Raw genomic sequence first — 116,597 nt, forward strand, 5'->3', positions numbered from 1 at the left:
CTCCAGATCTCAAAAAGGTGACATGACAGAAGCTACCCAAGTCAGGTCACCAAGTCAGACCTTTAGAAGGGAGTGCTGCCAGGAAGCAGGAGTGGGTAGGATTCATTCCCAGGCCTCTCACACCTGCCCCCCAGTAGCACGAGGTTACCCATGTGGAGTGGGTAAGAGGAGAAATGTCAGGCCAATTCAGAGATGGGAAGTTGACACTCAGTAGAACAGGAAGATGGGAATCCGAGGGGAGGAGGATAGATGCATAAGGAGGGAGCTGACCAGAAAAGAGGAAAGAGTGAGTTAAAAAGTCCCATCCCTGCTGGCCAGTGTTGCTCAGTGGTTGAACACTGACCCATAAACCAGGAGGTCACAGTTCAATCCCCAGTCAGGGCATGTGACCTGGGTTGCAGGCTCAATCCCCAGTAGGGGATGTGCAAGAGGCAGCCGATGGATGGTTCTCTCTCATCATTGATGTTTCTATCTCTCTCTCCCTCTCCCTTCCTCTCTGAAATCAATAAAAACATATTGTCCCTTCCCCACCCAGACTCTGAGAAGAGGCAGTAATATCCCAGTCTTTCCTCTTCCCATTTCCTTCACCCCACCAACCACATAGGACTTGGTTTTACAGGCAGGAAAACTGAGGCCAAGTCCCCACCACGTCCTTCAGGACCCAATAATACCAAGTTGTGTGTGGTTCACCAACACCCCTGACCTGGCTCGGCCTCTCCCTGCAGTGCCATCATTTGAGCCCAGCCAAGGCCCAGCCATACCGTGGAATACGATTCAGCCATGAAGAGGAATGCAATCTGACACCTGCTACAACTCGGATGAACCCAGAAGAGATCACAGGAAGTAAGGGAAGCCAGACACACTGGGAAATTCCGTGAGTATGCAATATCCAGAACAGGTAAATCCGCAGAGACAGAATGCAGATTGGCGGTGGGAAGCGGGAAGGCACTGCGTAGTGGGCACTGGCTCCGGGCGGGGTGGTGAAAAGGATTTCAGATAGAGGCCCGAGCTGCACAACACTTCGAGTGTACTAAATGCCACTGTTCGCCTTTAAATGGTTAACTTTATGTGAGGTGACGTTCACCTCAATTAAAAAACCGGCCAGCTTCAGGTCCTTCTCCATGTACCTTCCCACGGCAAGCACTCTTGCTCTATGGCGGCCTCCAGAACATACCTCCACACAGCACTCACTGGGCTAAGTGAGTCAACATGCTTATGCATGTCTGCCCTGTGAAAACCTGCCTCGTTCGCCCCTCCATCCCCAGTGCTCCACACGGTGCCTGGCAAATAGCAAGTGCCCAGCATGGTCTGCCAGAAGGAGAGCAGAAGCAAAGCCTCGCTGTCCTCCCAGCCCAGACCTCTCTCCATCGCCATCTCCAACCAGAACCAGAACCACAGCTGCTTCCATCGACTCCAGAGGGCGTGCCCTGTGCCGGGCACCGTGTGATGTGCTCTCCACACAGGACTTCATTTCACACTCATAAACCTCAGAGGCAGGACCTAGTTTAACTCCATGATACAGGTGAGGCTTCAACAAGTTACCTACTTTTCTCGAAGGCCACAAAACTAGGAAGTGACCAAAAAGGGATATAAAAGCAGCTGAGAGCCAGGGAAGGAGGCCTTGGAGGACCTGGGATTCCTTCAGAAAGGTCCTATCTGGGGTTGCAGGATGGTGTCTTAAGACACCTAAGAGGCTGAGGAATGGGATTCTCAAACCCCAACATCGCATCACTAAGAGTCTGCATGTCAGACTCTTCCCGTTGGCCTCAGAGTGTGGGGAGCTGTTGAAGGAGGAGCTAAGGAGACAACTGGAGTCCCTAAAGCTCAGAGGAAATGAGGAGAGCCCCAGAACGCTTCCCTCCAAAGCTTCTGTTAACCAAGTAAGCTCACCCCGCTTCTAACGGGAAGGACCGCTTGGGAATCTGTCTTGCTCTGGACCCAGGGAAGGGGTCCTCAGGCTTCCACGGAACAGAGGGAGCAGACAGGGGCACCGCAGAGAGGCCTGCCTCTGAGAAATCAGAGGAAACAGAAGCAGGAGCAAGCCAAGGGGGGCGGGCGGAGAGGGGGCATGTGGCCCCTGGGTCCAGTCTGGAGGTGCCTGCAGAGATGGCACTTCCTTTTGTCTCCTTGGAAGCGTGCCCCACCAGTGCACACGCATGCAGAGAGAGTGCCCGGAGCAAGCAAGGTGCCCAAAGTCCACAGCACACTGTGCTGGGTGCGGGCGCACGCTGGCCGCAGGAGCCCTGCCCATCAGACAGGGGTCAGACTGGAGGGAATCATGCATTTTTTTAAAAATCCAGTCTTTTCCTACTCTACCTCTATACCCAGCCCCAACACTTCCTAACTCCCACTACTCCTATCCCGGAGCCTGAGGAAAAGGGGGGGGTGGGGAGCCTGAGGACTACAGAGGACACATCCCAACAGCCTGTGCCCATTAGGGACTCGAACATTCCAATCCCATGTCCCAGAGACCCTAACGGCCAATCACAGTCCCAGCGCCTAAAGCTGGGTGCCTTGACCTGACCTCTGCCAGCAAGAGGAAAATGGCGGAGAGAGGGACATGGGCAAACAAGGAGTGCCCCCGAAAGAAGGAAAAGGCCACCCCTTCCCTTCACTCCAGAAAAGACGAGAGAGAGGAGGGAAAGCAGGTGGCTGTGCTTCTCCGGGAAGAGATACATCCACTTCCCAGGCTATGACGGCCCGCGGTGCTGTCATGATGATGGGATGTGGGTACCTGCCCCTTCCCCAACTCGGGCATCTGCCCTCTTGCAAGCTCAGCCCCCATTCCTCGCTCTCAGGCCTGGCCCCAGACCACAGCCCCATCCGATCGTACTTCTTGCCAGTGAAACGGGAAACCATTTGAGAAACCACACACACATTTTCAAAAACTCCTGACGACCACCCGCCCCTGGCCTCCCTAGAGCTCCCACGCCAACAGCTCAACCCCATGGAGGGAAAACCCAAGTTGTCTGTTACCCGGTCTCATCCATTCCAAACCCCAAGACTCCCCAAGACTCTGGGGAACTGTGGGATGCTGGAAGCAGGGCAGTTAGTGGGCCCTGAGGCAGGAACTCCAAGAAAGCTTTCCAAGAGAACAGTGGCCTGGGGGGAAAGGGGGTGAATCTGGGCTGGGAAGCCAAGTATGTAACCTCTCCAAGCACTAGAACCCAACCTATGATGAGGGGTCGGAGGTCCTTCTTATCCTTTTCCCTGAGTCCTCCAATCCCCAATTCCTCTAGGACTATAACCAGAACCCCCTTTTCCCTATTCCTCACAACACACACCCTTTGCTAGAAAAATCCACTTCCCAAAACGTACCCTTCATAAGATGGCCCACTCACGCTCAGTCTTAGGTCTCAGAGGCTGAAGGCAGTGCCCTAGAACCCAGTCAGGGACACCCAAGAGGCCTCAGAAGCCTCCAGAGAGGCCTCCCTTTGGGTTTGCTGCCAGGAAAGTCTGCCTGCAGTGGCAAGAGGCAGTACCCCCAACATTCAGAAACACGCACCACCTCTGGCGGGCACGCACACACACATGGTACTGATCTACCCACAAAGGTTACACACAAGAGAACAGATTCAAACACACCGCTTTCCCGTACACAGACGCACACACACCCATTTGGACGTGCCCCATTCTGCTCTTACACACCCACCTCCCTCCACACCTATACACCTCTTCCCCATAAACCCCCCAACCACCACCACCACCACCTCGCTCCCACAGACACATCCCTTCCCCAGAACGTACACATAAATCCACATCCAAACACACAGCAGATCCACGGCCAGCCGCTCCCTGGCTGCACACACACTCGGGCACAGAAAAACACCTCCACCTCCAAACCCCGGGGCCCACCTGCAGGACACAGAAAACAAAGACTAGTGCACACTGGTCCTCCCCCAGGCCTTTAAAACTCACCAGTGCAGAGCCCACAGCTCCCCAAATGGGTCAATGGGGAGTGGGGAGAGGGATGCAGCGCCTGTCCCCGGGGCCCGCATGCCCAGTGCCCGGGTCTCAGCCCGCTGGCCCCATCCTCGAGCGGCACCCACACACCCTCCACTCTCCAGGGCAGGGCCCCCCCCAGACACCACTTTACACCCTGAGCCATCCCTACTGCGTCCCTCCCCACACTCCAGAGGTGTGAATGCACCCCAAGCACCTCGCTTCCCATACCGCACACCCCACCCTTGCACTGCCTCTGCCCGCACCTCCACACACTCCCAGTTCTGGCTTGAACAGGCTCCCCCGAGATCCTTAAGGCCCCCACCCGGACCCCGGGCCCAGGAAAGTCCCCGGCTCTCCAGGCCCGGCTCCGCCCCCTCCCCACACGCCCCTTCCCCTCCCAGAGTTGGGGGGGGTTACTCCGCGGTGCAGCGGGGGATCGTACCGGAAGGGGATTGACCCACGCTCCCCTTCCCCCATTCGCCGCCCCGCTCGTTCGGGGGCCGGGCACCCCCTGCCCCTTGCATGATTGTCCCCCTGTTCTGTTGCTTGCTTGCTTTATTTTTTTGCAAACTTTGCCCGCGCCCTGCGCCCCGGCTCACCCGCCGCTGCGACCTGCCCAGTGGACTCGGCGGGCGCCCCGTCGCCCGGCGCCTTTGTATCCGCAGCGCCCCGGGTCGCTCCGAACTCCGCACTCCCAGCCCGACGGGTGGACGCGGGGGTTGGAGGGGGCTCCGCAGCCCGGTCACCCCCTCTTCGTCCCAGACTTGCTGCCTCTGCCCCCTCAAGGCCCCGGGGCAGGGGGCCGGGGGCAAGGGGGGCGCTCAGGCACCCATGGCGAACCCTGATATCTAGGAATCGGGGATCAGGAATCGGGACCGAGATCGGGAGCCGGCGGCGGAGGGGGAGGGGACGCGGCGTGGGGCGGAGGGGCGGGGAGCGCTCCCGGCGCCGCCTCCCGGCTGTTCCCGCCGCCGCCGCCCTCCCGCCGCCGCGCCCATTGTCTGCGGCCCCGCTCTTCCCGGAGCCGTCGCTCCTCCCGCCTGCGCCTCCAGGTGCCTGCGGCCCAGAGCGAGCCTGGCGGCGGGGCCACCCCCCCCCCCCCCGGCCCCCGGCCCCCAACGAAGGCCTGGGGACTCCTCGACTCCTGGCCTTGCCCAGCCTGCAGCCCCTCCTGGGGCCGCTCTCCTCGACCCTCTGCCGGAGACCGACCCCGAGCCCCGGGGGATGGCGGCGTTCAATGCTTTAGGGCCACAGAGCGGCTACACGAAGCCCAGCGGAATCTGGGACATGGAAAGACTGATCCAACCCCCACCACACACAGCCCACCACCACCCCCGGGCCTGGAGAAGGCAGAGTCACCCCCGGTGGTAATTAGGGGCGAGAGACGCGCCCCCCTCCCCATGCATACGGGGATTTCCCTGACACCGGCACCACCATATTCCCCCGCTTCCAAAAATAATTTAATTACTCGGTGCTCCAGCTGCGAGCGGCTGCCGCCCAGTCGGTCTGGGCGCTCCCTCATTAACGCGCGCCCCTCCCCTCTGGTTTGAGCATCGGGATTAATTACAAAGGGAACCCTGCCCTGGGCGGTGGGGGGGGGAGGGAGAGGCGGCCGGGGCGCCCGGAGTTTGGGGGGCGTCGGAGAGGGGGCCCTTCTCCCAGGAATAAAAATGCTTTGTCCTGTCCTGTCTCTAACCCCGAGCAGGCGGGGCTCTCGACCCCAGGGTTTCCGACACCTTGGAGTGAGTTGAAGGGATTACAGGGCATCTAAAAATATCCGCCCCTAATGGGGGCATTTCTGCCTTCCAGAAACCTGGCGGGGTTCGTGAAGTGGAGCAATAGACGGAACCCACCAAGAGTGACCCCCACCATAAGAGTCTAGGCTGTGGGAAATCCACGTTTCCTCTGGAAGACATAAAAGCAAAAGTATGATTATGTTATCATTCGTATTCCTGCTGTGCAACCCAGCACTTAACCTAGAATAGTTATACTTCAAAAAGACCTCCACACACTTTTCCCTTGCCCGGCCCAACACCTCAGCATCCTCCAACTCCCAGTCCTCCTATCTTCTCTCCCAACCCTGTGATTAAGAAGTCCCAGGGAAGGAGATGCCCCGCCTCTTTTCCTCACTCGTTTGGGGATGTTTTTGCTCCTCCCTGGTGGACTTTTTTATTTTTCCTGAGACCCAATCTCATCCCTTTCCGTCAACCATTCTAGCCTGACCAAAGATGAGGCCAGAGCCATCTTCACCTGCATGGGGACCATTCAAAGATGGAGAACCCTTTAGAGACACTTTTGTTGAACCCTTGCCTCTCCTCATCCCCCTCCCCACATCCTGGGTCAGCAACTGCAGACTGCACGGAATGTGCAGAATCATTATTTCAGGTCCCCGGATTTCTGCATGCATCCAGACTTATCTGCTTGGTGTCTATCACGTGCCAGGGGCTGGGCTGCCCTGGGGGTCTTGGCAGGGACCACAACCAGGAGTGTGACAGACAACGGTCAGGGTAAAGGGAGACAGGGCGGCCTGAGGGTGCTCCCAGCCCTGCCCCGGTGCTGGGCAGCCAGCGTGTAATCTGACACAGTGCGGAGCTGCCGTGGCCCCGATTGCCTATCCAGCAGGTTGGAGTGAACAATGTTCACACGCTGCCGGCCTGGGTCACGGACCTCAGGAGGGCCCAGGAACTGCACACACAGCTTCGATGACGCTCTCGGCTGGCCCCAGATAGAGCTCAAAACCTAAGTCAAGATGGCAACAGGTATCAGGCAACAAGCTGGAATCAGCTTGGTCTCTCCTTCTTCTTCTCTGATGGTGAGACTGGGGGCTTTCAATTATATCTTTGTAACAAAAACTTTGGATTACAGAGGAGAGGTCTAAAATGAAATATGATTGGTCAGATGTGTTCCATGCAGCAATTCTCTGGACTGCCTTCCACCCTCACCACCAGGATGCAAACCCCCTGAATCTTACAAATCTTTTTTTTTTTTTTCTTTAATTTTCACCCCAAGCCCTAGCCAGTTTGGCTCCGTGGATAGATCGTCAGGCTGCAGACGGAAGGGTCCCGGGTTCGATTCCGGTCAAGGGCCTATTTGGGTTTCGGGTTTGATACCCAGTGGGGGGCGTGCAGGAGGCAGCTGATCAATGATTCTCTCTCATCATTGATATTTCTATCTCTTTCTCCCTCTTCCTTCTTTTCTGAAATCAATTTAAAAAAAATTTTTTTTTAATCCTCACCCAAGGATATTTTTCCATTGGTTTTTAGAGAATGGAAGGGAGAGGGAAAGACAGAGAGAAACATCGATGCAACAGAAACACATCGACTGGTTACCTCCTGCACAAGCCTTGACCAGGGCCGGGGCTGGGGCGGAGCCTGCAACCGAGGTGCATGCCCTTGACAGGGATCGAACCCGGGACCCTCTGGTCCGCAGGCCCACACTCTATTCACTGAGCCAAACTGACTAGAGCGAACTTGTACATTCTTAACTCACAGAATGGGAAAACAGAGGCTCAAAGAAGAAGCTTATGTGCCCCAGGGCCCAAGGGAGCTAGCCTAATTCTTCAGGAAGCAGGCAGGCACTGAGGTGACATCTAACGAGGATTTTCTCAAGGGGGCCCACCTTTAGTGACAGAGGGGCCTGGGGGTCTCAGGAGCCTGGCGGACTACATCATGGAACAGACTGAACTTGGAATGTGCAGCTCCTAGCTTTGAGGACGTGAGCAAGTTTCTCAGTTTCTAAAAGCCTCAAATCCTGTATATAAAATGGCACTAATAAGGTAGCAGAAGGAACTCCCTCCACATACCCATAATGCCCCAGTCAACTCCCAATCAAACTTCCCCTCTGTGTTCCATGCCAAGGGGATTCCTAGTGCTTTCGGGAGTCTTGTTCAAGGAAGGCGGGGGGCGGGGGGGGGGGGGGGGGGGGGCGGGGGAGGCTCCTAGCCAAGCGTTAGGGCCCTCCATAAAAGCTTTCCCAATTCCTCACCAGCTCACGGGCCTGAGGCTGCTGGGATGGAACAGGCAGAGCAGAGGCTGCCCTGGACACTTGAGTCTCCTGGGAAAGAGGCAAAGGGCTCAGAGGTGGCAATGGACGCCCTCCGGGGTTTCCCGTGCAGATGAAGCTGTTCCCAGAAGGCAGGCCCAGGCCACGGTGGCAAAGGTTAGGTCTACTCTGATGGAAAGTAGGGCCCTTCCCCAGCACCGCTGCTGAAAAAGGGGAATCCTTAGTACCTTCCCCAAGCATAGACGCTTCACACCCAGGCAGGATGGCCATCACAGTCTTTAATGTGAGTGATTAGCCACTTGAGCCAATCCCCGGTTCAGGTGACCCCAGTAATGGACCCACATCCCAGGCCAGAGCCACCATCTTTTTGCAGCCTGCAGATAAAACCGGGCACAGTTCCATCTCCCATGACCATTAGAGCTCTTTCCTCAGCACCCACTTTTCTAAAAAGACTTTGTTTACAAGTGTCTGATCAAATCTACAGGAGAGATTGGGGACAGCGAGGGATGTGGGGGGCCCTTATTCTGTCAAGAAAGGAGGAAGAGAATCAGAGTTTGATTTAATGGTTCTCAAATGTTACAAATGTTAGATCAAATCTATACTTTGGAACCACTGGATTTTGTTTCACTGTTAATAAAAAAGGAAATAAGCCTGGCCGGTGTGGCTCAGTGATTGAGTGTCTACCTATGAACAAGGAGGTCACGGTTTGATTCCAGGTCAGGGCACATGCCCTGGTTATGGGCTTGATCCCCAGTGTGGGGCCTGAAGGAGGCAGCTGATCAATGATGTTTCCTTCCTCTCTCTCTCTCTCTCTCTCTCTCTCTCTCTCTCTCTCTCTCTCTCTTTTCCTTCCTGTCTGAAATCAATAATATTTTTTTTAAAAAAGGAAATAAAATAGAGAAAAAATACCCTTAACTAGTTAAGAACTCTGTGATGTCATCAGGTTGTTGTGAGGTGTTTCTCCCTCACATAAGCTCCTGATCTCTTTTGAGAACAGAACCGAGCCTCATTCATTTGTACATTAATGGTCCATACAAGTCACTAAGTAATAGTTCACTTCCCTGCTAACTTCCTTGTCTTTCTCCATCCCTCTAGGTTTCGAGCATTAATAAGTAAGCACTGAACATAGCCACGGGAAATAATGACATTACTTCCCAAACCTTCACCACTCCCTCTTCATCCAAACTGTATTAAGTGTGAGCTTACTCAAATCCCTTTTCATTATCACCAATCTAGAAAGTTACCTACAATTAACCAGTGGTTTTCATCTTTGACTGCAGATTTTAATCACCTGGGAAGCTTTGAAAATATACCCATGCCCAGGACACATCCCAGATTAATTAAACCAGAAACTTCCGAGGTCCAGTCCAGCTATTGGCATTTTTTTTTTTAAGTTACCTTAGTGATTCTAATGTGAGAACCATTATATCAAACTCTGATTCCCTTCCTCCTTTCTTGACAGAACAAGTACCCCTCCCCCCCGCAACCCCCCCCCCCTTCGCCATACACACATCCCTCGTTGTCCCCAATCTCTCCTATATCTAACTTCTACCTCTTAACTCATCTTCGCCTACCAGGTGTAAGAAAACAAAATACCTCTCTCCACTATGCAGCTTCCTCTTTGCTTCATCCCTCTCTTTCCTTTTCTTCTCATTCAACCTTCTTAAAAGAGTAGATTACTCATCACCATCCTTCACTCCTCAGCTTCTTCCAACCTAGCTATCCTTTCAATATCACTCCTCCTCCTGACTTCAGATATTGATATTTCCCAGAACTCAGCCTTTGGCCCCTTTGCTCCTCATCCTACATGGTCTCCCAAAGTAATGCCATTCTTCCCGGGGGTACACTCAGTGCTTACTTATTAAAGCTCCTAAATCTAGATCTCTCTTCTGATCATCAGACTCATATTTCCAATTTCCTACTGGACATTTCAACTTGGTTATTCTCTGGGTTCTCCAAACGTATAGTTTTAAAGGGAACGCATTATCTTCCCTTCACCACCACCCCATCCCCTTGGTTCATTCAGACATTTTTCACTTCCAAACTTGCATCATTCCCTTCCAACCTATTCTTTCTTTTCTGGAGGAATAATCAGACTGTCACTCTCTTGTCTGGAACAATTCAGTGGCTCCCCTCTGACTACAAGATAAACCCAAAACTTCTTCTTTTATAATTTAATAAATCTTTATTGTTCAGATTATTACAATTGTTCCTCTTTTTTCCCTAAACCCAAAACTTCTTCTTTTTTTTAAAGTATTTTATTGATTTTTCACAGAGAGGAAGAGAGAGGGACAGAGAGTCAGAAACATCGATTAGAGAGAAACATTGACCAGCTGCCTCCTGCACACCCCCCACTGGGGATGTGCCCGCAACCAAGGTACATGACCTTGACCGGAATCAAACCTGGGACCCTCCAGTCTGCAGGCGGACGCTCTATCCACTGAGCCAAACCGGTTAGGGCTAAACCCAAAACTTCTCGATGCTGGATAAAAGGACCTCCAGTACCGGACTCGCTTTCCCTTCCAGCCTCATCTTCTGTTCTACCCTGTGCCTTCACAGTCCAAGCATTCAACACACATGCAAACTGTACTCATCTACTGGCTGTTCTGCTAACTTGGGGTTCTGTTACCGTCTCTGCCTTCACAGGGTGTTTTCTTTGCCTGAAATGTCATCCTCCTCCTTCTCTGCCTAGAAAGTTCTATTCATCCTTTAAGAGTTAGCTGTGGTCTCCTCTTTGACTCCCGAATTCTTTCAAGCCAAGTTAGATGTCCCCCCCACCCCCACCCCCACCCCCACCTTCTTTGTGCTCCCAGAGATCTGCAATTTTAATGACATTGTATGGTAATTTCTTATTTACATATGTCTGCCCAGCTGGTCTGTGAGCTTCTGAAATGGAAGGAACAATGCTTTATTTATCTTTCTAGATCCAGAAATTGGCTCAGTGAATGGCATACAACAGTAAATGTTTGTCTTGTGAAACAGAAGAGACTGAGAGGAGATGCACTGTAGAATATCTGATATTGAAGGAATATGCTTATAAATAATAAAATAATAACGTTTTGAGACTGGAAGAGATATTTTTTTAAAAAGGGAAGAAAGGTACAGAGCAGTGGCTCTTAGCTTTTTGTGGACTGTAGCTCTCTTTGAGACTTTGATGAAAGCTATAAGCTCCCTTCAGAAAAATGTATATAAAATTTCACACCCATTTTTCAGGGGACACCGGGAGCTGGTGACTGAGTGAGGGATGGTTTGAGGGCAGAAGAGTCTAGAAATGGAGAGATCGGTGAGAAGGCTAATGCAAAAGTTGAGAGGGTGAGAGAGTGAGTGAGCAGGATCCAAGATGAGGTGCCTAGAAAAGAAAGTGCAAATTTGAGAGGTGGCCTGCAGGTGTTCGAGTTAAGAAACAAAGAGGCATATGAGATGACTCAAAGTCTTCTGGCATCATCTTAAGGAAGATGGTGATGCCACGCATAAAGTCAGGGCACCTGAGGGAGAGTAGGTTTGAGGGGTAAATCATGTGTTTGGTTTGACAGGTGTCTTAGATGCCTACAGGCCATTAGGGTGAGGATGTTTACAGAAAGCTGGCAATAGCACCAGTACCTTCCACATCTTCTCCTGCCATTCTTCCTTAGACCATCGGGACACTCTATTAGTCCCTCAACCAAGCACATCTTTCCTGCTTTCATCCCATTTGTTTATCCTACTCCCTCTATGCGGTGTGCCTTCCATTCACCATCACCCTTACCCAAAATATTTCAAGGTCCAAGTCAAACGATATTTTCTCTCTTAAGCCATTTCTGAAACCACCATTTTGATCTCATCTCTGAAATATCAAATCTTTCTCTGAACCTCTCTTACCATATTTTATTATTTTTTATTCTTTATTTTTATTGTTGAGAGGACTGCAGATGTTTCCCATTTTACCACACTTTCTCCCCCTCCATATGGCCCCCACCCCACCCCAGGTCTTCACTGCACTATTGTCTGTGTCCATGGGCTATGCATATATAAGTTCTTTTAACCTCTTCTGCCCCTCTCTTCCCTCCTATCAGTCTGTTCCATGCTGCCATGTCTCTGGACCTATTTCATTCATCAGTTTATTTTGTTCATTAGATTCCACGAATAAGTGAGATCATGTGTTATTTATCTTTCTCTGACTGGCTTATTTATCTTCGCATGATAATCTCCAGGCTGTCCATCCATGCTGTCTCAAAGGGTAAGAGATCCTTATTTTTTTACTGCTGCATGGTATTCCATTGTGTAAATGTATCACTGCTTTTTTATTCACTCATCTACTGAAGTGCACTTGGGCTATTTTCAGATCTTAGCTATTGTAAATAACACTGCTATGAACATAGGGGTGCATACATACTTTCTAATTGGTGTTTCAGGGTTTTTAGGATATATTCCCAGAAGTGGGATTGCTGGACCAAATGGCAATTCCATTTTTTTTTAATATTTTGAGGAAACTCCATACTGTTTTCCATAATGACTGCACCAGTCTGCATTCCCACCAGCAGTGTCCTAGGGTTCCCTTGTCCCCACATCCTCGCCAGCACTTGCTGTTTATTGATTTATTGATGGTAGCCATTCTGACAGGTGTGAGGTGATTCCTCATTGTAGTTTTACTTCTTCTAATGCCACTTCTTCAAAATAGACTCGCCCCAAAAATGTATACACACTTTGAATAATTATAAAGGCAGTGTCAGGAGAGGAACCAAGATGGCGGCATAGTTAAACAACTAATCTGCTGCCTCACACAACAATTTCAAAAATACAACTAAAAGACAAAAACGTCTACCACCCAGAACCACGGGAAAGCTGGCTGAGTGGAAGATTTACAACTAAGAAGAGAAAGAAGCACAATCGCTGAAAAGCTGAGGTACGGAGGCACGCGAATCGGGCTGGCGGCGGGCGGCTGGGTGCGCGGCTTTTCTTCAACCCGCAGGGAGACAAGCTCCCGATCACTCTGAAATCCAGTTTCTGGGGACACTCGGGGGACCCAGGCACCTACGGGGAGAAGCTGGACTCTCGGCCATCGGGTCGGAAAGTGAGAGTGACTTTTGCAGTGGTGCGCCCAGCAATCGTTGTTTAATGTGCTGGAGCGCGGGGCGCAGGGACTTGGAAACGTGGAAAGGCAGAGACAGCTGACGGCAACCATCGCCGTTGGTCACGCCCCAGCCTAGTGACGCCCTGAGACCCCGCCCAGCCCTGAGGCCCCTCCCTGAGGCCCCACCCCGCACATTCTACAAACCCGCCCAGGCTCCACACAGCGGCTTTTGCATATAAATGGCCTGTTCTGGAGCAGCTTAACCAACTGCAGCTCCAGTCAGACTGCTCCAAAACCGCCCAAGCAAAGGAGGAGAAAACTAGCCCTTGCTGTAGCTCCTTCTGGGGGACACAGTACACAAGGGTACACCAAGAGTGTCCACCTCAAGTAACTGGGAGGCTGACCCGTTGAACCAATAGGACACCTTGTACACAAAACTACCCTACCAACTTAGGGAAGCAGAGAATATGAGAAGGCAAGGAAACAGATCACAAACCAAAGAAATGGAGGAGAACAAGCGACTGGACATAGAGTTCAAAACCACGGTTATAAGGTTTTTCAAGAATTTCATGGAAAAGGCCGATAAATTCAATGAGGTCCAACTAGAAATTAAACATACACTGACTGAGATAAAAAATATTATACAGAGACCCAAAAGCAGACTAGAGGATTGCAAGAATCAACTCAAAGATTTGGAATACAAAGAGGCCAAGGCCACTCTTCCAGAGAAGCATGAAGAGAAGAGAATTCAGAAAGTTGAAGATAGTGTAAGAACCCTCTGGGACAACTTCAAGCGAACCAACATCAGAATTATGGGGGTACCAGAAGAAGAGAGAGAGCAAGATGCTGAAAACCTATTTGAAGAAATAATGAATGAAAACTTCCCCCACCTGATGAAAGAAATAGACTTACAAGTCCAGGAAGCACACAGAACCCCAAACAAAAGGAATCCAAAGAGGACCACACCAAGACACATCATAATTAAAATGCCAAGAGCAAAAGACAAAGAGAGAATCTTACAAGCAGCAAGAGAAAAACAGTTAGTTACCTACAAGGGAGCTCCCATACGATTATCAGCTAATTTCTCAACAGAAACCATGCAGGCCAGACGGGAGTGGCAAGAAATATTCAAAGTGATGAATAGCAGGAACCTACAACCAAGACTACTCTACCCAGCAAAGTTATCATTCAGAATTGAAGGGCAGATAAAGAGCTTCACAGATAAGAAAAAGCTAAAGGAGTTCATCACCACCAAACCAGCATTATATGAAATGCTGAAAGGTATTCTTTAAAAAGAGGAAAAAGAAAAAGAAAGATAAAAATTATGAACAACAAATACATATCTATCAACAAGTGAATCTAAAAGTCAAGTGAATTAAAAATCTAAGGAACAGAATAAACTGGTGAACTTAATAGAATCAGGCATAGAATGGGAGTGGATTGATAATTCTCAGGGGGAAAGGGGTGTATGTGTGGGGAGTATGGGAAGAGACTGGACAAAAATCATACACCTATGGATAAGGACAGCGAGCGGGGGGAGGTAAGGGAAAAGGGGGGGGTAGGAACTGGGTGGTGGGGAGATATGTGGGGAAAAAGGAGAAACAATTGTAATATGAACAATAAAGATTCATTAAAAATGAAAAAAAAAAAATAGACTCACCCAGGCCAGGGTATTTTGTGGAAGAGCCACACTCAAGGGGCCAAAGAGCCACATGTGGCTCGCGAGCCGCGGTTTGCCAACCACTGCCCTAGGAGATGTATCAGCAAAAATTCTGCTTCGTGAAATTTCTGGTATTTTACTGCCTATGTTTTCTTCTAGGATTTTTATGGTTTTATGACTTACATTTAAGTATTTTATCCTTTTTGAGTTTATTCTTGTGTACAGTGTAACTTGGTAGTCTAGTTTCTTTCCTTTTTTATTTTTCCTGCATGGATCTGTCTAATTTTTCCAACACCATTTATTGACAAGACTGTCCTTACTCCATTATATGCTCTTGCCTCCTTTGCCAAATATTAATTGACCATAATAGCATGGGTCAATTTCTGCTCCATTCTACTGCCAGTACAAGCCTATTTTTATTACAATGGCTTTGTAGTATAGTTAGATATCTGGTATTGTGATTTCTCCAACTTTGTTCTTCTTTCTCAAGATTGCTGCAGCTATTCGGGGTCTCTTTTGGTTCCATGTAAATTTTTGGAATATTTGTTCTAGATCTATGAAATATGCCAATGGTATTTTAGTAGGGATTGCATTGAATCTATAGACTGCTTAGGGTTGTATGGACATGTTAATGATGTTAACTCTTCCAATCCATGAACATGGTATACACTTCTACTTGTTTGTATCTTCCTCTGTTTCATTTTTCAATGTCCTATAGTTTTCTGAATATAGGTTGTTTACTTCCTTGGTTACGTTTATTCCCAGGTGTCTTGGTTTTTTATTTGTTGCAATGATAAATGGGATTTATTTATTTTTTTTAGTTTCTCTTTCTGAGAGTTTATTATTGATGTATAAAAATGCCATTGATTTCTGGATGTTAATTTTGTATTCTGCTACTTTGCCAAATTCATTTATTAGATCTAGTAGTTTTGGGTGGGGTCTTTAGGATTTTCTATGTACAATATCATGCCATCTGTGAATAATGACAGTTTTACTTCTTCCTTTCCAATTTGGATACCTTTTATTATTATTCTTGTCTGACTATTGTGGCTAGGACTTCCAGTACTATGTTGAATAAGAGTGGTGAAAGCAGACAACAAAATAACCCTGCAAAGGATACATAAAATGACATATTTAAGGATCCTCATTGCAGCAAAGAATTGGGGGAAATCTTATATGATAAATACATAGTGAAATGAACATACGGTATATGTAGATAAAACTGAACTAGTTCACCACATACTATGCTTTAAATTCAATCTCATATATTAAAGCATAACATAATCTTAAAACACAATATTTAGTAAAAAGGAAAAGAAACATAATGAGATGTACATCACAATATTGTCCTGAAATGTAAAACACACAAAATAGTATAATGCATTGCTCATGGATGTGTGTATGTGTAAGTGTGTGTAAATAAAGAAATAAAAAAGAGATTCAAAGATGTGCACTGAATAAATGCGTACATGGCTCTGGGAGGGGTGGCAAGGAAATCAGGGCCAGGGATGAGGAAAAACAAAGCAACAAAAGGGAAGCATGACTAGACCACCAGCTTACACCATACACAAGAATAAACTCAAAGTGGATAAAAGACTTAAATGTAAGTCATGAAACAAAAAAAAAAATCCTAAAAGAAACCATAGGCAGCACAATCTCAGACATCACCTCACACCTGTCAGAATGGCTACCATCAACAAATGACACGTGCTGGCGAGGATGTGGAGAAAAGGGAACCCTAGTGCACTGCTGGTGGGAATGCAGACTGGTGCAACCATTATGGAAAACAGTATGGAGTTTCCTCAAAAAATTAAATATGAACTGCCATTGGACCCAGCAATCCCACTTCTAGGAATTATTCTAAGAAACCCAAACACCAATCAGAAAGTATGCACCCCTATGTTCATAGCAGCACAATTTACAATAGCTATGATCTGGAAACAGTCCAAGTGCCCATCAGTAGATGGGTGGATAAAAAAGCTGTGGTTCATTTATACCATGGAATACTATGCAGCAGTAAAAAAGGAAGGATCTCTTACCCTTTGAGACAGTATGGAGGGACCTGGAGAGTACTATGCTAAGTGAAATTAGCCAGTCAGAGAAAGACAAGTATCACATGATCTCACTCATATGTGGAATATAATGAGTAAAATAAACTGATTAACAAAATACATCCAGAGACATAGAAGCAGGGAACAGACTGTCGAATCTCAGAGGGAAGGCAGGGATGGGTGGGTAGGTGGGAAGAGATCACCCAAAGAACTTGTATGCATATATGTATAACCCATGGACACAGATAATAGGGTGGTGAAGGCCTGGGGCAGGGGGTGGCTTAGAAGAGGTCAATGGGGGGAAAAGTATATGTAATACTTTCAAAAATAAAGATTTAAAAAATAAATAAATAGCCTGGCCTGAGTGGCTCAGTGGTTGAGCATCGACCTATGAACCAGGAGGTGATGGATTCTCTCTCATCATTGATGTTTCTATCTCTCTCTCCCTCTCCCTTTCTCTCTGAAATCAATAAAAACATTTTTTTAAATGAAGCATGGTCCAATTATTTAATGTGCCACATAGTATTAATCATAGTAGCTCAATTTTGTGAATAAGGAAAACACTTTTGTTTCACTTCAAATAAACCACATTTTTTAAAAGAAAAAGTACTGCATAAAGTAAAAAAAGAATAAGTGAAACAATTTTTTTCAATAGGCCAAAGATCCTATCTAATAAAAGAGTAATATTCAAATTGACTGTCACTCCAACACACAAGATGGCTGCCCCCATGTGGTCAAAGATGGCTGCCCCTATGTGGACACAAGATGGCCACCACAAGATGGCCAGCAGAGGAGGGCAGTTGGGAGCGATCAAGCCTGCAGGGGAGGGCAGTTAGGGGTGACCAGGCCTGCAGGGGAGGGCAGTTAGGGGCAATCAGGCTGTCAGGGGAGCAGTTAAGCATCAATCAGGCTTGCAGGGGAGTGGTTAGGGGGTGATCAGGCTGGCAGGCAGAAGCAGTTAGGGGCAATCAGGAAGGCAGGCAGGCAAGCAGTTGGGAGCCAGCAGTCCTGAATTGTGAGAGGGATCCCAGATTGGAGAGGGTGCAGGCTGGGCTGAGGGACACACACACACACACACACACACACACACGTGCACGAATTTTGTGCAACAGGCCTCTAGTTTAAAAATAATGCTGATATCCATTGCTATAAAGGGTATGTAGAAATGTGTGGCTGAAAATAGTGTATTTTGATAAAGACCTTTTAGAGCACATTTTGGAAGTGCCTATCAAAATTTTAAATGCACATTCTCTTTAATCCAACAATTCTTTTTCTAAGTATCTATCCTCCAAAAATGCTCACATAAGTGTACAAATATATGCATAGAATGATGTGCCCTGCAGCATTGTTAGTAACTAAAGATTGAAATTAATTTAAATGTTCATCAGCAGGAAGGTGGTTATATAAGTTACCATACATATATCTTATGCAAAATTTAAAAAGTGAAGTTAGTCCACTTATGCAGATATAAAAAGATGTTTATAATGTATTGCTAAAGGAAATTAAGGAGCAGTACATATTAAGGTAAACAAAGTCTAACAGTAAATATACAATACAATTTTATTTTATTACTAGTGTCCCAGTGCACAAAATTTGTGCATAGGAGGGGGGTGTCCCTCAGCTGGCCTGCACCCTCTCCAATCTTGGACCCCTAGGGGGATGTCCAACTGCCAGTTTAGGCCTGAGGATCGGGCCTAAACCGGCAGTCAGACATCCCTCTCACAATCTGGGACTGCTGGCTCCTAACTGCTCACATGCCTGCCTGCTTGATTGCCCCTAACCACTCTGCCTGCCAGCCTGATCAACCCCAACTGCCCTCCCTTCTGGCCTGATCACCTCTAATTGCCCCCCCCACCGGCCTGATCGACCCCAACTGCCCCCCTGCCGACCTGCTCATCCCCAACTGGCCCCCCCTGCTGGCATGCTTGCCCCCGACTGTCCTCCCCTGCCAGCCTGTTTACCCCTAACCGCTTCTGCCTCACTCTCCACCATGGCTTTGTCCGGAAGGACGTCTGGAAGGTCTCCCAGAAGGTCTCCTGGCCTAATTAGCATATTACCCTTTTATTAGTATAGATTATCTTTTTAAAGAATAGTTAATTGATTTTTAGAGAGAGAGGAAAGGAGGAGAGAGAGAAACATCCATGTGAGAGCACAACATTGATTGGCTTCCTTCTGCACTCCCCTACTTCGGATCAAGCCTTCAGCCCTGGCATATGCCCTTGACTTGGAATCCAACCAGCAACCTTCTGGTGCAAGGGATGATGCCCAACCAACAGAGCCACACAGGCCAGGGCTACAGTGCAATTTTAAATCCATGCCCCGTATATATTTTGTCTCTGATGAGGAAACAGATGCTCCGAGATTTTTAAGTAACTCGTCCCAGGTCACAGTGAAACTCATTGATGATTTCAGTACAATTCATAGAAAGCTAAGGGGGCCAGGAGTAGCCAAGCAAGGGGGTATAGAAGGGCACACCAAGTCCTGAAGGAGAGGATATCTGCATCTTGATGAAAGGTGGGGCTGGAAAGATTGGCTGGCGCTGCACCATAAAGGAACTTTTATCCATGTTGAAGAATGGATTTTATTCTAGAAAGAATGGGGAGCCAATAAAAGGACTTCAGTATAGAACTGTCCCGATTGAATTTGCATTTTGGGAGGGTTACTCTGATGGCAGTCTGGAGGGCCGATTGAAGGGTGCTTAGCCAAGAATCAGGGAGACCAGCACAGCAACTGCAATAGTGCCAGTGAAGGAAAATCAGGAGTTTACAGAAGGAAATACAGAAATAGTTCCAAGTCACATTTAGAAGGCAAAATACATAGATGCTGATGATGGATTGGAGGTGAGAGTGAGGGAAAGAAAAGTGTGATAGGCAGGGCAATTGGATGCTGATGACGCTGTATATTCATGCGAGGGAGACCAAGGGAAAAGTAGGGTTGGGGAAGGAGGAAATGAGGAGTCCAGTTTGGGGTAATGTGGAAATTCCTGGGGAAGTCCTAGTAGAGAGGCCCAACTCTTCATCCACAAACCTGGAGAGCGAGCTTCCTTCTGGACAGCTCCACAGGAAAGAACAACAGTTCTCACTCAGCTCTTACTATGTCACCACTGCTGCCATCACCCCTGCAATGCCCCACACCCTTTCTCCTCCTATATTGTCTATTTTGGAAGGTGGCTCCCCTGTTTATTCAGGCTTTCACGTCAAAAACCTGGGAGTCCTCTTCTAGCCTACTATGTTTAATCAATTGCCAAACCCAGTTGAATCTACCATTTAAACAGCTTTCCTGCTCTAGCTGGTTTGGCTCCGTGGATAGGGTGTTGGCCTATGGACTGAAGGTTCCCAGGTTCAATTCTGGTGAAGGGCACACGCCCGGGTTGCAGGCTCAATCCCCAGTAGGGGGCGTGCAGGAGGCAGACAATCAATGATTCTCTCTCATCATTGATGTTTCTATCTCTCTCTCTCCCTTCCTCGCTGAAATCAATAAAGAAAATATTTTTAAAAAATAATAAATAAATAGCCTTCCCACTGCCACCGCTTAGACAGTCTTACCTTCTCTTGGGTGACCTTGCAATGGCTTCCTGAAACTGTCCCCTGTGCAGATCTTACCTTCACTTGTCTGTCTTCGGAACTGCCCTTAAAGTGACATTTCTCACGTGTAAATCTGTTGGTGTTCATCTACTCTATTGAAGAACAGCTACTGGCTTCCCATCACCATGTGGCAAAGTACAAGCTCCCTAGCACAGCCAACAATGCCTCTTAGGACCATTCTCCGTGTGCTTACCTCTTAGACCCGTGATCGGCAAACTCATTAGTCAACAGAGCCAAATATCAACAGTACAACGACTGACATTTCTTTTGAGAGCCAAATTTTTTAAGCTTAAACTTCTTCTAACGCCACTTCTTCAAAATAGACTGGCCCAGGCCGTGGTGTTTTGTGGAAGAGCCACACTCAAGGGGCCAAAGAGCCGCATGTGACTCGCGAGCCGCAGTTTGCCGACCACTGTCTTAGGCCATTCTCCATCACTTTCCTATCCCATCAGCCTCCTGCATTTATGTCCTAACAGTATCAAACTGCTTATAGTGCTCTCTTGCTCACGGAGCCTCCTCAGGCCTCCAGGCTTTCATCCCTACAGTGCCCTCTACCTGGAATAGCACAAGCTTAGGTAGGGTTCCCTGGGATTCTTGCACTCCGAGATTGTATGCAGGAGAGTGCTCCTAGGCGGGCTTCTGGGAACATCTGCTAAGTGTGCAAAAGCTGGATTAAACAGAGAGAAAAGCCGAAATGCAATGCAATGGCAGCAGAGGCCTCACAGGGAATCTCAAGCTGAGATGGTTCGCTGTGAGCCAACTCTCCTGCAGCTGAGGAGGGGAGTGCCCTGTCCAGTGAAGGAGGGGATTTGTGAAGCAGGGTCTTGATAGCACACCACAGAATTCTCTGCAAGCACCTTTGCAGACCTTGCTATTGACCTTCTTTTTGTTGTTTGTTAATTTATTGATTTTAGTGAGAGAGAAAGAGAGAGACATCGATTTATTGTTCCACTTATTTATTCATTCATTGGTTGATTCTTTTTGTGCCCTGACCAGGGATCAAACCCGCAACCTTGGTGTATCAGGACAATGGCGCTACCCAGCCAGGGCAAAGCGCTATTGTTCTTCACAGCCCAGCTCAGGTTTTAGCTGCTCCCTCCCTCATCAGCACTCCCTCGGAGTTTATCTTTCCTTCCGTGCATGACTTCTATTCCTTGTGTGTGCCATTCACTGTCAAAAAAAAGCAATGTGTTTACATGTCTGTGTCCGCATACCACCTCCCCAGTAGATGGTGAGGAGAGCCTGGGTCTGCCCTTCAGAACCTAGAACAGTGCCTGGCACACACTGGCTGCTCAATGAATGTATAGTGCATTGACTAAAACGGGATTGAGTAACGAAGGAGACAGCTACAAGGCTATGAAAGGAGAGAGCTGGGGTTTAAGTGCCAGGAAGGATAGAAGGGAGGACAGTAACAAAGAGGCTCTTATCTCAGGGCCCTCCGTCTCCTCTTGCTTCACTAGGAACCAAGCTGGAGGCCCTTCTGGGGAGGTCCAAGAGTCCCGGGTCAGAGCGAAGCAAGCCTCTGAGCTTAGAGTGGCCAGAGTGGGGCAGACGCCAGCCAAGGGCTGTACCTTGTAAATAGGTAAATAGCCCTGGAAGGCAGAAGTAAACCTAGAAGGAAGGAAAGGGCTTCTAGGGGGAGAGAAATGGAAAGTTTCCAGCCTGACAGCTGTCACTCAGATTCCTACATAAAAAAGGACACAGCCCTAACTGGTTTGGCTCAGTGGATAGAGCCTCGGCCTGCGGACTGAAAGGTCCCAGGTTCAATTCCGGTCAAGGGCATGTACCTTGGTTGTGGGCACATCCCCAGTGGGGAGTGTGCAGGAGGCAGCTGATCGATGTTTCTCTCTCATTGATGTTTCTAACTCTCTATCCCTCTCCCTTCCTCCCTGTAAAAAATCAATAAAATATATCTTTAAAAAATAAAAGGACACAAAAACAACACACTGATGTTCACATACACAGCAACCACAGAAGGAGGCAAGCATCTCCAGAAATAGAACACACACACACACACACACACACACACACACCAAATGAAATGGACAAAGGCAGGGAAAAAAATCAATCAAAAAAAATTATAGGCCATTAACATATGTAAATGAACACCTATGAATTATGGTCTCTATTTACCCCGAGTCAGCAATCAGCCCTCATTCACCTTCAAGAAACCTCCCACAAAAACTCTGGATGACAGGTTCCCCTACATCTCCTTCACCCTCTGTCCCCAGAGGGTCTTCTCTTTAGGTTTCTGAGCAGCTCCCAGCCAGAAAGGGGCAAGTGTGAGAAAGTCTCTGCATGTGGCCAGCAGGGGGCAGTGTCCAACAAGCAATAATCAGACCAGGCTCACAGAACCTGGAGGAGGAGCAAGGACCAGAAGTCCTGGAATCAATATGACTTTCTGATCACATCTCCCACCCAGGTCTCCCTCCTTTTCCTTTGTTTGTTTGTTTGTTTGTTTGTTTGTTTGTTTGTTTGTTTGTTTTCAGCACTCCTCATGTGTCTCCTCAGCTGTAGTTTGTCCATCCTCAGTTTAGCAGATTTCATAGTTTGGTTCTTCCCAACTTTCCAGAGAACTCACTGAAGTGAGGAATCTTCCCCTCTGGTGTTCCCATAGCTTCTTGTCCCCTCCCACTTTCTAGGTTTCCAGGGTGTTCAGGACTCGTGAATTTTCCATTGGACTTGTGACTGATGCCAGGGCCACCTCTCGGGGGCACCTACATCCTCACTAGTGCACAACTGGCCTGGTGGAGAAGGGGCTGGATGTCAGGCCCCTTCCCTGCCCTGGCCCAGCACCTTGTGCAGGCCACGAGCTGGACAGCAGTACAGGTTGGCCCTGCTACTTGCTGCCCCTGAGGTACCATTTGGTGAACACTCGTTGCGCTGAGCACCGCCAGGATGGAATCACTCAGTCCTCCTAACACCCCGTGAGGCAGGTCTTATCATCTTCCTCGCTCACAGATGAGGAGTCTGAGTCCCAGGGAGGCATGTGGTTTGCTCATTGTGGCACCAAGAGGAAAGGCGAGTGTGGAGCCCAGTCCCACGCAGGTGCTCTGTCCGCAGGTGTGCGAGTCCTCACCCTCGAGCACGAGGTTGCGGTAGCTGCTGCTGGCCCCCAGCCACACTGCCTCCCTCCTCCCCACTCCCTCTAGGCTTGTGTCCTTCTCCCCCGCAACTAGCACTCGAGGGCTGTGACCCTCCTGTTAGCGTCTTTCTCCTGCTCACTGTCCTCGCACAGTCAGATCTGAGGACACGAGGAAAAGGCAGAAAGACGAAGGCAGAGGGGGCAATAAAAGGAGCCTGCTGCACGCAAGGGTGGGGAACCTTTTTCCTGCTCAGGGCCTTTTGGATATTTATAACATCATTCACGGGCCATACAACATCATCGACTTAAAAATCAGCCTGTTTGGTCAAACATTTAATGAACTCACCTCTAATGCCTTGGTAGGGCCAGACCCAATGATTTCCCAGGCCTTAGATAGCTCTTAGGCTGGCCGTTCCCCGCCCCTGATAGAGGAAGAAAAGGCAAAAAAGGTGGACACTGGCCGGGGACAGAGAAGGAAGGAAGCTGGGTGAGCCGAGGAAGAGGGCACAGGCAGGGCCTCCATTGTGTGGGCACAAAGGGGCCATCTGCCTGGCAGCCTACACAACGTGTGTTTGTGTGTGTGTGTGTGTGTGTGTGTGTGTGTGTGTGTGTGTGTGTGTGTGTAAGGAGAGAGGGGAAGGAGTGGCTCAGAGTCCTCCCCCACACCCCATTCTCAAACCCTAGGGACCCTGCTGTCTGCTCTGTCACTGGGGGTGGGGTTTGCTGAGAAAGAGGGCAGAGAGGAGCAATTATGACGGAGAGGACTAGAGGCCCAGGGCCTGCAGGAACCAGGCATGGAACAGGGCGCGGACAGCTGCAAGGGGTATGACCTGATGAGAAGGGACTGGAAGAAGAAGGGAGAGGGGAGGGGCCAGAGCCCTCCTTGCCTGGTGCCCCAAACTGCCCCTCCCTCACCCCACTGGCCCTCACACTTGCTGGGTTTGGAGGATGTGAAACGAGGGCCCCAAGATGGCATGGTATTCTAGCCTTCCCGTCCTCCCTCCCTTCTCCTGGTCTGCTGGCCCCAGAGCTCTCTTTCCCCTTATCCCTCAGCCTGGGACTTCATCTCCCTGACCGTCCTCTCCCAGCGCCTGGTCCCTCTCCCTTCCCCCCTCTCTTCCCCCTCTCACTTCCCACCTCCGTCCTCACCCCTGTCCTTCAGAGCCCAACAGCAGCGAGGCCAATTGATTATCTGAAGAAATTCGGAGCTAACAGTAGAACAGCTGCAGCTGCCACCTCTTACCACCCCCAGGCCCTCAGGGATCCCTAAGGAGGGGGCCCTGTAACCCCTTCTGCTTTCCAGCCTGGCAAAGGGAAGAGTGAGGGGGGAAGGGAGCTCAGGGGACTATGGTTGCTGTGCAGGGGGAGGCACAAAGCACTCCGGGCCAGGAATGGAAGAAGCAGGTTCTAGTCCCAGTCCACCATGGCGTTTGAATCCCATGAGCCTGTGGATAGCAGTAACCTGCCTTTAAAACAAAGGTGTCGGCTGCCCTAGCGGGTGTTGCTCAGTGGATAGAGCATCGGCCTGTGGACTGAGGGGTCCCAGGTTCGATTCCGGTCAAGGGCATGTACCTTGGTTGCGGGCACATCCCCAGTAGGGGGTGTGCAGGAGGCAGCTGATCGATGTTTCTCTCTCATCGATGTTTCTAACTCTCTACCCTTCTCCCTTCCTCTCTGTAAAAAATCAATTATATATATATATATATATATATATATATATATATATATATATATATATATATAATAATAAAATAAAATATGGGGTCCATAAAGAGCCACCTGTCGGACGGGTCATTTCAGGGAGGCGGAGGGGCCTTGCGGTATGGAACAGAAAGGACCTGGGTTTGGACTTTGTCTCTGCCCACAAGGAGCTGTGTGACCGTGGGCAAAGCCCTCCTCCCCTCTGGACTTTAGTTTCCTCATCTAGAAGTTGACGTTAGGTGCCTCCCAGGATTCCTCGGGTAGTCCTTCAGCACTTCTCTGTACCCCTACCGTATTACTCTCTCAGTCCTAGGCCCATTGTGTTCTCCCCGCATCCTGAGGTGGGGGAATAGAACATGAGCCAAGAACGGAGGTTGCAAGGAGTTTCGACCCAGTTTAGAGACAATACCAGGGAAGACAGTGTTTCATGCCATGGCTTTTCCCCGGAGCGTGGACCCCCAGATACAGGTTGAACTTGGGTTCCACTGGGGCACTCAGCTCCTTCTCAGACCCATTGGGAGCAGGGTCAGAAGCACATCAGAGAGACCAGAAAGTGCCACTCAGGGAGTGCCCAACATGGGGGTCCATGAGGCTTTAGGTGGGGAGGTCTGGGACCTGTGTGTGACACCTTCCTCTGCCCCTCTTTACTCTGTGACCCCTTCTTTTTCCCGTCTTCATTTACCCACCAGACTGCGCTCTCAAGGCCCCATCAGAAGAGCCGTCAAGGCCTGGAACCCACTGTGCCCACCCTACCCTAACCTGCAGGCCAACTTCCAACCTATTCAAATGATCCAAGCCATGCCTGGTGGTAGAACGAGGTCATTTTAATGTTTCTTTTTGTATGAAATCGGAAATGCAACAGGACATAGGACACAGACCCCTAGGGCCCACACTTGGGGGTACTAGGGAACAGTGAGGGATTGGGGGAAGGCTGAGAGAGAAAGAGGTGGGTGGGACAGGTGAGGTTGTCTGGGAATAAAGGGAGCTGAGGAAGGAACTGGGAGCCCTGGAGCTGGGAGAGGGGCACCATCCCAGAGGACTAGGGTGACAGACAGATGGATCTGAGGAGGGATACGGGGTGTCATGAGCAAAGGGGATCCCCACACACACCTGCAGTTGCAGAAGGAGCACGAAAGGGAAAGGAATAATCAGGGAAGAAGCAAGAGAGACCTGGCCAGGGCTTCCAGGAACCTCCTCACCCTACCCCAAAGTGCACAACTTGGCAATAAATAGTAATATTTATAAATAAATAAGTAAATAAATAGATGAATAAATAAATACATAAATAAATATCCTTGTAGAGCTAGCAGTTTGGTGCGAGGAAGGAGCATGCTGAGTGCAGTGAGCTCCTTTCTTTTGCACAGGTCCTAGGGCCCTTGTTCTGCTGCTGACCCCGGGCTCCGGTGAGCACGTGGGGCTCAGTTACATGGGGGTGGGGGCAGGGAGCTGGAGGTGGGGTGGGTGAGGGCCAATTTAAGGAAGGTAGTTTAAGGAAGGGGGGATAATAAACAGGCCTTAGGACGAGGAGAGCTGAGCATTCCCTTAGGACCAGGAGAGCTGAGCACTCCCAGAGGGCGATGAGGAGGCACCCTCTGCCTCCAAGGGAGGAGCGGATGTGGGTGTGCACATTTTCGCGGTGGGCTGGATGCAGGAAGCAGAGGTGAGATCTGGCCCACCCATTCCCTGGGGTGCGTTTGGGAACATCATCCCCTGCCCCAGGACCCAGGTTTGCCTTTCTCTAGCTCTGCACCCAGGGAGGGAGAAAATTGGGAAGGTAGGAGTGGGAGGGGCCAAGGAGGGGGAGCAAATAGCTCAGAGAGCGCAAGGCACTCTCTACCAAGGTCAAGGCCTGCATCCTCAGGAGCAAGATAGAAAATAGGAAGACTTTCCCCCCAGTGTCAGCTACTGGGATCCGCCACCCCCCCCCCACCCCCGCCACGGAGATGACATCATCTTCGCAGGCCCCTCTGCCAAACTAGACTGAGATCTCGGAGGAGGAAGCCCACCTCACTCTAAGCCCAGCCTACCCCTTCCTGTTCCGACGTTCCCTCCCTACCACAGGCAGGAGGGGCTGGAACAGGGTGGAAAGAGGATGGGAGGGTGGGGTCTGGGTCTCTGAAAATCTGTACCTGGGATAGAAGAGGGAGCAGCCCTTGAGAGAGCTAGGGGGACCCAATGTGTGGGGAGCTTAGTAAATCCAACAAGGACTGGACCCCGACCTCCCCGCAGACACTGCTAACAGCTGGGGCCCAAACACACACTGAGAAGGTGCCCTGGGATGCCTGGTTCGGTCATAGAAAGCCGACTTCACGACCCGCGGGGACATCATCCCCTACCCCAGGCCTGGGGGGCTCCATGCCAGGGTACAGGGCTCAGGAGAAAGATGTCTGTTCTAGTCAGTGGGCGAGGAGAAGGGAGCTGGGGAGGCCCGGGGAGGGGCGCACCCAGGCCGCCTTCAGACATCCAGCACGTGGTTCAGGTAGGAAATGTAGCAGATGGCCAGACGCAGGATCTCGATCTTGGAGAGCTTCTTGTCCGGGGGCAGCGTGGGCAGCAGCTTGCGCAGCTCAGCGAAGGCCAGGTTGAAGGCCTCCACGCGGATCCTCTCCCGCGTGGCGTGGGCTGTGCGGTACTTGGCTGTGGCCCTGCGCCTGCGCCGCCGTTCCTCCCGGCTCAAGTGCTGCAGGTCTTTCCTGCCAGGCTCCCCGGGCTCCAGGCCCCGGGCCTGGCCCCCTCCTGGCCCCCTGGGCCCAGCCCCGTCAGGGCCCGCCCCGCCCCCGTAGTCACTGAAGCCTGACTCGGGCTCAGAGTGGGTGGGAGGCAGGTCCAGCTCCATGGTGTCTGAGTTGAGCATCATGATGGATGCCCCCAGCCCCGTGAGATCAGGATCCCCTCCTACCCCTCCCTCTGGGAGCCTGAAAGCTGGTTGTGGGAGAGGCGGGAAGGGCCTTGGGTGGTGGGGTCTGCCACTGAGCTAGAGAAGACAGAACCACTTCAGGATTCCATGGTCAGGGTTCCAGGTGGGAGCCTGAAAGAGAGAAGAGGACATTGGTGGGGAGGAAGGAGGGACAGCTCAGAGATGAAGAGGGCATAAGGAAGGTTTGAGGTGGACTGGGAGGGGGGAAGGGCAGAAACAAAGGGGAGGTGTAGGGTAGGGGGACAGCAGGACAGATAGACAGACGGGTGGGTGCGTTGTTAAAGGAGCAGGAGGAAAGATGGTAAGAAGGAAGAGAATCCAGAAAGTGAGCAATGTGGAAGGAGGAGAAGTGACGAGGAGGACATGGGGCAGGATAAACCTGAGAATGAGATTAAAGATCTCAATGTGAGACCTAAAACTACAAAGCTCCTAGAAGAAAGGGAAAATGTTTCATGACATCGGACTTGGCAATGATTTCTTAGATATGACACCCAAAGCACAAGCAACAAAAGCAAAAATAGACAAATAGGACTTAAGATTAAAAACTTTTGTGCATCAGAGGACACAGTCAACAGAGTGAAAAGGCAGCCCACAGAACGGGAGACCATTTTTAAAATCATCTATTTGATAAGGGCTCAAAATCCAGAATATTATAAAGAACTGCCCCTCTAACAACAAAAGACCAAATAACTTGATTAATACATAGGACTTGAATAAACATTTCTTCCAAGATGATATACAAATGACCAACAAATATATGCAACGAAGTTCAACATGGTTAGTCATTAGGGACATGCAAATCAAAACCACAATGAGATATCACCTCACCCCCATTAGGATGGATGCTCTCAAAAACACAGAAAAGAACAAGTGTGAGGATGTGGAGAAATTGGGACCCTTGCACCCTGTTAGTGGGATTGTACAATGATGCAACCGCTATTGAAGACGTATAGAAATATATATCCAAATGAATTGAAATCAGAAAAAAAGTAACTGAAACCAGAATCGTGAAGTTGTAAGTATCTGCCTTCCAATGTTCCTTGCAGCATTACTCACAGCTGCCAAGATATGGGAGCAACCCAAACGTCCATCTACAGACGAATAAGAAAGAGTGGCATACACACACAATGAGAGAGCATTCAGCCTTAAAAAGGAAGAAAATCCTGTCACATACTACCACCTAGATGAATCTTGAGGACATTATGCTAAGTGAAATAAGCCAGTCACAAAAAGACATATTGTAGCCCGGCCAGAGTGGCTCGATTGGTTGAAAGTTGTCAACCAGTGCACAGAAAGGTTGCCGGTTCAATTACAGGTCAGGGCACATACCTGGGTTGCAGGTTTGATCCCCAGCCCCAGTTGGGGTGCATGTGGGGAAACAACAGATTGATGTTTCCCTCTCTCTCTCCCCACCCCACCCCCAGCTCCATCTCCCTTTCCCTCTCTCTCTCTAAGCATGTCCTTGGGTGTAAGGATTAAAAAAGGAAGACACTGTATGATTCCACTTAAATAAGGTATCTAAGTAGTCATTTTCACAAAAACATAAAGTACAATGGTGATTACCGGGGGCTCGGGGGAGGCAGAAAGGGGAGGTGTTGTTCCATGGGCTTAGAGCTTCCGATTTGCAAAATGAAGATTTCTGGAGCTCTGTTTCACAGCAATGTGAATATACTTTACACTACTGAACTGCACACTTAACATGGCAAATTGCATGGTGTGTTTTTTACCACAACAATTTTTAAAAATAATAATAAGGAAAAAGAAAAAAAAAAAAACTGAGCAACACTGAAGCTCTAGGTCCATAGAGCTGTGACTCTAAACTTTTACCAGCGAGGGAAGAACTGCAAGCCTTGGCCCTGCGATCCCCTCCCTCCCGGGGCCCCTCTCCATCCGTGTGTGTGTGTGTGTGTGTGTGTGTGTGTGTGTGTGTGTGTGTGGTGGGGGCGGAGGGGAGGCTGGAATAAACACGCAGATTGCCCATTGTAGAGTGGACTGGGACATATGGAGCTCGGCACAGCTGCCCCAGCTCAGTGGCTCCCAGCCCACACCCCACTCCCAAACACAGCCACCGCGGACAGCAGGTCCTACACCCCGTCCACTAGAATCAGGGGAAGGCATCTCCTCTGGCCATGCTCCCCCTGCTCAGGACCAGCTCTTTCCTCTAGCTCTGACCTCAACAGCCTCAGACCTGCCTCTGTAAGGAAGACTGGAGAAAGGGGACATACAGTGATCAGCTCCCACAGCCCAGGGTCAGTTCAGACATGGCCTGCAGAAGAGGATGTGGACAGCTTCGTGAGGCCACCATGATGAAGCCTAGCTAAGGCTTGCTTGTCCCTGGGGTCAGAGGAGGGCAGGGGAGCAGGAATACGGCCTGGGAAGGCTGGGGAAAGGGCTCTGCTTTAGGGGGTGTTAAGCGGGCACAGTGAACCACTCACTGTGAGCTCAGCTCCCTCAGGGTCACCATCATCCTTCCTCATCAGCCTTGGTTCTCCTGCCTGACAGGCAGTCTCACAGGGGTCAGGCACCCCCAAGCTTGCCCACCCCACTGCACAGAAGACAGGCTCAATTGCAGTTGACAAATAGTTACTAAGCTGGGGGTGGTGGTGCAGGGTCATCATTTGACGGGCACACACACACACAACAATAACACAAAACAGAAGGTGGTTAGTCCTGAAATGTAGAACACACTCCATGTTCTGGGGTCCAATAGTGTGGGAGGCCCCACAATCGCCATCTTCCGGCACATGTTCAGTTGCCCAACTCCCCACCCCCAGGCTTCAGGAGTCCAGCTGTGGGATCTAGGCACATCTATCACAGCCCCATCCTCCCTCTGTCCCCAGGTTCCTGCCCCCTGACCGCCTTGCCATGCCCTCCCTCCCCCTCTGTCTGCTCCCAGCCTGCCCCCTGCCCCATCTCCACCTGGCCCACTGTCCTTCCCAGCTCCAGTCCTGGCAGCAGCTTCTATTTACCCATCAAGTCCTCACCCCCAAATCCACTCTGGTCTCAAATTTCCAGGCTCCGAGGATCAAGGACAGCAGCGTTTCCAAGCATCCAGGACAAGACTTCCTGCCCCGCTTCGGCCATCCCCAACCCGACTGAGAACAGGCAGGCACAGAATCAGAGGGGAGAAGTGGGAAGAGGGAGGTGCAGGGTGGGAAGACACAACACACTAGAGAGAGAACTAGAGGGAGGCTCTGGGAGGGGACTGGAGCCAGAGTGGGAGGGACACGCCCACCCCTCCCCAGCCCACGGTCCCCCCTTTACCTAGGAGGACCCTGTGAGGAGATCCAAGCTGGCAGGACAGCCCCAGTCTCCTCTGGCTGCTCAGAGCTCATCCGTCTGCAAAGTTAGTGACCAGCTTTCTAGAGCTCTCGGGGGCAGCGTGGCGTGGCTGCACAGGCTCCAGGGCAGATGAGAGGGGTACACATAGTGGGGATACAGGACCAGGCGGAAGGGGTGGGCTCGACCAGGTACTGGGGCCACCAGTACTCACACACACGCACACACACAGACACATACACACCTGAGCTGGCCCAGCCCTATGTGTGTGTATATATGGAGATACACACACACACCCCCAGCTCTCCATTGGCTGGCCCAGGCTCCCCCCTCATCAATATTAAACAGGCAGGCCAGGCAGCCATTGGCAGAAGGACCTGGGAACCCCCCTAACCCTGGGAGCTGGGGATTGGGGGCTGGCCCTGGGGGGGGGGGGAGGCAGTAGGGGAGCAGGGACATCTGTTCTCCATGCATATTTCATAAGCAAGAAATGGAGAGCTGGGGAAGGGGTGGGGCTGGGGCGAGAGCCAGGGCAGGATCCCAGAGAGCCCCTCAGCCTCTCAGAAGAGGCAGCAGGGACAGAGTCCCTCAGCAAGCTCAATGTGAGTGCCATGGCCCCAGGCTAAGTCCCAGCACGACTTTGACAGCTCCTTCCCGTGTCTCCTTTGCCCTGGGAAGACTGCCCTCCTGGCACTAGCAGGGAAGTCTCGGAAAGCACAAGCGGACAGCCCTAAGAGGCAGAAGAGAGCCCGAGAGTCCTTGCCCTCACCACGCTCTCAGCCTCCAAAGCTGGTACCACCGCCCCCTTGCCACGCTGCCTGTGGCCACTTTCCAGGCCCTGCCCTCATCCCTGTGGAACTCAATCGCCCCACCTTCTTATCCCAGCCCCCATTCTCCCACCTACCCCATCACCTGGGGCCGCAGGATCAGATTCCTGACACGGATCCCCTTAGGAGTTTTTCTAGGCTGCCCATCCCAGCCTGACCCACTGGGAATAAGGTGATCTTAGAGGAAAGTCAGGGCTAACCAGAGCAACGTGGAGGAGAGAGGAAAACCCAGCGTGTGAAGGGCTCTGGGGTAGCAGGGCAGGGCAGCCCGGGCAGACTTCACGTTTGCTGGGGTATCTAATGAGCAGTGAGAAAACTAGATACAAAATTATATGCAAATGGGCACTGATTAAGTTCATATCAATAGCTGAGCTGCCTCCAGCCTGCGTGTGTGTGTGTGTGAGTGTGTGTGTGAGCGTGTGTGCGTGTGTGCGTGTGTGCATGTGTATGTGTATGTGTGTGTGTGTGCGTGTGCGTGTGTGTGTGTGTGTGTGTGTGTGTGTGTGTGCTGTGGAGTGGCAGGAGCTGGGACCTAGGGAAGCACAGAGAGACAACGGGCTAGGTGTCAGTATCTGAAGTTCTCTGCCCACTCAGCTGTGGAATGTCTTCACTGAGCCTTTGCGAGTGCCCAGAAGGAACCATGGCTGGGGGCTCCGGAAACAGCGTGCCACAGAGAAGAGATCCCTGTCAGCGATGTGGCTTCCGACAAGTACCATCAACTGTCCTTTCCTGTAAAATGGGGTTAATTCTAGCTGCTTCTTAGGTTGCCATGGAGATTAAGCAAGATAATGCAAGCGACAAGCCTGGACCTTAGTAGGGCCACACCCACATTGAGGCTATCTGAGGCATTTGCCATTTCCCTCGCTGATCCGCCTTTCCCGGGCTTTCTCCAGGGTGGGCATTCCCTACGGGAGTCCTGCAATTCCTCCCCAGGCTCCCCCACCGCTTCCCAACCCCAGGTCTGGGAGGTGCCAACTCCCACCTGGGCAGGCCCAGACAGGTGCCCAGGCACCAGCAGATGGGCTGAGCTGGAGGGGAAAGGAGGCTTGAAGAGGGGGGTTGAGGGGGCAGGGGATCAGGTGGCATCTGAGTTCTTGCATCATCATTGCCATGGTGCTGATTAAAAACCAATCTCCACCTAATGAGCCCCCAGCAACAACAATTCTACCTCCCCCACCCTCCTGCCCTCTCGCCCATCCAAGAAACGGGGAGCCCGAGAGTCTCAGGCGAGTGTGCCATGAGGGAGAGGAGAGATACAGACAAATGGAAGATGAAAGGAAGGAAGCAGATGAAATGAGGGGGAGAGACATAAGAGACGGAGACAGAGAGAGAGAGAGAGAGAGAGAGAGAGAGAGAGAGAGAGAGAGAGAGAGAGAGAGAGGAGAAGAGAGAGCAAATAGTCACTGGGTAGCAGACAAGAAGACTTGTCACGGGGAGATGGAGACATGGGGGCAACGGGGATAAAAAGGAGAGGATGGGAGCGCGGTTGCCAGGTTGCCAAGGCTTTGTGGGAGACTCGGATATACAAGATATGAGTGGGGCAGGGCATGGCGAGATGCTGAAAAGAGGAGACCATTACGCAGACACAGACCTGGGAGAAACACAGATGTTCAGGGATGGACAGATGCTGATCCTGGGAGAGAGGCCTGAGGAAGCCCCAAGACAGGGCAGAGATGTAAGGCATGGGAGAGGACCCCAGACCAGAGACGAAGTGGGGAGACACAACAAACAGAACTATAGAGATGAGGGGCTGTTACTGATCCCAAAGGACAAGACATTGAGGGAGACAGAAGCAGAACCTAGAGAGCCTAGTGGCCGAAGGGAACTGTGGCAGGGAAGGGTGGTGTGGAGAAGGGAGGAGCCAGATCCCTGTACCCAGACTCCCTCCTTTCGGGCCCTTTAGCGCCAACCTTTGACCCTGCAACCTCCAGCCTTGAAATATGTAACCCATGCTCTCCCCAGTGCAAGTGGAGGTTTGCTGGTAAGGGGGGGGGGGGGTCTGAGCATGCTCTGGAGCCACCCCTACTCCTCTGCGTCTGTCATCTCAGGGTCCTGGACTCTGGGGCCCCCAACAGGTCATCATCACTCAGGGATTCGGTGTTTGCTCCTCAGGGAGTAGCTAAAGAGCCTAAGTGTGTGAGAAAGCATGGAGTGGTGGAAAGAACCACTAGGTGTACTAAACTCGGGGTCGGTGAACCTGGGTCGAAGTCCTGGTGACCTTGAGCAAGTCACTTAACCTTGACTGAGTCTCCTTTTGTCATCTGTGAAGTGGGGACAATGTTGCTTTCCACATAGGGCTCTATTCGGACCACACGTGGGAAAGGTGTAATGCGCAAGGCCAGGTAAACTGTGACGTGCTCACCCAGCCTTTACACCTGTGCACAGGGATCTGAAGGTGGCAAGAAGTTGCCCACACATGTGTATGGGGCATGATTGCGGGAGGCTGGGAGGCTCTGGGGTCAGCTCAGGTTGCCGGCAGCCCTGGCTGAGCGGGAAGGAGAGCCCTGGCGTTGTGTGGGGGTCATTGCTGTAAGGAGGGCAGGAGCAGGGCCTGCAGATGGGGGGTGCTGATGGCTCTATGGTTTTTGGTATTTTGCATTTTATAGGTGTTCTTTTTCAGCTTAGCACAACCTTTTGTTGTTATTGTTGTTAAAACTCACCCAAGGATATTTTTCCTGGATTTTTAGAGAGAGTGGAAGGGGCGGGGGGTGTGAGAGAGGGCGAGAAACATGGATGTGAGAGAGACCTATCGATTGGTTGCCTCCTGCATGCGCCCCAACTGGGGCTGGGGATAGAACATGCAACTCGGGTATGTGCCCTTGATGGGGAATTAATTGAACCCGCGACCCTTTGGTGCGCGGCTGATGCTCTAACCACTGGGCAGGACAGTGCAATCTCTTTTTTATCTCCACACAGGCTTCAAGGTAGGCTGTTGGGAAGAAAGGCTGGTGTGTAGGGAAGACCCTGGGGCCCAGGCCTGGTCCTTGAGGGTGGGCGGGGGGCCCAAGGAGCTTGGAAGCAGTGGGTTTGGCAGGAGAGACAGTGACATATGTGGGGAGCCCTGGGGACCCAACCAGGCGAGCGCTGGCAAGGAGAGCAGACAGGGTTAACCCTTGCTGCGCCACACTGCCTGGCCCTCGGGGAGGGGCCCGTGGCTGGGTGCTGTGCTCTGGGTCACGGGACAGGAGAGCCGGAAGGAGCACTGCGCTCCTGGGAGCGGCTGCAAGTCTTGGATCTTCCTGCATCTTTGAGGGCCTCTCCTTGCCTGCTTCCACGCGGTCTCGTCTTTCTCTGCCTCCACCTCTCTGGGCCTCTGGAAGGTGACAGCGGGTCTCCGCTCTGGCTAACAGCTCAATCTGTCAGTCTCTGCCGCCAGCCTGGCTGGAAGCCCCCCTCAGCCCCGAGCCTGAGCCTGAGCCCTCTCTCACCCCGGCCCCTGGCCTTGAAGCCTTTGTCTCTTAAGGCAGCCTCCCCTTTCTTCTTTCCTCTCCACTCACCTCTCCTCAGCTCAGAGCCCATCTCCCATCTTATTATGACCTCCGACCACTGCCCCCCCCCCCCCCCCCGCTCTTCCCTCCCCCATCCATCTGTCTTCCCTGAAGCTCTCTTCTTTGTGTCCACCCATCTGTCACCACCAGCTCAGGCCCACTCCCCTCCCAGCCACACCCACCTGGCCTCTCTCCCCTCGGGCTCGGTTCCCTCCAGCTCTCCCAGGCTCCTCTCCTCCTTCAGCCCTACTAGGTGTCCCCACCTCCTTTATCCCATTACTTCTTTGTCTCTCCCCCCGCCCGCCGCCCCCCCCTTGCCTCTGTTTTGCCTTCCTTTCCTCTAGTTTCTCTAATTTCCCTCAGCGGATGGGAGAGCAGGGAGAGTGAGGACTCTAGGGTCCTAGCCCCCAGCCCCTGAGCAGCCAGCCAGCCTGGGCCGGAGGCTGGCAACACTTACTCACAGTTGCATCACCCTCTCAGGCCTCCTGAGATGCCCCCTGCACTCCTGCTCGGTTCCCTGCCTGGGAATGAGCTACGGCTTCTCTTCTCCACTCCATGGCTTCTCTTCTCCACTCCACGCAGGCGGCGGGAGCTCCCTCCAATCTGACCCGAGGCCCTTTCAGACCAGGACCTTACAAGGAAGGGTCTCCGCTTTCCAAGCTCAACTGTCAGCAACTCCGGCCAAGCTTCGTCTGCAGACGGGATGCGAGTGACAGGCCTCTTTCCTATGGCACTGCGCCACAATTGCCCCCATTTCTACCGCGTCTGGGTTGGAGGACAGAAAGTGCCCCGCAGGCCTCCCTCTCTAGATTGACCCCAATACCTTAGAGAGTTCATGAATTATCAGCCTTTCAAATCAGCCCTGCCCTGAGGAGTTTAAGATGAAGGAAAGGGAGGCCACACAGAAGCCGACATCAGCGCCAGCAGAGGGACGGACCTCAGAGCTCGGACTCCCACCGCATAGATGGGCATGTTGGGGTCCGAAGCGGGGGAGGGCCCTTAACAAAGTCACAGGCATCAGGGCAACTAGAAAATCTGCTCCTGGCCTCTTTGCACTGCGGGAAGCCCCCCGCCCCCGACTGGCCCCACCCAAAGCAAAGCCTCCATCCTCCGACTCCATAGACCTTCACAGCACTGGTTCGCTCTGCAAGGAGCACGTGGGGCTGCCACTGGCCGTTTCATCTTGCGTCGTGTCCCTTCCTGCCATCTAGACTTCGGGGCTCCGGTCTCTGAGGGAAGGGGGCCTCTCCCATACCCTCTTATAAGGCGGGGGCAGTGCCCCCCACCCACCCCAGCCATGCTCTGTGAGTTTATCACTGCCACAGCTGCCAGAGCGGATGTAAGCCACATCATTCCTCTGGGCTACTGTCCCCCATCTGTCAAACAAGGTAGACCCTGCACATAACTTCTAAGGTCTTATTATACGGTCCCTGGAAGAAATCAAGTCCTACTGAATAAGGCAGAATCTCGGGACAGACCACCGGACTCTGGATGAAAAATCTCCCCCAGGACGGGCCCTTAGGGGCAGTGGGCAAGGCGTGGGGAACAGAAGGAAAGCCTTCAGGGCTGAGGGACGAGGAGTCTCAGAGGGAGAGGCTGGTCCTGGCTTTCAGCAGAGGGTGGGTGCAAGAGAAGGCGCAGTGTGAGCCACCCACGGGCAGGAGCAGGCAGGGAAGGAACCCCTGTGGGAAAGGGAGGAGCTGGGAAATAAATTTCAGAAGGCTCAGGGGTGAGCTAGGCCTAGAGCAAGCAGAGGAGGCTAAAGAGTTTCACTCCGTGGCCCCAAGATGCTGCCAGCCAGTCCCACGGGGTCTCCAGGTCACAAGGTACCTGGTGAGGAGCCAGACCAGTCTCAGAAAGGCAGCCCCTGGGGGTCAGAGGGCCTGTGCCCCTTCCAAGGAGCTGGCCTCCCCAAGAACCACAGAGCGACCAAGCCTTTGGTTCTGTCTTTTTGGGGAGGGAAGGGTGGGGAGGTGGGCAGCATGGAAGGCAGAAGCCTTGTTGAGGACCCTTCCGGAGGCGGACTGAATACTGAAGGCCCTGCAGCTTGTGCCTTCATTCCTGCCCACCGTCCCCTTGATTCTGCCGCCCTCTGCTCAGCCCTCACTGGTGCCGTCACCTCCCGGCTCCCTGAAGCCGCCGCAGGGAGAGGCAGCGCGCTGCCCGCTGGGAACCTGTTGGCGGAGGGAGGTGCGGAGCCAGCCCAGAAGCAGGGCAGCTGCGCTCAGGTCCCGCCAGCTCAGCCCGGCGTCTCCAGCTCAGCCTGGGAGGAGTGTGTGTGTGTGTGTGTGTGTGTGTGTGTGTATGGTGGGGGTGGGGGGGGGGGGGGGCAGAAGGGGGAAGCAGCGTGTATTTCCACTGCCCAGAACCCCACACACACCCCTGAGGGAACTTGGAGAAAAACCACCTCCTCTCAGCAGGATTCGAAAAGGTAAGCATCCCTATCGGGAAACTAAGAGGAGAGTTTGGGATTCTGAAAACGGCCAGCTCTTTTCCATCCCTGTGCCCTCCCCCCGCCGTAGGTGGGAGACAGCCTCTTGGCCTTGGTGAGGGGAGGAGGCTGGCTCTAGCCGCTCCTGCCAGCTCTTCCCCCTCAGCTGACGCAGCCCCTGCCCATCACTTAGCTGTGCTGCCACTACAGAATTCTGCCTCCACCAAGACCCAGGGAACTAGGGTGTCTCAAGAGTCCCAAACCACTCTCGTTTTGATCTACAAAACGCCCACCATCGACAGAAAGCTATGCTCCCTAGCAGGCCACCCAAGGGCCTTCTCTACCCGGCCCAGCCGCTCCTGCTGACCCTCGGGGCTTGGGCACTGAGCAGCTCGCCGTTCCTGAATGTGACCGGTGTTTTCTCTTGGCTCTGCTTCCTCAGCGGTGAATCTAAATCACATCAGTGCTCCTCCGCTGTGCGGCCTCCCTAAATGCCACCGCTGCCCCAAGCCCCACCGAGTGCCACCCCCCACTCTGGACCACACCTCTTCGGGCGTGTCTGTCTCTCCCCTCACCCAGCTGGGAGCTACTCCAGGGCTGTATTCCCTTCATCTCTGGACCCTCCAGGATCCCAAAGTGAAGAGAGAAATGGCTGTCAGCCCAACCAGTGTGGCTCAGCGGCTGAGCATCAACCTATGAACCAGGAGGTTCTGGTTTGATTCCCGGTCAGGGCACATGCCCAGTTGCAGGCTTGATCCCCAGTAGGAAGCGTGCAGGAGGCAGCTGATCAATGATTCTCATTGATGTGTGTCTCTCTCTCTCCCTCTTCCTACCTCTCTGAAATCAATAAAAATGTCTTTAAAAAAGAAATGGTTGTCAAATACAAAGGCGGGGAGAAACTGCTAACACTGTCTGTGAGACAGAACCAGGCTCCAGGACTCCAGCTGGTGGTGGCAGGGCCTTCCTCCTGGAGCCCCAGACCCAGGGGAGAGACGTGGGCAGCCACTTCGTGACTCCCAGTCCCATTCCCATTCCCAGAACAAGGGAGCCTGGGACACATAACAGGTCGGGTGGATAATCTATTTTAATGAAATCCATTATTTATATATTTACACACACACACACACACACACACACACACACACACAGGAAAACAAAAATAAGACATTACAGCTTAAAAAAATGACAACTGAGCACTGTGGGCTGGAGGTGGGATGCCCACCCCGCAGCACACCCGCCCCACAGATCCCGTCCTCCTCAGGGCATCCTCGTATTGTTCCTGGCATTCAAACCCTTGCCATTCTTCCTGGCCAGGAAGGTGGAGAGGTACAGGTGGGGTGGGGAGTAGAGGGAGGTCCAGGGCAGGGTGGACAGAGGAGAGGAGGGATGCTGAAGAAGGGTAAGTTAGGGTGGATGGCGAGGACTTAAACAGGAGCAAGAAGCTGCTGTCTGTCATCCCGGAATCTGGCGGGGAGAAAGAAGAAACGGGAAAGGGAAGACTGGAAGGGGAGCTGGGGGGTGGGGAGGGGCAGGGAGGACGTGTTTATCTCTCAGTCTCTTTCTCGAACTTCTTTATGTCCATCCCAGCCTGAGCCAGGCCCAGACAGGGTCCAGTGACACACTAGTGGTTTCTGTCCCAGCAGGACAACTGATCTAGGAGATGAACCACAGAGCTGGCAGGAGAAGCTGGGGTTCTCCTCAGAAAGACACAGACCCCGGCTCCCGGGGAGCAATGAAGAGGACATCAGCTTTGGCATTGATGCAGTAGGTGATGACGAGAGAGCAGACAAGGACGCCAAAGCCCACGGCCAGGGTGATGAGCTGCAGGGGAGACAGTGTGCTCAGATGATCTCAGTGCAGTTTGGGGTAATTGCTTGGGGCTGGGAGCCAGGACATCAGATTTCTGGAGCTGGCTCTAAGCACCAAGTACTGAACAATCAGAGCAACAGCTCCGCAGGCTGGAGACTTGGTCTCCCCTTTTTAAAAGAGGAGTGAAGTACCTCTGTTCTTGCTTCTGTCTTGTACTACTTAGACTTGAAGCACCTGGAAGGCAGGACCCAGGACTTGGATTCTCTCGTGGCAATTACATGCCTGACTGACCTGTTTCAGGCCCTTGTTAATACGGACTGCCTCCTCCTGGGAAGGACTGCCTGGGACACAGGGCTAGGAGAGTCCCCTGGGTCTCTCTGAGAGCACAGTTCCAGCAAGAACCCAGAAGCACACTCTCAGGGAAGACAAGCTTCCTACGGGGACGTCCTAGCTGACAAGGGACAGATCTGTAGCAGGTTTTTGTGGCAAATCTGGGCGGACGGGAGATGAAGGGGTCAAACAGATCTCTGCCAGCACCTCCCCCCATCTCACCTCGAGCTCTTTGCTGGCTATGAGAAATATCCGGGCGCGGATGTCTTTCCAGCGGCTCTCGGTCCATGTAGAGTACTCAGTGGAGCCCCAGTGCCCGAGTTCGAAGGCAGGAGACAAGGCCCTGACCAGTCGGGCCGTGGACCGCACACAATGGGGGAGCCGCTCTGTCCCGTTGGAGCTCAGGGGGCCCTGAACCCACAGGTACTCATACAGCTGCAGGAAGATGGGCCAGAGCAGGGGCTGAGGCGACCCTTTCTCACTCCCTCCCTTCACCCTTCCGATGGCCCTTTCCACTTAGGCTACTGCCTGTTCAACACCCACGTTCAAAGGCTGCCTCCCGCCCCCTCTCCATCCCAAGCCCGTGGGTCCAGTTGGGCCTAGGAGAGCCACCAATTTCCCCAGGGAAAGGGACCCTCGGGGCACCTCCGACACCCACTACCACTCACATCCTTGTTTTCATTGGGGACTTTACTTGGATCCTGGCACTGCTCTCGGGTAAGGTCGACGACCTTGCCAGTCAGATTTGCCAAGGCATACTGTACAACGTAAGTGGAGTTGGTGGGGCTGGAGACAGCGATGTAATGCTGCAGAGGCCCGTCACCTGGTTGGACGCCACAGGGAAGGGGGATTTGGTGGATAGAAGGTGCAGGGCAGATGGGCAGAGACAGGAAGTGCCCAAGATTGGCCGGAGCCAGAGAAGAGAAACAGAAAGAAAGGGAGACAAGAGGGGGGGACGGGAGGGAGTGAAGAGAGGAAAAAGAAAAAAAAAGTCAAGATTAAAGCAAAATGATGACTTTTCTCTCTCCCTGCCCTTGGCTGGGTCCCATTCCCACACCAGGTGCTTACCCAGGTAGGCCCGCAGGTCCTGCCTGAGGATAGACTGGAACCACGAGTTGTTGGCTTTAACCAGGAAGCCATAGAGCAGGCGGGTAACCTAGGATGGGGCAGTGAGAAGAGAGAGCTCTGTGACGTGGAGCCCAGGGACTGAGTGAGTAGTGGAGGTCAAGTCACGAGACAGAAACCAGGCTGGGCAGATAGACTCTGCAGGAAGTTGGGGGGACAGTAGCTGGCTCATGAGGTCCAACTGAGAGCTCTTACAGGCACGGACAGGCCTGCTGAATTCCCAGGTGTGGGAGACTAGGCAAGAGACATAAAGGCTGGGGCGGCCTGCTGCATAAATGGACAGAAAGGAGCCAGGGCCCATTTGTTCTTACTGTGTGGGGATCGGCTTGAATAGTGTCCCTGAAGCTGGTTCCTCCTGCAAGCTGGTACAGTGCACGTGCCAGCACCGTGGCCACATCTGCAAGGGCCTGTGGGAGGTGAGGGGGGGGGCTGAATGGCCCACCTCTTCTAACCCCAAATAGTACCATTCCAACCACGCACTGTGTCCCCCTGCTCCCACCCAGCCCGGGCCAGTGCTACCTTGGCAGTGTCTGTCACAAAGTTCAGGTCCTCTTCAGGGCTCTGCTGTCCAGGGTAGCTCACATTAATGTTCTCAGCAGTGTCGTAAACGCTCTGGTAGTAGCTGCCGGGAAAGCCGACACGAGCCTTGGCTATACTCAGCCAGGGCCCTGCCAGGGCCCTGCCCGTCCCTCCCTCAAATGCCCCTAATGCAGCAATATGGTATTTCATTTTTCATCATCCAGGAAGGGTAGAGAGATTAGGGTCCCATACTGAAGAAGGTGTGGAGAAAGGGCAGGAAGGAGTGGGGGTGGCAGCGGTTTGTTAAATACAAAGCGTTTTCTGACAGACGAGGCAGAAAAGGTGAATGAAATCAGAATGCAGGAATCTCCTCGCCAAGAGATCTTTAAACGTAAGAGACGCTTCTGCGGCATTTGGTGGCGGTAGAGGAGGATGGCTAAAATGACTTCCGGTGAAGCCTGCCACGCATCATCAGAGCAACTGTGGGGTTGTGCCAGTGAATATTTACATCGAGGGTGGCTGAAGCAGGGGGGAGCAGCACATCTGTTCACGGACATAAACACGACGCTGGGTCAAACCACTCCGACGCTCCTTGGGGAGCCCCCAGGAGACAGACCTTAGAAGCAAGGCTAAGAGAAGAGAGCTCCCAGCCTTTCCCATCCCTAAATGCCTGTCCCACACAGAATCAAGGCAGCCACCTAAGTCCAAAAGGTGTTCCAACGATGATCACCCCTCACCCCGAAGTGGTGTGGATGACAAACTGGGAGGAGAATTGACCTAATGCCCCAGAACTGTCGCTGCCCAAAATAAATGAGAAGCTGCTACTTGGCTGTGGTGGGAGAACCTGAGATCAAACATTTTCACTCAGAAACTCCTCTGACCTGTTGGAAAAGGAGGGAGGCTGGGGGCTTGGCAGTCCAGCCTAAGGAAGAAGTTCTCCGCCCGCCCAGGGCTCAAGTTAGAGGCAGTTTAGAGTGTCTAGGCCCAGGAGAGAGGTGACTAACAGGCCTCACCCCTTACTTCTGGAGCTCCCTCACCTGTAGGGGGATACTATACCCTCACACTGAACCACATGGCAAGAACATGCGGCATTTCAGAGTATGGTCTGCGGCACCCCCGGGTGGGCCCCAGACAGGCACAGCCCTCCGTCCTACACCTCGAGAACCCCATCATCATACCAGCGCTCTTGCTTGAGATGATGCCTTCTGCCGGCATCCCTGGGGGAATTTAGGCCCCTAGAGAGCTTGGGGGAAGTGGAATCACAAGCAAGGGTGACTGTGCAGGAAAGGGCTAAGGGGAGAATTGTTTTCCAAGAGGCACATCAGTCAGATGAGGGGACCAGGTTACATATAAGTCGGCCACTGAACAAAGAACACAAAGGGTGGCTTTGGAGAGGCAGTGTGGGGAGAGCGGAGAGCAGTCATCTTTCTGGACACAGAAGACATCTCTCTCTATGGACCCGACTGCAGCACAGACGCTCTGAGAAGGAAGAGGATGCACACTCGGCCCCTCTTACCGGTTATGGAAGGCAGTAGCATGGTCAGCGAGAACAACACCAGAGATGTTTCGAGCTCGAAGAAATCGCTGCAGAGAAGACGGTGGGAGAGGCTGGGACTGGCTCAGCCTCCGGAGGACGACAGGGACGCCGGCACCACTCTCCTCCAGTGTGGTCAGGAGGTGCTCCACCTGGGGGGTGGGGGTGGGGGGTTAACTCAGGGGAGGCTGGGGAAAGGCAAGCAGGCCTTTTAGGCCTGAAATGCATCCTACTTCAAGTGGCCGGCTTGGGGAGTTGCCTTAAGCCCTCCTAGATCTAAACTCCTCAAGCATTTTGGGATCAAGGCCTCCTGACTCTCCTGCAACTCCTACCATCCTTTTTGAATGATGGCCTAATGAGGGAGAGGCCTGTGTTTTCCTATTTACAGGTAAACCCCACTGTCTGCAGAACTCTGCCTTATCCTCAGTAAAAGCTTCGCTTCTTTGTTGTGCAGACTTGCAGGGACAAATAATAATACAAAACAGGCAATCCAGGTGGTAAGGGCTGTAGAAGCTCAGAGTAGGGATAATGCTAAAGCTGCAATGGCAGGAAGAGACCTCATGGGAAAAAGAGGACTACGTGGGCATTGAGAGGAAGTAGGAGCTTGAACAAGTAGTGAGGAAAGTGGAGGACATTTGGGGTTGGGAGTCTGACATGACAGGAATGGGGCCGCATGGCCTGGACAACTGGACCTGGGGGGCAGCAATGAGGGAAGGGAGCCAGTCACTACCCTGTCCTCAACCGGCAACAATAGCTGCGAGGCGCCAAGTGATCAGAGAACTACCGTCCCATGGAACCAGTGACAGGAGCTGAGCTCATGGTTCTTGCTGGGAGCTGTAGCAGCCATGGTGTTCACCCTTTAACCAACACCCAGCTTCAGGTCCCGTCTCTCAGGCCTGGGGGGCTGTTGGGGAGAGGGCCAGGGCAAGGAGGTGCCCATATTCTGAGCTGTGGAAAATAGAAGTGAGGGGAGAGATGCTCAGATTACCTGGTTCTGTACTGACTTATTTTTCTGAGACACGGGATCTGTGTGCATCCAAAGCTCTAACGACTCTCTTAAGGCCACCTGGGGGAAGGATGAAGAAGCAACACTTATAATCGGTCTGCCGTTGTGGGAGAAAGGAGTGGGATCAAAAGAGAAGGCGAGAGAAGAGGAGGTGATACCTGCAGTGAGGACAACAGAACAAAAGAGGTGGGAACTTTAAGTAGAAAGGAAGGGGCGAGGACACATGCTGCACACCTGTCTCAGCTCCACGAACGAGTCGATGTTTTCCAACTGCACAGGGAACTTGCCCCTCTCCATGTCATAGACCATTCTCGAGCTGCCGATGTAGTCAAACGTTTCCTGAGGGGTAGAGGTGGGTGGGAAAGGGAACAGAGGGACTCAAAGGGTTCGGGCAGCCTTGGCTCCTTGAGGCTAGATCAGAGCTCTCAGCACAAAGGCCACTGTCTCATGCTTCTCAGCTGCAGGCTAGCTTCGCAGTCATGTGGCTTTCCTCCTCCCTACCCCGCGTCCCAGCTCTGACTCTCCCCCACATGTACGCACCACATGACTTTTTGAGCCTCCAAAAGAGGAGAGCAGCCTCAGTAAGGCCTGAGGCAAACATCAGCTGCGATGTGCCGCTTCTTGCCCCTCCCATATCTCCACCAACTCAGCCGCAGCTGCTGTTCCTTAGTCCCAGGCCAGGCTGTGGGGAGTGAGTCAGGAGCCCCAGGGCTCCTGGGTGGAAGTGACAGTAAAGGGGCCCAGGGAATAAAAGCAGAAGAATGCCTCTAGTAGATGGAATCAGTGGGGGAGGGAGGGGGGGGGGGCAGCACACCACTTCCAGGTCAGGATGCAGAGCCCTCCTAAAACAGGGGTCTCTGAGGGGGAGATACTTGTAGGCACATCCAGAAGCTCTCTGCTGGATAACAACTTAAGTATGGAGATCTTCCCCAAATGGTGGCCACCCCCACCTTTCTCCCCGACCCCCATCCCCTGGCCATCCCACTCAGGCCAAAGCCCTTACCCCCTGGAAGAAGACGAACATGACGTTGCGGGGCAGGGTGGTCACGTCGGGCGCCTTGGACAAAGCTTCAGCTGCGGCCAGCTGGGTGACGAAGGAGGCGACAGCACTCTCAGCCCCTGGGGCCACATTCCAGAAAAAGGAACGACTGTCCAGCTGGGTCCAGGAGAGAAGGCAGGGAGGTACACTTTGAGCATGGAAATGAGGACCAGGCCCGGCCCCCCTCCTGTTTCAGTCAAATGAACACTCATGTGCCGCAGCGAGTCCCACAGCCCAGGTCCCTCTCCAGTGGAGGCTCCCACCGTAACAACTGACATGCGTAATGAAGGCCTGCCTGCCCTTCCCGCGCCAGCCCTGCCCACATTGCTCAGGGGCCAGCGCTCACCTGGGTGGCAGCAACCACAACCTTGTCATCAGGCTCCAACGTCCCAGATGTGTTTATAGGCTTAAGCATGCTCCAGACGTTGTAGTCGGACAGGGGGTCACAAACGATTTCTGAGCAGGAACAAACAGTGAGACATCAGCGGCGTCAGGGTCTTCCAGGGAAATAAAAGCAGGTATGAAGGCCCCTCAGAGGAGCGCCCCATGGCCTCTGGCAGTCACCTTCTCTATCTCCACTGCTCCACACTGGTTTCTCTGCCACTGTCCACTTTAGGGACAAGGTGTGATTGTTGAGAATGGTTTCCACTTCTCCCACCAGTGCTCCCTGCCTGTGCCCACTCCTCCCCCACAGGCCTCCCCACATGCTGGTCCCTTACCTCTACCCGGTACACCCAGCATGCCTCGGTCCTGGCCTACCTGGGTTGATGCTAAAGGTGCTCTGGATAGAGCTGCGCCGCATGCAGGTGACAGTGCTGATGACAGCGTGCATGTGTGAGAAGAGCTGCATGGCACAGAGCGGGAAGACTGGTGCGGAGCCGTTCTGGCTCAGGTTGTGATCTCGGTAGCACTAGAAGGGGAGATGGACCCCACTGAGGCAGCTAGCTGGGAGTCCCTCCCAAACTTCCCAGAAAGGGGAAGGCCCAGCTCTATCCTGAAGCCACTCCCACACCTGTCCCTGAGTTATAGTTGTCTGGTACAACCACAGGATCTATAAGGTCAAAGAAAAACTCACTGAGAGTTGTGAAGGGGCACAGACTCAATGGCTTAGTTGGGGGCAGATGAAATTGACCTGCATCAAATGACCTGCATCAGCCACTGTTTTAATGTGATTTGATGTAAAGAACACTGAACCGCAAATCAAACGTCAAATTCAAGACAGCTTGGACATCATCTGACCATGTAACTCTGGATGAATCTAACTGCTCTGTGTGTTAAAATGAAGAAGCTAGACTAGAATTAGAGAATGTTAGAGCGGAAAAGAACTTCAGAAATTACTGAACTGAATCTCTCAATTCCCAGTCCAATGCTCTTTTGATCATACTAAGGGTTCTTAACCAGGGCTTTATACCTTGTTTCATAGTAAATATACTTTACATTTTCTTCCAGTCTAAGCCCCTTAATGCAGTAAAGGCAGGAGAGAAATGAAAGAGGGGGATGTAAGAAAAATAAATTTCCTGGCTCTTCTGGAAGCAAATGTCTTTCAGAGGCTGCACTAGTAGAATGAGAGTCCCTCCGAACAAGAGGAGAGGCTAAAAAAGCCTTCTTTCTAACTGGAATTGCTAGGAGCTGGCAGAGTCATTACCTGCTTGATGACATTGGTTTCATTTTCATCTTCAAGAAGAAAGATGGGGAAACTAAAGTCTTCATAAGCCAAGCCATCACCCAGGTAGTTCCACTGTATGTCCCTGCAGTGCGCAAACTCTGGCCCGTAGGAGTTGGAGTAAACGCCTGCAAAGGAGGGGGCACAGGATGCTGGGACACAAGCACTTAAGGACCAGCTGAGGCGAAGATATTATAGGGTCGGGACTAAGATTCCCAAAGAGGGAACCCAAAGAAGCAAGCAGCAACCTGTCACCAACCACAATGAAATAGGCCCCGGTATCGGGGAGCCCTAGGCTGGCCAATTAGGGGTCTGAGCATGTGACAAGAACCAAGAATGGAAGGTCAGTGGAAGAAGGGGAAGCAGGAGGGGGAAGGGATGAATGGCAATGACCAAGAAACACTATCTTCTGTTTGGATGTCAGTTGCTCACACTACACACAGATTTACAACCTCCCCCCCCCCCACACCCCCACACACACAAAGACACAAGACTGATGCAACAATAAGCTCTGGGTGACAGCAGGCTCCGAAGATCCTTCGGGCTCTTACCAAACCCATCATTGGGACACTGCACACTCGGAGAAAAGCCCGCAGCGGGACTGGGCTTGGCCAAGGACACTGCCAGACCAGCAATTCGACTGGTGCTCCCCTTGAGCTTCTCCATCACCTTCCTAGAACAGGAGGGAATGACAGGACAGGAAGCTCATCAGGCAGCCTAATATCCTGCCCCCAAGGATGGAAACAAATGGGAATTAGGGGAATCAAACTGGTGACTCACTTCTTGTCTTTTCAGCCGCTAACTTCTGAGAGGACCAAGACCCAATCTGAGCTCAGGGCTTAATCTCATCTACCCTGTGTTTGTGTGACCCTGAGCACCCCTCCTGCCTCCCTGGGGTCCTTACTCACTAGAGTTCTACTTACAAGGTCACCGAGATAATTCCTGTTGACCGTGACCTTTCCTGGTGAGGAGCACCCCACCCCTGTCCTGATCAGACCAGGGAAGCCAAGGAAGCTGTCATTCACAGTGTGAGCACTGCCCCCGAACCTCCCCCTCTCTGCATGCAGTCTCCAGCAGACACATGCAGTTTTTACCTGGTAAAGAGCGTGCCCTCCAGCAGAACCATGTAAGGGGGGTTGGGGCCATCGGTCAGCACCCACTGCAGGTCCTCTTCTTTCTCCACCACGTGGATAACCCCTGTGTCCCCGCTAATGGAAGCTGCCAGGACAGAATGGCTCAAATGAAAGCTCCCACAGTTGACGATTCTGACTTTGCCTCACTGACTCTGCAGATCATCTATCCCCAAACATGTTCCCTTTGGGTTAATACAACCACGTCTAGACTTGAACTAAAGAGCTGCAAGGCCCCCGTTCCGCCTGAGGACTATCAGGAGGGAATGGAGAACAAAAGAGCCCAAGCAGTCTACTCGGGAGGCCTTGTTCATTAATATTCATGTTCTTGCTTTCTTCCCTCAAGCGCATTTAGCCAAATATACAAGATTCTAGGACAGAAGACATAAAGTGTTCAAACCTGCATTTCCTCCAAAAAATGGCAGGCTCTAATTCTCTAGCTCATTGTTCTGCACCACATCTTCCTTTGTGAAAACATGTGCAGCTTCCATTGGCCTCAGTAGCTTCCCTAGACCTTCATTCCTTTGCCCTGTTTGAGAGTAGCTTTACTTGCTTTTGGCCAATTTTAGGTCAAGTTCACCAAGAACTCTGAGGTCTCCAGAACAGTCTCCTCACTGCTGGGCCTTAAGTGGATTAGAGAGGTGCTGGTATGGATTCCCCTCATTTCTTGGGACCTAGGGTTTCCAAAGGCCCTAGGCTGGTCACCCTCGGTCAGGAGCAGACTCACCCAGTATAGGAAGAAGATAAGCTATGACACTGAACTTCAAACCCCTGGATTCTAACCTGGGTTCCAATGAGTGACTATGTAGTCTTAAGTAACTTGCTTATTTTCTCTGGGCCTTCAGTGAGAAGTTTTTCCACTCCTATTTACCACATACTGTGAGGACACATGAAAAAGGGAAAGAAAAGAAGGAACTAATAAAAAACCCTACATAAGCCCTTTGAGCACTTTTAAATGGTCCAACAGAAACAGAGCATTATAATCAGAAATCAAATCTGGGTCTATTTCTCCTTAATTTCATCATGCTAGCAATCCTACTTAGAGATATACAGATATGGTGAAGGAAGGCTTATAAATGCGCAGGTTGAAAAGGAAACAAGATCTTAATGAGGAAGTGGCCAGAGTCCAGCTCCTCCCCGCTGGTTTCTCTGCACTGGCACTTGGCTACTGCTCGGCTTCCCACAGGGCTGCTCTAAGCACCCGCAGCAGAATGACTCATTCCCAAAGCTGATAACTTGGAAGCCAGCTCAGGATAGTCTGAGCTCAGCCCACAATGGAGCTGGCTGTCTTCTACCCACAGACCCAGTTTAAGAACTAAGTCCAACAACAACTTTATTTGGAACTGTTTGGAACCAGTTAACCTACTCCCAGCACCTCCTGCAGCCGAGACATGGGACAGTGAACATGGGGTATAGCTCAGGGAAGGATGGGTAGAAAAGCAGTAACTGCCGCCTTGAGCAAGTGTTCACTTATCTCCTACCAACCTGAAAGGTCTCAGGACACCACAGTACTGCTGAGAGCAAACTACTTACTCAGCATCATCAATAAACATCTATCAGCTCTGTGCAGGAATATGCTAACTGTTTTTGTGGACGTAAAGTGAAATTCAGAGGTGACCAATTTGATGACGAAGGAGCTAAGATCTGATTCTGTTTCCTGCTTACCTGAAAAACAATCTGACAGAGCTACTTACTACCCTCAGAACAAAATCTGAAGGTAGCAGGTTAAGCAGAAGGGGAACGGGGATTCAACCTTTAGATCACAATTTTTTCCCCATGTTGTCACAGTACCCTGTTTTGGAACACATTTACAAAGCATGAAGACAAATTCAAATGCTTTACTAATTCGTCTTGCAATTATATGGCTTTCTTAATGCCTTCTCTTCAAATAGTTTATTGCCTGTAAAAGGCCATTTTGGTTCCAAAAAGATCAGAGGGCAGGTGATGACTGGGCTCCATAGAATATGAAATGTCTTTCTCCTTAGAAAACAGCACAGTTGTCTACTTAACCTACTGGGTGGTTAAGAGTCCTGGCTTAGAACCTGGACCACCAGGACTCAAATCCTGGCTTCATCACTTAATAGCAGGATGACCTTGGAAAAGTTATTCAACTTCTTTAAGTCTCAGTTTCATCACCTGTAAAATGAGATAATAATAGTAGCTACATCGTGAAGATTAAATGAGATGCATGTTTAAGAAGTTTAGTATGCAGCACTTACTAAATGTTAGCTCTTCCTAATTATCTTGCCTGGTTTGCCTAATTATCTACCACCTCCCACCCACATAGCATAATTTGTAATGCTGAGACTTCTAAGCAGGACTTAGATCTTTATATCTAGGCCACAGTCTGAAATATCAACAGCCACAAACACAAATCCCAACCTCAACTCACAGTGGCAGCCAATCTGATGAGTGGCATTGAGCAGACGGACGCAGGGAGCTGTTTTATTTAAAGGGATGTAGATCTTCCTCTCCACGGAGTTCCCCCCACACAAACCTGATCAGAAGATAAAAAGTGTTAGGAAAAATTGAGATGATAGCACCAGCCTCCATCTTGTCATTAGCTCACTGTATGGCTTGGCTATATCATACTTTCTGAAACAGGACTAATGTCTACTCTTCTCACTTCTTGGGCACATTATTGGGACACCCAGCTTATGTGCTTATTACATAGAGCAACTGACAGTGAAGCTAAAAGAGAGAAAACTTCATTTGTCAAAGGAAAGGCATTTAACCTCAGATGGGCCAGCTTCTGGTTGCATGGGTGACCACACTTCTACTTATCACTTCTACTTTTCTGCTCATCTCCGGAGAAGCTACCTCCTTGGATACGGATAGGAAGAGCAGACATCGAGACTCAATCCCCCGGGGACACTCCCTACAACACGGTCATCAAAAAGCCCACAAGTTACAGGGCCTTGCGAGCTGAACACAGTCCAGGGTGAGGAGGGAGAGGGAAAGGGAAAGAACAGGGAACTGGCCTGAGGGGCCTCCTGAGGTGAGACCTACTACAGGTGTATCAAACCGCAAGGACACGCACAGGAAGAACTGGGAGAAAACGTACGCCACACACCCGTCAGTTAATCTGGCACCAGTAGCAGCTGATTTATGTGTGGGGCGGCTGTAGTTTCTCCGTTGGGGATCTTTGAAGCCAATATGGATTTGGGGGAAGGTGTGGTCAGGGTTATACACGGGCACGTTTGCATTTTGAAGGCTTGACAGACTAGACAGCCATATACCATTACAAATGCCTCAAGTTCCTTGAGTCATTATTCCACGGTCTACAGTTAAGAGTACCCATATCCTACTTTTGTCTCACTTTACTGATGAGACAAACTGAGGCAGAGCACAGGGACGCGGGTTTATGGCGGAATCAACACAGAAACAAACGAGGAATCTACTTTCCTCCTAGCGCTGCCCTATCCCCACAAAACCCGGCTGCTTTCACCTTGAAATGTCTAAACGCGTTAGGGAGGAAGCTAAACTGACACCTGTCCTTCTTGATTGTGGGTGGGGTGGCCGGGGACCTGGGGAAAAAGGAGGCATCCGGATAAAGTGAGAGCCCAGGCGGTGGCCTGCAGGAGGTAATGGGGCGACCCGACGAGGCACGGGGGAGACGAGACCTTCAGGTCTCGGGAAGGGGGAACTTCTGTCGCGGGAACGAAAGAGAAAGAGGGTTTACAGGGCGGGAGGACGGAGGGGCGCCGGGAACCAGGAGGCAGGCGGCGGCGGTCGCGGCTGGGCCGACCGGAGGGTTCTCCTCGCAGAGCGGAGCTCACGGGTCGGGGAGGCCTCACCTGCCAGGAGGACGCAGAAAGACAGCAGGCGCAGAAGACCCCGACTTCCCAGGTCAGCCGCGGAGCCGCCCCCGGCCGTGGCCATCTTGCGCCTCGGCGGAGCGGAAGCCTCGGCTCCCTTCCGTCCGGCAGTGGCCTCTCTAGGCCACCCGGGCGCCGTCTCGGTGGCCAGGAGCCGCAGGGACCGGAAGTTCGTGTCCGGGGGAGCTTCCGGGAGCCGCGGCTGCGGGCGGCTGACGTGGAGGCTGCAGCGGGGCGGCGGGGCGCGCGGGTAGGACCTGGGAGCTGCGGGCCTGAAGGATGCTAACCAAATTCGAGACCAAGAGCGCGCGGGTCAAAGGTAGTGGAGCCGGGGGGCTGGGTGTCGGGGGCGGCGCTGTCACGGGGGAGAGTGGGCCGACGTGTGGGCCGAACTGGCCCCGGTGCGGACCCAGAGGAAGGGAGGCGGGAGGGCGGTTGGACCGGCGGGCGGCCCTCCGGCCCGTTCTTCTTGTGCCTTGTCCTTGCGGTTTGATCACCTATAGTGGGTTCCCCACCTCAGGGGCCCAGGAGGCCCACTCCCTCTTCTTTCCCTTCCCCTCCTCACCCCGGGCTGTGTCCAGCTCCCAAGGCCCAGGAACCTGTCGGCTTTTTGAGGACCGTGTTGTAGGGAGTGACCCGGGCGATCGAGGCCCGACCTCTGCTCTTCGTATCCAAGTCTGTTCGCATCCAAGTCGGTAGCCTCCCCGGAGATGAGCAGTGGCTGCCTCCCTTAAGGAGGCCTTGGCCGCACCAGCTCAGCACCGAGGGCCTCCATCGGCTTTCCTGTCTTACCTGGAAACAGGACATTGCTAGGGTAGGCCTGTAACCCCTGCAAAGTCTGAGCTTGCTGAGGTTGCCAGATGAACAGCGAATACGTTTTTGGAATTGTTCGTGGTTTATCTGAAATGCAAGTTTAACTGGGCATCTTTATTTCCTAAATATGGCAGACCTAGAGTTGGAGTATCAGTGGATGGGGTGGAGGGCAGATGGCTGAAACTGTAGCAGTAGTCAGTCTCTCAGGATGTTAGGATGGGAAAGGCAGAGAAGTAAGGTCTTCTGGAATTTGGAAGGAATATGTATCTTGACTATTTAGTGAGATGCAACATGGCAAGGTGGTTAGGAACTTAGCCTTTGGAGTCAGAAGGGCTTGCTTTGGAATGCCGAAAGATCCAGTACGTGGGGCGCCTTCCTTAACATTTCTAAATCTCTCTTTCCTCATCTGTAAAGTGTGAATAATTAACATTCTCTTATAGACAGAATTAAAACGAGAAAGGATATGAAAAGTGCTATTACAGTGCCTGGCATAGACTCGGGCTCAAAACCTAGGGTGCACTTTTGATGTGAGAATAGATTCTGAGCAGTTCTAAATCTTGTGAGATTGTGATCATGATGAGTACCATTAAAAATTCCTGGGTGGTTGAAATGGGTCTTTATAATCATTGTATTTTCTGTTCTGCTCCTAATTTTTCATTGGGCAGTAGAGAAGGAAAGTCGGGAAAGGAGGAAGGTGTCATAATATTTGAGAGTTAATATCCATTAATGAGTGTTCCTATGTATCATACAGGAAGAAAGTGAACAAACTAATGAAAAAAAAGTCAATTTAGAGAAGAAATGTTCAATAAATAAATGAAAATATACACCTCGCTGTACACCTAAAACTAATACAAAACAGTATTGAATGTAAACTAATTTTAAAAAGAGAGAAATTAAATTTTGATAAAAATTTCAAAAATATTATAAACCTCACTAGTAATGAAAGAAGTGTAAAAAAGAAAGTGAGAATACCTTTATTTTTTGGTCTGAGATTAGTAAAATAAAACAAGTAACTGATAACATCCCACGTTGGTTAATGTGTGCAAAATGGGCACCTTTAGAAAATGACCGTATATTTATACAGTCTTTTTGTAGTTAAATAGTATCTACCAACCCCACTTCCAGGTCTTTAGCCTAAAGCAGTAATAATGCAAATAGGCTGTATTTGGACGTATCTCAATTTGGCTCTGTTTTCTGATAGACAAAAGTGAAGGGGAAAAGCTTTAATGCCCATCATTAGAATCATGTTAAGATGGTGCATTTGTACCTTGTAGTTGTTAAAAAGAATGAGGTTTTGTACTTAAATATAATGAGACCCATGATAAATAGTTAACAAATAAAAGAAGTTTGGCCCTAACCAGTTTGGCTCAGTGGATAGAGTGTTGACCAGCAGACGGAAGGGTCCCGGGTTCGATTCCAGTCAAGGGCATGTACCTTGGTTGCAGGCTCAATCCCCAGTAGGGGTTGTGCAGGAGGCAGCTGATCGATGTTTCACTCATCAATGTTTCTATCTATCTCTCTCCCTTCCTCTCTGTAAAAATCAATAACATGTATATATTTTTGAAAGAAGTTTGCAGGGAAACTTTGTTACCTTCATTTTCATAAAGTGATATGGTCTGCATTAAAAATTGGAAAGGATACACTCTAAACTGTTAGCAGTTGTTACTTCCTTAAACTTCCATTTCCAGTCATGATGGAGTAATAGGGACCAGGTTTAGCTTCCCACCTTAAACAACCGCACAACTGAACAAAATCTATGAAACAAAGGATTTCAGACATTGCATGACAGCCACTGCAGGAAAGTGATTCTTGATAGAAGGGAAATAAACAAGATGAGTCCTGTGGTTGTTTTTAGCTTACTTCCCGGAGAGAGTTTCCAGGCTGCAGTGGAGGGAGGGGGAAAAGCCTTGTGGTCTCACTGAGGAGGACAGAGTTTAGAGTTCAGGGAAGTCAAGACAGCTAGAATGTGCTGGGCAAAATTCCAGAAAAGAGGGAGGTGCTCAGAGAACACCTGAGTTCTGCAGGGCATCCCGTTAGGCCTTTGAGTACTAATGAGGAAAGACCCAAGGCCTGGGAAAGAACCGCTGGAGAAAAGAAGGCAGAACTCCCTGGAGCTCACATAGGGCCGGGAATAGTTTGTGTTCCTACTGGCCAAGATGGAAAGACCTCCTGATACTACAAGGCATCCCACGAAGACCTCAGAGGGCATTGCCTTAATAGTGGTGTCAAGTTAGACCTACACTAAAGGCGACTGTGGACCCACGCTAATAAAACTTACCTGGTCGGTGTGGCTCAGTGGTTGAGTATCGACCTATGAACCAGGAGGTCACGGTTCAGTTCCTGGTCAGGGCACGTGCCCAGGTTGTGGGTTCGATCCCCAGTGTGGGGTGTGCAGGAGGCAGCTAACAGTGATTCTCTCTCATTGATGTTTCCATCTCTCCCTCTCCCTTCCTCTCTGAAATCAATAAAAATAATTTAAATTTTTTTATAAAACTTAAAAGCAAGCCTCAAAAGGGTTAACTGATTCCAAGTAACTTAACTGCATCATAAACAAAGCCCAACAGCCGAAACCGGTTTGGCTCAGTGGATAGAGCATTGGCCTGCAGACTGAAAGGTCCCAGGTTCGGTTCCGGTCAAGGGCATGTACCTTGGTTGCGAGCACATCCCCAGTAGGGGGTGTGCAGGAGGCTGCTGATCGATGTTTCTCTCTATCCCTCTTCCTTCCTCTCTGTAAAAAATCAATAAAATATATATATATATATATTTTTTTTTAAAAAGCCCAACAATATTTAAAGGAATGTAACAAAAATCCAGGACCTTATAGCATAAATTCATAATGTCTAGCAGTGAGTGAATAAATGAACTTAGAATTAACCTAAGCTGTTCTGTTCCTTTTTCTATCAGAATTGACAGGAAGTGACATTTGGGGCTTAGCTCATTAGACCATTCTCTTTTTCACCCCCAGGACTCAGTTTTCACCCCAAAAGACCCTGGATCCTGACCAGTTTACACAATGGGGTCATCCAGTTATGGGACTATCGGATGTGCACCCTCATTGACAAGTTTGACGAACATGATGGTAAGATAATTGTTTTTAGGAGGAAGTTAAAGATAGAAGTATTTATTGTCTTCTAGAGTAGTTTAAGCCTTGTTTGACATTAATTCCTTAGGATTAAATAATGTGGAGGGAATAGAACTGAAAAATCCTGAATAAGAACCACCTTGGAGATTAGGAAGCATAGCTCTCTTTAACATATATTGCCTGCCTTCTTCTCCAGGTCCAGTCCGAGGCATTGACTTCCATAAGCAGCAGCCACTGTTTGTCTCTGGAGGAGATGACTATAAAATTAAGGTACAGAGAGTCTGTCATTGCTGGAGTAAAGGACAGAGGATGTGAGGTTTGGGAATTGTGGAAGGGACTAAAAAGCAGTAGTACATCTTACTCAGAGAGCTCATGATTGTGACTTTATTCAGCAACGTTTATTGAATGCTTACTGTATACCAGACACTTATTTTTGGGGAATTCACAAATATATAAGAAATGGTCTCTGGTCATAAGGAGATTTTATTCTATTACAAGAGATAAATATGTACCCAAATAATAGCTGTGCAGGTTAGTAAGTAATACAATAGAGAGATAACCAAAGTGAAATAGGGGAGGGCAATTCAGTTATAAAGACATAAAGGCATGACATAGCTGGATACATTTGAGAAACTATAATTAGTTTTGTGTGGATAAAATCTGGAGAAAATGAGAGAAAGGAGTGATCTTAGCACTTTAATTGAAGTGATCATGGACTTTGTATGCTCAGGAGTTTGGTTGTCATACAGATAACAAGGAACCATAAAGGGGTTTGTATAGAGGAATGATATCAGATTAACACTTTTTTTAAAAAAAAGATTACTTGGGTGGCAATGTAAAGAAGAGATTGGATGAATTGGGCAAGACGGGAGGCAGAGATACCAGTTAGGAGACTGTTGTGTAAGTCCATGTGAGAGATGAACAGAGTCTGAGCTTAGGCAGTAGCATTTGAAATGTAGAGAAAGATTGATGTGAACACTCAAGAAATGAATCGGTCTTTTGCAAGGATGTTGGTAGGATAGTAAGGGAAAATAAATGGGATTATTTATATCAGGTTTCTAGTTTAGGTCACTGGGTAGAAGATGTACTATTAACCAGGAAAAGAAAAATAAGAGGTACACTTTTCTAAAGTGGAAAAGGGTGGTGTCACAGTGTGTTTGAGTTACTGTCACAAAATACCTCAGACTAGGTGGCTTGTAGACAACAGAAATTTATTTCTCCAAGTTCTGGAGGTTTGAGGTCCAAGGTCAGGGTGCCAGCATGGTTGAGATCTGATGAAGGTCCTCTCCAGGAAGCAGACTGCTGACTTCTCATTGTGTACTCACATGGGATCTCTGGGGTCTCTCTTATAAGGACACTAATTCTATTCATGAGGGCCCCACGCTTATAACCTAAGTACCTCTCAAAGACCTCACCTCTTTAATACCATTACCTTAGGCATTTGGATTTCAACCTATGAGTTTTGGGGAAGACACAGATGGGTAATGAATACTATCTTGGCTCTGATGTGTTTGAGGTACCTAAAGATACGTCTGCACTGGAGACATATTTGGGAGTTGTCGTCATGAAGGAGGGAACCAAAGCAGAAGTAGTTAGAACATATCACTCAGGAATCACTGAATGAGAAAACAAACTCATTTGAAAGATGGAGGAATTAGAGTTAGTACAGGAAAGAATGATTTGAGAGGTTAGAGATGAACCAAAAGCAAGAAGCAAAACCTTCTTGGATACCAAGGAAGGATAGAATTTTGGGAAGGAGAAAGTGGTCAGAATAAGATAAAGACAAAGTAACCTTTGGAATGCTTATTTAGCAGGGCATTAGTGATCTTAGCATTTTAATGTGAAGTGAGGAAGCAGAGACAGAATATAGGCAATTTGAAGAAGCTTGACTGTGATAAAAGCAAAAGCTGCAGCCAGAGACTTTGAACCTCTATAAAAAAAAAAAAAAAAATCAAGCCAGGTGTGGCTCAGTAGTTGAGCGTCAGCCCATGAACCAAGATGTCACTGGTTCAATTCCAGTCAGGGTACAAGCCTGGGTTTGATCCCCATTATGGGGCATGCAGGAGGCAGTCGATAATGTTTCTATTTCATCAATATTTCTATCTCTAAAAATCAATAAAAACATATTTTTAAAAATATCAAAGTTTGCACTCTTTACTTTCATAAAAAAATTTTCCCAGCCCTAGCCAGTTTGGCTCAGTGGATAGAGCGTTGGCCTGTGGACTGAAGGGTTCCAGGTTTGATTCTGGTCAAGGGCACATGCCCAGGTTGGGGGCTTGATCCCCAGTAGGAGGCATGCAGGAGGGAGCCAATCAATGATTCTCTCTCATCATTGATATTTCTCTCTCTTTCTCTTCCTTTCTCTCTGAAATCAATAAAAATATATTTAAAAAAAAGTTTTCCCAAAACAATATATATATTTTTTTAACATATTTTTATTTATTTTAGAGAGGAATGGAGAGAGAGAAAAACAACAATGTTGAGAGAGAATCATTGATCGGCTGCCTCCTGCATGCCCCCTACTGGGGATCGAGCCCACAACCAGGGCATGTGCCCCTGACCAGAATCAAACCAGGGCCCTTCAGTCCACAGGCTGACACTCTATCCACTGAGCCAAACTGGCTAAAACAATATTTTAAAAAAAGGAGTTATTGTCCACTTATGTGAAATGTCCAGAACAGGCAAAATTATAAAGCAGAAAGTAGATTAGTGGTTTTCTAGGGTTGGTGGGGGCAGTAGTTGGGAAGAAATGGGGAGTGACTGCTAATGAGTATAGTTTCTTTTGGGAGTGATAATTTGTTCTAAAATTGATCGTGGTGATGGTTGCCTAACTATAAATGTACTAAAAACCATTGAATTCTATGCTTTAAATGGATGGATTGTATGGGATTTGAATTATATCTCAAAGCTGTGATAAAATAAAGAAATTGTCTTAGCTAGCTGCATGCTGTGGTTTTAATTTATATTTCTCTGATGAAAGGGGGATTATCTAGAAGTCATGTTTATGGATCATTTTATTGTTTGCTGTATCCACATTTTCAAAGAGTAAGATAGGAAGCCCAGCAAATGATCAGAGTCTACAAATCCTATAGGTACTTAAGGATTCAGAGTTCTGGAGTTTGATAGAGGACTATCAAGGAGCCAAGACGGTTTGAAGCTAGATATATGGAAGTTTAAAACACTGAACTTTATAAGAGAAAAAAACTAATTGCAGAGTAGTATTTGTAGTATGACCTAATTTTTGTGTGAAACTCCAATTCTACTGTATACATGTGTATTTATATATTTGATTCAAATGAAGGTGAAGGTATTAGGATACTTTCACTTTTTGTGTTATTTACCTTTTCTCAATTCTATGCACACCTGTTGAGCACCTACTAAGTGCTAGTCACTATATTATGTGCTAGAGGTATAGTATTGAACATAATGGACAAGGATTCTGCCTTTAGGGAATTTATATTCTTTTTTGTTTAATATGTTTTCATTTATTTTTAGAGAGAGATGAAGGGAGGGGGAGAGAGAGAGAGAGAAAGAGAAACATCAATGAGAAAGAAACATTGATCAGTTGCTTCCTGTACATATCCTGACTGAGGACCAAACCTGCAACCTGGGCATGTACCCTGATGTGGAATCAAATCCGTGACCTTTCACTGCGAGGGACAACTCTCAACCAATTGAGCCACACTGGCCAGGGCTAGAGCTTATATTCTTGTTTGAACAATCATGTTTTTGGGTTGTTTGAATTTTGTTATTTACAAAAAAAAATTTTTTTTAATTTTAAGTTGAAAGGAAGACTAGTAACAAGGTGGCCCAGAGAGACTATAAATAAGTATTAAATCTTAAAAAAGAAAACAAAAAGCATCTGACCTCTCATTTTTGTACTTTTTTGGATGGGAGAATGAGCTGCCTTACATGTGTGGTCCTGATTTTAGTGTCTTCCTCAGTTGTACTCATTGGTGCCTGGTACTTCGGTTGTTGAATCAACTTTATATGTGAATCTGAGCAGTGTGGTATTTTCCATAGTAATGAGTTAAAGTCTCCTTGCATGATAGATGAGTGTAGATCGTGAATGTATTGGCATCATTTGCCACCAAGTTAAGAGTAAAAGAAGATGATGCCATATGTTATATTATTGTTCCTTTGGACTCATGCTATTTGTTCTGACATTTTTAAATTTTTTTACCCTGAGATAAGATAATCAGCAAAGTACTAAGGGATCTGTATGTATAAAAGCTGAGAACAATTATGCAGTAGAAAGAAGAGCTTCCAGTTGAGCTTGGCTAAGCATCTTGTCTCATGTTATTAAATAGAGATGGTTTCTCCATCAAAAAAGGAAGAACCTTTTTCATAGTTTTAGCTTTAGGTTTTCCCTAGCCTTCCTTTTTTTCCTTCCTCACGTGTTATTTGATCTTTTCCTTCCAACTTTAAACAAGACCTCCTATTAAGGTTCCCACCTATTTAGAAGTGCCCGAATATAAATCCAAACTGATTGAGAAACCCGAGCCTTTTAGGTACTCAGGAACCTCAGGTCCCATTCCTCTGCTGTATTTCTCTCTTTGCAGGTTTGGAATTACAAGCTTCGGCGCTGTCTCTTCACATTGTTGGGGCACTTAGACTACATACGTACCACATTTTTTCATCATGTAAGTATCCATGTGCCTCTAGTTTTAGAGCATTCTTCAGTTTCCCTGTAGGAATCTTTTTTTTTCCCTCAAGAATCCAAACATTGATACAACAATTATGTTATTGGAGTGACTCTTCTACGATCTCTGTGGTGTTGACCTTCTTCCTTTGTTTCATTCTGTAAAAGAAAGCACTCAGGGTTATATTGAATTAAATCAGAATCAGCACTCTCTTTGCTAAGATAGCTGAGAATTTAGACAATGGAATGTTCCCTCCAAAGAGAGAAGTGGTTACAGGAGCCTGAAAGAACATATTCGTTTAATGTTCAAACCCTTTATCTGGAATATCTTTCAGGAATATCCTTGGATACTGAGTGCCTCAGATGATCAGACCATCCGAGTGTGGAACTGGCAGTCTAGAACCTGTGTCTGGTAAAGCAGGAAACAGAGGGCTCAAAAAGTGTCTTCATTCTTCCTAGTATTTTATAATCACCTTCTCTTCAGAATAATCATCTCCCTCCATTAATGCACAGTGTCTGCTGATTAATTACTGATTGTATTTGTAAGGTGTTTTTATGTACAAAATGATAAATATAGAGGCAATCTTGTAAGTAATATAGGAATCTGGATTTTCTGATCATTTCTTACCAGAGAAAGGAAGTCATATAACTAGGTTTTTAGAATAAAACTTTTAGCTGGTTTTCATTTCTGTTCTTGTGAAACCTGAGCCAAAGTCTAGACATCTGTCTTGCTTTGTTTTGCCTTGAGCTTTCTAGGATATAAGGAAGATGTAAGGACCATTTTAAATGATGCCTCTTAAGAGGGATATTCCACTAAAATTAACAGATGGTTTCCACTACGAATTACTAAGATTTCATTTATTTTGATATTTTAATACGGCTTTTAGAGGAGAGCTGTGCCATCTCAGTTCTCCTGGAATCATTAATATTAAATGCTAATGCATTAGAGGTAAGAAGAGAGCTATTGTTAAAACAGCTGGCCTTCTTATTGTTATTAGTTTAGAATTGTTATCTTTGCCTCAAAAAAAGTATAATTGGATTTGTATCCGTTGAATTTGGAGAATGGTATTTAGCATGTAGGAGTCTGGTGATTCCTGCTTCTAATTTGGCATTGTCTTTTTTCTTCTTCTTATAGTGTTTTAACGGGGCACAACCATTATGTAATGTGTGCTCAGTTTCACCCCTCAGAAGACCTGGTTGTATCAGCCAGCCTCGACCAGACTGTGCGTGTTTGGGATATTTCTGGTGAGCTGCTCAAGTTCAGAGGAAAACCTAATCATGTCCTGTGCAAAACTGCAATTTCTTAAAATAGTCAGGGTAGTTGGCTTAGAACAGGAAAATTTAGAATATTCTCTTCTCAAATAATAGCATCTTCGTTTCTGAGTATATTGAATCTGTTTTCATGGCTCTTCATGTTAGAGGTATTTCCTAAGGAAAGTGGTTGCTCTAGAAAATTTATTTAATTTGAAGAAAGTTGCACTTTTTTGTTAGATCAGTTTTAATTAAAATCTATATATCATTGGCAATATCTGATTAAGAATCAAGCTTTACACAAATAAAAAAAATATTTGGCAAAAACAAAGTTGGGGAATAAATTATTACAGGGAAACAGAACTCTTGAATCCTATGGCCTCATTTAGAAATAGGAAAATCTTTTATATTTCTTCTAGTGTAAGGATCATGGGGAGGTGGGGCAGGAGGTGGTACATCTAGAATACCTTTTAATGTTAGAACAGACATCTAAGACCAGAAATTAATTTATAGATTTCGGGTAATTGGGATAGTCTCTCCTTTCACAGTTTATATATCTTAATTTTGTATAGTATTTAAATGTTTAGTACTTTATGGAGGGGATCCAATAAGTTGCTAACCAGAAAATGTTTCTCCCATTTTGATACAACATTTATTATGCTTTTACAACATGTCATTTTTGGTTTAGAAACTGCTTGTGATTATTTTTCCAACATTAACTCAAAAGCATGTAAAGTAAAATCAACCTGCTCTCTATATAAACACCCAGCAACTGTGGCCCTTCATCCTCCTGCCCAGGTTGGATGAGAGAAGAAGGAAGGGCTCCGGAAGCACTGAGTGAAGTGCAGTTGCTTTACTGTGGGGAGTGGCGGTAGTGCCGTGGCTAACCAGAAAATATAAATGCAGAGAAAAGACTGTAGCTATGAGATCGACATGCTGGGTAAATGAAAGTGCTTTGCTGAGAGTCGGAATAGGGAAATGAGACTCTAAATGCTATGATTTTCAGCCCAGTTAAATTTACTTACCACTTGCTGAATCGTCTCTGTTTGTTTGTTGCCTTAGAAATTCTTGGAGCCCTAGCTGGTTTGGCTCAGTGGATAGAGCGTCGGCCTGTGGACTGAAGGGTCCCAGGTTCAGTTCCGGTGAAGGGCACATGCCCGGGTTGTAGGCTCAATTCCTCTCCCTGCCTATCTGAAATCAATAAAAATATTTTTTTTTTAAAAAAAGAAAGAAATTCTTGGAAATTGGGTTCTCTGAAAGGTTAATGGCTGGACTACAAAACACTGTTTTCATTCTGTAAAAGGAAGGTCCTCTCATAGGTCCTGCCTGGTTCTTTTTGGTAATAAAGGCGTCACCCTTCTGCATTGTATGGTCAAGATGATAACGTCCCAACTCTTGTGGCTTGGTGGGCTGAGACACTATGGTAGTTGCTGTCCCAAAAAGCCATTTGAGACAGCAAGTTGAAAATTTGGATTCCTGGGTGCAGCATTTGGAATGTTTAAATAGCTGTTAAGATTCATGTAGCACAGAAACAAGCCCATGGGAAGATGAGGACAGTTGGAGAGTAGAACCTCTAGATCATGTGGTGTTTGCAGTTTTCAAAGGTTCTGAATTAGAAGGGAGTGGTATACAAGATTGTACTGGAGATAGGACAGTAGGACCCTCTTCAGCTAGGGCTTTTGCCATTGCAGTTTTTTGTCAGACTGGCTGGGCATTGTGAAGTATACTCAGATGTGACCGGCCATGCCAACAAGAGGAGTTAGGCACAGGCACTGTGAACCTGTGCCCTCTCCTCACTGCTCGTACCAGGGAGCTTATTATTCACTGTCCCAGTAACCTAGCTATGGGTTTTCACTAGGTGCACATTCAAAGCGCTTTCTCTGTCTCAGAACATAGGAGCTCGATGGGGTAGGATCCCAGCTTATGCTGTTCCAGCTGATCAGGGGTGGTTACTTAGAATAGTCTTTCCCAGCTGGGGTTCTGAGAGAATTAAGGCTACTCTAATACTTTGAGTGACTGTTTCCTCAGTTCTTCCAAGAATGGTATATAACTAATGCCATTCTAGATCATAAAAAGTTAATTTGTTATCTGCGTACATTGATGTTTTGACTGCTAGGACTTAATTCTTTCCTAGATCACTGGGTTGAGAAGGGCCTTATGATGCTCAAAGAGTTTATGCCACCTGTTACTAGCACAGCGGTTTCCCTGTGGCCTAGCTAAGGCAATTTGGGCTGTTAGTCGGATGGATTCTCGCTAATGATCATGAAATGTTCAAGGCAAGAAGTCTTTTTCCCTTTTGTAGGCCAGAGAACATTTTCGCATCAGAATTAAGGCCCTTAAGTCAGAGAAGAGAGTATGACCTCTATTGGGGCTTATACTTGCTCTTGAATATGTGGAATGCATGGGTTACTATGTAATAACACTGCAATTGCTCTTCTTAGTATCTGTGATATTGAAAAGTTTGTGCTAGCAGCTGTACTAATGTTAAAGCTCTCTTAACCATTCCTGTTTTTCTCTACTCAAAACCGTTCTGATTTCCAAAACCCCTTAACCAGAGTGTAAGGAGATGGTTTGGTACTAACCAAATGGAATGAGTTTTGGGGTTAGACTTTTACATCTTTTCTAGAAATAAGCATACTCTTTTAAAAAATGTATATGTTTTTATTGACTTTAGAGAGAGGAAAGAAGAGGGGGAGAGAGAGAGAGAAACATTGCACGCCCCCAACTGGGGGTTGAGCCCACATGTGCCTTGACCAGAAATCGAACCTGTGACCTCTTAATGCATCGCTCAACCACTGAGCCACACTGGCTGTGCAGCCTACCTTTTTTAGCAGTTATTTTAGCCTGAGTTCCAATTAAGTGTGAACACGGGAAGAAGAATTAGCTCTCAGCTCTGTTATGGACTGGAGCTAATATTTCCAGGAGAGGAAATATTGATTCTGAGTCAGAAAATGAATACCCTCACATCTAGAGAACTGTTCAAAATTCTAATTTTTCTGAGTGTCTGAAAGGGGATACTCTGAGCCAGGTAAGCAATAAGTAAACAGATCTTTAAAGGAAAACCTGTCTTCTTGATACCTCTCCCATGAGAATTGTGCCCCATGGTGCTTAGCTTAACCTGAGTCTTTAGTGTTAGCCTGGCAAAATAAATATTTACAATATAGGGATAGATTTAGAAGAGAGATTGCTTTTTACCTTCAGCGTCCTAGTAAATTGAAATTATCTTAGTTTGCTTACAACTTTGCATGTCAAGCCCTTGCAAATGCAGGCGTAACCTTTGCAATGACTACTAACGTATTAATTTGCTGCCAGCTTCTGTCCTCATCCGACTCTCTCTTCTTACTACTTCCTCTGGTCCCCACTGGGAGGTATGCATCAAACTAGTCCATTCTGAGAGTGTCCTCTCCTCCCTCTGAATTTGAGTAGCTGCTGTAGAAATTTTCCATCTGTCCAGTCCCCGTGCCTTGTCGAAGGCTCATATATTTCCTTTCTAAGCATCTTTTCACTGCCCATAAATATTCATCTGTCTGTATATACCCTTCCCTTTTCCTGAACCATCACAAGCAAGTGCAACAAAGACTTCCATTCTGTAATACAGCCTTTCCTTTTCATGTGTTTGTTGAAGCTTATTGGAGGTGAAGATCTTCACAGCTATCTGTTTTTATATTTTTCTTTGAATCTGTTTCATACTCCAGACTCAGAAAAAGTTGACAGATCCCATTAAAGGGACAAGTGAAATAAGTGAAAGGAGGCACCTCTGTGATGAGGTATTTATGAAGCTTTGGGAGAGTGCTTCTTTTTTTTTCTTTTTAAGCATTGGCTTTCTTTCTCCTTTCCTATTGGCTGAATGCTCATCTTGGGCAGGAGACAAGATAATTAAAACTGCCGTGTCCTTTTAAGCACTTGCTTTTCCAATGCTGATGTTTACATGCCACTATAATAGAAGAGAGATTATGATTCTGATACAATGAAGATAAGTATTATCATTGGACTTAAATGTTTATATTTTCCTACAGGTGTCAAAATGTAGGCTTAAAACTATTTAGATTTTATTTTCAGTGATAGCTTTTATTTTCCCCTCTATGTTAGAGATTTGGTTTTTATTCTACAAATGCCAGGTAGTTACATTTTTCTCTTTGCCTCCCAAAATACTTTAAAAGATATGATTTGAGTTCCAATTCTATTATTTTATTTATAAACTGAGTATTAATCACATAACATATGTTAGAGTGCTTTGAAAACCACAAAGTTCTTTTCAACTGTAAGATGGTAATATTGTTATAATTTTGATTTTGACTATAATGCAAATAGTTAGCTTTTAAAGATAAGTGTAGTTTTGCCATAAATGTGGATCTTATACAAATATGACTCTTTCTTTTTAATACTTTATTTTTCAATTATAATGATGTACAATATTATATTTGTTTCAGTCATTAGACATTTATAAAGCTAAGTGATTACCCCAATAAATCTAGTACCCATCTGACACCATACATAGTTATTACAATATTATTAACTATATTCCCTGTGCTGTGCTTTATATGCCCATGACTATTCTGTAGCTACCAATTTGTACTTCTTAATCCCTTTACTTTTTCACCCATCCCCACAACCTCCCTCCCATGTGGCAACCCTGAAAATGTTCTCTGTATCTATGATTATGTTTCTGTTCTGATTATTAGTTTGTCTTTTAGAGTTCACATTTAAGTGAAATCACATGGCACTTCCTCTTTTTCTCTCTGACTTATTTCATTTAGCACAATACCCTCTAGGTCCATCATGTTGCAGATGGCATAATTTCATTCTTTTTTATGGCTGCAAATAAGATTTTTTTTATCCTGGTGTCTTTTTTCCATTGTTTTCAAATTATGGGCTAATTTCTCCCAATGAAACTAGCCTCCAAATGTTTTAATGGCAAAGTACGTGTATTCAGATCTATCACCAGTCTTTTAAGCAAGAGCTTAATGGGACATGACAGTTTGAGTTATTTTGTCCCTTGCCCAAGAGGCAAGTAGAAGACATGAGTACACTTTTTGCATAGTTTATAGTTTTATAGTCTCTTCTACCAAATAGCTGTTTTATATTTAATAGGTCTAGTTTCCTAAACTCCTTTGGAATTTCCTATAAGTTTCCTAAAAGCTCCCAGTTTGGGAAACACTGATCTGTAGCCATCCCAAGTGGCTTTTCTTTGAAAACTCTTTGAGATGATAGAAGAAAAGTTGCTATAGTTTTCATAAAATGGAAAAGTAGAAATTGAATGTTTACCTCTTGAGGTCACATTTCAAGTAGACAATTCTTTTTTTTTAAAATATATTTTTATTATTTTTTCTTTTTTTATTGTTTAAAATATTACAAATAGTAGTACATATGTCTCCTTTTTTTCCCCATTGACCTTCCCCCGGCCTCCCCTACCCGCCGGCACATGCCCTCACCCCACCCCACCAGTGTCTTGCATCCATTGGTTATGCTTATATGCATGCATACAAGTCCTTCGGTTGATCTCTTACCTCCTCCTCTCCCCCAGCCTTCCCGCTGTAATTTGACAATCTGTTCAATGCTTCTCTGCCTCCGTATCTATCTTTTTGTTCATCAGGTTATAATGTTCTTTATTATCCATAATCAAGTAGACAATTCTTGAGGTGAGGTTTGTTGAAGAAGTTAGCTGTGGTAGAAGTTTGGATTGTCCTCTGAGAAGAAATCCCAGTAGTGTGTCTGTTCAGTGTTAAAGGAGCAAAAGAGAAGACAGTGAATGTACTTCAACATTTTGAACATTTTTAGAAAGAGATAGGAGCTCTTGAGTATCTCTTCTTCAGTCTCTCTAAATTCCTTCCTCCCTTCCTTTTTGTTAATGTTAGTCTACCACTGCCTTTCTGTGCTTCTGTTACTGTGCTCTTTTTGGTAACATTATAGTATTTACATCTGTCATCCCACTCCTTATCCCTTCGTAGGTCTAAGGAAAAAAAACTTGTCCCCTGGCGCAGTGGAGTCGGATGTGAGAGGAATTACTGGCGTTGATCTGTTTGGAACTACGGATGCAGTGGTGAAGCATGTACTGGAGGTATTTCTCTTTACAGCCATCGCTGGGTATGGGCTCTTTTCCACGGAAACAGTGACAGTGTGTCATTCATGTGTTCATTCCTTCAACAAAGGTTTATGCAGTGCTTATTAAGTATTGAGCACTGTTTCGAGGCACTGGAAATAGAATAGTAGGTGAGCCATCAGAAATGAAGCTTACATGCCACGTAAGGGAGAATTATGTTACCTTATAAAAACAGTGCGAAGAGGGAGAGAGCTGTCTTAGGCTCCTTCACCATCCCAAAGCAGAGCCCATTCTCTTGTAAGGGAGGACAGAGAGGTGGTGGTGTGATGGTAGATTTCATTAGAGTTATTGAGATCCAAGAATTTTGCTGAAATAAGATTTAAAAATGGAAATGTAGAAAAACCAAGCAGTTTTCCAAAGTCCATGTGTATTTAGTAAATAGATTTGAACTTGGATCTGTCTGATTCCAAAACACACGAATTTTTCACCACACTGTATCTCTCAAAAATGCTGCTATTTTGAAACTGCCTTATTTACGATTTTGTCACAATTCAGAGTACAACTATATATATATAGGAAATAATATATCTTAAAATCAGCAGCACTTGCCCGGCCAGCGTGGCTCAGTGGTTGAGCATCAGCCTATGAAACGGGAGGTCACGGTTTGATTCCCCGTCAGGGCATATGCCGGGGTTGTGAGCTCAGTCCCCAGTAGGGGGCATGCAGGAGGTAGGTCACGGTTTGATTCCCCGTCAGGGCATATGCCGGGGTTGTGAGCTCAGTCCCCAATAGGGGGCATGCAGGAGGTAGCCAATCAATGGTTATCTCTCATCATTCATGTTTCTATCTCTCTCTCCCTCTCCCTCACTGAAATCAATAAAATATATATATTTTTAAAATAAGTAGCACTTAAACTTAGTGATCTGAAGATATTTTTTAAATATGTTTTTATTGATTTTTTTAGAGAGAGAGGAAGGGTGAGGGATAGAGAGATAGAAACATCATCAATTGGCTGCCTCCTGCAAGCCGCTTACTGGGGATCAACCCCGTAACCCAGGCATGTACCCTGATCAGGAATCGAACCAGTGACCTCTTGGTTCATGGGTTGATGCTCAACCATGAGCCACACCAGCTGGGCTGAAAACTTTCTTGTACTCTGAAAACTTATTGACCCCAAATCGTCTTTGTTAATGTAAGTTATAGATGTCAATTTTTACCATATTTGAAATTAAAACCAAGAACTTATAAAATATGTAAGTACACATTCCATTAGCCATCAAAGCAATGGCCTCATATGCATGTAGCTCTGGAAAATTACACTTAAGATAGAATAGAAATGAAAAGGCAAATAATATCTTAGTTTTATTATGAAAATAGTTTTGATCTTGCAGATTTCCTAAAAGAATCTTGATTATTATCCAATTTTCCAACTATACTTTGAGAATTTTTTCATCTACATACATATAAAAGCCTAAGTGACTGGCCAACCGGCCAGTAACTGTAACGCACACTGACCACACCAAGGGGCAGACGCTAAACGCAGGAGCTGCCAATCTGCAGTCACTTGGCAGCTGCGGTTCTCGGGTGACGCACCCGGAACAAGAGAGGAGGGAGCCTGATTCCAGGCTGCATCACCCAAGAACCTCCCTCTCACAATCCGGGACCCCTCAGGGGATGTCGGAGAACCGGTTTCAGCCCAATCCCTGCAGGCCAGGCCGAGGGACCCCATCAGTGCATGAATCCATGCACCAGGCCTATAGCTAAGTTATAAAATTGGTCTTTATTCTTGAGATGCTATAGTTAGTTGAAATTTATAAATAGGTAATAAAACAAGGCAGTATATCACAAATGCAAATGAAGCTGAATATGGGAATAGAAGAACTCCCATTAGAATTTGGGGATAATATTGGATAGATTGACATAGTAATAGTCCCTTTAGTCTTTTCATATGAAGAATAAAAGTCAGAGAAACTAATCAACATGGTTCATTAGTTTGCTTTGAGTAACAGACATAAAGCTGTTTTAGAAGAACCACTCTTTCCTCATTTTTTCCACAGGGTCATGATCGTGGAGTAAACTGGGCCGCCTTCCACCCCACTATGCCCCTTATTGTATCTGGGGCAGATGACCGTCAGGTGAAGATCTGGCGCATGAATGGTTAGTGAACAGTGATGGTATTACCATGATTAAAAAATTGATTGCTGGCCAGGCCAGTGTGGCTCAGAGTTTGAGTTCGATGCATGAACCGGAAGGTCATGGTTCAATTCCCAGTCAGGGCACATGCCTAGGTTGTGGACTTGATCCCCATTTAGGGGGCTTGCAGGAGGCAGCTGATTGGTGTTTCTCTCTCGTCGATGTTTCTATCTCTCAATCCCTTTACCTTCCTCTCTCTGAAATCAGTAAAAATATATTTTTTAAATTGATTGCTTGCCAGCAAGGTGATGTAGCCAGGTCTTCTGGACTTAGAGACCCATTTTCTTACCTTAAATGGTTATGAAAATCCCAGGAGCATAAAAATTTCCTCATTCCCTGTTTTCTTGTGATGGCATCCTGATTTTGAGGTGTATGAACACAGTGAAGAGTAGGAATTCATTCATTCAACAAATGTTTATTTTTAAATTAAATTTATTGGTCTGACATTGGTTAATAAGATTATATAGGTTTTAAGTGTAGATTTCTGTGACACATGATTTGTATATTGCATTGTGTGCCTACCACCCAAAGTTACATCATCTTCCATCACCTTATATTTGGCTCCCTTTACCCTTTACCACCCCACCCCATACCCTTTTCATCTGGTAACACCATACTGTTGCCTGTGTCTGTGTGTTCCAGTTTTATATCCCACATTTTTCAAGGCTCTGGTGATACAATGGTGACTAAAGCAGATAAAACTCCTGCCATACGGAGCTTATATTTATTTTCTAATGACAGCTAGTGACAAGTAAAACAGGGTAAGGGAATAAATAATAATGGAGAAGATGTGCTATAACTGATAGGAGGGTCAAAATATAAGAACAAATAAATATGTAAAGATTCAGCCCAGCCAGTGTGCTCAGTGGTTGAGCATCAGTCTATGAACCAAGAGGTCATGGGTTCGATTCCCAGTAGGACACATGCCCAGGTTGCCGGCTTGATCCCCAGTAGGGGGTGTGCAGGAGGCAGCCAATCAATGACTCATCATTGATGTTTCTATCACTCTCTCCCTCTCACTTCCTCTCTAAAATCAATAAAAATATATTTTAAAAAAAGATTCAGAGGCTTAAACGAAGAAAATTGCCCTATTAAAAAGAAGTTGCGAATTTTACACTTTGTGGTACCAGTATACCTTAGCATTTTATTAAAGGATCTCATAATTCCAAATCCCAAATGACCTCTTTATTTTTTTATTTTTTTTGGTCCTTCAGAATCAAAGGCATGGGAGGTTGATACCTGCCGGGGCCATTACAACAATGTGTCTTGTGCTGTCTTCCATCCTCGCCAAGAACTGATCCTTAGTAATTCTGAGGACAAGAGTATCCGGGTCTGGGACATGTCTAAACGGTAAGGGGATTATGATGTAGTGGTACCTAACCCAGGGGGAGCCCCTTTCTCTTACCCTCTCTCTTTTTAAAAATTAAATTAGAATACTTATGTTTGTTTCTCATTGTCTTCAGCATATAGCATATAAAGAGGTCAGATCATACACAGTCATACCTTGGAGATGTGGGTTCAGTTCCAGACTGCTGCAGTCAAGTAAATATGGCAATACAACAAGAAACACAAATTTTTTTTTATTTCCCAGTGCATATAAAATTTATATTAACCATTAACTGAGCCTGTTGGTAAAATGGCATCAATAGACTTGCTGGATGCTGGGTTGCTACAAACCTTCAGTTTGTTAACAGTATTTGCAAAGCACAATACAGTGAAGCTTGATAAAACTAGGTATTCCTGTATTATGAAAATTTGAAGGGACCTAAAGATCAACCAACATTTAAAAATTTTCTATCAAATAGAAATCTCCATGTGTATTTTTCTCTTTTAAGCATGTTCTTCTGTAGCTAGAAAAATAAGAAATATGAAGTGAAAGCAGTATAGTAGGAAATTGTGACAAATAGAGAGAAATTGAAATATCAAAATAATAGAGTCAGTTTGAATTTTCCTTCTGTTTTTTTTTTTTTTTTTGGTAGAATTTATCATGACTACCTTTATTTAGGATATTTAGTATACTGTTACTGATTTAAATTAGCATTTTGGCTTACCACTCAATACTCTAATATATGACTAGAGGCCCAATGCACAAAATTCGTGCAAGGGGCTCGGCCCTTGCAGCAGCCTTGGCTGCCTCGCGGCCCCGCCCCCCTGCCTACTGGTCATTCCGGAAGGTCGTTCTGCCCTCCAGTCTAATTAGCATATTAGCTCTTTATTATGTAGGACTAGAGGCCCATTGCACAAAGATTCGTGCAAGAATAGGCCTTCCTTCATGCGTGGGGAGAGGGGTGGGATGGGAATGGGGGGATGAGGACAAATATGTGACACCTTAATCAATAAAGAAATTTAAAAAAAAAAAAAAAAAAAAAAAAAAAAAAAAAAAAAAAAAAAAAAAGAATAGGCCTTCCTTGCCCTAACTGGTTTGGCTCAGTGGATAGAGTGTCGGCCTGCAGACTCAAGGGTCCCAGGTTCGATTCCGGTCAAGGGCATGTGCCTTGGTTGCGGGCACACCCCCAATAGGGGGTGTGCAGGGGGCAGCTGATCAATGTTTCTCTCTCATCGATGTTTCTAACTTTCTATCTCTCTCCCTTCCTCTCTGTGAAAAATTAATAAAATATATTTAAAAAAGAAAAGAAAAAAGAATAGGACTTCCTTCCCCTGGCTTCGCTCCCGGACAGGGAGCGCGCCGCTCCTGTAGCTCCCTCCGCCCCTTGCCCTCCCCCTCATAGCAGTCGTCCTGCCCGCCGCCCTGTGCCTGCGTCTGCAAATTAACACACCATCTTTGTTGGGTTAATTTGCATACTCCTGATTGGCTGATGGGTGTCGCGGAGATATGGGAAATTTGCATATTTCTCTTTTATTAGTGTAGATGGGCTGAAGATTCCTCAGAAATTAATATTTTTCTTTGTGCATCTTTTATTTTCCTAGAACTGGTGTTCAGACCTTCCGTAGGGACCACGATCGTTTCTGGGTCCTAGCTGCCCACCCCAACCTTAACCTCTTTGCAGCAGGTAAGGGCCGCATCTTTTCTTTTATTTCCTTGTTTTAGTTCAAAGTTTATAAGACTTGAGAGTGATTTTCCATTAGCTTTGTCTCCAGTAAATGCATAGTAGGGTGATAAGGAGAAATAGAATTCTCAGAGCCATGATGTTGAGGCTTTCTTCCTTTTTTCCTCCATACCTTATTGGAGTAGTGTTCTTTCTTTACCGAGAGCCATTTAACAGTAAAGCCCATTAGTTCCAGGAGGCTTAGGAGTGTAATACTGGACACATGGATTTCTTAGACTGAGGACCTAGAAGCTGAGTTTTATTCATTTATCAAAAATATACTCGTGTCAGGCCCTAGTGTGGGTGCTGGTGGTATAGCATAAACCAATGTCCCTTACTTGACGGAACTTTTATTTGCAGTGAAGAGAGATAGACCATAGCAATATATAGTGAAAAAAGCTTTGAGGAAAGTTAAGCAAAAGTAAGGGAGAAAGAGAGGAATGAGTGTGGGGATTACCAAAGACCATGATGTGAGGGATGCTGAGCATATTTGAAGAACATGCCAATAGGGGCACAGTGAGTAAGGGGCTAAGTATAGGAGGTAAGACCAGCCCAGACTGTGCATGTTACTCTGAAGGGAAAGCCATTGGAAGTGACACAATCTGGCTTATTCGTGGAGAGTAGACTGTAGGGCAAAAGTTGAAGGTTTCTCTAAGAGACGGATGATGCCAGTAGGGAAAAAGCAAAACATTTGTCTAGAACAAAACCACAAAAGCTTTCAAAACTAGCATCTGTTTGTTCAGCAAATATGTTTATATTCTTACTTTAGACCCAATGCACGAAATTCATGCATGGGTAGGGTCCCTAGGCCTGGCCAGAGATCAAGGCCAATTTGTGGGGCGACCAGCAGGGTGATGGGGGTTCGGGGGGTCCACTGGCACCCGCCTTGGCTGGCCTGGGACCTGCGGGCTGGGGGCAGCTCCTGCGTTGAGCATCTGCCCCCTGGTAGTCAGTGCGCATCATAATGACCAGTTGGTCCCCCATTCCGTCGATTTGCATATTAGGCTTTAATATATAGGGTAGGATTATAAGCTAAGACTGGGGAGGATGGAAGTTATTGTAATTCCTCCCTTCAGGAAGCTCTATGCATCATGGGGGTGGTAGACATACATAATTACAGTGTCGGGTGAGTGCTATATGGAGGTTTGCACAGAGTGTTAAGAGAACACAAGAAGGCATGTCTAAATGTAGCAGTGTGAGAAAGTACTGCAGGTCCTCAAATAAAAATAATATAATTTTGTTCAGCATTTTGTTATAATGTTAAGATGCCGTAGGAACTTAACTTTTGTTTGTAGCAATTACCTTATGATAAAGTTGGTTTCATTATACATTGTTTTGCTTAAAGTTGCAAAACCTATCAACCATGTTAGGTGAGGAGTTATGTATCAGGAAAGGATTCACAGAAATTTGTTTGAATAAAAAGTCCAAGAATCATGATAATTTTTAGGCAAATAAAGGATGCATTTAGATGTCTTAACTTTGTTTTTAGCATACAAAATGAAAGTGAAGTGACAGGAATGCTGAGTTATTTGGCAACAAGCCCTGTAAGTTTTAGCTATGGAGACATTCAAATGTAATCCTTATCCTCGTGTTTCTCCTGTTTCCAGCTTTCTTTCTTGCCTTCAGCTAATTATTTCCTCTCTTCTCTCTGTGCCCAGGTCATGATGGTGGCATGATTGTGTTTAAACTAGAACGGGAAAGGCCAGCCTACGCTGTTCACGGCAATATGCTGCATTATGTCAAGGACCGGTTCTTACGTCAGTTGGATTTCAACAGCTCTAAAGATGTAGCTGTGATGCAGTTGCGGAGGTAAATCAGACTTGTTTCTTCACTTCAAACCGAACTCAGTCCTTGTAACAACATTTTGGATCTCCTCTCCTGTCACAGATTGAACCCCCATTGACTGAGACTGTTCAGTTTAAACCCCAAGACATGGTGGACAAGGAGATAGCCATTTGGGGAATGGAAGTTCCCCTGTTGAGAATGCTAGTGACCCTGTGGGCAGGAAATCATACTGCCACACTTTGCCAGCTCTCTTGCATACCAGAGAAAGCTTTCTGGTAGAGAGTAGCCCAATTTGGTGACAGACCTTGTTGCCTTTATTTGGCATATCTATAACTCTTCTTTGCTTTCTAGCAAAATACGTGGAACTCTAAACCAGATATATGTCTCTGGAAACTCTTTAACTCTGAAGATATAACTTCTGGGATGCCTGGCAAAAGGAACAGTCCTCTTTGAAAGCCAGCTGCATCATCACACTGAAACATTCATGGTGGCAAACTTTGGCATGAGGGCTTGATAACAACCCTCTAGCATGACTACAATAAAAAGATGGGTTTATATGAACAGGAGAAATTAACCAGAGACAAATCGCATGTTACTCTGTGGTGTCCACTGCAATTATGTGTTGGAATTTGTATCCAAGGCAAACGAATCCTATTTATTACAGTAGTGCTAACCTGGCCTTCTGTTGAATAATTTGACTTGTAGTAGGGTTTGCTTTTCAAAAATACTGTTTGCTCAAAGCTGAGATAGGGAAGTCCCCAAACCTTAAGGGAAGGAAGAGAATAGATGCACTATTTATTTATTTTTATTCCTGGTTATAAAAGTGACAAGTATATGTGTAAAGATTAGATAAGTAAGAGGTGTAGGAATAATTCTTTCTTCCTTCTACCCTTACACCTCTTTCCTATTTTCTCTATATATTTCTAGTGGTTCCAAGTTTCCAGTGTTCAATATGTCATACAATCCAGCAGAAAATGCCGTCCTACTGTGTACAGTAAGTAACCATCGAGTGCTCCTAGGGCCTCCCCATTTCCCATAGGTCTCTTTCTTGTGCCATAGGAATCTCTGATGTATTCTTAGAAGTTATTTAATGGTCATTTTGAGAGAACTAACACAAAACAGAGGCTCAAACCAAGTAGACTTCAGTTGTCATAAACATGTTAAGGGTTTGTGAACTTATATCTTTCATAAGGCTAATTAATGCCTTCTAAACTTTATGGAGCATCAAAATGAATGACCCAAACCATTAAAAGTAATTTGAGAGAATGTTTAAGGTTATACCTTAGGAAAGAGAGGTGCTTATTTTGATCCCTCCATTTGCGTGAAAATAATAGAGCTGACTTTGAGAGTTCTTCTCAAGGCAGTTGCCTTCAGGGTCATCAAGTAGAATCATCCTCATTTCTTGCCATACAATTCAAAAAAGAAATGACATTCTAATTTTAGAGCCCTGGTTGCCAAGTTAAAAAAATGAGACCTGTCTTTCCCAATATGACTTCTAGTGTCTAATCCAGTCCTTCTTCTTCTTTTAAAAAAAAAAAAAATTTTTTTTTTTGAGTTCAGAGAGGAAGGAAGAGGGAGAAAGAGATAGAAATGTCAATGATAAGAGAGAATCGTTGCTTGGCTGCCTCCTGCACGCCCCACACTGGGGACTGGGCCCAAACCCGTAACCCAGGCATGTGCCCTGACCGGGAATCAAACCGTGACCTCTTGGTTCGTAGGTCGACACTCTACCACCTGAGCCATGCCTTGCCAGGCTCCAGTTCTTTTTCAATATCTAACAGTCCCATATTTTCCTCCTGGCAATTTTCTTTAATGTCTTTTCTTTTATGTCTTTTTTTTCCTTCAAACACACTTTTAAGTTGATGAATATACTTAGTTGGGGCACTGAAATATTGGGGTTTTAGTCTGTTAATTTGTGGAATGGAGAGCAGTCCTTGTTTTCATTCAAGTAATATCTGCGTCTTTGGACAATAAAAGAAAAATGAAGTGACAGGAATGCTGAGTTATTTGGCAACAAGCCCTGTAAGTTTTAGCTATGGAGACATTCAAATGCCATCGGGGTGAAGGGTGAGAAAAGTATAGTTTCATGTTGTCTGTGTAGTCATACTGTTTTCTCTATCAGAATAAACTAATATCTTGGGTGCCTCTTACTAATAGTTTAATTTTCCTCTTCTACAGAGAGCCAGCAATTTAGAGAATAGTACCTATGACCTATACACCATCCCCAAGGATGCTGACTCTCAGAACCCTGATGGTATGTGTTCTCTTTATTCCCCAACTCTACTTCCAGCTCTCCCCTCCCACATCATCCCTCCTCTTTGAATTTTTCACATTCCATCCTCGGGCTGTGGCCACATCACTCACGCCTGTGGCAGGTGGCACTGACAATTGCATCACAGGCGACTATGGTGTGAAATATTCATGTTCCGCTTCCATTTTATTACTCCAGCTAGATATATATATTTTATAATTTGGTTATTAGAAACTCTCCATATTCTCTTTCAGCACAGCGTGTTATCCTAGTTTATTGTCAGCTGATATGACTTTCACCCTGGTAATTTCATTTATTTAAAATGTGGTTCCAATCTTGCAATGTCTCATCCTGGGACTAGGGATTTATGCTCCCCATCCACATCCAGATCCGCTTTGCTTCCTTTTGCTTGTCAGAAAGATGAGCCTGCTAACAGCCCCACATTCCACCAGGGATCCCAGGATCCAGCTGAGACCCCTGCCTACCTCTTCCATCACCACCATATCTTGTTGGTGTCCTTACTATTAGAACTTGCTGACAAAACATTATCAGAATAGGTTTGAGTCTTTCTAATGCTCCTGTCAGTGCACTTCCTCCAGTTGTTTTATAGGTCAGGTTTATTCCTCAGGTCCCCACTCTTACTAGCATACTTTCATGGTAGTTTATACCCCATCAACAAATTCTGAGAAATATTTTTCTAGCTCTGTTCTTATTGTGGGTGCCACTGTGTCATTATCTCTCAAGTGTGGTTATGGCAAGAAAAGAGAAAGCCTATATGTCTTGGGTATTCATAAAGCAAAGTCTCTTCTATAAATTAATCAGTTAAGCCATTTTATTTTTATTTTTTTTAAATATATTTTATTGATTTTTCACAGAGAGGAAGGGAGAGGGATAGAGAGCTAGAAACATCGATGAGAGAGAGACATCGACCAGCTGCCTCCTGCACACCCCCCACCGGGGGATGTGCCCGCAACCAATGTACATGCCTTGACCGGAATCGAACCTGGGACCTTCCAGTCCGCAGACCGACGCTCTAGCCACTGAGCCAAACTGGTTTCGGCAGTTAAGCCATTTTTGACTGAATTTTGTGATTTGGTTCCTCCCTACTCACCCCTTGCTTCCCCTCCAGCCTCCCCCCCCCCCCCCAAGTGTTTACAATGAATTGAGTTTAAGATACCTTTGGGAGATGATAATTAGTAAAGACGTAAAGGTGCATTCCAGTGGTAGGCAGCAGAGAGGAAGAAGAGCAAAAGCCTGGATAGTGAGGTTCCCCGGCTCCTGGAAAGTGAGAGCGTTTGCTGTCTTAAGAATTAGTTTTGTAAAGAGCCTGTCCCCCAGCGCCCCCCCCCCCCCGCCGCCTCCCCAGGTGCCAGAGATGTACAAAGCAAGGCTGGCCAGCACATTCTGTCCAGTTTTCTGCTGATACTAACAGATCCAAGAATATTGCTGCACACTCTTTGGTGTATCTTTCTTGAAGTTTTCCAGAGAGTGGAGTGCCCTGCAGAATTCTAATCGGCCAGTGAAATGTTTGGGAACTGATGAACGTTTGGTAACTTTCTTCAAAGTAATGAAAATGGTTGATTGACGTCTTTGGAGCAAGAACTTGGTGCTAAATACTGCCCAGCATCGATTTTGTTGGAGTGCTCTGCCCCACCCTGCTCTATTAGGAGGTCTACATTTGCATGTTAAAAGCAGCAGAGCAGCTGCATCCTGGGGAGGAGGCTCTGTCTCTACTGCAGCTTGTTGAGATAGGAGAGCCTATGACACTGGCAGGCTGCTTGCAGTGTGCCAACAGCTTGGCCAGCGAGGCCCTGCTCATTAGCTTGATGGAGTGTGCTGTCTCCCAGGATGGGCAGTCCTTCTGCCAGTACATGGTGTTGGCTGAAATGCAGTTACTTGGCCAAGAGAAAAGAGGCTTGGCAGGGGTAGAGGTTGGAGTTTGGAGGGGACTGGTGGGAGAAAGTCACTGACAACAGCCCCCGGTTATGGCTGAATTAGTTATGAAGCAGCTGAACTGGCAAAGCCAACATGGCAGCCAGACTGGCAGCTCCATGGCACCTGACTCTGTCACCTGCCAGTGGCTCACCACATGCTCCCGCCCTTTGGTTTTGTTTTTCTCAGCTCCTGAAGGGAAACGATCCTCGGGCCTGACAGCTGTTTGGGTTGCTCGAAATCGGTTTGCTGTCCTAGATCGGATGCACTCAGTGAGTCAAGACTAAAAGGGGAACCTAATTTGGGGAGTAGGATAGCAGTGGCTTTTGTATTGCAAAATAAAGAGCATTTCCCCCTGCCCCCTTACTCTCCCCTGAGCAGCTGTAATACTTGTGTATCAGCTCTACCTCTATCCTTAGCCCTATCCCAGTCCCCCTGTGGAAAAATGGCCTTAAAATTGATTTGATTGGGTTACTGTGGCCCTGGGCTTAAGAACCAAGCTAAAGTCACTCTTGACGACATCAGATTTGAAAAAGGTGGTCTGAATGAGGAGTTGACCTTATCCTCCTACCTCCATTGGTACTTAAAATGTAATAGGCCCTAAACAAAATAAACAACGCTCTCTCAAGAAAATATTTAACAAATTTAAGCCCAGAAGTACTGTTCTCTTTCTTCGGTTGATTGAGGAATTAAGACTTTATTGGACCTCTCAGAATATTTCAGTTGAAAAAAAACAGAAAATAAAAAAAGGTATCGGGGCCTTTGAAGAGAATCTTGGTTGGAAAGTCTACCAAGACTGCTGATTGACCTGGACAGGAAAAAAACACACAAAGCCTCGTTTATTGAAGCTAAGAAACAATGGCTGAGGGACATGATCAGCTGTTGTCATTTTATATACACACTTCTCTTAAGCCCCTTCTAACTGTCATTTCAGCTTCTGATCAAGAATCTAAAGAATGAAATCACCAAAAAGGTTCAGGTGCCCAACTGTGATGAGATCTTTTACGCTGGCACAGGCAACCTCCTGCTTCGAGACGCAGAGTCCATCACACTCTTTGACGTGCAGCAGAAGCGGTAACGTGTCAGGTGCCCTAAGCAGACAGGCGTGTAGTGGGGAAGAGTAGACATTCTTAGTGGGAGCTTTTTTCCCCCAAGTGAGTTTGCCTCTTGGCTCGATCACTTCTTGTGCTATTATTCCAAACTGTGTTTCTACTCTGTGACTCTCCATCCTGTACATATGCATAACCTTATAACAGGGGCTTATTTATTTTTAGAACACCAACCTGAACAAAGAATGCTCTTGGGATTTAGAATGCTAGGGACTCAGGGATGAAAAATGCAGTTTCTGTACTTGAAGGAGCTTATAGTCAAGTGGTAAAAACAGACATACACAAATCCCTAATAATGGAAATAAGGCCATGTATTATTACATTAATGAGGGAGTTGAAGAAGGAGGAAGTGTACAAGGTGAGCTAAAATGTTTAAGTCACTAAGCTACAATACAGAGAATGTCTCTTTGGTACTCTTTAAGAAATTGAAGTTTACATTAATTTGGAGATGGAAGAAGGTAGGTCTTAACCTGGGACAAAGGAATCAGGTGTACTCATGTTTGCCCTTCTCTTTCGGTCCCAGAACTCTGGCATCTGTGAAGATTTCCAAGGTGAAATATGTTATCTGGTCAGCAGACATGTCCCATGTAGCTCTACTGGCCAAACATGGTAAGTCTTCATTATATCCACCCTGATGTGGAAACCAGTCCTTCCCTCCCTGTCCCTGCAAGTCCACTCACCCTATCTAGCAGAGCACTCATCCCCTTTGCCTCTTACAGCCATTGTGATCTGTAACCGCAAACTGGAGGCTCTGTGTAACATTCATGAGAACATTCGTGTCAAGAGTGGGGCCTGGGATGAGAGTGGGGTATTTATCTATACCACAAGCAACCACATCAAATATGCTGTCACCACTGGGTAAGTCATTTATCTAAGATACAGATTGGGAGAAGGTGGCTTCTTGAAATCACTGTCCTGTCTCAAGAGATGTAACTGAACTCCTCCCTGAATTTTCTTCGTGGAAAAGCTTTGTCTAAACATATTAGACATACATGTGCTAGGGGCATCCGAACATTCTTTGTTCAACTCTTTTAGAATTGTGAAATACGACACAAATATAGAAAATGATACAGATGTTATAGAGAGAGCATAGCAAATAGTTATGAAAACATCTGTACAACTGCTGCCCAAGTCAAGAAATGGAACAGTTCTGACACCCCAGAAGCCCTTTGCCACATGGTCATTATTGATGACAACCCCCTTCATTCTCCACCCAAAGATAACATTATTCTGACTTTTATGTTAATTTCTTCTTTGCTTTTCTTTGTGATTTTACCACTCAGTTTGTGTCTTAAAATAATATGACTTAATTTTTCCTGGTTTTGAACATCATGTAAATAAAATCATGCTGAATATATTATTTCATATTTTGCTTTGTTCAATATTTTGTTTAAGATTCATTCATCCATGATGTAGCTCTAATGTTATTTATTTTCGTTGTTGTATAATATTCTATTATATAAATATATCACATATTATCAGTTCTACTCTAGAGGAATATTTGAGTGATTTCTAGTTTTGGGCTATTATGGGACAATATTCTTTTAAATATTCTTTTACATGTTTCTGGTGCATATGCACATATATTTCTCTTAGGTATCTACCCAGAGCAAACACTGCTGGGTCATAGAGTATGCATATCTTTACATTTACTAGGTAATGTGAAATTGCTTTCCAAAGTGGTTGTACTATACAAGTTTCCTTGCTTGTCATCTTGGCCAGCACCTTCCTTTGTCATACTTATTTTTGTTTATCTGGTGAGTGCATAACAATATCTCATTGTAATTTTACCTTGCTATTCTCTGATTCCTAATAAGATTAGGCAACTTTTCATTTGGCCATCCATCAGGATTTCCTCTTCTTTGAATTCCATTCACATCCTTTCTTCTTCTTTTTAATGAGTTATCCTTAATCATTTGTAGGCATTCTTTTTTTTTTTTTTTAAATATATTTTATTGATTTTTCACAGAGAGAAAGGGAGAGGGACAGAGAGTTAGAAACATCAATCAGCTGCCTCCTGCACACCTTCCACAGGGGATGTGCCCGCAACCAAGGTACATGCCCTTGACTGGAATCGAACCCGGGACTCTTCAGTCCACAGGCTGACGCTCTATCCACTGAGCCAAACCAGTCAGGGCTGTAGGCATTCTTTATATACACTTGACCTTTGAAAGCTTGGCTAGGGGCACCACCCCCCACGAAGTTGAGATTCCTTGCTTGGCTTTCCAAAAAAACAAGTTAGGGGAGATCAGGTCTGTTGACAAGAAGCCTTACTGATAATGTAAATAAGTTGATTAACACATATTTTGTATGTTATACATATTAAATACTGTAGTCTTGAATAAAATAAATTAAAGAAAAAATTTTATTTAAAAATATCAAGGAGGAGAAAATACATTTAGAGTATTTATTGAAAATATCTTTGTAACTAGACCTGCATAATTCAAACCCATGTTGTTCAAAGGTCAACTGTATTTGAGTATCAGTCTTTTGTCAGGGCTCTGTATTACAGATATTAGTATCTCCTCCCATTCTGTGGCATGTCTTTTGACTCTCATTATGATACCTTTTAATGAGCGTAAGTTCCTAATGTAATTGAATCTGTGAGTCTTATCCTTTATGGGTATTGAATTTTTTGTCCTATTTAAAAACTCTTTATTGACTCCAAGATCATAAAGGTATTCTTTATATTCTCTTGTAGAATTTTTATAGTTTTGCCTTTCATAGCTAGGTCCATCTACCTGAAGTTTATTTTTGTGTAAGGTTTGAGGTATAGGGGATTCAGTATATGCATTTAACACTATAAATTATCCATCAAATATTATGTTACTAGAGGCCCAGTGCATGATTGAATCATGCACGTGTAGGGTCCCCTACATGCTTTTGCTTTCGATCACGGAGGAGCTGGTGCCTGTCCGCTGGTGCACCAGGCCTTTCAGAAGCCTCCGGCGCGGCAGAGGCTTCTGAAAGGCCTGGTGCCTGAGCGGACAGGCACCCAGCTCCCCTGCTTTTGATGGTCTGCGGTGGGACGTGAGCTCGCTGCCCCAGAGGCCCCTTCTGTGCCGCAGCACAGCCATGGCGCAGACGCTGAGCTCGAGCCGCCGCTGGCGACGCGAGCTCAGCATCCTGCCGGCCCAATCAGCCACCCCGGCCACCCCGAGTCCTGCCCCCCCGCGCCTCCTGGCCAATCGTGGGCGTAGCGAAGGTACAGTCAATTTGCATATTTGTCTATTATTAGGTAGGATACCTGTAAGTTTTAATTTTGTAAACTTTTTCTTTTCATTCAGTTTAAAATATTTTATGCTTTTTATCACTTCTGTGTGTGTCAGAACTCTTCACATCTATCTCTCTTCTACTTTATCATATACCCTATAAGGAAGGAATTAATTATCCATAGTGGCCTAGTGATTATATATCAGAACTTCAGTTAGGTCGGATTCCTATTGCCATGTCTGTTAACTCCTAAATTAATAGTTTATGAAGAAAGATCACACTATTTGCTCTATTTTTCCACTTCATAATAAAGAATAAAATAAATAAGCATGGCATTTAATTCTATTCTATTTTGAATCACTTCCCATTGTGCAAATGGCACCGGACAAAAGGGTAATGAGAAGATAAAAGGCTGTGTCTAGGCTTGTTCCATTTCTTTATAGGCTGGATTTTTCCCCTCACTCACTGAAAGTTGTGTTCTCTAACTCCTCTTAGGGACTATGGGATCATTCGAACTCTGGATTTACCCATCTATGTCACAAGGGTGAAGGGCAACAACGTATATTGCCTAGATAGGGAGTGTCGTCCTCGTGTGCTCACCATTGATCCTACTGAGTTCAAGTTCAAGCTGGCCCTGATCAACAGAAAATATGATGAGGTATGAAAGAAGAAAACATGCTAGGAGTATTGAGACGGGAAGCATTTCGTTTTTCCTATAAGTAATCTCTATTTCCTGCCCTACCTACCCCACCCCAAATGTCTAGGTACTGCACATGGTAAGAAATGCCAAACTAGTAGGCCAGTCTATTATTGCTTATCTCCAGAAGAAGGGCTATCCTGAAGTGGCACTGCATTTTGTCAAGGACGAGAAAACTCGCTTTAGTCTGGCACTGGAGTGTGGAAACATTGAGGTGAGAACAATCCTATCTAATAAAATAGTAATATGCAAATTGACCATCACTCTGAGACACAAGATGGCCACCCCCAGTGGTCAAAGATGGCTGCCCCCATGTGGACACAAGATGGCCGCCACAAGATGGCCTGCAGGGGAGGGCAGTTAGGGGTGACCAGGCCAGCAGAGGAGGGCATTTGGGGGATACCAGGCCTGCAGGGGAGGGCATTTGGGGGGGGACCCAGGCCTGCAGAGGAGGGCATTTGGGGGAGAACAGGCCTGCAGGGGAGGGCAGTTGGGGGAGAACAGGCCTGCAGGGGAGGGCAGTTGTGGGCGATCAGGCCAGCAGGGAAGGCAGTTAGGGGTGACCAGGCCAGAAGAGGAGGGCAGTTAGGGGAGATCAGGTCTGCAGGGAAGGGCGGTTGTGGGTGATCAGTCCAGCAGGGGAGGGCAGTTAGGGGCAATCGGGCTGGCCGGGGAGCAGTTAGGCATCGATCAGGCTGGCAGAGGAGTGGTTAGGGGGTGATCAGGCTGGCAGGCAGAAGCAGTTAGGGGCAATCAGGCAGAGTCAGGCGAGCAGTTGGGAGCCAGCAGTCCTGGATTGTGAGAGGGATGTCCGCCCGGCCGTTTAGGCCCGATCCCACCAGGATTGGGCCTAAACAGGCGATCAGACATCCCTCAAGGGGTACCAAATTGGAGAGGGTGCAGGCTGGGCTGAGGGACACTCCCCCACCCCGCCCCTGTGCACAAATTTCGTGCACTGGGCCTCTAGTGTGGTTTTAAGCTCCATATCAATGTGGAGAGGGTAAGGGTTAGGGTGGCAGTGGGAAGGCATTATTCTGGGCTTGCTTCTTTAGCAAGTATAATAGAATTTGGGGTTGTTTTTTTTTAGTTGTTAGATATAACCATCTTTCTGTTGCTATTTGCCCATTTCTACTTTTTCCTATCTGCTTCTGCCACAGCACTTCTATTGATTTCATGCTCAGTCTGAATTCAGTAAATTTAGAATAGGGGCAAGATAGCATGGGATTAGAAAAATCTACTTTCTTGACATTTGACTTGCTGATTGGCTGCTTAGATGAAAGAGTACTTATTAAATGTTGGGCCCTAGAGTCTGTAGGCATTATTTTTAAATGAGAGAGGGCTTAGGAATGTAGACTTTTCAGTTTAGAACTTCCTTCTTTTATTATTTATTCTGTCTTTCCTAAAGCCCCTGTGAATCTTGAGACTTGGCAAGTAGGAAATAACATAGCTAAGAAAGATTTGGCTCTATGGAATCAACAACTGCTAAGAAATAATTTTGTAAAAACTAAATTTCTGATGACAATGTGATGTAATTCTTCTATCCATGGCTCCATATGGGGTTATATTTGTTGATAGGATTTCCAGTACAATTAGACTGAAAGTTAGGCGTGATTGAAAGTTCCTTGGGAGATTTATTTAGAGGCAAACACTGACTATAGTCCCTGTCTTGGAGCCACAGTGCCCATCCTGTTAACTCTAACCCTGAGGATTCTTTAGATTGCTCTGGAAGCAGCCAAAGCACTGGATGACAAGAACTGCTGGGAAAAGCTGGGAGAAGTGGCCTTGCTACAGGGGAACCACCAGATTGTGGAAATGTGTTATCAGCGCACCAAAAACTTTGACAAACTTTCCTTCCTATATCTTATCACTGGCAACTTAGAGAAACTTCGCAAGATGATGAAGATTGGTGAGGCCCCAGAAACTAAGGATGGGAAGAGGGGTCCTTGGGGGAAGGAGGAAGCTAGAGAGGAGAGAGAGAATTTAAGAGAGAAGACCTAACATGGTGTCTCTTACTGACTTGGTACAGCTGAGATCCGAAAGGACATGAGTGGCCATTATCAGAATGCCCTGTACCTGGGTGATGTGTCAGAACGAGTGCGGATCCTAAAGAACTGTGGGCAGAGTAAGTATCCAGACTCACCTGTTCCTTTGGGGCCTTAGGAAGTATTTTCTCTTCATGGTGATTATTCAGGTGTAGTAGAGAGGGATTTGCCTTCATTGTGCAGTTTTTCAGAAGAGACAATATGCTCCTACCATGCTCAGAGACTTTCTTCAAAGCCAAATGGAGGCACAGCCAGAATATTCAGTCTGTCTAAGCACTCTTAGGAAAATATTTAATAGTCATGGAGGAGATAGAAGTTGTAAAAGGTCCTGGAGCAGGCACCCTAGTTAATGCAGTTGGTTAGATGCCATTGGAATTTTATTCTTTTAATTCAGTTCCGGAGGTTTTGCTCATTCTATATATTCAAGGGATATTTTCTTAAATGTCACTATATACCAAGTATTATATTAGCATGTGAGATACATCAGGGAACAAGAAATGTACAAGATGTGGTTTGGACCAAGGTGCTAGCAGTGAAGGGGTAAGCAATGGTCAGATTTAGTGTATAAAGGTAGAATCAACATGGTTTATTGAAGGACTGGATGTGGGATGTTTAACAGAGGAGTCAGCAGTGATTCCCAGGTTCTCATCAACATTAATGATAGATCTTAAAGATAAGCAACTGTATTAGTTATCTGTTGCTATGTAACAAATTGCACCCAAACTTAGTAGTTTAGAACGACGAACATTGACTGTTTTCATATGCAACATGGCTTAGCTGGGTGCCTTTCTCAGTGTCTCTCATGAGGCTGCAATCAAGGTGTTGACCAAGCTGCCGACATCTCAAGGCTCACGTGGGGGAGGATCTGCTCCCTCGCTCACTACATGGCAGTGGGCAGTCCTCAGGTCCCCACTGGCTGTTGGTTGGGAGATGACATTTTTCTGCTTCTCCATAGTGCAGCTCACTCCCTCAGAGCAAGTGAACAAGAGAGGGCACCCGACATGGAAGTTACAGTATTTGTATCCTAATCTCAGGATTGATGTCTCATTCTGCCATGATGTTCTAGTCATTAGAAGCAAGTCAATAAGTCCAGCCCACACTTAAGGGGATGGGATTATGCAAGAACTTGAATACCTGGAGGCAGGGATCACTGGGGAGCCACCTTTGAGTCTGCCTACCCACAGCAGCATTCACTTGGAAATGTACCTGAACCACAAAGTCTGATTTCTCTGCAGAGTCACTGGCTTATCTCACAGCTGCTACCCATGGCTTAGATGAAGAAGCTGAGAGCCTGAAGGAGACATTTGACCCAGAGAAGGAGACAGTGAGTCTTTACATGAGTGTCTCTGATTAACTCTGAAATCTTGGGACGTTTGTGTTCTTTTTTAATCCTCACCCAAGGAATGAGGCTCTTTTTCCCATTGATTTTTAGAGAGTAGAAGGGAGGGGAAAGAAAGAGAAACATCCATGTGAGAGACACATCGATTAGTTGCCTCCCACATGCGCCCCAACCAGGGGCTAGGATCAAGTCTGAAACCCAGATACGTGTCCTTGACCGGAAGTCAAATCTGCGACTCTCCAGTGTGCAGGCCAACACTCTAACCACTGAGAAACACAGGCAGGGTTTGGGACATTTAAAATATGTTTTTTATTGATTTTTTTTCTTTTTTTCTTTTATTTTTTTGAGAGAGAGAGAGAGAGAGAGGAAAGGAGAGGGATAAAGAAATAGAAACATTGCCCTGACCGGTTTGGCTCAGTGGATAGAGCGTCGGCCTGCGGACTGGAGGGTCCCGGGTTCGATTCTGGTCAAGGGCATGTACCTTGGTTGCAGGCATATCCCCGGTAGCGGGTGTACAGGAGGCAGCTGATCAATGTTTCTCTCTCATCGATGTTTCTAACTCTCTATCCCTCTCCCTTCCTCTCTGTGAAAAATCAATAAAATATATTTTTTTAAAAAAAGAAAGAAATAGAAACATTGATTGGCTGCCTCCTGCACTCCCCCCTACTAGGGATAGAGCCCATAAACTGGGCATGTGCCCTGACCAAGAATTGAACCCGTGATCTCTTGGTTCATGGGTTGACTCAGAGCCACACTAGCCAGTCATTCTTGGGGCATTTTAAACCTACAAATGTCACCGTCCTACCTGAGGGCCTATAACCGTCCCCTACATGATTCCTGAGAGTTGCTTGCTTTTAACCTTCTTCTACCTTTCAGATTCCAGATATTGACCCTAATGCCAAGTTGCTCCAGCCTCCTGCACCTATCATGCCATTGGATACCAATTGGCCCTTATTGACGGTGTCCAAAGGGTTCTTTGAAGGCTCCATTGCCAGCAAGGGTAAGTGCTCACTGCTCCCATATCGTTTTTGTGGTTTGTTTTGTGGGGAACTGTCCTGGGGAGTACCATCGGCTCTCCTCTCCTTTTCATCTGTCCTTTTTTTCTGTATGAAGCCTCATGGAGCCCTGAGATGCCAGAGTTACGGTACACAGTGTTGTAAAATCTAAAAAACATTATAAGATCCTTAACATTTGGAAAATAGGTGGGGGAAAAAGAGATGTCTTAGTCCATGCTTCTAACAACCACTATTAGCATTTTGGTGTATTTCCTTAGGTTTTACCATATATATAGTATTCTCTCCATTCAGTATTTTATCACTCATGACGTACAATGTTAAATGTACAAATTCAGCTACCTCAAATTCTGTCATGTGGGTATATGCGATGTGTGCCACCATACCCACCCTTAACTCTCCTCCTGTCTTCTTGGATATATCTTCTAAGTCATTTCTCCTGACTTACAGCTTAAATAGATCCTTAGGCATTTTGCTCCCAGCTCTGCTCTTTGCTCCATCTTCTCTAACCAACCCTATGTCCTCGATTAAGAGGCAGCTTTTGGTAGCTGGAAGGCCAATTGTTTCCCTCTCTTCTGTTCCCTCTCTCTGTGAAACCTACTATTGAAAGCATAATTTAGCCCTAACTGGTTTGGCTCAGTGGACAGAGCGTCGGCCTGCGGACTCAAGGGTCCCAGGTTCGATTCCGGTCAAGGGCATGTACCTTGGTTGCGGGCACATCCCCAGTAGGGGGTGTGCAGGAGGCAGCTGATCGATGTTTCTCTCTCATCGATGTTTCTAGTTCTCTATCCCTCTCCCTTCCTCTCTGTAAAAAAATCAATAAAATTTATATTTAAAAAAAAAGAAAGCATAATTTATATATTATAAATAATGAACAAAAACAATAAGGAGACAGAACCTTATCACCTGCTTTTGTAAGGATTCAGCTTGTCTGCAGAGGAGGCCACATCTCACACTTGCCTGACTATAACCAGCTTCTTTTTGTCCTTTGCCTTTGCAGGGAAGGGAGGAGCACTGGCTGCTGACATTGACATTGACACTGTTGGTACTGAGGGCTGGGGAGAGGATGCAGAGCTGCAGCTGGATGAAGGTAAGAATACTATTCTAGGACTGGTCTGAGCAGAGGGCTGTGGGCAATTCTGCAGGGTTCCAAACCATGGGACTAATAAGGATCTCAACATTTTGCTTTCCTTTGGCTAAGACTTTGTCACTACAAGGATCTATTCTGAGCTTGTGCTTTCCTTACAGATGGGTTTGTGGAGGCTACAGACAGTTTGGGAGATGACGCTCTTGGGAAGGGACAGGAAGAAGGAGGTGGCTGGGAGGTAGAAGAAGATCTGGAGCTCCCTCCTGAGCTGGTATGTGGAATTCTTACCCTTGTAAAGTTCTCACTCTTGTCCCTGTGGAAGCCAGTGGCCTTATTGCCCTCCCCACCATCACCACCCCTGTCCTGAGGTCCCCAAAAGGAAGGGGATCTACACCCTCCTAATATGATGCTTTATCTCCCATTCTATATAATAAAGAGGTAATATGCAAATTGACCATCATGCCCAAGATGGCCGCCCCCATGTGGTCACAAGATGGCTGCCACAAGATGACCGGCAGGGGAGGGCAGTTGTAGGCAATCAGGCCAGCAAGGGAGGGCAGTTGGGGATGACCAGGCCTGCAGGGGAGGGCAGTTGAGGGTGACCAGGCCAGCAGGGGAAGGCAGTTGGGGGCGACTGGGCTGGCAGGGAGGGCAGTTGGGGTCAATCGGGCCGGCAGGGGAGCAGTTAGGCGTCAATCAGGCTGGCAAGGTAGTAGTTAGGGGATGATCAGGCTGGCAGGCAGAAATGGTTAGGGGCAATCAGGCAGGCAGGCGAGCTGTTGGGAGGCAGCAGTCCCGGATTGTGAGAGGGATGTCCCAGATTGGAGAGGGTGCAGGCTGGGCTGAGGGACACCCCCACCGCCCCCACCCCGTGCACAAATTTCATGCACCGGGCCTCTAGTTTGAAAGAAAGAAGGAGATAATCAGGGTTATGCCAGTAGCAGCTTATGGAAAGGCAGCAGGCTTTTTGTCAGCAAGCTTTTGGTATATAATTTTGTTACTTGTGAAGCTGCTCCTATTTTGAGTGTTCTTTCCCACAATCATAACCCCCCTTCTCCAATAGAGACTGGGAACAAGGTACCAAGCTCTGTTAAGATTTGTCAGGACAGAATGCTTGAATGGCTTAAAAAGTGGCTCATTTACTGTTTTTCCCCTAGGATATACCCCCTGCAGCTGGTGGGGCTGAGGATGGGTTCTTCGTGCCCCCCACCAAGGGAACCAGCCCAACTCAGGTAAGCAGGGAAACAGCCTGTGGGGATGAGTGTTTCTGAGCTGGCTACCACTGATTGATGTGTAAGGAGTATTGATGCAGAGTAGGATAGTTTGGGAAGAGTAAGAACAAGATTTCACTTGGCTTGGGTTTTCTGTTTTTTGTTAGATCTGGTGCAATAACTCTCAGCTTCCAGTTGATCACATCCTGGCAGGATCTTTTGAAACCGCCATGAGGGTAAGTCTTAAAGTAACTTTGGCTTTTGTTCAGTGTGTCTCAACCAGAGTCCCAGGGAGATGGTTGACTCACCTTAACCAAATGGAAATTATCCCACCCACAAGGGCAGAGGCATGTACTTACCATGGAAACCCTTGGTCTTGACTGAAGAAACTTGTCTCATAAGGCCTTCCTCTTACCTGCTTTCCATTTGGCTTAGTCATCTCCTAGGTCTGTGGTCGGCAAACTGCGGCTCGCGAGCCACATGCGGCTCTTTGGCCCCTTGAGTGTGGCTCTTCCACAAAATACCACAGCCCAGGCGAGTCTATTTTGAAGAAGTGGCATTAGAAGAAGTTTAAGTTTAAAAAACTTGGCTCTCAAAAGAAATTTCAATCGTTGTACTGTTGATACTTGGCTCTGTTGATTAATGAGTTTGCCGCCCACTGGCCTAGGTGAATCCTTCCAGCCATCTTCTACTCATTTATAGCCCGCTTTCTGGCTCACAGCAGTGAAGTAAGCATCCCTTCATGAACAGGTGTATGTTTTGAACACTAAACGTGTGTTCAGTAGCAATGATAACAGCCACCACAACTGCAACAACTAACGTTTATTCACTGTGTGCCAGGCACTATCCTAAATGCTTTAATAGGTATTATTAAATGAGGTCGGTCCTATAAGTAGGTGTAATTTACTGATGAGGAAACGAGTACAGAGAAGTTAAGTACCTTGCCCAAGGCGCTTGGTTTTTAAGTGGTAGGTAGGACAAAAATCCTTACGTTTCTTGCTTCCTGTATTTCAGCTCCTTCATGACCAGGTAGGGGTAACCCAGTTTGGCCCCTACAAGCAACTGTTCCTGCAGACCTACGCCCGAGGCCGTACCACCTATCAGGCTCTGCCCTGCCTGCCCTCCATGTATGGCTACCCTAATCGCAATTGGTAAGGCCACTTGTTCCTGACTTGGATCTGTTCCAACATGGTTTAGATATTTCAGGTGGTAGCCTCAGGGACAGTCACAATTTTCCAAAGCTGGGGTTTCCCAATAGGAAAAGATTTTTGGCTTGGCACTCTACGCGGTTTGCTTACTGCTTTCACAGTGATTATGTTGCCAGAAAAAGTAGTTGAGTCCCAGTGGGCTCCTAATTATTGTCTATCTTCTTCCTACTTTTCCATGTGTAGGAAGGATGCAGGGCTGAAGAATGGTGTACCAGCTGTGGGCCTGAAACTTAATGACCTCATCCAACGGTTGCAACTGTGCTACCAGCTCACCACAGTTGGCAAGTTTGAGGAGGCTGTGGAAAAATTCCGATCCATTTTACTCAGTGTGCCACTCCTTGTTGTGGACAATAAACAGGAGATTGCAGAGGTTAGGAGGGGTCTACTACTTGTCCTAGTCATGGGCACCCCCACATTCTTGCCTCTGTACCATGATCTTCCTTTGCCTCTTCCTTTAGGCCCAACAGCTCATCACCATTTGCCGTGAGTACATTGTGGGTTTGTCCATGGAGATAGAAAGGAAGAAGCTGCCTAAAGAGAGTCTGGAACAGCAGAAACGCACCTGTGAGGTAAGATCTGTGGCCCTCTGAGCAGTAAAGTGGTTTCCTTCCCTTCTTCCTCCATTACATCTGAATTTTTAAATTCCAAACCCAGATCTCAATCTGGGAGTAAGAGAAATTTGGTCCCATTTCTGTGAGAAGAGAATGTATTTCTGCATTCTTCTTCCTCATCTCATCTGTCTTCCATACCTAAGAATCAGAAGACTTCCCTGCTTTATAACCAGTCCTGTTTTTATTTGTGTGTTTTTTTTAAATGCATGTGTACCAGCTATGCATGACCTATCTCAACAGTAGCATCAGCCTCTCATGTGTTCCTCTTTCTGTCCACCAGATGGCAGCCTATTTCACCCACTCAAACCTGCAGCCTGTGCACATGATCCTGGTGCTGCGGACAGCCCTCAACCTCTTCTTCAAGCTCAAGAACTTTAAAACAGCTGCCACCTTTGCTCGGCGCCTGTTGGAACTTGGGCCCAAGCCAGAGGTGGCTCAACAGGTAGATAGGAACTCCGTCAGTGAGCATAAAAGAACCAGGTCTGCTCTTACATGGAGGGCGTGGTAGACCAAGGCAAGGGCTGCTGAAATAAAGCACAGAATGACATTCAACAAAAACAGCCACAAAATTTGACTCTTTTTACTTACTGGCATGAGTACCTCCTGTTGTTCCTGAAACTGAACTAATAACTTATTCAGACATGGCACCAGTGTGAGAGTGACTGGCAACCTAGAATAGCTCCACTGCACCTGAAAATAACCCTATGCCTGACCTTGAGCTCCAGATCTCCCAATACCACCACCACTAACCTCCACATATATGTCCGATTGTGTTCTCCAAAAGCATTCTTGGGCAGTGGAAGCCAGTTCTAACTCAGGCCTGACCCTGATAGTTCTCAGACTTGGTAGAAGAATATGGGTCTAGGTCCAGGGAACTTCTTTAGTGTTGAGAAGGGAAAAGCCTGATACCACAGGAATGGTAATTGTTACCCTTCATGTATGTCCTACACAGAGGGTGTATTCCGAATTCAGTGCAATTTCATCCTGCACCAAAGAAACTACTAAACCATAATGATGAAATAATTTGAGTTGTGTGAAGCTTTTCGTACTCTTAAATAAACTATTCCTTCCCTCTCTTAGACCCGGAAAATCCTAGCAGCCTGCGAGAAGAACCCCACAGATGCCTACCAACTTAATTATGACATGCACAACCCTTTCGACATCTGTGCTGCATCTTATCGGCCCATCTACCGTGGGAAACCAGTGGAAAAATGTCCACTCAGTGGGGCCTGCTATTCCCCTGAATTCAAGGGTCAGATCTGCAGGGTCACTACAGTAAGTACTGTCCTCGAGAAATGCATCTAGGATATGGAGGGAAGTGGGGAGAGAAGAAGCACAGCGGTCCTTTTTCTCCTGTATTTGCCCCTGCCTCCTTGAGGCAGTGTACTGGGTAAAGCTAGAACTTCTTCCACTGCTCTTTGTCCATCACTAACAAACAATAACGAAGCAGTTTACTGTGCTCATGGAGGAGTGGAGCAAGGAAGCTTTCTAGGCGTCTCAACCTCTCAAACTCCTAACTTTTTCCTGTTTCCTCTTCCACAGGTGACAGAGATTGGCAAAGATGTGATTGGTTTAAGGATCAGTCCTCTGCAGTTCCGCTAAAGCCCCCTTTGTGTGTATAGGGTCAGTCAACATATTCCCCTCAGCCTCCACCCCAGCCCCAAGAATCAGTCTTTATGTCCGAGCCTGTTCCTTAACTACCTTTCACATTGACATTTACCTTTCCCTGCCCTAAGATCAAGTGTTCTTTTCTCTTGTTCTATGGCTAATAAATGTCTAAGCTTGACTTCTTTTATTTTTTGTCTCTGGGGACCTTTCATTCTCTCAGTCTTACAGTTGTGGTCACAGTTGGACTTGCCTGCCCAGCTTAGCTCTTTCAAGAAACAAATGAAAATGCAGTGGTGAACATTTGTTTAGTAAATTCCTTCAATGTTAATCCTTTTCTTCCCTACTACCTTTATATCCTTTTTGTTAGAAAGGAGTGGGATGTAATAAATAAGATAGCATCTTTTACTCCATCACAGCAAACTAAGCCATCCTGCATTTTAAACTTCCAGGCAGGTACCTTCTCTGTGCCCAGAAATTTAAAGTCTGAAAAGAAACTGTCTGGTTTTCCAAAAATGCATGTCACTTTATTGTTTTTTTATAATCATTGTTCTTATTTGTTGTTTCTCACACTAAATAAAGTAAATTACTGCGAGAGTTTTGTGGCTTATTCCATGTTTCTACTTACTCCATGCAGCTGCCCACCAAAGCATATCTTTCCTTATATAACTACTTTATATAAGGAAAGAGAACTAAGGGAGAAATAGGTTAATTACAAAAGTAGTAAATACTCATTGTTTAAAACAAAGCACACATTTTTCATAGGATATATTAAACTGCTGTGAGAATGGTGGAAAGCAAATAGCTCCCCTGTTCCATTATTGACTGCAGCGTTTTACCTGTTATTAATTTCAGCCAGTATTTATTGAGCACCTATCGTGTCTGTCACTGTTCTAGATGTTTTTATATGTAATATACATATGTAAGATTAATTAGAGGTAAATACATTAAATTAGGATGATTACAGTGCTGATAAAGTATTTTGCTTGCTATGTGCTAAGACTGAGTAGAATAACATGCTGTGTCTTTGATTAAAATATGTATCTTTTTGCCAAGCCGGTGTGGCTCAGTGGATTGAGTGTCATCCCATGCACCAGGAGGTCACTGGTTCGATTCCTGATCAGGGCACATGCCCAGGTTGGGGGCTCGATCCCCACTGGGAGGCATGCAAGAGGCAACTGATCAATGTTTCGCTCTCATCAATGATTCTCTCTCTCCCTCTCCCTACCTCTTTCTCTAAAATCAATAAAAACATATCTTTTAAAATTTTGTCTTTTAAAAAAGAGTATAGTCCTTTATATTTTTTTAGCTTTTAAGAATTGCTTTCTTTAACAAAGTATCCCCAAACTAAGCCTGCCTTATTTTGGTAACACTTTCTCAAGTTATAAACATGCTTTCTGTAAATATATGCAAGTTGGTAATAAATTTTGGCCAAAAAAACTTCTGTAACTTTAAAAATTAAACTATAAAATTAACTTTGCATATAAACAAATATTATTCTGAACTCAGGGATATGAAAAAAGTGAGTTATCCACATTTCTTAAAGCTTATGGAACTGAGGAAACAAAATGGATATATGTGAAATTATTGTGACTATCAGGCAAGAACTTGAAATTGGTCAGTAAACAGTGGAGAGCCATTATGTCCTTAATCTAGAGTGCTATAAAAAAATGCTGTGAATTACTGTTTCACAACATTGTTCACTGTACATTAGAAAGGCAAGAGGTGAGTAAATACTGAGATGAGGTGTTGGGAGTATCAGTAGTAAAACAGAAAAGCAGAAGCAAGTTTAAGAACTAATGCAAAAGAAGATCCATGCTTGTTTTCAACTCCATCATAATTTTCTCAATTACCATCTAGTATTTTCCTTATTAACATGCTTATTTACCACATTAATGAAAAGCCAATAGAAATGCCTATTATTTTTTAATCATGTGCTTGATATAACTATAGTCATTAGAGATACACATGAAAGCAGTTTGGAATTGAATTAGAAAGTCTGTAATTGTTTCAGTTGTTGGGGAGAACTAGGTTAATCAGAGGACTCAAATTATAGAAGATTATAACTGAAAAGGAACCTAATGCCCCAACTTTATTGTTACACTAGAGGCCCGGTGCACAAAATTTGTGCACGGCAGGGGGGGGTCCCTCAGCCCAGCCTGCACCCTCTGCAATCTGGGACCCCTCGAGGGATGTCCGACTGCTCGTTTAGGCCCGATCCAACTGGCAGTTGGACATCACTCTCACAATCCAGGACTGCTGGCTCCCAACTGCTCGCCTGCCTGCCTTCCTGATTGCCCCTAACCGCTTCTGCCTGCCAGCCTGATCACCCCCTAACCACTCCCCTGCCAGCATGATTGATGCCTAACTGCTCCCCTGCCAGCCTGTTTGCCCCTAACTGCCCTCCTCTGCAGGCCTGGTCACCCCTAACTGCCCTCCCCTGCAGGCTTGATTGCCCCCAACTGCCCTCCCTTGCAGGCCTGGTCCCTCCCAACTGACCTCCCCTGCTGGCCATCTTGTGGTGGCCATCTTGTGTCCACATGGGGGCAGCCATCTTTGACCACATGGGGGCAGCAATCTTGTGTGTTGGAGTGATTGTCAATTTGCATATTGCTCTTTTATTATATAGAATAGAGGCCTGGTTCATAGGTGGGGGCCAGCTGGTTTGCCCTGAAGGGTGTCCTGGATCAGGGTGGGGGTTCCCTTGGGGTGTGGGGCGGCCTGGGCGAGGGACCTTTAGTGGTTTGCAGGCCAGCCACGCCCCCCAGCAACCCAAGCAGAGGCCCTGGTATCTGGGATTTATTTATCTTCTATAATTGAAACTTTGTAGCCTTGAGTGGAGGCCTAGGCCAGCCAGGTTGTGCAGATAGCTTGGCTTCCTCCATTACCGGGGAAACTCAAGCCTCTTGCTCACTCCGTGGCTGCAGCCATCTTGGTTGGGTTAATTTGCATACTTGCTCCAGATTGGCTGGGGGCGTGGCTTGTGTGTCACGGAGGTACGGTCAATTTGCATATTACTCTTTTATTAGATAGGATATTTGTAATCTGAGGTCTAGAGTGACAAGGGTTTTTTTTTTTTTTTAATATATATTTTATTGATTTTTTACAGAGAGGAAGAGAGAGGGACAGAGAGCCAGAAACATCGATGATAGAGAAACATCGATCAGCTGCCTCCTGCACAACCCCCACTGGGGATGTGCCCGCAACCAAGGTACATGCCCTTGACCGGAATCGAACCTGGGACCCTTCAGTCCGCAGGCCGACGCTCTATGCACTGAGCCAAACCGGTCTTGGCATGGCAAGGGTTTTAAACCAAGTAATTTAGTGAGAGCACTAGAATTTAGTTCAGAATGGCTTCCACTTGTGCTTGGAAGTATACAGTAAGTTGTGCACAGGTGTGATTTTATAAGTCTGTGCCCTGTTTGTAAAGGAAAAAGGATGTACCAAATCTGGTGCTTTGAAACAGTATTCAGGTGTTTGGGAAGCTAAGGATGAAAACAATGAAATGACTTTTCATTTTAATGTGATTTTTCCTTTTTTAAACTTTATAGCACTTTATCCTGACCTCTTTTAAGACATTTTTAAGATCTTGTGCCATTCTTTTTTTTTTCTTTTTTCTTTTTTTTAAAATATATTTTATTGATTTTTCACAGAGAGGAAGGGAGAGGGATAGAGAGTTAGAAACATCTATGAGAGAGAAACATCGATCAGCTGCCTCCTGCACACCCTCTACTGGGGATGTACCCACAACCAAGGTACATGCCCTTGACCTGAATCGAACCTGGGACCCTTCAGTCCGCAGGCCGACACTCTATCCACTGAGCCAAACCAGTTAGGGCTCTTTTTTTTTTTTTTTTCTTAACACGTTAAATGCCAAGCCTGTTTTGTCTTCCTTTCCATTTAGCCCGCGATATCTGATTTCACCGATATGCTGGCAGCACCAGTGACTGACAAGGTCCGGAGGGAAAGTATAGTGTCAGTCACCGGTGACATGTTAAATATATTTTTATTGACTTTATAGAGAAAGGGAGACGGAGAGAAGATAGAAACATCAATGATGAGAGGGAATCATGGATCGGCTGCCTCCTGCACATCCCCTACTGGGGATTGAGCCAGAAACCCAGGCATGTGCCCTTGACTGGAATTGAACCTGGGACCCTTCAGTCCGCAGGCTGACACTATCCACTGAGCCAAACCAGCTAGAGCTCTTGTGCCATTCTTACTGTGTGTGTATGTCTAGTATTACCTCCAGCCTAATCCCCAGTCAGCTGCTTTACAGATGGTCCTGATTTATCTATCTTCCACTGTTTGGGGTTTTAAACAGTAGATACCCTCTAAGTACAAAATAGATTTGTATCTCAGGCAGTTTATGTATTCTGATAGATCTGAATAGAACCATCCAGAGGAGGAAGGGTTGTCTAGAGTTGTCTCTATGTAAGCCTCCCCAAATTCACTCCATCGGACGTTGGGTTCTTTACAAGAAAAGGAGATGGATCAGGGAAGGCAGGTCTTACTATTACATTCAAATTGCTCTCTTGCTCAGTTCAAGGCCCCAGAGTAATTTTTTCCTGCCTGAATTGATTCAACCAACATTGAGTTCTAAGTCCCAGGCCTTAGTGTAACAGTTCTAATGGAGACTAGGAAAAAAGAGATGCCCATTTGATTCCGCATAAAAATGTTCTTTATATAATATGGGTCGGGGAGAGCCAAGCCAACTAAGTGTTTAGCCCTCACCTAGGAGTGAGAATACAGCAGTGAAGACAGGAGTAAAATCCTTGCCAGTCATGGCGCTGAAATGCCAGAGGGAGAGGCACAGGCAAAAGGGAAGGGAGGGCAATATAAATAGGCAGGATATATAGTATATCCGAAAGTGTGCAGGCCAGTAAGACACCTAGCAAAAGATCCCAGTAAGTCCCCCTCGGTTAGTTAAAAGGTTCTGACGAAAAGAAAAACAAACCCCACGCCTTCCTGTCCCTTTAAAAATGACGACTCTGCCCTGGCCCGCCTTACCATTGGTCGCAGAGGCGGAAGGGGTGGGGCGCGAGGTCCGGGAGTCCGCCCCCTACGGCGCAGCGGAGGCAGCAAGATGGCCGCCGCGGAGGGGGACTGCGGGGTCGGGGCCGACGCGGACCGGGAATTGGAGGAGCTTCTGGAAAGTAAGCCCGTCATGGGAAGACCCGAGGCGGGCGGGCGTGAGGACCCATCCGGGGCGTGGAGTGAACCTGAGATGCTTGGGGCGGAGCGGGGGAGGCCGTCCCGAGATTGGACGGGGGCGGAGGGTCTGACTGCGACTCTGAAGAGCATCTCCCGGTCCCCGTCCCCGGCGGCGGGAGCTGGGGAGCCCACTGAGGGCCCAGGCCGTTGACCTCCCTGCCGGAGCGGAAACGGTAATCCAGCGGACGGCGTTTCTGGGCGCCCCCTCCCCCCCAGCCCCCCGAACTTGGCTTTAGGAAGTTCAGTTCCTCGGCGGGCTGCCGGCAGCGCTCACGGCTGGCTTAGCCCCTCGCCAGCCCTGGCGCGCCTTCCGGGCGGTGTCTCCCCTCCTCCCAGTCCTCCTACCTTTCTCCCACCGGGCCCCGTCCGGTTCTTCCCTCCTGTCTGAGCTGGAGCCGACTCCTCTCCTGTTATTTTGAAAAACTGAGGCTGAGGAGGTCTCAGGGAAAGACAGTTCACCCTCCTGAGCGAGGGGGGTGTCCTCTTCCTTAGCCATGTCCTCCATTCTCTTGGTGTCTTGCCCGGTGCTCTCCCCCTAGGCCTGGCAAGCGGCCTGGTAGCGAGGACACGGGCTTTTCAGGGCAGAGGTGAATATTTCTGTCTTGCTCAGTCACAGAGATGTGGGCAGGCGGGAGGATGAACGGGAACGGCGGAGAGTGCCAGTGACTCTGTGTGACTGGGCGCACAGCCACCTGCAGAGACGGGGCCAGAGGGAGTCTAGGAGCTTGGCCCAGGGAGGGCCAAATTGGAGGATAAGAGAGTTGAATGCCCTTCCTTGGAGTTCAGTCTGTACTAGTACCAGGACCCATGGGAAGGTGGGTGGGACAGTGTGGCTGCTGCTTTCTTGCCAAAGGTTATTTCCTTTAGGGCTCCAGAGTGAGGGCAGGGGGACTGAGGATATTGTGCTCTCTGCTCCTGTTGGATATACAGGATGTGTAGGGTTTGTAGGGAATCATAGAGTGTGGCAGGGAAGGCACTGTAGATAGAGGTGTTTCTGCAGAATTTCTTTTTAACACTCCTCCCGGTTCTGAGAGAGATGCCTGTTCTGCTTTAAGCTGTTTTCCCCTCTTTGATTGCAATAAATTAGGTAATGGGGAGGGAATTGGGAGGCTTGCTTAGGAGTGGGCCAGAATAAGGAGACTGAAAAAAAAGAAAAATTTAGGCAAGTTGGCAGTTTGAAAGATTGTTCTCTCAGTGCTTTGCCCAGAAACACCCTGGCCTTCTATTCTCATCCATCCCCAACACACATACCATGTCTCTTGTCTCTGAAGGTGCTCTTGATGATTTCGATAAGGCCAGACCCTCCCCAGCACCCCCTCCTGCCACCACGGCCCCTGATGCTTCAGGGCCCCAGAAGAGATCGCCAGGAGACACTGCCAAAGTATAAATTCCACCTGCTTGAGGGGAGGGGGGGTTTGCGGGGGGATAGTATGCAGCTCTGAGCAGCGGTGGGGCAGGTCCCTGTGGGCCAGAGGGGAGTGGGAGGAGGGTGCCTTGACCTCACATTGCTGAGTGCCCTTGCAGGCCTCAGTCCTTGTGAAACAGGGACTTGAGGTGGAGTGGATCTCAAGGAAATTCTTTGAGAAAAGAGGACATTTAAATGATTGATTTGGGAATGCCGCTCCATATGTTTACCTCTGAGGCCAGATATCTTTCTTGCTGTCCTTAAGAGAGGTAGTTAGAATGTCCAGTAGAGATGGGTAGGAGGGAGGCACTGTGTTTCCCAGAGCCTCTGCCTGTGACGTGTCAGAGGTCAGGTGCAGTGTAGTGCCAAGAGATTCATTTTGGCCACTCTTCCCATGCAGGATGCCCTCTTCGCCTCCCAAGAGAAGTTTTTCCAGGAACTGTTCGACAGTGAGCTGGCTTCCCAAGCCACTGCAGAGTTCGAGAAGGCAATGAAGGAGTTGGCTGAGGAAGAGCCCCACCTGGTGGAGCAGTTCCAAAAGCTCTCAGAGGCTGCGGGAAGAGTGGGTGAGGCGGGGCCCAGACAACTGGAAATGTCTGAACAAACCTCTTAAGTCATCCTTGCTGGAGACCACCAAAATTCTTAATAAAGTTGGTAGCAATCATGATACCACTGCCATGGGGTGGAGAAGGAGATGGGAGGAGGGATGGGAATCCTGCTGATGAAAGGGGTAAGGTAGGTGGAACATAATAGGAAGTTTTATTGGAAGCTGATCGATTCAAAGCGGTAGTGTTATCCTGAGTGTCATCGTGGAGCACAAACTAACGCACAGTCCATGTAGATTTGTGAAAACGACTATGAAGGTAACCATAGAGCATTCTAACATTTGGAGTGCTAGTGACTCACTACTAACTGCTCCATATCCAAGCTGGTAACTAGGTCAGTCTAGGTAAGCAAACAGTTAAAATCGTAAATGACCTTGGCTCTTTTGATCTCTCCTAGGTAGTGATGTAACTTCCCAACAAGAATTCACTTCTTGCCTAAAGGAGACACTAAGTGGACTGGCCAAAAATGCCACTGATCTGCAGGTGAGGCGGGGGAGGTAGGGAACCACAAGGGGCCCATTTTCAGACACTTCACCAGCAGAGTCTCAAAGACAGACTCTTGAGTATCATCTCACTTCTGTCCCTGCTCACTGTTTTGCTACAGGCAAGTTTAAATAGTTCTTTCCCACCCGAAAGGGTAGTAAGCATCCCAAGAAGGCAGTGTACTTGCTCAACTCTCTCCTGTCCTTTCTAGAACTCAGGCATGTCAGAAGAGGAGCTGACCAAGGCCATGGAAGGACTGGGCATGGATGAAGGGGATGGTGAAGGAAACATCCTCCCCATCATGCAGAGCATCATGCAGAACCTACTGTCCAAGGATGTGCTGTACCCATCACTGAAGGAGATCACAGAAAAGGTTTGTGAACTCTTTCTGCCTGTCGTCCTTGTTCTCCATTGTGTCAACTCCTGTGGCTACTTTGTCTGCTTAGAGCCTGCAAAGATAGAGAAACTCTGGTATATAACTCCCATCTGTTTTTTTCTCCTATGTTCATTTATTTGGATTGGGGAGAGCTGGAGAGGAGTTGTGTCTCTAAGAGAATAAAGCTTTACCACACTGAGGATATTTAAGGGAGAAGGGGAAATCCTTCAGCTCTAGTTTGTTATAAAATGGTTTGATATTCTTTAATTGTCTGATCAACCCCTTGTTTCATATCTATGTTCAGTTCTCTACCAGGGTTTCACTGAGGACTTACTGGCTTTTTGCTATGAACAACTTAAGAGCAATGTAAATGGTGGTCCCTGCTATGAAAGAGTTTATAGTTTTATTAAAGAAATAAAATACAGGAATCCTCCTCCTCCTCCTCCTCTTCCTCTTTTAATAGTTTTATTGATTTCAGAGAGGGAGAGAAACATCCATGATGAGAGAGAATCATTGATCAGCTGCATCCTGCACACCCCCTACTGGGGATCGAGCCCACAACCCAGGCATGTGTCCTTGACCGGAATCGAACCGGGGACCCTTCAGTCCCCAGACCAACGCTCTATCCACTGAGCCAAACAAGCTAGGGCGAGCTTTCTTCTTTTTGTTTTGTCTTTTTTATTTTGTGAGTGTGAGTGTGTGTGTGTGTGTGTGTGTGTGTGTGTGTGTGTGTGAATCCTCATTCAAGAATATTTTTCCATTGATATTTTGATTTTTAGAGTGAGTGGAAGGGAGAGACAGAGAGAAACATCAGTGTGAGAGAGATACATTGATTGGTTGCCTCCCACACACCCCCCAACCAGGGCTGGGGATCGAGTCTACAACCGAGGTACGTGCCCTTGACCGGAATTGAACCCGGAACTCTTTAGTCTGAGCCAAACAGGCTAGGGACCAACTCTCACATTTTTAAAGGTTGTAAAATCAAAACAAACAAAAAAAGAAAATATGTGACAGAGACCCTATGTGGCCCTTAAAGCCTAAAATATTTACTGTCTGTCCCTTCTTGGAAAAAGTTTAGCATCCTCCAGTGACAAATGCCAGCATAGCCAGGTGATTGGTTGGAGTCATTGCTACTTCTCATGCTGAACTAGCTTGTTTAACTTTTCCTTCTCTGTCTTCCCCTCTCCTTGGTACTTTATTGTTCTTCATAATCTATTGCCCTTCCTTATCCATTGTTCACCTAATTCTTCCCCACCCATTTTCTCTTTTCTTAGTATCCAGAATGGTTGCAGAGTCACCGGGAATCTCTACCTCCAGAACAGTTTGGGAAATATCAGGAACAGCACAGTGTCATGGGCAAGATATGTGAGCAGTTTGAAGCAGAGACCCCCACAGACAGTGAGGCCACTCAGAAGGCTCGTTTTGAGACAGTGCTGGACCTTATGCAGCAGGTGAGGCCTCCTCCTGCTGTCTGCCCGATGGGGCTGTCAGGTGGGGTGTTTGGTGGAGGACGTATCTGGGAAGGAGCCCAGGCCACAGTGCCAAACCCAGGTGGAAGAGGGAGCACAAGAGAGGCCATACAGCACGGTCCTCAGGAGAAAGCAGAGGCCACAGCTCAGATTCTTGCTTTTAGCTGCTTTTGGGGTTTTCTCTGTCTGATGTTCCTCTTTCCTTATTTTCCAGCTACAGGATTTGGGCCATCCTCCAAAAGAGCTGGCTGGGGAGATGGTGAGTATATCTTCTAGATTTTAATCTGAGCCCAGATTTCCAGAATTCTTTAGCCTTTAGTGATTCCACCTCAGGTGATAATTGTGGCTCCTGGGGATGGGCCTTTACATGCTCTGACCTGAAATAAGAGCAGTTATCTGAGTCCCTTCATCTCTCTCCAGCCTCCTGGCCTCAACTTTGACGTGGATGCCCTCAATCTATCAGGCCCACCAGGTGCCAATGGCGAACAGTGTCTGATCATGTGAAACACAACACGTTTCCTCCCTGATGCCAGCCATGGGGAACGTCTGGAGAACCACTGGGAGCTGAGGCAGGAGTGTTGTCGCGGGAGTAGTCTGCCCGCTGCCCTCTGTCATCCCATCCAAGATGGTGCCATACCAACTGAGGTTTCTTCCCTGACTTTCTAGGAATAAGGCCTGTTCTGCAGGCCATTTCTCTGAGCCCTTTTGTGGCTTCTGCTGCTAGCAAAGGCCCAGCTACCTACTGGTGAAGGAAGGCATCCCTTGTTATATTTGGCCACATTGATGTTCACCTTTGTACCCAGGGTCTTTGTGCCTTGTCTCCACTCCCCTTTCTTGGACCTGGGGAGCAGGGACAGAATCTTGGTACTCTATTTCAGTAGTTCTCTTGGGCAGGGCCTTTGGAAATGAATGGGGAGAAACTTAGCCTGGGCTGGAGCTATAGGTCTGTCACCATGCCCTCTTGCCTTCAGGCAGACCTTTCTGAATTCTCTAAAGGGAAAGGAAGTGGAGGCTTTTGCCTCTATTCACAGTAGGGTTGGAAAAGAAGCCTTGGGATTCTCCTATCTCCAGGTGCTGAGTCCTCAACTCTCTGTTCCGGCAACTCAAGTGGCTACCCTGTTTCTTTCTATAATGCTATGTGGTCAGGGTGAACCAGCCGTGACCCTCCTTTGCCTCTCCTTTTATCTCCCCTCTTTCAAAAATACCTGTTTATTTCAACCCTTCTCCGAGCCCAAACTGTGACAAAGAAGGGCCCATCCTGTTTCCCTTCATCTAGTCCATCTGCCATTCTCACTGGTCCCCCTTCTCTCCCTGGCAAACACATGTAATTGTAATGTCAGGTCTAGGGAGTGAATGACTGTTCTTCCCCAGATACATTTTGGCTTATTTGAAACAACTCCTGTGAGTCCTGTGGCTTGATTGGGGAAGTGGTTCGGGAAAGGGTGGGATGCAGCCTGGGTCCTTTTTCCAGACTAATAAATATTTTAAGTGAGGAGTGTTTTTCATCCAGGTCTTTTTCTGGTCTTCCTCAGCTTCTGCACAGAGTGTGAGTAATATTAGCAGAGGAGTTCCACAGAACATTGAGGGCTGGGTTCTGCCCGCCCTCCCCGCTTCCCCGCTCAATCTGTACCTCATTTGGCAAAGGAAACAAAATGACCTTTCCTCACTTCCTCCGAGTATTTCAATCAGAAGCCCTCTCATTTGTATTGATTTTAACGTTTCACTTTACTTTTGTTAATGTGTCTTCTAAATTATTTTTCTTTGAGCTGACCTTCCCCTCCTATGGGAGCTAGGGATCTATGGACCTTGGCTGCTGTATATTGATGGATAATCTGGTCAGACCAGCTGGCTGTCCTGGTTCAGCACTCAGAAAATAACTACCAAAGCAGATTCACCTTCACCATCTGAGTCACTTTGAGCTCCCAACATGTCACTTCCCATGGGGTAAGCCTTTCAACCCATAAGATCTCACATGTTCTGTGGTATTGCCAAGGAAGGAAATGTTCTTGAGGGCACAGGCTTTGGGGGAAAGTCTAACTACTGTTCCTCATCAGAGTGTGGAAGAGCCCAGGTCTGAGTCTGAGACTCCTGTGCTCTGCAAGAGAAGGGAAAAGTGTAGATAGACTTGTGATGATGGACCTAAATGACCTAAATTCTCTTCTTATAGCTCCAGCCAAAAACTGGGTGAGGATAGAAAGGAGAGAGGGAAGACCAAAGAGTCCGGCCCTTGACTCTACTGCCAATTTTCTTTTATAAATTCTCGCTGTTCGCTGGGTCAGCCAGGGCTTACTCCAGGAATCTAAGCATACGCCCTCATCTGCTTCAGTTTGTTCTCAGGCCGTGTATTTTCATTTTGATTTTGATTGATCATGAACAGATTGACTCTCTGTTCTAGAAACACTGCTTGAGTTATTGTAAGACTTTTGAAAGGATGGAGCAGTCCTCTCAAACTGGTCAAGGACCAGGTTTTTTGTTTTATAAATAGCCAGTTCTTCACACCACCAGTATGTGTTCCTGTTGCCATGACAAGTGTGCAATTCACACTCAGTGCTCCCCACCACAAAAATTTGACAACACTCAAAACTGATCAGACCCCATTTGTCAGGATAAGTCCACTGATCATGCACTTGAATATCACAACAATGTCAAAATGCTAAAAGTTTCTAAACACCCAAAATCTAACTCATCCTGTCACAGAATGGTATAAAAAAAGAAAAGAAAAGTTCGCAGACCAGTGTGTCTTCGAACCACCTTTGAGTAGCATTGCTCTGGGCCCGCCCCGTCTCTTAGTAGCTCTAGAGGTCTCTCCTAGGTGAAAGTATCCCCAGTAAACTTTTTTCTTCAGCAAGAATGTGTCACTGTAAGGACATCTCTAGTATTTTTCTAGCCTGCCTTTTCTGTTACTTAAAAATAGCCATGCCTAGCCGTCGTGGCTCAGTGGTTGACCTCTGAGCCAGGAGGTCACGGTTCGATTCTTGAGCTTGGGTTTAAGCTATCTGCTAAGTGTTTATGCTGCTCTCCAACTTTAAAGGAGATGCCCCTTTGTATGCCCCTTTCTGTATGTTAGAAATTGGTGGTGGTTTGGATCGTTTCAGAATTAAGAATCAAATTCTTAAAGAATTTGTGATAATAGGGACACTTTCCTGTGACACTTTCCTGTGATCCTGGCAAGTTCCCAAGTTCCCCATGAGGTACTTATAATATGCTGCTGAGATGGCTTTGGGGAGCTTGGGAGAAACAATGGCCCACAGTAAAGGAAGTCAAGGTGACAGACCATATGAGAAATTATCAACAGGCTTAGAGGAAGTGGGCATATAGGAATGAATGTCTATTACACTGGAAAACCTACCAGCTGACTGTAATTTTTATAAAGGAAAGGCACTAACCAAGTGGTAACCAACCTCTTTGAGAAGTTTAGAAGTGGTTGTCTCTGCTGGTAGAAGCTGATGGGAAGGGGATGATATTTAAGATTTGGTTTCCCTCGAAGCAGTGGGGATGACTGGACTCTGGCATAGCAGAGGCCAAATGGCAACATTTAATTTTCAGAGGCAGGGTGGGTGAAGTTCCATTGGGCAGCATGGTCCAAGCGGAGTTGGGTAATGGAACATGGGTGGTCCTACAGACCAGATAGATGGGCAGCCAAGAAGGATATTGATTTTTATATAACGAAGAGAGACCAAAAGTCGATGAACAGAATGCAGAGGTCAGTAACTTCAGTGAAATGTCACAATACCTGGCCTAGGTTCTAGGCTGCATTTAACAACGTTGATCCATATAATGAAACAAATTTTACCATAGGCTAATTAATACAAACATGAGTTAAGTTGCTGCAGCATCTCGTCATAGGAAATCCTTGGTGAGATACTCTACTGAGTAGGAGATAAACCTTACAAAAAATTTAGGGCCCTGCCATATTTGGTTTTTGAATCCAGCATTCTGAAACATCTCCAAAGTAAAAGATAAGTTACTGCATCGTGTCTTTTTAAAAAAAATATGTTTTTATTGATTTCAGAGGGGAAGGGAGAGAGAGAAACATCAATGATGAAAGAGAACCATTGATCAGCTGCCTCCTGCATGCCCCCCACTGGGGATCAAGCCTGCAACCCAGGCATATGCCCTGATCAGGAATCAGACCATGACCTCCTGGTTTATAGGTCAACAGCCATGCCAGCTGGGCTGCGTCTGGTGTCTTTTACCCAAAAAAAGAAGCACATTGTCTCAGTAGATCTCTTTGAGTTCTGGAGGCAGCATGTCCGTACATGGGAATGCAAGAGGCCAGGCTATGATAGCAGGGCCATATGACCTGGAAAATTTCACAGTACTAGAGGTATCTGGAATGAAAAGATGTTGTGTGGATTCTCTGGCAATCCACAATAGGAGAGCTGCAGTACAGACCTCTAGGGTTTGGAGTAAGGGGTGTCATCTGTAGTAAAGTTTCACCATTTAAAAAGTGTCTATGGCCCGGCTGCTATGGCTTGGTGGTTGAGCATCTACCTATGAACCAGGAGGTCACAATTCCCAGTCAGGGCACATGCCCAGGTTGTGGGCTCTATCCACAGTGTGGGGCATGCAGGAGGCAGCTGATCAATGATTCTCTCTCATCATTGATGTTTCTATCTCCCTCTCCCTCTCTGAAATCAATAAAAAAAAATTATATATATAATATATACATATATATATATACATATACATACACACATACATACATACATACATACACACACACACACTAGGGGCCCAGTGCACGAATTCGTGCACCTTGAGGCGAACTGGGCCATAAGGCTGCAGTAGGCCCATGCTCCGCGCCCCCCTGTCTGCCAGCAGCCCCACTCCCGCCGGTGCGCAGAGCCATTGGGGCCGGTGCCAGCAGCGGATGCTTCTCCAATCACCCCTCAGGAGCAGGGGGAGGGAGATAAGCCCTCAGGAGCAATCGGGGCTGGCAGCCGCTGCTTACACCCCTTGATGGCGCTGAGTGATGGGGACCGGCGCCGGGCACCGGCAGCGGGTTCAAGTGGTGGTGCTGGCTACAGGTGCGAGCAGGGCCGGCACCGGCTATGGGTGTGAGCGGTGGCTCTGGCACTGGCAGCAGGTGTGAGCGGTGGGACCGGCGCTGGCAGTGAGTGCGAATGGTGGCTCCGGCACTGGCAGCAGTTGCAAGCTCCGGCTCCGGCACCGGCAGCAGGTGCGAGTGCCAGGTGGGATCATGGCACGGGGGAGCAAAGAATTTTCAGTAACCACCAGAGACTTGCCCCGATGACAGCAACTGGCACTCTGCCTTGGTCTGGCGCCCCCACTCCACCATCCCACAGTAGCCAACGCCCGCCATGTTCCACACACGCCCCCTGGTGTTCAGCATACCTCATAGTGATTGGTTGTTCCGCCATTAGGTCTATTTGCATATTAGCCTTCAATTAAATAGGATTTTAAAGTATCTCCTGGCATATTTTTAGGTTCTGATAGAGACTCAGTGCCTGACCACAAAATATCAATTGGCTGTGACCAGTTACCCATATAACCAACCAGGTGGTTCTTGCCAATTCTGCCAAGCCATAAGATTGGGTGGATACAATAGCAATCCATCTTACGATGGAAATTACAGTTGGGTAAGAAGCCCAAGCAAACTTAGTGGGCACAAGTAAGTTAAATTGAACAAGAGTTCCCAGATCTCCATATTACCTACATTTATTGCACTGATACCTTTCTCTTAGTTCCTACTTAGGGCAGAATAAGAATTCTTCAACCATTTGACTGAGGAGGAAACACATCCAGGTCTGGTTCATGCATGGGTTGGCTTGATATATTAGGGCAAGCCAAATGTGGTAACTTCTCAGCAGCCCCATCCAGTGTAATCCTGGAAGACAGTGGGGAGGACAAGTTTTTTCAATGAGTAGGGCTTTAGGCTTTGTACCTGATCGTCCACATTGTCAGGAGAGAGAAGTGGCCTGAGGCAAGGATATACAGGAATGCATTGTCAGTGAGCTAGTTGATCAGGGACCCAGATGGAGCAAGATAGGGAAATGGAAAACAAGATCTGGTGTGGAGCATTTGGAGTGATCTATGAGAGTAGGACCTGTTAAAGTACTCACCAGAAAAGGCCTGAATAACCAAATGGGTAGTATAATTTCAGGACCACTCCACCTATCCCAGTCCTTGCACAGTGTTCTCAGGAATAGAATAATCACAGTGGCAAAGATGAGGCTATACATTGGCCTATTAGCATGGACTCCTGTCTCACCTAAGGTTCACCTAACTAGTGCTATTTCTAAATGTCCAACCTGTCAGCAACAGAGAAATGCCAGGTTGGCTTGAGTGTTGACCTATGAACCAGAAGGTCATGGTTTAATTCCCGGTCAGGGTACATGCCCGAGTTGCGGGCTCGATCCCCAGTGTGGGGTGTGCAAGAGGCAACCCATCAATGGTTCTTTCTCATCATTGATGTTTCTATCCCTTTCCCCCTCCTTCCTCCCTTCCACTCTCTCGAAAAATCATTGGGAAAAAATATCCTCAGATGAGGATTTTAAAAAGGCACAAAAAACAATGAGCTTAGCTGAGTTGCAGGACATAAGATCAATATACAAAAATCAATCATATTTCTATACATTTGTAGTGAATAATCCAAATATGAAATTAAGAAAACAATTCTAGGCACAATAGCATCAAAAAGAAAACAAGGAAAGAAAGAATACTTAGAAATAAATTTAACAAAAGATGTGCAGATGATAATGTGAAAACTACAAAACTTTGTTGAAAGAGGGAAAAATCTAAAATGGAAAAAATCTCATGTTTATGGAGAAGACAACATTGTTAAAATGGCAGTATTCCCTAAACAATCTCCGGATTTGATGCAATCCCTATCAGAATCCCAGCTGACTTCTTGTGGAAATTGAGTAGCTAATTCTAAAATTCATATGGAATCACAATAAGAAAACAATCCTGAAAAAGAAGAATAAAGAAGGAAGACTCACACTTTCCAATTTCAAACCTCACTCCCTAGGAGGCTTGGGGGCTGAGTGGAGGGGGCAAAGGGGAGGAAATGAGGGACATCTGTAATAGAATCAACAATAAAATAAAAAACGTTACTACACAGCAACAAAATGAGCTGTTGTTGCTGGTAATCAAAACAGTGTAGTGCTGGCATAAGAATAGACAAAGATACCAATGGAATAGAATTAAGAGCCCTATACATCTATGATGAAGTAATTTTTGACAAGGGTGTCAAAACCATCCAATGGGCAAAGAATGTCTTTTCAACAAATAGTTCTGGGACAACTGGATATAGCCACATGCAAAGGAATGAGTTCAGTCCTTCCCTTGCACCATACACAAAAATTAACTCAAAATAGATCAAAGACCTAAAAGTAATAAAACTCTTAGAAGAAAACAGGTAAAACCTTCATAAGTTTGGATTTTACTAAGGGTTCTTAAAAATTACACCAAAAACGTGAGCAACAAAAGAAAAAATTGGACCTCATCAAAATTAAAAAGTTTTGTCCTTCAAAGGACACCATAAAAAAAGTGAAAGGACAACCCACAGAATGGGAGAAAACATTTGCAAATCATATCTGAAAAGGGACTTGTATCCAGAATATATAAAAAACTTACAATGCAATAATTAAAAGAGAAGGCAGGGGAGGGTGGGTGGGTGGGAGGCCTGTATGCAACCAAAGACCTTGTATGCAAAAAAAAAAAAAAAAAGACAACCTGACAAAAAAGGCAAAGGATCTGGTAGGCATTTCTCCAAAGAAGATAGAAATGTTCAATAAACACATGAAGAGAAGCTTGACATTGCTAGTCATCAGGGTATTGCAAATCAAAACCACATGACATAACCACTTCAGACCCACTAGGCTGTCTAGAACTATAAAGTCATATCGAGTATTAGCAAGGATGGGGAGAACTGGAGCCCTCATACATTGCTGGTGTGAAATATAAGATGATATGACAGCTTTGAAAAACAGAATTTCAATTCCTCAAATGACTAAAAACAGTTAATCATAACCCAGCAATCCCATTCCTGGGTATATACCGAAGAGAAATGAAATGAAACATGTCCACACAGAAACCTGCACATGCATGTTTATACCAGCATTCATAAGAGCCAAAAGGTAGAAACAACCCAAATGTTTATCAACAGACAAATGGACAAACAAATATGGTATATCCATTCAATGGAATATCCTATATAATAAAAGCTTAATATGCAAATCAACCGAACGGCAGAATGACCAGTCACTATGACGCACACTGGCCACCAGGGAGCAGATGCTCAACACAGAAGCTGCCCACATCCTGTAGGCCCCAGGCCAGCCAAGGTGGGTAACAGCATGGGCTCCACCAGTCACCCCACAGAGGGAGGTGACCGGCAGGGGGTGAAGCTGGTGAGTGGGCAGTGTCAGGCCAGCCAAGGTGGGTGCCAGTGGAGTCCCCCGATCGCCCTGCCGGTTGCCCCACAGATTGGCCCTGATTGCCGGCTAGGCCTAGGGACCCTACCCATGCACAAATTTCGTGCACCAAGCCTCTAGTTTGGTTATAAAAAGTAATGAGCCCTAGCTGGTTTGACTCAGTGGATAGAGTGTCGGCCTGTGGACTGAAGGGTCCCAGGTTCAATTCCGGTCAAGGGCACATGCCCGGGTTATGTGCTTGAGGCAGCTGATCAATGATTCTCATCACTGATGTTTCTATCTCTCTCCCTCTCCCTCTCTGAAATCAATAAAAATATATTTTAAAAGAAATTAGCTCTGGTCAGTGTGCTCAGGGGTTAGAGCATTGGCCCACACACCAAAGGGTTGCCAGTTCTAGGTTGCAGGTTCTATCTCTGGCCCCAGGTCCAGGCACAAGTGGGAAGCAACAAATGGATGTGTCTCTCACATGGATGCTCTCTCTCTCTCTCTTCCTTCCCTCCCTCTCTTCCACTCTCTAAAAATCAATGAAAAAAATATCCTCTGGTGAGAATTAATAAAAAAAAAAAAGGAGTGAAGTACTGATACATACTACAACATGAATGAATCTTGAAAACTATGCTAAGCCTGCTGGTGCCATTTTTGGGCTCAGCCTATCTGGTTTCCAGATGTTCTAGTAAATTTATAATTCCTCACCACTTAGCTTTGTGCGTACCTCCATTGGTGACCCTAACATTTGGTGCCAAAACCCAGGAAGTTTCCAAGGGGAAGGGGAGCCATTGCTCCAGCTTCAGTCACCCAGAGTCTGTTACTTGGAGAGCGGTAGACAGTGGCAGCTCTACCTGGGCTTACCTCAGAATCCTACTACTCTGGTGACAAGGTTGACCTCAATTAGGCCTCTCTCCCTTATGGGCCCTCACAAACCAGCCGAGGAGGACGCCCAGATCGATTGCTCGATCGGGAACCTCTCCTTCCCGTTGCTGACCCTGCACTCAACACCAGCTCATTTCATCTTCTGCAAGTAACAATTAGATCACCCTTCAGGATTTCTGATTTGCTGTTTTCCGTCTCAAACAAAGGTCAGAAATTCTCCCTAGTCCGGCCTCAGTGCCAGGACCAGGTCCCACAGTCTTCCTTGTCGGGACGCCTGCCACACAGATCCAGCTGTCTTCCTCTTACCTCCTCTTCCTAATTTACACCATGGATAATTCTTTTTCCATCCCCTTCCCTCCCCCACCCCCCAAACACTCCTCTGGGATCTTAACACTTGGCCTTTCCACGGAGGTCCAGCCAAAGCGCCTTCTCTTCTATTGTGATACTGCCTGGCCACAGTATAAATTAGACAATGACTCACACTGGTCTGAGAATGGAACATCCAATTGTTCGATTTTAATATTCTTCAGGACTTAGACAGTTCCTTTCACCACAATGGGAAATGGTCAGAGATCCCCTACATCCAGGTCTTTTTTATATTCCATAATCGTCCTCTGTGTCACACCTACTCTAGTTATCAAATCCTACTTCTCCACTCAAAGCCCCCTTCTGCCAACCCCGGACCTTTACCCCATGAGATTCCTGATCCATCCTTCCCTGATCCATCAGGCCCCTCAGAGGCTCCCTTAGACCCTTCCAACCTCTTGATTCTCCGTTCCCCTCCAGGTCCCCGAACCCATCTCCTTATGTCCCTCCTCTGACTGTCCCTCTGTCTTCGGACTCCACCTCTTCACCCACCCCCTCAATCTCCTTACCGAGCCCCATCTTGTTCCCGAACACCCAGCCTCCAGCCCCCATCCTTTCCCCTACGAGAGGTAGCCAGGGCCAAGATTGTCCGTACACATCCCATTTTCCATGTCCGACTTCACACAGATTGAGAGGCCTCTTGGGTCTTTTCCCACCAACCTGATGACCTTCACTAAGGAATTTGAGTACCTGACCCAGTCCTATGACTGACCTGGCACGACATCTATGTCCTCCTGTCCTCCTCTCTCACCCCAGAGGAGAAGGAGCACATTTGGCTAGTAGCTCAGGACCATGCCGATGCCCTCCATAGACAGGACGCAGAGGCCAACCCGGTTGTCGCTGAGGTAGTCTCCAGAACTGACCCGAGATGGGACTCAGGTTAATTCTCCAGGGCACCAGCTCCGTAGATTACCTGTCTCATTGCCGGACTCAAAAAGGCTGCCCATAAGGCGGTCAATTGTGACAAACTTAATGAAATCACTCAGGGCACTTGACGAAAACCCAGCTCTCCTCTCCCACCTTACAGAAATTTACCACCTTAGACCCCACCTCCCCAGAGAAAAGCCTTCTAAACACCCATTTTATATCCCAAGCAGCCCCCAACATAGGCCGCAAACTTCGAAAAATAGACACAGGTCCACAAACCCCTCATTAACCTGGCCTTTGAGGTCGTTAATAATAGAGATGGAGGAGACCCAATCCAAAACCAAAAGCAAGACCAGGCCAAGGCTGAGGTCCAGAAGGAGGCCTATCAGCTCCTAGCCACCGCTCTCATGAACCCCAAATGAAGTGCCGGTTCTCTAACCAAGGCTAAGCCTCCTCCGGGCCCATGCTTCAAATGCAACAAGGAAGGACACAGGCCAAGTCCTGCCCAAATCTGAGACCCCCGCCTGGGCCCTGCCCAAGGTGCGGAAGGGAAGGCCACTGGAAATCAGGCTGCAGTCTGGCCCCTCCGGGTCGGATCTCAGCAAGGCCGCCCTCTGGATCCGGTTAGTTGCTTCCAGACCTCCTGGGACTGGTCACCGAAGACTGAAGCTGCCCAGGCCCTGACAAGGCCCCACAGGCTTACATCACCAGGACAGAGCTTTGGGGAATTATTGTGGTGGCAGGTAAGTTGATCTCCTTTATAATTGGCACTGGGGACACTTATTCTGCCCTCCCCGAATTCACTGGGTCCCTTGTCCCCTCCTCAATCTCTATTATGAGAGTTGACGGATTAGTCTCACAGCCATTAGCCACCTCACCTCTACACTGCATCTTACTAGGTACCCCCTTTATCCACTCTTCTCATTCTACCTCGGTGCCTGACCCCCATCCTAGGGAGGGATATTCTCTCTAAATTTTGCACCTCTATCACCCTAAGTTCCCTTGACCATTCTTTTCAACCTTGGCCTTCCTCCTCCTGACACCCACCCACAGCTCTAAAGCCTTTCTCTTCCTTTTCACCTCCAGGCCCCTAAAACAACAAGAAACCCCTGATTTTGTCTTCTCTCCCCTACCCTCCTCCCAAAGAACAACTTTCTTTACAGCAAATGCTGCCCTAGCCAGTTTGGCTCAGTGGATAAAGCTTAGGCTGCAGACCAAAGAGTCACGGGTTCAATTCCAGTCCAACGCACGTACCTCAATTTCAGATTCCTCCCTGCCTGGACCTTGGTTAGGGCTCGTGCAGGAGGCAACCAATCGATGTGTTTCTCTCACATCGATGTTTCTATCTTTCCCTTACTCTTCCACTCTCCCTAAAAACCAATGGAAATATATCCTCAGGTGAGAATTAAAAAAACAACCACACACACACAAAAAACAACTGCAAATGTTTACTTAATAGTCCTGCTACTATCAGAAGCAGAACTCATTATAACCCCTTAGCATGTTATCTCTAAGGGAAAATGTTGCAGTTTTAAATCCAGGCGGCTGGAGGCCTGGAAACTGTAGCCCTAGAACAGGCTGTTCCCTGCCTCTCTTCCACCGTTTTCTCCAACCTCATATACCTGTACATAATTTCCAGTCTTTGGCAATTTAAAAACTTTGCACCATTGCTGGGTTAAATGATAAACATATAAATATTTCAAAAAAATTCTAAGTTCACCTGATTTTAGCTTTTGTCACAGAAAACCTATAAAGTAGATTTGGAATTGTTAATGTAATGTCTTGTGCTTTGTTGAAGGTATATTCTTTGAAATTGAGAGTGTTCATAAATGTCAATCTAAGAAATGCTGATTGTTTACTTTTTGGTTATCATTGGAAAATTAAGGTTTCTAAGAGTTAAGAATTCTAATTAAATTGGAAAAATTGTATGGTTTTAGTAATAGAAGGCATCAGCCATGGAGATGCATTTTGAAGAAAAGTGTGGCTCAGTGGTTGAGTGTCAACCTGTGAACCAGGAGGTCACAGTTCAATTCCTGGTCAGGGCATATACCCAGGTTGTGGGCTTAATCCCTGGTGTGGGGTATACAAGAGGCAGCCGATCAATGATTCTATCTCATCATTTATGTTTTTATTTCTCTCTCCCTCTCCCTTCCTCTCTGAAATCAATAAAAATATATTTTTTTAAAAAGAGAAAAAGGTTTGTGAAAGTTGTAAGAAAGTTTGTGGAAGTTGTAAAAAGGTTTGTGAAAGTTGTAAGCCAAGACAAGCAAAATAGGGAAACTGAGTTAAACAGCATTTTGCAACTAGAAAATCTAGTTGCTGAGTAGTCTGCAGCCGTAAATCCTATTTTTCCTAAACCAAGGAAACTTAAAAGTA

At 47.1% G+C, this 116,597-nt stretch overlaps 4 protein-coding genes across 4 annotated transcripts; 2 read left to right on the plus strand and 2 right to left on the minus strand.

The window, feature by feature from the left end:
- Window positions 1–27,533: 27,533 nt before the first annotated feature.
- Window positions 27,534–27,935, minus strand: NHLH1 (nescient helix-loop-helix 1). Its single transcript, XM_008154242.3, has one exon. It carries the CDS (start codon window positions 27,933–27,935, stop codon window positions 27,534–27,536), a length of 402 nt encoding a protein of 133 aa, XP_008152464.1.
- An 11,151-nt stretch (window positions 27,936–39,086) lies between these two features.
- On the minus strand, window positions 39,087–52,098 carry NCSTN (nicastrin). Its single transcript, XM_008154243.3, has 17 exons — window positions 51,973–52,098; window positions 50,568–50,672; window positions 48,140–48,263; window positions 47,597–47,718; window positions 47,028–47,173; window positions 46,142–46,292; window positions 45,729–45,838; window positions 45,347–45,499; window positions 44,578–44,682; window positions 44,326–44,403; window positions 43,320–43,489; window positions 41,804–41,906; window positions 41,596–41,691; window positions 41,228–41,315; window positions 40,828–40,982; window positions 40,382–40,594; window positions 39,087–39,841 (listed from the first exon to the last, which is right to left on the minus strand). The coding sequence occupies exons 1-17, from the start codon at window positions 52,055–52,057 to the stop codon at window positions 39,719–39,721; spliced, it is 2,127 nt and encodes a 708-aa protein (XP_008152465.2). The 5' UTR covers window positions 52,058–52,098; the 3' UTR covers window positions 39,087–39,718.
- Window positions 52,099–52,224: 126 nt separating this feature from the next.
- Window positions 52,225–94,761, plus strand: COPA (COPI coat complex subunit alpha). The gene is made up of 33 exons (XM_008154246.3): window positions 52,225–52,312; window positions 55,772–55,885; window positions 56,085–56,158; window positions 60,451–60,531; window positions 60,866–60,942; window positions 61,666–61,775; window positions 67,730–67,839; window positions 69,879–69,978; window positions 71,229–71,364; window positions 72,943–73,025; window positions 74,720–74,870; window positions 75,774–75,840; window positions 77,025–77,100; window positions 79,219–79,301; window positions 79,964–80,103; window positions 80,662–80,747; window positions 80,858–80,996; window positions 83,847–84,009; window positions 84,116–84,262; window positions 85,765–85,954; window positions 86,075–86,170; window positions 87,326–87,414; window positions 88,306–88,429; window positions 89,443–89,532; window positions 89,691–89,800; window positions 90,687–90,761; window positions 90,908–90,976; window positions 91,755–91,891; window positions 92,132–92,318; window positions 92,407–92,517; window positions 92,840–93,001; window positions 93,640–93,834; window positions 94,102–94,761. The coding sequence occupies exons 1-33, from the start codon at window positions 52,273–52,275 to the stop codon at window positions 94,159–94,161; spliced, it is 3,672 nt and encodes a 1,223-aa protein (XP_008152468.1). The 5' UTR covers window positions 52,225–52,272; the 3' UTR covers window positions 94,162–94,761.
- Window positions 94,762–99,225: 4,464 nt separating this feature from the next.
- On the plus strand, window positions 99,226–105,221 carry PEX19 (peroxisomal biogenesis factor 19). Its single transcript, XM_008154247.3, has 8 exons — window positions 99,226–99,320; window positions 100,650–100,759; window positions 101,184–101,349; window positions 101,786–101,871; window positions 102,083–102,244; window positions 103,522–103,698; window positions 103,931–103,975; window positions 104,137–105,221. The coding sequence occupies exons 1-8, from the start codon at window positions 99,251–99,253 to the stop codon at window positions 104,218–104,220; spliced, it is 900 nt and encodes a 299-aa protein (XP_008152469.1). The 5' UTR covers window positions 99,226–99,250; the 3' UTR covers window positions 104,221–105,221.
- Window positions 105,222–116,597: the final 11,376 nt, after the last annotated feature.

The sequence above is a fragment of the Eptesicus fuscus genome, chromosome 22, assembly GCF_027574615.1.
Source record: "Eptesicus fuscus isolate TK198812 chromosome 22, DD_ASM_mEF_20220401, whole genome shotgun sequence".
NCBI lineage: Eukaryota > Metazoa > Chordata > Mammalia > Chiroptera > Vespertilionidae > Eptesicus > Eptesicus fuscus.

What these genes read in the sequence shown, in the direction of transcription:
- COPA (XM_008154246.3), top strand. Translation starts at nt 52,273, where the DNA reads ATGCTAACCAAATTCGAGACCAAGAGCGCGCGGGTCAAAG. An exon ending in TCAACAGAAAATATGATGAG is followed by an intron (nt 84,010 to 84,115) that starts GTATGAAAGAAG and finishes CCAAATGTCTAG; the next exon opens with GTACTGCACATGGTAAGAAA. An exon ending in AGAGCTGCAGCTGGATGAAG is followed by an intron (nt 89,533 to 89,690) that starts GTAAGAATACTA and finishes CTTTCCTTACAG; the next exon opens with ATGGGTTTGTGGAGGCTACA.
- PEX19 (XM_008154247.3), top strand. Translation starts at nt 99,251, where the DNA reads ATGGCCGCCGCGGAGGGGGACTGCGGGGTCGGGGCCGACGCGGACCGG. An exon ending in AAAATGCCACTGATCTGCAG is followed by an intron (nt 101,872 to 102,082) that starts GTGAGGCGGGGG and finishes TGTCCTTTCTAG; the next exon opens with AACTCAGGCATGTCAGAAGA. An exon ending in TGAAGGAGATCACAGAAAAG is followed by an intron (nt 102,245 to 103,521) that starts GTTTGTGAACTC and finishes CTCTTTTCTTAG; the next exon opens with TATCCAGAATGGTTGCAGAG.
- NHLH1 (XM_008154242.3), bottom strand. Translation starts at nt 27,935, where the DNA reads ATGATGCTCAACTCAGACACCATGGAGCTGGACCTGCCTCCCACCCAC.
- NCSTN (XM_008154243.3), bottom strand. Translation starts at nt 52,057, where the DNA reads ATGGCCACGGCCGGGGGCGGCTCCGCGGCTGACCTGGGAAGTCGGGGT. An exon ending in TTTCTGCGTCCTCCTGGCAG is followed by an intron (nt 50,673 to 51,972) that starts GTGAGGCCTCCC and finishes TCTTCTGATCAG; the next exon opens with GTTTGTGTGGGGGGAACTCC. An exon ending in TCCCCAATGAAAACAAGGAT is followed by an intron (nt 40,595 to 40,827) that starts GTGAGTGGTAGT and finishes ATCTTCCTGCAG; the next exon opens with CTGTATGAGTACCTGTGGGT.